The sequence below is a fragment of the Acomys minous genome (assembly GCF_964271855.1).
Source record: "Acomys minous genome assembly, chromosome: 5".
Lineage (NCBI taxonomy): Eukaryota > Metazoa > Chordata > Mammalia > Rodentia > Muridae > Acomys > Acomys minous.
Window position 1 is genome coordinate 76811163 of NC_140494.1, and position 143657 is coordinate 76954819.

The window sequence follows — 143657 nt, forward strand, 5'->3', positions numbered from 1 at the left end:
ATTTGGCCATGATGGTTTGGGTCAGTGGTCTTTCTCCTCAAATCTGTGGGATTAACAAAATTAATCAAATATTCGCTCATTTGTTGATAACTTTTCTAGTTTATGCAGGACATAACTGGGATAGGTTGATCTTGTAGGGAATGCACTTACAAATTGTGAAGGTTTTGGATCTGAAATATCTCCTAGAAACTGTGTGCTCTAAAGGCTAGGTTGTCCACTGATAGTGTCACTGGGAGGTAGCGGGAATTTTAAGAGCAGGGGACTAGTTAAGAACCAATCTCCTTTAAAGATGGACTGGAACCCCTCCTTCTTTCTTTCTCTCCTTTCCTCTTTTCTGGACCCCTGGAGATGAGCAGACTTTTCTATCACATGTTCCCAGTGAGGATGTTGTCTTTTAACACAGGCTCAAAAACAATGGAGCCAAGTGACCACGGACTTAAATCTCTGAAACCATCAGCCAAAATAAATCTTTCATTAGGCGTAGTGTCACAGTAATGGGAAGCTAGCACACAAATCATCTGCTTAGCTCTATAAATTAAGATTTTTCTTTTAAAATTCAGGTAATTGGTTTAAATTAAATCTAGTTTGTATCAGCACAATTGTACTCATCCTAGTAAGAAATTTTTGAAAGGCTATTTTACTTACAGAAATATTCTTCGCATTAATTTTGCTTTCCAAATGTGTGAGGCAGAGTCACAATTAGAAAGATCTCTCTAGTCCCATGCTTCCTGTGTCCTGAGTAACAGCCACTGGTATTAACAATCCCCTTTACTCAGTTCCTGTTCCCTTATCACATTCCATCCCCACACCCTCTTCCTGCTTTGCCAGGGAATATGAAGGAGTGCACAGGAGGTAAATCTGCCAGCTATTTTAAACCACCACATTTAGCAGTATTTGTGTCTAATTCTTTCTGTGAACTTAGCAGTTTCTCTCACGTTCTCTCTTCAGTACTTCCTCCTATGCTTCATGGGTTGGTGCCTAAGTACGTATTCAGCTACAAACACACTTCCAAGTCATACTAACCCTCTTTTCCCAGGAGACCTGAACACTTCAGCTTGATTCTCACTTTGCATTGTATAACGTTGTTCAGGGGTGGAATGGAAATGTGATTTTCAACGTTTTCTCCTCCCTCCTCCAATCTGAGGTAGCTGTTATGACCTTTCTCCTACCAACCACTAGTTGCTGGCCCACCATCCTTTAGATTTCTCTCGTAACAATGAACATTTACTACGTTTGTTAGATTGCTTATATATACATGCACCCATTGGCTACTGTGGGAGTGCTTCACAAGCAAACACTGCTTTAGGCATTTTACACTTATCAACTTACTAATTCTGAGGTTAATAACTTACATAGAAGGAAGCTAATGTAAACACAAGGTTTACACTGGGGGCTGTGTATCTGAGTCCGCCCGACTTCACTGCTACCTTTACTTAATGGATTCTTACCACACACTCGATGTTTCTCAAAGACTAACCTCCTCCTTAAATACTGCCCCTTGATCTCCCACCTCACCCCCTCACCCCCCATTCCACAGGCTGCCCACATTCCTCTCATTTTCCTCGAGTTCGCCGCTCCCAAGCCTTCACATCACTGTGTCTTCTGACATACTGGTGTTCCCTTCCTTTTGCAAATTTTCTTCTGGAAATTTCCCTCATAGCTCAAAGTCTCCACCCTGCTCTTAAACTTGCTTTCTTCAACCAGGCCTCTCGCTGGGCAGCCGTGGCGCACGCGCACGGGCCAGCTTTTTTGCATCGCCACGGGGCCCGGCTCCCAACAACCCCCGCGCGCGGTGCAGGCTGGGGGAACATGGCCGCTTCCGGTCTCGCATTCCGGCAGATGCGGGGTTGACAGCGGCTGCGGCCCCGTGCGCTCCTCGCTCTGTATCTCGCGCCGGTGGCGGCGGAGGGCGTAGCGGCCTGCTGTTCTCGCGCCATGGAGAAGAGCTCGAGCTGCGAGAGCCTCGGCGCGCAGCCTCCGGCGGCACGGCCGCCCAGCGAGGACTCCCTGTCCAGGTGAGGCCGGGGCGTGGGGCCAGGGGTCGTGCGGTGCTGGGACAGAGGCCGGCATCGTGCGTGGATGGAGATGCCAGGGCGTGAGGGAGGGAGGCCGGAGCATGCCGAAGAAGAGGAGGCAGGGGCTGCGGGAGAGAGAGCTGAAAAGGGAAGGGCAGAGTCGTGCGGGAATGGAGAGACCCGGGCCTGGAGAGGCTGCGCCTTGAAGAGAGGGGAAGCCACGGGCGATGTGTGAGGGTATGGAGAGCCCGGCACAGCCATGCTTCCTCCTCTGGGTCTTGGGTGTGAGAGATGAAAATACAGTTGTTTTTTTATGGCCACTGCCTCTCTTATTCCTGCTCCATTTCCGCTTGTGGAGTTTGCTCCAGTTCTGTTTAAGGACGCAGCGTTTTTACTTTATCAGGAGTTCTGTTGTCAGTGGCGTGGCATTCTCACTGATTTGCTCTAGTCAGAGTTTAGGGGCCAACCCATAAGCAGACAAGTGGCCTTGGAGGACACTCTGAGACAAGCTGCCTCCCAGAGCCAGCTTCTCAGCCAGCTTAAACATCAGTGACATTACCAACATAATGTACGTTAAATGTAACGTCTGTTTGTGGGGCATTTTAGATAATAGCTTCATTATAGAAACTTGCTAGCTTGATTTTTTTTTTAACCTTATTGTAGGTAAACAGTCACGGGTGACTAATGTGCAGGCAAGGTAGACTGTGTTATTTCCACTCACCCTGTTAAGTCTATATCTAAATTATTTCAAGTTTTCTTTTGTTAGTCCACAAAGTACTGGGAGCAAGGTATTGATGTTTGACTATGGTAGCTCAGCTTGTCCTGTCACTCAATCCTGTCACTCTAAAGTTGTACTCTTATCTTTTGTTTTTATACAGAAGCTCAAACAAGAAATTATCTTATGAATTTTCTTTAATATATTCTACACAATCATCTTTAATATTGCTTAGTGCATCCCACAGTTTCTTTCACCCAGTAAATCGATACATTTATTGCTATTTAAAATGTTTTTAATGTGTGTATAATTGGATGAATTTGGGTGTACCACATGCATGCAGGAGCCCAAGAAGTGAGATTCCCATAAACTGGGGGACAGGCAGGTATGACCCTCATGTGAGTGCTGGCAACTGGCCCCTGGTCCTCTGCAAGAGCAGTGCTTTCAACTGCTGAGCCATCTCTCTAGCTCTGACTTAAATTTCTGTTGAGTTTAGATAAGAGGATAATTATGCAAAAAGTATGTAACTTTCTATTGTTGGAGAATGGAAACTATTCAGCTTAGCACAAACACCTTGAACTTTATAACTGAAGTTGATAAAGCACTCATTTCTAAGGGTCTCAGATGCTTCTACTAGATGAATTTAGTTGAAATATGTCTGATTGGTTGGTTGATAGTATATTTTTGTCCTTTCTGGGAAGAATATAAATGTGAAAATGAACACTATAACTCATTTCAGGGTGCATTGGTTTTTGAAAAGGTCATTCTCTGGTGAAGTTGGGTGAAAGGCTTTTTGGGAGGTCTGTAGTTGCTACTAAAAGTGTTGTCTTGATGGATTGCCTGGGTCATTTTAGATTTGTTGCTGGTTTAATTGTCTCCTGGGTCAATATAGTTCTGATATTTTTGGCTTTTAAAAAAAACCTAAATTTTTAAATGCAACATCCAGATAGTTTCTAGTGAGCTGTAGGAAGCAGTGTGGTGAACCTTGCTTGGTACTGCCCTCTTTGGGCAGCTCGTGCCTAGGCTGCGGCATCAAAATGTCCTCTAATATGCTGGTCGTCCAGCTGTTTCTGTAAGCTTATTTTTGTTGGTCTTGCTCTATGGAATGTAAACATAGACCTGACCTTCAGCGATGCATTGTATTTGATCACTTACATCTAGTTTCCAACCTTCAGGCTTCCGTCAAGCTTGTGGCAACCTCAGGTTCTTACTTGTATGTGAAGCCATGTGACACCCTTGTGTGGTTTTTATTGGCAGATTTTCTTTTCTTTCTGTGCACAGCTCTGTCTTTATTGAGCCTGTTATTTGCTCCTTGCCTTATTTACTACTACTACTACTACTACTACTACTACTACTACTACTACTACTACTTTGACTCCCTAGTCTCTTGATTTTCCCTGTCAGTCATTGTAATGTGCCTTTTCTTCTTCAACATATATCCTTATGCTATAGCTATTCTGGATAATACTTACTTTACTTTGATGTTTATCAATTGCTTTCTAGTTGATAAATCTGTTTGCTTGTATGTTTCATGCCCCGTCTTTCTGCTTAAATTCATTAACAGGAGGATGTATGCGTACTTCAGGTCATTCACGACGAAGTGCTTTTTTCTTTTCTTTCTTTTTCTTTTTCTTTGTTTGAGAAAGGCTCACTGTGTAGCCCATTCTGGCCTTGACCTAAAAATCTTCTGCCTTAGTCTCCTGAGTGCTGTGATTACAGGTGGGCACCATTTCTCTTACCTCTCAACTTAATTACATTTTAAAATTGCACGTCTTTCTTAAAATTATTATTATTTGACAATAGTGAATCCTGGGGTTACTGTTTCTGTGAACTTTAATTATAGTCTTAACAGGTAAAGAGTTTCCAGGATGCTAAAGCATATTTTGTTGCAAAATCTTATCTGTAGTTTTAACTTCAGGGTTACTTGAAAGTGATATATTGAAAAGAAATGTATCATTTCAGTAGTGATAAATATATATACAGTCACATTCGTACCCATTCACATGGGGACTAGTGGTGTTTTCAGAGGCAGCTGGCCAGGACTAGTGCTAGACTTTACAGCTTCCAGACAAAGGTGACTGTCTGTCTGTTTGTTTGTCTGTCTGAATGTGTCCCTTGGCTTTGTTGTTACTGGCACTGAATCAGGCACTGATTTTATTGGTAATCTGAAAGTTATTTTACATTTCTTTATTTCTAGACCCCAAAAGAACTTTAATATTCTCTTATTTAAGACCCAATATTATGCCGGGCGGTGGTGGTGCACGCCTTTAATACCAGCACTTGGGAGGCAGAGGAAGGCGGATCACTGTGAGTTCAAGGCCAGCCTGGTCTACAAAGGGAGTCCAGGACAGTCAAGGCTACACAGAGAAAGAAACCCTGTCTTGACCCAATATTATTATGAATTTACCAGTATTATCAAGATTTTTTCCCCCTATATTTTGAAACAGGGTTTCTCTGTGTACCCTTGGCTGTCCTGGAACTTGCTCTGTAGACCAGGTTTGCCTCGAGCTCAAGAGATCCACCTGCCTCTGCTTCTCATGTGCTGGAATTAAACCACCACCACCCAGCTTACTGTCAAGACTTTAAAAAGCCTGATTACTGTTCAAAAGTATGAAAGTTAATACTGAGATTAAAGCTGAGATTGGGCCCTGTTTACTTTTTTTTCTTAAATCTCATCTTTAAAGGAAAATTTCTGAGTATTTATTTATTATTTGTAGCTGTGAAAAAACACACTCAAAAGTGTAGACTCTTAAGACTTTTCCTAAAAATACAGATCCTAATAAGATGCATTACAGTAAGATACATTTTTTAAAAGTATTGTAATGGAGAAATTATATGAGAGCATAAATAAACCAAACCAGTGCAACCTGAATTGTACCCAAGGGAAGGAAATAACTTAGCAGGGCACAGTTGGCCAGAAGGTAGGAAGTTTGTTTTGGAAAGCTGCCAAATTAATGCTATTGTTTTAAAAAACCACCAGGGCCTAAGATTACACATGACTTAGGATTTTGAGTAGTGGAAATTCTCCAGATTCTAGTGTGGAATGTTTTTCTCTTTCTTTTTTTTTTGGGGGGGGGGCAGAGGTTAGGGTTAAATAGGTAAAGTACTTGCCGTCTCTGTGCCTTGTAATTAGGGCCAAAATGGCTGAATCTCCTAAAGAAATGCTAAGCAAGGCCCTGGAATGAATTTATACACCTGATTCCTACAGGAAGTAGGTTAAAAATGGGACTCTAAAAAGTGGTGATGTCAGAGGGTTCCTGAGACTCACAGAACAAGGGATGGTGAAAGATGCCCTCCCAGCGGAGGCCGTCATCATTTCAGTGCCTTTTCCTGTAGTTCTGCTACACACAGCTAACTGTGCTTATCAGGCACCAGACCCTGTGAGCAAGCTGCGCAGCTCTTGTTGCTGCATACGGAGGACCCATGGTGGCAACTGCTTTCTTTTCACAGACTATGGCTACTGTGAATAACCTTCAGCTCGCTGAATACTTTTAGTCTAGATGAAATTATGACAGATACTGGGCTTTAAATGTAAAAACTGAACTTTAAAAATATGCTTTAATGTATACCACCCCCACTCCCCATCTCAAAACTGGTTTGTGAGAAATTCCAGGTTTTTAAAATTTAGGTATTGTGTATGCACAGCTAGGCACCTCTCCCTCCCTCCCTCCCTCCCCCCTCTCTCTCCCCCTCCCTCTCCTTCTTCCCCTCCCCTTCTCTCCCCATCTCTGCATGTAGGTGCACAGTTGTGTTTGTGCCTATGGATAATAGAGTTGGTTTTAGATGTCTTCCTCTTGTTCTCTTTTTCTTTTTTTGAGGCATGTCCCTACTGTACCAGGAGTAGGCTATTTTGCCTAGACTGGTCAGCCAGTGAGCCTCTCTACTCTCACCGTGCACCTTCCTCCACCCCAGCACTAGAGATACAGAAGCACACTTACACCTGGCCTTTCTGTGGGGCCTGGGGATCTGAACTTGGGTCTTCATGCCTGCCCAGCATATACTTTACCTACTGAATTGTTGCCTAGGTCCTAGATTTTATGTTTTTATTGATATTGCCTTGCAATGCTCATGATGGACCCAGGTTTTATGTGTGCTAGGCAAGCACTGCACACCTAAAGTTGGGATTAGATTTAGCAGAGTACAACAGAAAACCTGAACTAATGGTGATTTGAAACAACATTTGTTTCTTTTCCCACACAAAAGCCTGCAAAGTTAGTGCAGTTGTGATGTAGTGGACCTGAGTGCCAAGGATACAGATTCTTCATGTGTTTTACATTCCAATGTTACCTTATGAGCCAAGATTGTAGTTAGAGCCTGGCATTGCAATTTCAGGCAGAGGAGCAGTTTCTCTCTTTAAAAGAGATGCTTTTGGAGATCAGGAGTTGTTTTTAAGCTTCTGTCTAGTTGGCTCTTGCATGGTCCTGTGGCCATGGCTAGCTTTAAGGTAGTCTAGGAGATTAAGTTCTGTAGGCTCTTCTCTGAGGCCTTGTGCTAAGGCAAAACTTGGAGGTTTTGACTTAAGGAATAGAAGGGAGCGAGGTGGGGAAGAGGGAGGAAGCAAGCGGTGGGGGGGATGAATATGAGTGGGAATAAGACTAGGAGGTAGGCAGTGGATTCTCCCACACAAGTGAGCCATTTAAAAGCAAGAAGGACATTCCTGTGGTGCTCATGTAAGCTGAAGATACCTCTGGTTGCAAGGCAGGGGCCACAATAGAAATAGGAGCTGCTTGTAGCAAACCAAGAAACTTGTCAGTACCTCCACTTGAAGTTGAGTTGAGCTTTGTGTGTGTGGGGTGTGTGTGTGTGTGTGTGTGTGTGTGTGTGTGTGTGTGTGTGTGTGTAAGTCAGGACAGCCTGTGTGTTAGTTCTTGGTCTTCTACTGTGTCTGAGGCAAGATCTCTTGTTTGCTGTAGCATGTGCCTAGTTGGCTACATCCTGAGCTTTCCCAGACTCTTCACTGTCATTGTCCATTTAGTCCTAGGAACACAGGAATTATAGATGTGTGCTGTTGTCCTTGGCTTTATGTGATTGTGTGATATGAACTCACACTTGAACCCCATTCTTGAAGCATATGCTAAACCCACTGAGCCATCTCCTTAGCCCTAACTCAAGCATTTTAATAGTGTGATTTGACACCTAAGGAGGTGGATATTTGAGAACAAGTGTTCCGTGGGTAGAGACAGCCATTGTTCATCAGGCTGTAGGTTCCACAGGTACAAACACAGATCTGTCCATCTCTGCAGGATTCCTTTTTCTGATGACAGCAAATGAGTGCTTGTTCAAGCAGTTATATGTCTCACTTCGACTTTGTTATTCTGTAAGACGGGTAGTAATTACCTTGTGATGGGCCAGTAACTATCAGCCATACTTTTCTTGACCTATTCAAAGATGTATGTCTCTAAAGGTCGGAAATAAAATTAATAAATCTCCCTTTTATAATATTACAAAAGTATTCTTTGATTATATTAAAGGCAGTAACAACAATAGCAACACCCAGGGTAAGTTTTGCTCCGTGTGACAATTGTTACAGCAGCAGATTAATAGCGTTAACAAACACGGTGTAGTGTAATAATAGCCCTGAGTGTGTGCTGTGTCTTAGTGTCTGCTGAGTGTGTGCTTTTCTCACATCAGCCTAAGCTAGGCCTTATTACATTTTCCATTTCACAGATAACACACTTAAAGATTAGAGTGGACTGACTTTGAAGTGCAAGGCTATTAGACTTCAGGGACTGTGTGTGATGACATAGAAACGATTGTGCCTCAAGAATAGGTGCCTGAGACAGGTCCTGGCAGCTTTGCAGCTAGAGGGCAGTTCCTGCACAGATTGGCGCTGGTTACAGAGGTGTGTACTTCATATATTGCCACGTGAAGAAATATAAAAGCATGTTGGTGAATTGACAGTTTTCTTTACCTTTGAATAATTTTTTTCATACAGAAAGATGTGTGGTGGTTGTATAGTTTTTATTTACAAGGACAATTTTATGTTTGAAGATGGCATGACTTATAAAAGTGAAGCCCTTCTCCCTTTCCCCTGCCCCTCAGACCTTGCACAGTCATTTAGGATACTTAACTCTAGGGCTCATTCATGTTCTGAACCCCCCTAAGTTCCTTTGTGTTTGTTTACAGTTAATGTGTTAAGAACCATTGACATTTGAAGATCATCAGAAGTGAAGATAAAACATCTCAAAAATTATAATGTAAGTGAATGGGAAACTGCAAAAAATGGCCAGAAATTAATATTGCCAGTAATATCTTTGGAATCCAATATTAACCCAAATGCAATTTGTGCGTCTGCCTAACCAGTGACCTCAGACTTTAATCTCAATTCCATGTTCTAGTCAAGAAAATCCTGTGATTTCTTCTACTAGGGGAAAGCAGTCATTAAGTTTTAGTCACCCAGTACTTTTCCATTAGGCTTTGTGACGTGGGGTGCTTCTGTATACTTCCTCCCTTTTCTGCCTTAAGACTTTGGAATTTGATATGAGAACAGGATGAATAGGGTACACGTTACATTTGTGTGGGGACTTTTCTGGTAGCAGATCTGTATGTGGTTTATGTTGCTACCATTTTGTATCTGTTAGTCATAGAGAGGATTGTTAGATACACACTTCCTCCCCTTTCTACCTGCTCCTGTCTTTCACCTCTGCTTCTTTCTGATTTGCTGAGGGTTCACTGTGTCTTGTACTCTATGTCCTAGAACCTGCGTTTCTATTTATTTTTCCTGAGACGGGTTCTAATGTAACCCAGCCTGGCCTCATCCTCACTGTGCAGAGGGATCATGAACTGCTAATCCTGCTGCTTCTCCCTCTGAGGACCAGGGTTACAGGAGCACATCACCATCACTGCACCTGCCTTTGTGACTGCGCATCAAACTCAGGACTTTTTTAATGCCAGGCAAGCTTTCTACCACTTAGTTCTGAATTCTTGATAGCTTGGTGCTGTGACAGCTATATTACTGCTAGGCACATCGGGATCACTTGGTACTTCTCAGACACTCTGGAGACCTGCACGCTCTAGTTCAGGTGCTGCTAGGTGAGCGTTTAGGTTGTAGTTTCTAGCGCATTCTGAGTCTTCAGGAACAGGTCCAAGATCCTGTACTGAGTAGTCTGAGAACCATCAGTTCAGATGCTTTTTGGAGTCTTAGTCCAACTCCAATAGTCTGCAGATGGAGAAGAGACTGTTTATCCAAGACACAGCCAGTTTTTGGAAGCTGGGAAAGGTTAGTATTTTTCTTCAAAGTCATAGGTATTTTGTACTAAGTTCCAACTCTGCATTGGAGATTTCACAGGCCATGTTGTAATTTTTGTTTAGCTAGACAACCTTACTGTTTCATGTTTATAAGCTCCTCCATCCCACATTTTAACATCATAACCAGTCCAACATACCTGGAAAAACCTAGAAGCCACAGAGGTCTCATTTGCTTGAAGATGGCATACTATTTCTAAATCTTTAGACAGATGTGTGGCTGATTCTGATTTTGGAATAATTGAGTAATAGTTTTGGTGGAGAAAAAGCACCTTTTTTTGTTTTTGTTTTTTAATCTAGGACGTTCATATTCCTGTCTGAATTGAGTTTACTACACTTCTGAAGATCCAGCTTCTTTTTTTATTGTCTGCAAATGGGAGGTGCCAGCTAGCTGTGCTGTGAGCAGCTCTGTTGTCATTTCTCTCCCATTGGGTTCTCTGAAGCTTAGTTAGGAATGGTTGAGTTTACTTGTATGGAACCGTCAGACTCCAAACCATAGGTGTTGCCATTGAAAATAGCTGGTATTTGTAATACATTAGTATTTATTGAAAACATTAAGTAATGTTTTGAACCATACACTTTGAATTAATTTTATTATTGTACATATTTTATATTGTGTGTCACAGTTCCTGAATTTTACCTTGTATTAGTAAATGAAATTAGCCTAATTAAAAAGAAAATATCCAATGGTTTTAGAAAGTTGGATTATAAAGTGTTACTACTCAATTTCTGAGTGTTTTGAAGTATGTCTTCATTAAAAGATGCTTTTTAGACGTTGTTTGCTTTGTGGTGTGGGGGACTAGGCAAGGGCTTGCATGTGTAAGTAGTCATTCATCTGTGCACAGTTATTATTCTTTGCTTTACAGATACCAATTCCATTGTCATTGGTTTTGTAACCACAGGCTCAAAGTTGCAAATAGGTCATCTCCAAAAAGAAGTATAGCTCAGTGGTAGAGCCTGTGTTTGGCATTCAGAGTCAACCCCCAGCATTATAATGGGAAGGAGAAAGATGAAGAAGACTTTATTATACAGTGTTAATTCCCTACCAAAGGAATTTACTTAAGAAATATCATACATGCTGAAATATACTTCAGAATGGCACTGTATTCCTATGATGATCTGTGAAATGTTTTGAAAACTAGAATGTCACCACTGTATTGTAACTGTTATGTACAGAGTTGCCTTATTATTTAACTATAAATATCTGTCATTAATTTAGTTTAAAATCAGAATGAAGAGTGTGTATACTAATCACTTGGCCTATTGTCTTATTTCTTGTGCTTGGATTTTATTGAGCCATTAAGCATGTGTTATTAAAGTAATCTTTACACAGTAGCCTAAATTTCTTTCATCGTGTCACAGTCTGATGGTTAGTGTCATCTACTTGAGGGTCTAGCATCACCCAGGACATGGGCTTCTCACATGCCTGTGGGGGATTATCTTGATGATGATATTCCATGTGGGAAGAAGACCTGTTTTAAAGAGGTTGGGACCACTCTGGGCAAGGCAGCCTTGACAACAAAAGCAGAGAAAGTGAGCCAACTGCTGGGTCACTCATCACTGCTTCTGGACTGTGGATCTCAGGCTCCTGTTGCCATGACTTTCCTGTCATGATGGACTCCACCCTTGATTGTGAGTGGAAGTAAACTTTTTCTTCCTTAAGTTACTTTTATCAGGTATTTTATCACAGCAATAAGAAGAGAAAGTAGGCCTGAGTCTTAGTGGTCAATCCAGATTTTCACCTTCAATATGTAAAATACTCAAGGATACTATATTGGAAGACCTCTTTGAGCAAATATTCATCGAAGAAAATGATTAGCAAATAAATACATGAATGTTCACTCATCTTTTCAGTATACTCACAGTGGCTACAAAACATGCAGTTAGGTGTCAGCTTTATAGTTGCAAAGCTGTCTTGCTTTTGCAATCCATGGGTTTTTAAGAGAGCCCCAATTTGATAGATAACAGACCCAAAGTTTTCCAGTATCCCTGCAATAAAAGTTGGAACTGAAATTTGGATTTTCACTTAAGTGTTCTGTTGTCTTTACTCCCAACATAAATTAAAGTTCAGAAGTGGTAAAACTTCGCAGGGTGTACATTTTGCTGATTAGAGGAAATTTCTTTTGTTGCACAGTTGATGACAAGCTATCATTTTGTTCAGTCTGTTCAATTAAGACTAATAACTAACCCTACAAAGATTCTCACTTCATCTACGTCTTCTCTTTCTCTTTATTCATTTAAACTTATTTTGTATGTGTGTTGGGGGGGCACATTCCTCAATCTGTCATAAAAATGGAGAAAAAACTGACAAAAGCAAGCAACAAGTAATGACCTTATGGCCTGTCATTTCTGGTACCCAACCAATCTGGTATGTAGTGAACAGTTCAAAAGGATGGATGCACATTGCCGGGTAGAAACCCATGAGTGATAACTTAGTATTTAACTTTGTCAGGCTAGGAAGAAGATAAGATATGGCTGTGCTTTCTTAGTGCTTTGGCTTCATGATGGGGAAACAAGCAAACACAGCTCAGCAACTCCACTTCCTCATCTTCACCCAAGTCTGGGTGGAAAGTTAGTTAAGGGGTGGGACAGTAACATGTACAGTAATAGTACCTGCATAGCCTAAGGACTGACACTAATTTTACTTAATCATTCACATTTACAAGTAGCATGAGAAGATTACAAAAAGTCATTCATTAAGAGGTGTATGGGGCCTGGAGAGCAGGAGCCTTGCTGCTCTTGCAGAGGACTCCGGCTCAGATCTCAGCAGCTACATGCAGTCCACAACCATCCATAACTCCAGTTCCAGGCCGTCCAGCACCCTCTTCTGACTCTGCAGGCACTAGGCTTGCGTGTGGTGCACACATACACATGCCAGCACAACACTTCCACAAAATAAGTCTCAGTGTTCATGTTTTTTGTGCTTGCTGAGATCAGAGCTTTACTGACTAAGCTGATGATCCTGTCAGGTCAGACATCGAAGTAACCCGAATTAGAATCTGACACATACTTCTCTCAATTGAACAGAGGTATAAGGAAGTTTTCCTTGTAGGTTATATGAGTCCACTTAAGTATTGATTTAAGCTGCTTGCTGAGTACACGGTTAATGCGTGATTTTGAGGAGTTATTTTGGCGCTGCTGTGGCTGCTGGGTTGATCCTGGAGCTCAGGAGCCCCTGTTCCTGGCCTCACCCCACCTCATGTGGACACTCATTTGGTTGCAGTGCTTTGGTGTTTACCCGTTTTGTTAAACTTTTAAATATGATCTTTGAAAAACCATATTGTGGGAAAAACAAGTCTCGCAAGCTGTTGTCAGTATAAATTGGCTCTTCAGACATGTGTCGGCATTAACAGATCACATGTGCTGAATTATCTGGATACAATGATACCAATTTAACCATGTGTCCTGAATGACTTGTTCTTACCTCTTGGCATTTTCCAAAGCACCAATAAGCACCAGGCAGGGCTACCAGAGCTCAGATCCATTTTTTTTTTAAGATTTATTTATTTATAATTATGCATACAATGCGCTGCCTGCATGTACACCTGCAGGCCAAAAGAGGGCACCAGATCTCATGGTTTCGAGCCACCATGTGGTTGCTGGGAATTGAACTCAGAACCTCTGTAACAGCTGTCAGTCCCTTTAACCTCTGAGCCATCTCTCCAGCCCTCAGATCCATTTTGTTCTGAATGCAGACTCTCATTTCTGTCAGATATCTTGATAAAACATCATTTCTGACACCTCTCTTGTCCTGTAGATGAGTTAGGTTTAAATATGTAGAGCTGCCATAGCATTTGAAAAGAGTGGTTAAATGCGCACATTACTGCGCTCTGGTGGTTTGCTTTCTGTTTCGGAGACAGATACTCTGACAGTAAGTTTTTGTGCTACAAAACACACTGCAAGCCTTTTATTATTTTTTAAGTAAAATTTCAACAGAATGACTAATAAGCACAAGCACATAGAGTGCTTAGGACAAACACTACAGTCCATTGTGTGAGTGTTGAGAGCAAAATTTGCATTCTTAGAAAAGCTTTCTCCCAATAGGATTTCAGAAGGAGTTCTTTAGTATTCATGGGTAGACACATTAATAACAAGAAAACACGCTGAAAGCACCTCATCTTTTCCCGGGATACTCAACAAAATTTGAATTGGCAGTGAGAACAGTTGTTTAAACAAGGCAAGTGGTTTAGATCTTGCTATGGTCAGCGGAGCCTGGGAGTAGAAGGGGCATGGCGGATCCTGAACCCTCTTGAGACTTGTTTACTAGGAGTGTGAAAAGTAGGTGCCGGGATGTGATTTTCTGGGCTGTTTGGAGAAAGCGTGTGTGATGCTTGTCACGTTTCTTGTATCTCTAATGTTCACTTTTACATGAAGCATTTAGTGCTTTAGGAGTGCTGGCTGAGGCGGCATCAGCAGCGTATCGGAATCTGTTAGTGCTTGCATGTTCTTTTCTGTTTTTATTGTTGAGTGTTGCCAAGTGACAATTTAAAAGAAACTAGTGATGATTTTATTAACAATCTAGCGAGCCAGTGGTTCCAAGATAACACTGTGTTGTTTTCTTTTAAAATACTGGTTGTAGACTTGGCTCTGTGATTGAAGCTTGAATTAACTTCTTGAATGGATTGAAATTTGTGCATGACGTCTGTGCTTGTGTGTGTGTGTGTGTGTGTGTGTGTGTGTGTGTGTGTATTTTAAATTTTCTCATAATATTTGTATTCAGTTATAAAGTTTAACAGTTGACCAGAGTGTTTTGGGTCAGTTTTCCAATGTACATAAAGATATTTATTTACAGTGCAGAGCTAAGTGAGGATGAGCTTTTAGGCCCAACTGGTTGGAAGTTATTCCTTATTTCTGATTTTATCTTGTTCGTTTCTGATAAGGTGCTCTTGTACTTCCACACTGCTGTTGTTGAACAATTTCTACTAGTTCAATATTAAGCCAGCATTTTATTGTATGATTAAAGAAAGAGCTTAGATTAAGTTGATTGAATTTATTTGTCAGTGGTGAAGCTAAGATTCTGTGACTAAAAGCTCATGTTTCAACCACTGTAACCTGTGACTGTATTCTGGGTTTTTCTCGTTTCCTTTTACATCCCGTATGAACCTTCATTCTCACTTCGGGCTGTGATAAGACGCCATCGTATCTAGCACCTTCATTAGCCACCCAGTGTAAGACAGTGAACCTGGCTTGTACAGTATGTAACACACAACAGCATGTGTTGGTTATGTAGCAAAAAACAGAAGGAACAGATTAGAGGTTCCTGCTCCTCAAACGGAGAGGAAGAGGGAGAGAATAGGAGGGCAGTTAGCTGACCCTGCCAGCTAGTGGTGGGGTTCCTCAGACTCCGTTTTTCTGGGGAGCTGAAATGGTGCCTTGAGGTGTGAGGATGTTTGAGGTAGTGTGTGAACCTTGCTGTCTGCAGACATTGTTTTCTTTAGCAGCATTAATAAAGATGCTTGTAAATGTGGTAATGTGGTGCCTGTTACTTCCGTAGGCACGCTGCTACCAACATTGACTTGTTTAGGAGGGATTTTCTTAATTTGCAAGTTTGCACCCTAATCACTTCTCTGGAATATGTGTGGCTTGGGGACAGGGGTTCCCAAGTAAAACAAACCCCAGAAAAGTAGAAGATTCTCTATCTTTTGACACTATTTGGAAAAGGACAGAGTAATTCCTGTCTTCCTGCCAATACCTGGCTTGTCTTATGGTTCAAGTCAGTACTGCACTTTGTGGTAATAGAAGTTTTGAATAGGGCAACAAAGGAAAAAGGGGCATTGTGGTACATCAGCGGCCCATGAGCAGATGTGTGGGAATGACTAAGAGTCAGATAATGGGGCTCTGTTTGGTTCTTGTGATGGATAAAGCTATGCCACTAGCAGAAAGTGTGTGTGGAGTGGGTGCCTGGGGATGGAGAGGGAACGGTTTTGTGCCCACCTTCACTGTAGGTTTAAGTTCTGTTCTTTAAGAGGTGTGTGTGGATGCATGGATGCATTCTTTTCTGATATCAGAAATTAGCATTTAAATAATACCAGGTTTATTCTTTTTATGTAGGAGTTAAGAAGAATGCAGTTTGGGATAGAAAGAGAAGAGAATATTGGATTGGCTTCCATTTTTAAGAGTGATGCTGAAATTTTGGATAAATGCATTTGTGATGAGCATTGAACCCAGGGGTCTTGGCTTCTGCTAGGCCAGCGCACAACCATTAAGTTACATCCCAGCTGCTTGCGAGTTGTTAATGGCCTTTTTAAGGGTCATAGTCAGAGTTTAACGCATTAGAGTATAATTGTAGTGCTGTTGTGAGGGGGCATTTCTCATGGGAAAAATCACTTACATGAATAATGTAGAGTGTAATTGATGTCCTGGACAGTTTTCCAGAGTGCTGGCTATATTCCGACCAGCTTTGCTGTAATGCTTCACTAATTTCTAAGATTGGTGCTGTTTATGCCTTCTGTCTTGACATAACAGGCTTGACTCTCTGAGAGAGACATTAATGCTGAGGCGTGGAGTGTTGTGATTGCTTCTGTTCCAGAGCACACTTGACATTATGTTGTTTTGAATTTAATATTTGCATGCTATCCAGTGTGCCTTGGAAGTTGTTAGCTATGGCTTTGTACTTTGTCAATATGTGTGCATTGTGCATTTATGAATGTGTGTTTTTTGTGTTGTGTTTATGTGTATATATTTGTGTGCCTGTGTGTTGTGTCTGTGTGTGCATTTGGGTCTATATGTATGTATTGTGTGTCTATGTGTGTTGTGTCTATGAGTATGTGTTTGTATATGTGTGTATTTATATGTTGTGTACTTATGTGTGTATGTGTTTGTATGTATGTGTATTTATATGTAACCATGTGCTTATATATACTTATGTGAGTATGTATTTTTAGATATGTGTGTATGTTTTCCCATTGAAAAATGTACCGTAATAGAAGATTGTGATTTTAATTTAATTTTTATTTTTAACTCTGCCTACTGGCTTGGACAGAAAGGCCCATAACAATTAAGAATGAAAACAAATGATGCTGCAGTTCAAGGAAAGCCTTTACATGGGGAAATATACAGTATAATTTTTTTAAAAATGGAGCCAAGGGGCAGGACTATCACCTTTCAAATGTTTAAATTTGTGTGTATGTGCATTACTGGGAAAGGGGAAATTTGGGGACAATTTTCAGTGTCAAGAGCTGAAGAGTAATGAAAACCATGAAACCTAGTGTAGCAAAATGGTTTCAGTCTTTTTTTTTTATTTAAATTTATTTTGTAAATTTTATTCATTTTACATCCCAACATAGGCCCTCCCCTTTGCCTCCTCCCAGTCGCCCCCTCCAGCCTTTCCCTTGCCCTTCCCCCCCCCCCCACCTTTCCAAGTCTCAGAGAGGGGAGCCCTTCTCCCCTACCAGCTGACCCCAGCCTTCCAAGTCTCATCAGGACTGCCTGCATCCTCCTCCTCTGTGGCCTGGCAAGGCATCTGCCAGGGGGAAGTGATCAAAGAGCAGGCGACAGAGTCCATGGCGGGACAGCCCCTGCTCCCTGACTAGGGGACCCTATGGAGCCTGAGCTGCCTATTGGCTACAGCAGAGCACGGGGCCTAGGTCTTCTTCATGCACGGTCCTTGTTTGGTGCATCAGCCTCAGATGTGCCCCCCACCTCCGGGCCCAGATTTGTTGGCTCTGTTGGTCTTCTTGTGGGGCTTCTGTCCCCTCGCAGCCCTTCTGTCCCCCCACTCTTCCATAAAACTCCCTGCCCTGTGTCCAAAGTTTGGCTGTGAGACTCAGCTTCTGCTTCAGTCCCCCGTGGGGTGGAGTCCATGAGAGGACATCTGTGGTAAGCTCCCTTCCTGTTCCCTCTTCAACAGCTTCCGGTGTCTATTCTATTTGTCCTTCTGAATGAGAATTAAGCATCCTCCCCAGGGTCCTCCTTGTTACTTAGCTTCTTTAGGTCTGAGGATTGTAGTGTGGCTATCCTGTATTATATGGCTAATATCTGCTTATAAGTGAGCATATACCATGTGTGTCCTTCTGGATCTGAGTTGCTTCACTCAGGATGATTTTTATTTCCATCTCCATCCATTTGCCTGAGGACTTTAACATAAAACCAGAAATATTAACTCTATTAGAAGAGAAACTGGGGAAGAGCCTTGAACTCATTGGCGCAGGAGACAACTTTCTGAACAGAACATCAACAGCTCAGGTTCTAAGATCAACAATTAATGAATGGGACCTCATGTAACTGAAAAGATTCTGTAAGGCAAAGGACACTGTCTTTAAAACAAAATGACAGACTGTGGGCTGGGAAAAGATCTTCACCAACCTACATCTGGCAGAGGCGTTCAGTCTCTCTAACTGTAGCTCGGCTCCTGTCAGTGTTGTAAGCCTATGCCCCATCACAGCCTTGTCTCCCTCTGGTGGCACTGATTTATGCTAACTCCTCTGTTCTTTCTCAAGTTCTCACGTTCATCTTGTGGCAGGACTCCATCGTTTACCTCAAGCTGCTCTAGAACTTTCCATCCTCTTGCCGGTGCTCCTCAGGCCTAGGGTGACAGGTTTGCCCCCTCACGCCCTGCTAATTCTGCTTCTTGATGCTTTAGCTGTAACCCGTTAACAGCCGGGCCAAGTGTCTAGCCCTAACTGTTTATAGATCAAATTGTTAGAATTTCACCCCATTTAAATTTTCCCCTTGTGTATTTGACTCCACTGTAGTAAACTAGGTTTCTGATGGTTAAGAGGTCTGCTTTTCTGGCTTCCATTAGGTAAAATAATAGCTGGCATGGTGTTATTTGTGAGAGAGTGTGTTAAGTGGTTACATGTATTGTTTTATTTCACCTTTGTAAGTATACAAATAGCTTCTAGCATGTAGTTAGTACTCAGTGGCTATTAAGTAATTTATCTAATAAATACAAATAAAAATAGACCTGTGAGTATTGACTGTATGCCAGCTGTTATCATAGAACTAAACCAGTGTTTATCATCAAGAAAATTTTTACCCTTCTAAGGAACATTTTTAGATACATTTCTCTGTTCTATCCCCCATGTTCACATAGTTAGTGGACATGACTTTATCTCCTATGTTTTTTGTTTAAAATAATAAAAATGTCACTGCATGTATTGGTGGCAGCACTTGAGCAGTGGAGATAGGATGAGGGATTCAAGGCCAGCCTGGGCTACATGAGACTTTATGTCCGAAGACAAAATAACATTTAAACATTTTTGTTGTTCTGTTTGGCCCTACCTCAAAGGGCTACTTTACTTTGTTCACACCTGTAGGGCCCATATTCTCCCACTGGGAGTGCAGGTTCTGGACCCTGGGGATCCCGTTTTACTTCTAGGCTGTGCACCAGAAGAAATGTAGTCCTGCCCACTAAGTGCTAAATCCTTTCTGTGCTCCTTGGATCAGTTCACTTTTATGGACTTGATATAGCCACTGCCCAGCCTTAATCGCTTCACAGAATCCTAACTTTTTGCTCGTTTAGTGAACATGTCAACTTGAATAGTTTTGCAAGAATGTTACCTTCAACGGCATCAACATTTTATATTTTTTTCTACATTCCTCATCTGTTTAATCAGCTGTTTCTTCTGTGTATCTCATGTGTGTCATACTCTGCACCTCTCTAGTGTCTATTAAGAGTTGTAACTGCCTAAGAAGCCAGATTCTTCCAGAATTTTGGCAGCCTGAACCTTTTTCAGCCCAGTTAGTCTATCCTTCTCTGTGTACCTGTAGCATTTCTTTGTAAAGTTAGTCTTAGAACACTGATTCCAACAAGGCCCATAGTTTAATAGGAATCTGCGTCTCTGATGCCTGTTCCATGGTAGCACGTCTCATACTGTTCTCTATGTATCTTTACAGTGTACTCACCCAGCATAAAGTCATGAGTAAACCAGCGCCACGTAAACGAATAAGTAACACACGCACAAATGCATGGCTGGTGAGCTCTGAAACCCTTAGCCTCCTAGTAGTACATGTGGCACACACATGCCAGCTTTGTCAGAAAAATCCCAAGACTAACACCATCAGTTCCACCCATGACTCAGTTTTCTTCTTTCTTGTGTGGTTGGCAGAGAGCCTTCCTGGTCAGAAGACTTCCGATCGTACTTTGACTCTTCTCTTGCCCTTGCTGTCATACTACGTCAGTGCTAAGTTCTGTTGATTTTGGTCCCCATGTGTCCTATGGCCACTCCTGTTTAGATTTTATTGCTAGTTTGGACTCTACCTCTTCAGAGGTTCTTATCTTAGGGTTTTTACTACTGTGATGAAATATAATGACCAAAGTAATTTGGGTAGGTTTGCTGTTTATCTAAAAGTATGGCCTAATAATGTTTATTATTAGGCTTATAATTAATACAGTGGTATTATCTAACCCAGTATTATAATCAATAGATACAGGTACCTGATAGATTTTAGAATAGCCTTATTTCACCTGAGGCATGGCGCTTACTGCCTCCTCAGCTATCTTTCCCTCCCAAGCCTCCATACCATGGCATCTGTTCTAATAATTTCTATCTGGGCTACCTCTCATCCATAATTCCATAAATACTTGCTTATTCTGGTCTGCTTTCCTCCATCTATGTGGATCCTGCCATGTGTTCCTCTCTATGTTAACCCATCTCAGCTGTTTTCTTCCTTTCCTAATGCCTTTCTGCTCCTCTCCCATGATCCTTCTGTTCCCAAAGCCCAAGAACCTTTGACAGATCCACCTTCCCTGTTCAGGTATTGGCATTTTATTGGCCAAAAAGGAATAATTTCTTAGGCAAGGCTTACACAACAGGACAGGTATAGGTGAAAATATGCTTGTCTAGGCAGCAGCTACATCTTGGGAGCCAGTAATTAGCATCAGAATACATATTACCAGACCAACCCCCAACAAGTAGAGAAGGGTTTATTTTATTTGGCTTATACTTCCACATCATTGTTCATCACTAAAAGTCAAGACAGGAACTCAAATAGGACAGGAAACAGGAGGAGACAGGAGCTGATGGCCGAGGCTGTGGAGGAGTGCTGTTTACTGGCTTGCTCCCCATGGCTTGCTCCCCATGTTTCTTAGAGAACCCAGGACCACCAGCGCAGGGATGACACCACCCACAATGGGCTCAGCCTTCCCACATCAATCACTAATTTAAAAATACCCAACAGGCTTGCATATAGTCTGAGAGGCATTTTCTTTTTTGTTTTTATTGGGTTTTCGAGACAGGGTTTCTCTGTGTAGCCTTGGCTGTCCTGGACTCACATTGTAGAACAGGCTGGCCTCAAACTCACAGGTATCCACCTGCCTCTGCCTCCCAAGTGCTGGGACTAAAGGCGTGTGCCACCACCGCCTGGCAAGAGGCATTTTCTTAATAGGTTTTCTCCTCTCAGATGACTGTAATCTGTTTCAAGTTGACATAAAACTATTCAGCACAGTTCTGTTGGCAGATTTTTCCATTCTTACAGACCACTCCTCAATGAACCATTTAGTCTTCATAAGCCACAAAAACTTTTAGTGGGTTCTCCTTACAGAATTGAATATATCAGCCTAGATTGCAAGGGGTTAAGTATATGGGGAAATGTGGAGACCTCGAATTGCAGACTCTGAACTGAAGTGGTAGCCGGACTCTGAGACATGAAGTATGGTCTGCAGGTGTATGCAGAGGGGCTGCTGAGGAAAAGTCACGTGTGGATGTGTAAGAGAAACAAACTGTTGGCTCTGGTTCCTTAACAATTAAACTTTATTATGAACTTATTAAATGAACGTACCTCCCTTACAACCCGACTACACTAAACAGGAGGGAAAGGAGACTAAGGAAAACAAGAATGAAACCCCTTGAGTGTCAGTTCTTGGGAATGATTCCACCAAAGTTGCTGCTGGAACCTGGAGCAACCAGAACCCAGAGCCTTAGCCAAAGCCCAAAGCCTTGAAGCCTTCCCTGGAGCGGTTCTCTCTAAGAGCGTCTTGAAGTGGACACTACCAAACAATACCAAGACCCAAAAATGGCCCAGCCTCCTGTGGTTCATCTTCTAGTGGATAAACATCACCTGCTGTCTCACAAGTCTGCTCCCCATCCCACACTTGGGATCAAAACAAAAACATGTTTACATCCACTACCTATCCCAAACTTGGGATCAAAATAAAAACATGTTTATCTCCACTACAACAAATGCTGTCAGGAGTTGAATCCCCACAGATCACTCATTTCCACTTTCCACCTCGGAAGAGAAGACCTCCAGATGAGTGATGTCACCTGCTTTAATTGCATCCCCAGACTGCTGAGGTTACTAGGGTAAGAAATGTGTGACTCAAAATGAGGAGCTGTGGGGCAGAGCCCTGCCGGGCACTGGCAAGGCTGGTGTCTGAGACTCAGTTGTTCATGATCCTATTCTAGTTCTGTTGTTTATTTAGAAGAAAAATGGTGGAGTTGGTCACAGCCATTTTTAAGACACTTTTCTTCTCTAAATTGTTTATATCATTTGGAATGAAGTATATTTTGAAATTGCCTGCATTTGAAATGGAACTATTACTTAGCTGGATTATATTTCTCAGAAATATTTTAGGAATATGTACAGCTCCCGATAGCATATAAAATATAAATATATAAAATATATAGTATATATAAAAAATAAAAATGAAAAAAAATTTTGGTTTTTCGAGACAGGGTTTCTCTGTGTAGCCCAGGCTGTCTTGGACTCGCTTTGTAGACCAGCTGGACTGGAACTTACTGAGATCTGCCCACCTCTGCCTCCCAGAGTGCTGGGATTACAGGCGCATGTCATCACACTCAGCAAGAATAAAAATCTGTAAAGTTATTGTGGCTTGTATTTCTTAGTGAATTAGAGGGGGGGCGGAGGACATGGCTCTTCCTAGGTAGAGGAAGGCAGAGCAATCATTAGAGGAAGGGACATCTGGGAAGTCCAGAGTGAGTCCACAGAGTCATGTGAGGAGAGGGGTGGAAGCAAGAAAGGAACTGCATGGGCCATGAGGCTGGCCAGAGAGTAAAGGGCATACCAAGATGGCTGGGTTATATAGGGATGGGATATGCCAGCCATACAGTGTAACAGGTAGGGACTGAGGAATGCTGGGAGAACATGGCAGCCTTTTGTTTGGGTTTAAGACCTAACATACCAGCCTTTTTGTTAATAATAAATAATAAGGGGCAATGTTCTCTTTTCTATGACTACTTCCTGCTGCTATTGGGCATCGGTTTTGGGCACTCAAAAAATCTGGAATATTGGCCAAGGCCAGTAGAAGCAAGCTATTTGACTTGATGTCTAAGCTCTGTGGGATTTTCTGGGGTGGGGAAGTATTGACAGTCTGTGAGGCTGGACCACCGGGGGATAGCGGCCTTGGAAACATTTAAGATGCAGTTTCTGAGGGAACACCTCGAGCAGCTGGTGAGTTGCTGGAGCAGTCTGCAGTAGATTTGAAATCTGCTATGACAGATGACTAGGGAGAGAAGATGAAGTTAAGATGTTTAGGGGAAATTTTTTCTTAGGTGTACATTTGAAACTTTTAGGTTCATGGTCTTGGTAGTTGGGGGAGGAGAGTCCCAAGACCAGGGCAAAGGGGAGAAATCCCACTCTTAAGAATAGGCAATAGCTGCTGGGCATGGTGGTGTAAGCCTTTAATCCCAGCACTTGGGAGGCAGAGGCAGGTGGACTCTGAGTTTGAGGCCAGCCTGGTCTACAAAGCAAGTCTAGAACAGCCAAGGCTGTTGACACAGGGAAACCCTGTCTCAACCCCCCACCTCCCTCAAAGAAAGAAAGAAAAAAAGAAAAGAATAGCCAATAGGTAGAAGAAAATTAGGCTGTTGGTTCACAAGAGTATTTATCTGGAGTTCATTTGACCTTGAAAGGTGGATTCAATTTTATTCCACCCCCCCCCCTTTTTTTAAGTTTACAAAGCCCACTTTTTAGGCCCCATATGTAAAAAGGAGCTGCTGTCTGTGTACAGGTTACAGCTGGCCTGAGGCAGTGTGCCCTCCTGTACGTGTGAGGGGTGGGGCAGTGGTTCTTCTAGGGTGTCAGTGCAAGGATGGGATGGTGAGCGGTCTGTGTTTGGTGTCTGAAGAAGATTTGAGAGGTTGAGGGACGAGCATGACTGGAAAGTAAGTGTTGCATCTTCTACTCCTTCCATGTGGAGAAAGCACCCGTGAGAGAGATAGAGTTTGTAAGCCTTTCCGCCTTATTTAAGAGATGGGACAGGTTCTGGGAGGAGAAGATAATGGTAGATGACCTCAAAGTTGCTTTCATAGATTCAAGAATGAGGAGCTCAGCAGCTGCGTAAGCTCATATGACTCATATAGGCCTGGGCAAGGAAGGGATTCAGGAACATAAGAAGCCAGCTATTCATAGGAAGGATAAAATCTACTTTTTGGTACAGGGGACTTCGAGGGATTGGGCTAGATGTTTTTTAGTCAAGGTGATGGCTTTGTGGGTTGGAGTAATGGTTAGTTCCAAGTAGATGACAAATGGACCTTAGTTTGTGAGACTCTATTAGCCCTGGCTGGACAAGAAATTTACAAGAGCAGTGTAGGTCAAGTTTTAAAACTCTATTTGTGGTTCTTTAATGCCTCTCCCTCCCTTCCAGCCCCTACCCAGGTAGGATGGAAAGGTTAGAGGGAATACAGGGTGTACATCTCTTTATACTTAGTTCCACCTGGCCAGGATCATCAGGTTCTTTGGGAAAACACCGATCTCAGTCCAGCAGAACCAGCAGCCTTCTTCTTCCTCCATCCCTTCTTAGAGTGTCCCTAAAGTGTCCTTCCTCTCTCTCCCCTCTGTTATTCGTACCCTTTCAGAGTCCTCAGAATTAAACAAAGTACAGCTGACAAAGACCATGCCGGTCTCTAACCCCCATGAGGCTGTTATCAGCTGTGGGTGAACTGAGGCAGTCCCCTTTTCCACACTTGGGACTAAAACAAAAACATTTACATAACACAAATGAGTTTTTAAAGAAACCAAAACTTCCACTATAAGGCAGGGACAGGCTGTTAAAATATTTGATAAATGTGGCATGCTGCAACTTATCTGCTATGAGGAAGTTTATTTGGGGGAGGGGAGGGGAGAGGAATTATGGCCTGGAGAAGGGGTAGAAGACGATTGAACATATGGACAGGTAGGCAGTCAGACGGGGACAGAGCCGGGAGGGCAGAGAAGGACAGAGAGAGAAGGAGACAGAGAAACTGAGGAGGAGAGAGCGAGCGAGCAAGACAAGCGCAGGACCGCGGGCGGGCCCCTTATATTGGGCAGGTGATATGTCAAAGGTTTCTAGGCCCCCAGGGGTGGGCTAGCAGGGCTGCCTAAGGGCTTGTTTGAAAAAAATTTCAAAACTCTGAAGAAAGAGATTGAAGATGACATGAGAAGATGGAATGATCTTCCTTGCTCATGGATCGGGAGAATTAACATAGTAAAAATGGCCATCCTACCAAAAGCAGTCTACATATTCAATGCAATCCCTATCAAAATAACCTACACAATTTTTTAAAAGACATTGAAAGTTCAATTCTGAACTTCATATGGAAAAACAAAAAACCCAGAATAGCTAAAACAATCTTGTACAATAAAAAGTGCTCCGGAGGAATCTCCATACCTGATCTCAAACTGTACTATGAAGCAATAGTAATTAAAACAGCATGGTACTGGCACAGCAACAGGCTGGTTGATCAGTGGAATCGAATCGAAGACCCAGATATGAATCCACACACATATGGTCACTTGATTTTTGACAAAGAAGCCAAATCCATTCAATGGAAAAAGGATAGCATCTTCAACAAATGGTGCTGGTCTAACTGGATGTCTATGTGTAAAAAAATGCAACTGGACCCATATTTGTCACCTTGCACAAAACTCAAATCCAAGTGGATTAAAGACCTCAACATAAAACCAGAGACACTAAGTCACTTAGAAGAAAAAGTGGGGAAGAGCCTGGAACTTAGCACAGGAGACAACTTCCTGAACAGAACACCAACAGCCCAGGCCTTAATGTCAACAATTAATAAATGGGACCTCATGAGGCTGAGAAGCTTCTGTAAGGCAGGAGACACTGTCAAGAGAACAAAGTGGCAGCCTACACACTGGGAAAAGATCTTCACCAACCCTACATCTGACAAAGGTCTAATATCCAAAATATATAAAGAACTCAAGAAAATACACACCACCAAACCAAATAACCCAATTGAGAAATGGGGCTTGGAACTAAACAGAATTTTCAACAGAGGAATATCAAATGGCTGAGAAACACTTAAAGAAATGCTCAACCTCCTTAGTCATCAGGGAAATGCAAATCAAAACAACTCTGAGATTCCATCTTACACCCATCAGAATGGCTAAAATAAAAAATTCAAGCGACACCACATGCTGGCGAGGATGTGGGGAGAGAGGAACATTCCTTCATTGCTGGTGGGAATGCAAACTAGTGCATCCACTTTGGAAATCTATCTGGTGCTATCTCAGAAAACTGGGAATAGGGCTTCCTCAAGACCCAGCTATTCCACTCCTTGGAATATACCCAGAAGATGCTCCAGCACACAACAAGAAAATTTGCTCAACCATGTTCATAGCAGCCTAATTCATAATAGCCAGGACATGGAAACAGCCTAAGTGTCCCTCAGTAGAAGAATGGATAAAGAAACCATGGTACATATACACTATGGAATACTACTCAGCTATTAAAAACAAGGAATTCCTGAAATTTGTGGACAGATGCATTGAGCTAGAAATGATCATAATGAGTGAATTAACCCAGAAAGCAGAAAGACTCAAATGGTATATACTCACTTATATCTGTTTACTAGCCCAAGGGGCATGTCCCATGAAAGCCTTCACTTACCAGGAAACTGGGACAGAGAGGAGGACATCCTCTTGGGACTCTAGATGAGAGAAGCATGGGAGAGTAGCAAAGTAGAAGGATCCAGAGGATCCTAGAAACCTACAAGTAGAACATTATGGTAGGCAGATTTGGGCTCAGGGGTCCCGCCAAACTAAGGCACCAGCCAAGGACAATACAGGTGGTAAACTTTAAACCCTTACCCAGATCTAGCCAATGGACAGAACATTCTCCACAGTAGAGTGGAGAGTGGAATATGACTTTCTCACATACTCTGGTGCCTCACCTTTGACCATGTCCCCTGGAGGGGGAGACCTGGTGGCACTCAGAGGAAGGACAGCAGGTTACCAAGAAGAGACTTGATACCCTGTGAGCATATACAGGGGGAGGAAATTCTCCTCAGGAACAGCCATAGGGGAGGGGAATAAGGGGAAAATGGGAGGGAGGGAAGAACGTGAGGATACAAGGGAGGGGATAACCATTGAGATGTAACAAGAATAAATTAATAAAAAATTTTTAAAAAATGAACTAGGAAGGGATGGTGAGATGGGAGTGAGGATTTTTTAAAAAAGCTGTTTCCTGCTTACTCGGGTTCAACGATATGTTTGAGGACCCTAAGAGAATGGGGTGGGGGTAGGCTGGGGAAGTCCTGAGAGAGCCAGCTGCTTTGCTGCTGTCCAGGATCTGTGAGAACATCCGAGGATAGGAACGAAAGTGCAAGCCCAGCTGACACACACAGTCTGTAAGCTTAGACTGGTGCACCTGTGGGCAGCTGCTTCGGTGCTGTCCTGGATATAGGAAACAATACTGGACCTGAACAGAATACTGGAACATATATAAGGGCAGAAGACAAAATCAAGGTTATGGAGAACATTCTTTTTTAGGTGCACATTTGAAACTTTTGGACCCATGGTTTTGGTATTTGGGGGGAAAAGGGAAGGAATCCCACCTTCTGAAATAGGCAATAGGTAGGACACTCAGGATGTTGATTGGCAGTACTTACCAGTGGTTCATTTGACCTGAGGGGTGGATTTCCGGTAGCTTCAGAGAGTAAGAATAATGGTGATGGTGGTGATGATCCGGTAGCTTCAGAGGATGATGATGATGATGATGTTGATTAGTTAATTTTGGTTTTTCAAGACAGTTTCTCTTTGTTGCCTTGGCTGTCCTGGACTCACTTTGTAGGACAGGCTGGCCTTGAACTCAACAAAGATCTGCATGCTCCTGCCTCTCTGAGTGCTGGGATTACAGACTGCGCTACCATGCCCAGCTCAAGAATTCTAAGTTTACAAAGAAAGTAAATTTTAAACATTATCTGGACCAAGGAATGCAGGGAATGCCAGCCACACCCTGCAGTAGGTAGGGACCTACCATCCCAGCCTTTTGTTGACAATGAATGGATAAGGGTCTAAGAAATCATCTTTAGCTACTTCCTGCTGATATTGGGGGGAGGGCCAAAAGGCCAGAATGTTTGCCAAGTCTGGGAAGAGCAGGCTGTTCTGTTTGCTGTCCAGGATCTTTTAGGCCATCTGTGGCTAGGAAACTGCATGCTCAGCTGGAACAGTCTGAGGTTTAGGCTGGAGCACCTGAGTTCTGGATGCAGCTCTTGACACCTGGCAGGATGCTGGATCATATATACATATTAGGAACAGAACATACATTTGAGACTTTTAGGCCCATAGTCTTAGTAGTTAGAGGTGATATGTCACAGGACCAAGGAAAAAGGAATAGATCCCACCCTCAGCCAAGCAGGCTGTTGTACTTATCTGAAGTCCATTTGTCCTGGGAGAATAGGAAGAACTCTTTTTAAGTTTGCAAAGGAGATAAGTTTTAAACATGTTAGCATTACCATTGCAATTTGCAGTGAAATACACTGTAGGAAAATGCAGTAGACACACATCTTTGTGTCATTGCGTAGGAGAGGACTGGGAAATGACTTGGGTAACAGCATGAACACTCTTCGAGGCGAGCTTAGGAAAGACAGAGCCTTCTGTGAAGTGGAAGGAGCAGAAATGCACTTGATGGAGATTTGCAGTCTGACCACACGTCATGGAAGGGGCTTCTTCCCTCCACCCAGGAGACGGGTGTGTGTAAGTCTAGCACAGTGAGAAACATAGTTTTAAAATCTTAGCTGGGAACCATGATAGCGGATTGTATAGTGGGTTTTTTGTTTTGTTTTGTTTTTTAACCAGAGTTAGATTAACCAATCAGAGCTCCAGTGAATGATTAATGTCAAAGCTCTGAACAATAGCATAGAAACAGGAAGAAAGCTGAAGCATTTTCCATTTCTTTTATATGAATCACTTCCTTATAGTTATCTAGGCCGCTAAGCAAGGCAAACCTGTTTGCCTTTTAAGTAAGAGATCTAGTACCTAGTAGTTTTAACTTGCTAATGAATTGACTAATGAGCTAACATAGCAGATTACCTTGGGGTAAGGAGCTAATTTCCTGTTCTTTAGCTGTCAAGCTACCATTAGCTTAGCTGTCAATGTGATCAGAGACCTGAGAAGGATGAATTGTAGCCTAAATGAATACAGAGATGACTGGTCAGTCCATAGTCCACTACCTAGACGCTTGTCTTAAAGGGTTTCTGGGGTCCCCATGTCAGTGTGGGCAGAGGCCGTCTGGCCATCAGACACAGAAGAGGAGAGGCTTTTTCTGTGGAGGAAGAACATGGGAGAGACTGACTCACTTTCAACAGTGTAGGACAGTAGCTCTCAGGTTGTGCAGTTTGTCCACAGTTCAGGCCAGGCCCTAGCAACAGACAAAGCATTAAAGCAATTTTCCCAGTGGTTAGCATACCGCAATCCAGGGTTGATGTCATCTGTTGTGCCCAGATCTTCTTGGAGACCTTGGGAATTACTGTTAGGATTTGGGAGTCTCTGTATGTCAAAATAAGCTTAAACATGTTAAATGCCATATTCAGCAGGTCTCTGGCAGGTTTGAAGGCTAGCATTTTTTTTTTAATTTTTAAAAAGTTTATTAATTATTCCCTTTATATCCCAGTCATATCCCCTCCCTCCTCTCTTCCCAGTCCCATTCTCCCTCCTTGTTTCCCCAATCCCCCCTCCCCTACTCCTCAAAGAAGGGGAGCCCCCTCCTCCCACCCACCCCTGCATATTAAGTTGCACCAGGACTGGGCACGTCCTCTTACCCTGTGGCCTGGTAAGGTAGCCCTGCCGGGGGAGTGATTGAAAAGCAGGCAGCAGAGTTCACTTTAGAGTCATCCTCCATACGAGGACTGAGCTGCCCATCGGTTACATCTGTGTAGGGGCCTAGGTCCAGTGCATGCATGATCCTTAGTTGGAGCTTCAGACTCCATAGCCCCACCCCCATTCCCAAGACCTGGCTAGTTGTCTCTTTTGACCTTTTGTGGAGCGCCTATCATCTCTGAGTCTTTCTCTTCCCCCCACTCCCAACTCTTCCATAAGACTCTCTGTGCTCCGCCCTGTGTTTGTTTAGCTGTGGGTCTCTGCTTCTTTCCATCAGCTGCTGGGTGGAGCCACTCACAGGACAGCTATGCTAGGCTCCTGTCTGCAAGCACAACAGCGTATCGTTAATAGTGTCAGGAGTTGGCTTACTCCAGTGGGGTAGCTCTCAGGTTGGGACAAGCATTGGTTGGATATTTCCTCAATCTTGTGGTCAGGGTAAGTTTTGGGTTGAAGCTTTTGTGGGTGGGTTGGTGTTCCCCTCTTTCCACTAGGAGTTGTGTCTAGTTAAGAGGGTGTCATCTTCAGTGTCTATGACTCCTTCTACTAGGAGTCTCAGCTAGAGTCACCTGCATATCCTCCCAGGGGCCTACCCTGTTGTAGGACTCCAGCTTGTCGTAATGAAAGCCCTGCCAAGGTTTCTCTCTGCAAGCCATCTGTCTTCCCGCCCTGCTTTCCCTAGGTCTGATATCAACCCTCATTTCTTTCTGTGCTCCCTCTCTTGCCCTTTTTCCCTCTCACCACTTCTGATGTCTTTTCTGTTTCCACCTTTGAATGAGATTAAACGTCCTCCCTTGGGTCCTCTTCTTTGGGTCTGTGAATTGTAGTCGGATTATCCTGTACTATATGGCTAAAATCCACTTATAAGTGAGTATATATGATGTGTGTCTTTTTGGATCTGAGTTACCTGATTCAGGATGATCTTTTCTAGTTCCATCCATTTGCCTGCAAATTTCAAGATTTCTTGTTTTTAATAGCTGAGTAGTATTCCATTGTATAAATGTATGACAGTTTCTTTATCCATTCTTCAGTTGAGGGGCATCTGGGTTGTTTCCAGTTTCTGGCTCTTACGAATAAAGCTGCTATGAACATATTTGAGTAAATGTCCTTGCTATATAGTGGTGCATCTTTTGAATATATGCCCAGAAGTGGGGTAGCTGTGTATTGAGTTAGAGCTATTCCCAATTTCCTGAGAAAGTGCCGGGTTGATTTCCAGAGTAGTTGTACAAGTTTGCCCTGAATTAATTTATTGTTCCTGGACCTTAAAAATATGCCTGGCTCTGAGAAAGGGTGAACAGTAACCCATTTCTATATAGTAGCACAGAATAAAACAAAATTTAAGTTGTATTTTAATCTGTTACATCAAGTCCATAAGCCAGAAAGCTTGGAGGTGAACCCTGAGCAGGCAGCTGGCAGCAAGAGAAAGAAACAACATTGATTTATTCATGCATCTAAGAACTAGCAAAGACAGTTAGACATACATTTTAAATTAGCTTATCTGAAAAGACCTTTATAACCTTGAAAGTTCACCACCATATAAAGAACATTTTGAACCAAGATTGAATTACATACATAATATGTTGTAAAAGTATAACTTTGAATCTCTATAAAAAATCTCTACGAATTTAAAATGAGATTGTTACTTTCTTGTTCTAAAAGGAGGTAAAATAATAAACAGAGAGCTCATTAGGACTAAGGGGCTTTATGATTGGTGCTTTACACCATGAGGTCATTTTAAGATGGTGGAGTCACGTGGCGGGTTGTAAGCCATGTGGTTGACATGGCAGTTTACATACATATGCATGCACATAGGATGTCTTAAACAAGAGTTGAACTTAGATTTTAAATGTCATACCCAGTAAGCATATTACAAATCCTTAGATAAGAGTTTACAGTGTAATCTTATTATTTTTCTTTTGAGAGCAGAGTGCTCCCAACTCCTACAGTCTTTGGGAAGCAGAATCGTAGAGGTGTGTGGCTCTGGGAGCCGTGAGCAGCAGTTGGATGTCTGGGGATCATTTGTGTGTGGTTTGAAGAGTTTGGAAGTTGGGTGTGTCAATTTTTGGACTTCTAATGAGGCCAGGTGTTTGCAGTTGAGTCCCTTGAGGGCAAGGGAGGGGAAGAGCTTGCACTTTTGGAACTCCTGCAGGCTAGGTGGCAGAGGGGTGAGTGAGGGGACGAGTGGCTGCGAGCAGCTTTAAGTGGAGAGAGCCACATGGAAGAATTGGACTGTAAGTAGAGTTTAGAACCGAATTCACAGAGGATTGGAGCCAAATTAGCAGACAAGTGGTCTGCACATACATTATAGGGACACTAGGAGAGGGTCCCAAACTCCATCAGGATCAAACCAGTGGCCCAGGTGTCCCAGAGGAAGAAAATGGGTCACCCTAATACTATAATGAGTACCTGGGGCTCCCTGTTGGAGACAGTGGTTAGGCTAAGGGAGCCTGGACCCTTTCAGAAGTCCATGGCCAGGCCTAAAAGGTGGGCTTGAAGGTGATCTGGGTCTGATGTACCCAGGCCACAAGGGACGTTGGGGCAGTCAACAGTCCAGTGCCTCTCTTGTTGGCACTTTGAACATGCCTGGGGTGACCTGCAGGGGTTAGGGTAGGTCTGGGCCCAGTGAGCCTTCTGGCCACATTTGAAACAGGGACCTGGTGGTCTTCAAGCCGTAGGAGGTGAGGGAGCCTGGGATGTCTCCAATGCTAGTTGAACAGCCTTGACCAGTAGTTAGTACTTTTGGTTTTACGGGCTTTTTCATCTCTCCCACCTTAAAGACTTTTGCCTGTGGGGTTATGGGTCCCTTCTCCAAGCACTAAATGTGGTCCTAATATTGAAGATCCTCTGGGAAAAGAAATGGGTCATGAGGAGTTGTTTACCCTCTGGTTTGGGGGGTTTAGATTGGTGTTCTATAAGAGGGCCTTTGTGACTTGTTCTTGAAATTGAGATGGATTTTCATGTTTGTCCTGGATGACTTCCTAGACACAGCTCAGGAGGCAAGTTGTAAAATGATCTGTAGCTAGAATGCCCACTGAGGCATTGTAGTCCCACTGGGGATTCCAGTTGGGACCACCAGTTGGCCAGGTGTGCGTTGGTTTCGTCTGCATGTGCTTTAGCCTGCTCTCAAACTCTCCTGCGCTGTTTGTGAAGTTGGTTGCTGGTTAGAATTGTATATATGTTGTGGAAGGTGAGACTGTAGGATTGGAATTCTTCAATGGAAGTAGAAGAATTAAGAGGTATAAGACACCAGGTTTTTGTTTGTTTGTTTGTGTTTTGTTTCTATTTGAGAGAGTTCACTCAATGAAAAGGGGGCATGGACCTTGACCAGCCATCCACCCCAGCAACCTCCCACAAGGGAGAACTGAGACTGAATTAGGCTGGATGGGGAGAGATAGAGGGTGCCCCACTGTGGAGCAGGAGTGATGGAGTGGGGGTGGGGGGCTAACGACTAAACGCTGCTGGTGGGCTGAAAGTGGATGCCAGAATGGGATGGTTAGAGCAGCCTGTTGCAGAAGAGGGAGAGGGGAAGACCAAGGGAGCCAGAGGAGAAAGAGCTGTGGTGTGGCCAGTAAAGGGGGATCCTCTTAGCAGGATCAAGAGGAGTGAAGGATTCTTCTTATTCAGACTTCATAGCTAGAAGGAGGTGAGTGGGGGAACAGGAAGGACAAAGGGAAGGCTTGGAGCAAAGATGAAAAGCTTGGACATAGGGGAGTCTCCCTCCATTTCCTCAATTACTGGCAGTAGCTTAGCTGTCTCTAATAGTGTCCAGCTCTAGGGTGCCACAGGGCAGGCCTTTGGATTGGTTATCTAAGGGGTATTGAGGGCATATTCGACTGCAAAGGTGGGTAGGTTTAGAGGCCCTTCAGTCAGGTACGCGGTTGACTGGTCAGAGGTTCTCCAAAGGCATCTGAGGTATGGCTGAGGCTGCAGTTCTCCTGGGTGAGGTAAAGAGGAAGGTCCAAGACCTGAAAGTCCATGGTGTCCCAAGGACTCAGGGAGGACTGAATGAAGAAGGCACAAGTCAAACAATGGGTTGTCACCACACAGTTTGAGGGCCACGGCTAAACGCATGAGGAGACGTTGGTGCCTGGTACCAGGACTTTCAAATGAAGCCAAAGGCAAAATCCATGCTCAAAATCAAAGCCTCAGTCAAGGTGGGTGTCCTCAAAGGGGGTCAATAGTACCCTTAAAGACTGTGCTTGGAATTACCTCTGCCTCCAAGAATACCAGTGGGGTGCCAGATGCTCATCACGTCCTCCCTTGGATCCTGGGGAGCGGTTACACTAACTCAGAGGGAAAACTTTCTAGTTGCCAGTGTTGGATGGGGTGCCTAGCAATAGGTGAACTGGAAAGTGAGTCTGTTGCAGGTGAACTGGGGACAAGGGATAGGTCCTGATGTGGCTTAGACCCACAGGAGGGGAGTGCGCAGGCACCAAGTCAGGGCATCAGTGTTAAGATTTACTGGCTGAGTACCTTGGTGGGTGTAGGCCAAGGCATGTTACAAAGATCACACTATGCAGCAGACCTCACACAAGAGGTTTATTGAGGGAGGCGGCTGTGTGCAGACGCTGCCTCTGAGCAAGGGTAGAAGGGAAAGAGCGGGAAGAGAAGGCATGGCTTTTTATACGTGGTATAGCGCACACACATGGGGAGAATATGTAGCTCATGACAGCTGTGGAAGTGTGTTGCATCTCGGCGGCTGATGATGATGTGATCTGAAGGTAGGCTTAGGAGTGGGCTTTTCCAGCAGCCTCTAAGGGGTTTGATTCCAACCACCCAGTCTTTTGATCCTTACTTTTTCACTCATGGGTTTATCCAACAAAGACTTTGCAAGTGTCTGCCAGATGCATGTGAGATTCTAGGGACAGGTTAGATAGGAAGGGGAAGTGAGGCAGGCAGAGGAGAGCAGTGGACAAGGCGTGGTGGCGCACGCCTTTAATCCCAGCACTCAGGAGGCAGAGGCAGGTGGATCTCTGTGAGTTCGAGGCCAGCCTGGTCTACAAAGTGAGTCCAGGACAGCCAAGACTACACAGAGAAACCCTGTCTCGAAAAACAAACAAACAAAAAAGAAAGAAAGAAAAATGGAAGGGTTGAAGGGCTGGTGTCTGTGTGGGGCTGAAGACAAGTAAGAAAGCAAGAGTGTTGCAGGTGAAGTTGAGTCCCTCTGCTTAGTAAGTCAGGAGGCAGAGTTGTTCCAGAGCTGATGAAGTGGGAATGTGGATAAGGAATGTGTCCTGATGTGCAGTAAAATTGCCACAAAGATAGCTTCTTGGAATAGAAAGAAATTGGAATGGGCCAGGGGACCAGGAAAAGCCCTTTGTGAGTGAGATGCGGTTAATTAACAAAAGGATTATAACAAGTTGTATAAAAAGCCATTTATCTCAGAAGTCTTTTTATACGTGAAGACAGAAAGGCACACTACTATAGAAACATGAGCACTGAGTTAGAAAAATGCTGATTTTATTTATTACATGTAGGGTGGGGGGGAAGCTGCCCTAATTCAAGTTGTTCAGGAAAGTAGACTCCCCGAATATGTCAGCTGAGGCAGAGTAGGGGTTTTGAGAATTCTGCCGTAGATGCCAGGATCATATTCTCTTAGGAATACAAATTCCAGTATGAGTGTGGAGGAGAGTTGTTGATGGATGCCCTGGACAGAGAAAGTGGGTGGAAGAAACTGAGTAATATGGTAACAAACACATGTAACTAAGAGCTGATACTGTAGGAGGAGGCCAGGATAGCAGGAGGTAGCAGGGATGTGGGGTTGACTAATGAAGTGCATGCGCCTAGGAAACCTGAGTACCAAAGCAGTACTGTATGATGAGTGATGTTAGCGACTGCATAATTTGCCCAGAGACCTAGTGCCTCGCCAGTTAAACGTTCTTATTGTCTGGCAGCCTATAATTAAAGAGGTGGCCCTGCAACTCAGGCTCTCCAGTATTATGGCTAAAGTGATTAAGTGCAGTTAACGGCTGGAAACATAAGATGGAGAGTTCAGTTGCAGCTGGAAGGCCTTGGAACTTCTTGGGAAACCTAGGTTTTCAGAGTCTGATAGGAAAGGTAGCATGCTAATAAATGTGCTGAGCTAAAGAAATAGCTTGTGTAGGACGACATGAAGTTTGGGCTTGTGGAATGATTAGTAAAACAGATCTTGACATGAAGATGAGTCATGAAGAAATACGGGGGTGGGGGGCAGTGGAGATTAGATGTGTTGCATCAGTACCCATGGTAACCAGAGCATGCATACACTATTACAGGAGAAGGAAAAGAAGGGTCCTTCTGTGCTGCTGTGTTCTGGCCCCTTAGTCTGAGAAGCCCACCAAGAGCAACACCTGGTACAGGGACAGCAGCTTTCGGCAATCTGCCAGTGTGTGTGTGTGTTTCTGACATAATCACAGGGAGAATGCTGTTGCACACCCACACCCTGGTGCCCTCTAGTTTGATCCTTAGTCTGAAATAAGAACTGAAAGGCTGCCCAGCACATTCTTGCTTTAAAGCCTAGGATTTTAAATCCGAGGCTTTGAACTTTTTGCTTATTTCTCTTATATATTTTTTCACTTTGCTTTAACAATCATTTCGTTCCTCAGTGCTACATACTCCATTGTTCTGACTGTTTTTCTAGATAATGTAGTGCCTGTCATTTCCGCTTGTGGTTTATTGCTTTTAAAAGTTATTATCCCCATTCTCTCAGAAGGTTGTGAGGTAGCACTATATGTATTTGAATTTTCCTAAAAAGACCTTGAAGTTGCTGTATTCGTTGGGGTTTTATTTAGTTGTATAGAGCAGAAAACCCTAATGCACTGATTTTAGGAATTAAGGTTCATTTATTTTATGTGGCATGAATTTCAGGGCTATGAGCATGGCTGTGGCTGCTCAGCTGTTCTATAAGGCCCTAAAAACCCACCCCCTGTCCTGGTGCACATTTTGTAGGCCCCCTGTTTACAGAATGGCTGCTGATATTTTCACTTCAGGCAAGAGAAAGTGAAGACAGTTGGCCTATCTTGCTTACATTCCACACTCCCTCTAGTTAGAAAAGATTTCCATGGCCGTTAGCAGACTTCCCATCTACTGTCAGGGACCAGACTTGCCTCTTCTGGGTCTCCCAGCCACAAGGGAACTAAAGCAAGTGTGTCTTCTCAGGCTCAGCACAGGGCGCCATGGGAGAGGATCAGGACTCTGAGCTTGAGTAGCAAATGAATGTCAGCTAAGCTGTGGCCTTAAGCTTTCTTTCACCTGCTAAGACCAACAGTGTTAAATTCATCAGAGGTTAGCAAAAGAGGAACATTTGCAGCCCACCAGTTTTCATTTTTTGTATATCATTTTGTATATAATTTATGACCCACCATATATACTGTTACAGATTACTAATTATGAACAAATATAACTACACTCCCTTTCATCCTTTTAAATGAAATGACAGGTGTTTTATTTGTTTATGCAGTGGTTTTATTTATTAGTTATGTAGTTGCTATAGACAGGACTAGTTTATTTTAAAGTTAAAATACTTAATATTGTTACAGACCTCAGGAAGGATTTCAAGAAAATATAATGAAACAAATTTAGACTTTTTGTGTAAGGAAAACTTTTAATATATTTGGGATTGAAGTCTAAAAATATCACATGTTTTTTAAAGCTGGGCATGGTGGTTCATACCTGTACTCCCAGCATTTGGGAGGCTGAAGGCAGGAAGATTATAAGTTGAATGCCAGCTACATAGTGAGGCTACTTTTTTTAAAAAGGTTGTGTGTGTGTGTGTGTGTGTGTGTGTGTGTGTGTGTGTGTGTGTGTTAAGACACATGTCTGTATATATATTTTAAATCTGCATTTTAAGCTTTAATGCAGTGCCTTTTTATTGTTGACTTTTTTTTTTTTTTTTGAGACAGGGTTCTCTGTGCAGCCTTGGCTGTCCTGGATTCACTTTGTAGACCAGGCTGGCCTCAAACTCAGAGAGATCTGTCTGTTTCTGCCTCCTGAGTGCTGGGATTAAAGGCGTGCACCACCTCACCCAACTTCTTGGAATATTTCAATTTGAATATTTTACAATGATTTAGATTTTGTAGAAGTAAAAATGATATGAGAGCATATTTTTTACCCTTGAGGAACTTAAAATGTGGGGGACTGGATGTACATATTTGACGTCAGGAAATAAAAAGTGTAATGTGATCAAGTATGAAGGTTGTATAAGAATTTTAAGAAGTAAAGTCGAATGTTGAGTGTGATTTCTTGCATAGAGGAATAGTTCATTCACGACAGGCTTGGTGAGCATAGGGTCTGATATGATCAGCAGCCCCAGGACACGAAGGCTGGTCTCTCTGCACCCCAGCCTTGCTGAACCATGCCTACTTCCTCGGTGTACTTTCATGTTGCCATTCCTCTGGAACTATTTTTTTTTAATTCATAAAAATTTATTGCATAACTTCTTGTTTTTAATGTTTTGTTTCTTAAAATTTAGGATCTTGTGTCATTCATGTAAAATAGTATTATATAGTACATTGTGTGTTCCAGGTTCCCCTACCCTCAAAAATTCTAAGGCCATCTGACACTTCTTTGCTGAAGTAAAGACTCCTCAAACAGCATGTGAATATGTTTTTAAAAAGAAAATTAACTGAATAAAATTTTAATAGTACTGCATTAATCAGCCTTAAAATCAGACTCTTGGAGCTTCTACCTTTATAAGGAGGTTATCATTCAGTCATTGTGGTTTTAAAGCATACTCACAAATCAGTGACCATTGTAGTTTGTTAACCAAACCAACAGGCAACACAACTTTTCAATAAACACTATGTGGCTGTATTTTTGGCCAAAAGCAGTATTCTTAGCCAAAACCTACTCATTAATGTAGAATATTAACCAACCCACTAAATGAGACACTAAAAAGAAGAAAAAAATACAAGAATAATTCTTAAGTTCTAGTTGGTTTGGTACATTAACATAAATTGTGTTTGGCATGCCTGTTAAACATCATGTCTGTATGCACTATGGTCAGGCAGTGTTCTTTGCAGTACTTTTTGTTTGGCTTCTTTACTGGCCTGGCAATTTGCTCTTTCAGGACTCAGTTCATAGGCAGTCCTGTGTTCCCAGGCACTGAGGCGGGAAGACTAGGTTCCCTGTCAGCCCAGTAAAGGCACTGAAAACTTGCACCAAAACAAAACACTTTTACAAAGGGTTGGAGTACAGCTCAGGAGACAATGCCTGGCAAACAAGAGATCAGATTCAGTCCTTGGTTTTTCTGGGGTGGGGGTGGGGGTGCTGGGAGGAGCTGTTCTCACGTGGCCCATTTATTCACTTGCACAAGCTTGTCACATGCTTGTCAACCACATGTACATGGGACTGTGCCAAATTTACCTTTGAATGGTTGTGTCTGACATATGGTTTTGCATATCACTGTGCAATGTTATTTTAAGTGTTTTTACGCTTATTTATTTTGTGTGTATATGGTCTCATGCGGATGCTCATGTGCATGTGTGTGGTTGTTAAAGGACAACTTGTGAGGACGGGGATTGAACTCACATCGTCAGGCTCTGAGGGAAGCCATCTCACCAGTCCCCGCTTCTACCAGTCCGTACCCTCCCATACCCCCTCCCACCCCCTGGTGGTTTTCCAGTACCCTGAGTGGCAAGCATACTTAACTCTTTAAACAGAGTCTGCAATTCTCTTGTCTTCCTAGAAGCCACTAAGAGACAACCAAGAATCTGCTGCAATGTAAATTGCAATAAATATTGGAGTTATAAATCAAACATTTAAGATTGGTCTACAATGCCAAACACGCTGCGTGTTTCTGTTTTGTAGTGCTTCCACTTCTCACTCAGAGAACTCGGTGCACACCAAGTCAGCGTCTGCTGTGTCCTCAGATTCCATCTCTACTTCCGCAGACAACTTTTCTCCTGATTTGCGGGTATGTATGCTCCTTGAACATACTGATGATAGCCATATTGTTTAGTGTCTGCCCAGCACCATCAGTAAAACTTGTAATGATTAAGTAGGTGATGGCAGAAATTCTCAAAGCCCTCACTCTTTATAAATTACCCTAGACCAGGCCAGCAAATCTGAGTGCTTATTTACTATTTAAAAAATGAATCATTTATTCCTTAAGGTAGTGCTTTTAAGTATTTTGTCTAAAGATTTTTTTGTGATATGATTTTCCTGATTCCTTCCATAATAACAGGGAGCAATATTAGCATGCATTGAGAACTGTAAGCCGACTATTGCTCTAAGTGATGAACTTAAATTATCTTTTGTAATACTTGTGGTTTTTGTCTTAGATTAAGTAATATGTCGAGAGCCACATAGATGATACTGTAGCTAACCAGTTACCTTGGCAGTTCATTAGACAAGGTTCTTTAAATGGACAGAACTGATTGGACAGAACTGTATGCATAAAGGGGATTTATTAGAGTATCTTACAGCTTTCATCCTAGCAATCCTATGATGGAAAGGCCAGGAATCTGATAGTTGTGAAGACTGGCAAGACTGGCTGTCTTCAGCAGTCCCTGTCTGGTGCTGGAATTGTAGAGAATTTGCTGAGAGCTGCTGTCTTTAGTCTATGCTGGAATCTGGAAGAAGTATATTCTAACAACAGTGAAAGAATGCCTCAGCAACAGAATAGATGAGCTTGCCAGCAAGAGTGACCGGCGCTCTCACTGTGGGAGCTCCCACTGGGAAAACTGTCGTAAAGCCGCACACCCATGGTGATGGTTGAAAGTTCCTTACTTTCTGTGTTGGGAGATGCTCATCTAATACCTTGTGCTTGTTGTTATCATTGTAACCTATTTTTTCAAAGGATCCTGTTTCCTTTTTATCTTTTCCACATTGCTTTACTCTGTGACATGTAACATGTAAACAATGGCTCTTGGTCATATTCACTCTCAGCTCCCCTCTCCTTTTCCCCTGCCACCTCAACAAGTCGCCCTTCGCCTCATGTTCTTGTTCTCTCCCTTGACTGTCTGGTGGCTGGGTCTTCTACAAGTAACCACAGCCACAGTGAGTTTCCCAGTGTAGTGATCATGCCATGTCCAGAACATTCCTCTCCATCCTCTGGGGCTTGCTTTTCTCCTGCCCCCTCTTCTGCAAACTTCCCTGAGTGTGTGTGTGTGTGTGTGTGTGTGTGTGTGTGTGTGTGTGTTGGGGGGGGACATAGATGTCTGTTTAAGGCCAAGCCCTCAGCAGTAACTTACTCTCGGCACTTTGACCATTCATGACTGCATTCATTACTGTCCACTGCAGAGAGTAGCATCTCTGGCCAGGGAGCGACACACTGTGTGCAGACAGATATTTAGAGGCATCTGACCATGATTCTGTATCTGCTTCTTAGAAAAATGGAGCATCTTTCCCTGGGTCAGGGTTTAATTTAAAACCCTTTTTCCAATAAGGTAGTTTGTCAGTATCACACAAGAATTTTCTAAATAGTAAATCTACACAAGGATCTGACTTTACCGATTGTAGATGCACTCTGCACCTTTGGTGGGACTTACTGGAAAGGGAGTGGGCTTTGGACTCTACTACCATCTTCATGAGACCCAGGCTGCTGTTGGAGCTTTGTGACTTTGAATAAGTTCACTGACACTTGGACCTATATTTCGTCATCTATGAAATGAGGATTAAAAACTTATTTTTATGCTGTTCTGGGATTTATTGTGAATATGTACAGTCTTTTATATGAATGTAGGATTTTATAATTCTTAGGCATTCAAGGAATACTTTTAGAAAAGTGGCAGCTTCATTGTATATGTGGCAATTATTAGCTTACAGGTGATTCCACTAGGCTTCTCTTAGGGACCTAGCAATGGCTTATGTTATTGCTTGCTACCGCCAGGTATGCCAGGTGTGTCAGGTGTGTGCTTCGTACAAAAGACACTCTCTCTCTCTCTCTCTCTCTCTCTCTCTCTCTCTCTCTCTCTCTCTCTCTCTCTCTCTCTCTCTCTCTCTCTCTCTCTCTCTCTCTCTCTCTCTCTCTCTCTCTCTCCAGCATTCTCCCCCTTTCTGTTCTGAGTACCCCCTTTCTCTTCTCTGCACCTCCTTTTCTCTGCCCTCATGATTCTGCACCCATCCGCCTGCCTTCCTACATGTCCGCTGTCTGCCTCTTTCCCTTCTCCAGGTCCTCAGTCCTCTCCCTTCCCAGTAAGCTCCGTAGACCATGTCTGTTGCATGGCATAGTTTCAGGGGCATACCTCGGCATGGGCCTGCCATGGTGCCCCCTTGGCCTCATTATATTTCATAACAGCAATACCACAGTTTATATAATTTGATTTAAAGTAGTATAAGATTTTAATTTCAAATAAAAACAAACAGTATAAAATGAAATTTGAATAAAAAATAGCCCTTGAATAAAATTGTTTTCTCATATACCCCCATCTAGGTCCTGAGGGAGTCAAACAAATTAGCAGAAATGGAGGAACCAGCCCTGCTTCCAGGAGAAAACATTAAAGACATGGGTCTGTAATGGTATTTTAAGTTTTGTTTCTGACTGTGCACAGCTGTTGATTCTCCTATAGGTTCTAGGCTGTGAGCTGCAAGCCCAGACCTAGCGCTGTTGGGAGTGTTCCTGCCTGGCTGTTGGGAAACGTACAAATTTAATGTTACTCTTTTAAATTGTTGCTGAAGTCTGTGAAGGAAAGTTGTATTATTTTGAATTCTTTCATTCAGACACTGGGTTGTTTAGCTAAAGACATCAAACAGATCATTTATATTGAAGTACAGATTCTCATTGGCTACTTTTTATAATTACCTTCCTGGGATAAGCTCGGCTTAATTTTTACATGAAGTCTTGCATGTCTGCTGCAGAACAAGCATTTGTATGTAAACAAGCTTTGCTTCCCAGTGTGATACTTGTAAGCAGAAAAGCTGTACTTGGTGTTCTTGCTTTGCTCTGCTTGCTCACAAAACAAAATTAATAGATTTTGAGGAATAATATGTTGGGAGGGTGAAGAAAGTGGTTTCTTAGCTAAAGCAAGCACCATCTTTCATATTACAGTCAGTTATATTCTTTTAAAGGAAATTCTTCTTTTTCCTGCGTGTTCTCAGGCAGGGACTGCCCTCAGCTGGCTTGATAGTAACTCCTAAGCCTAGCTTCACAGCACTGCTCGTCTTTCTGATCTGCACACTGAGTAACTTCCCCTATTAGCTGCGTGTGTGACTAAGCTGATCCGGTTAGCTGCTATTTAGTTAGATATATATCATCACTATGGGACGCTAAGTGGCAGGCATAGTTATCACACTGATCCTTAGAATACTAATATTCTAAGGGGTAGATGAGGAAATTACAGCGCAGAGGGCTTCCCCTCTAGTAAGACCACAGCGCAGCCTCTAATGGTTTCTGTTCTGCCCTTCTAACCCTGCTGTGAGTGCTGCTTCCACTGTAGTGTATAGTCTTACAAAAGAATCTTTTAGTGGCCACTTTCCTTTACTGTCAGCATGCCCTCGGACTTCAGCCACAACCGGTTTCCTTATTGCTTGTTCTTTTTAGTTGATTATAATTAATTAGTAGGTTTGCCCGCATATGGGTTCTCCCCTCCTGTATGTAAATGAGTGCCTCTGCCTATGAACCAGGCCTAACTGTCCCATGCATCCTGTTTCACAGGTTCTTAGCCTCAGACTCACTCTTTATCTTGCATTCTCACCTGCAGGGCTTGCTACCTGTGCTTCTGCTCTTTCTCAGTTTAACTGTCCTCCTGGGTACCGCATGTGGAGGCATTTGAGTATATTAATGCAGATACCTATGAGTGACTTGATGTGGACATAGTTAATAACGATAAAGAAACCTCCATATGCATAGTACAATTAAATACATGTAATAAAAAGCAAAAATGGTAGTAAAGTATTAAATGAATGCTGTAGGAATCAATAGTCTCAAAATATCATGGCCTGGTATTCCCACAGTTGACTTACTCAAACTTTAATGGACAGGTCAGGTATTAAGCAGACAGACAGTGCTGTTAGTGGGTTAGCTTTGCTAAGAGATAGCCTAATGTTCATGGCAAGAAATATTTTTAGTCAGGAGAACTGGCTCCACTCTTAAAATAATCATTGGTTCTGTAATGCTGATTGGTTCATTTTACTTTTCAGCACATTGATATTCTCATTTAAAAGTTGTTAGCAAATATATTCTTATATTTAAGGCTGACTGAGGCTAAATTATACATGCACAGGTGAAAAGTGCTTCATAAGCTTTAAGTGCTGAGTGGCTGGTGCTGGCTGACTTTGCCCTTCACTCCCTGCTCAGGTTGCTAGTCTCTTTTCTCCCTGGTGTGAACCAGTTAACAGCATCTGGCTATAGAATATTTATTAATTCTAGAAGATGTCTATAACCCTTCTAGCTCCCAAATAATTGAGACAGAGACCTCTTGATTTATTTAACAAGCTTTAGCATAATGACTGGACAGGTACCATTTAAACTAATTTTGTTTGTTAGTCTGCCTACTTGGCAGCCACATTCTCCAAGTCTTGGCTAGATCTGCTCCATCAGGCCACATTCTTTCTCTACATCTTCCTCCTTCCTTCTCCTCCTTTCCTGGCCTCGTGGTCACTACCTGAGACCCTAAGCCCAGGAACCAAAGCCCCACTTACCTCTCTTCTGCTCAGTTATAGGCTCTCTAGCTTTTTTTTTTTTTTAACCAATCCAAGATAATGAGGGACAAAATTTACACAACATTATTCGGCGTATGTGAGAATGCACTCGTCTGGACTGTAACCAAATCCTGGGGACCAGAATTTAGCATCTGAACACACAGAGCACCAGACCAACTTGCGACAGCATCTCTGAGTGCCTGCAGTGAGAACGGCTGTAGAACAAGGCACAGGCAGGTGTTGGCAGTGGTGACATTGGTGTAGACCTCTGTATTTGCACAGTCCTTGCAACTTTAGAAGCCTATGTGTGCTTCCTTTCTCCTTGTCTAATAATGAGGAAGTGCAGGAAGGACACCGTGTGATGATTACAGGACATGAATGCAGATTGCTTTTCCTGCAGAAAAAAACTGGCTCTGATATCATCCAGAACCATTTCAGTGACACTAATAAAACTTTCTTAGCTAAGCTACAAAATCATAAAGGAAACAAAATCCTCTTTATATACTGATGGGCTTATTTAATTTCAAAAGTTTCCCTCTAAATGAAACTTGGGTTGGAGATTGGTTAAGTAAATGTAGCTCACACTTCCTGGGGGAACTAATTTGAAGTTTAGGACAATTGTTAAAAGATTGGTTCCAGTTCTTATCCCATACAAAGTAGTTAGCCCTTCAAATAGATTAATATGAAGGCAAAGTCAGTAAGCTTCAATGTGTCATAGAGTGTGGAGGTCGTTGTACCCACTAGAGCTCCCTGGGAAGGCTGCAGAGTGTTGTGGCTCTTCAAACTGACCTTATTTCCTTGAGGGGAATCATGTTTTGCTCTGATAATGGCATGAAGGGAATTTATAATATTTTAAGATTTTAAAAACAACAAGAACAACAACAACAAAACCTGTATTATAGTAGTGGTACACACCTTCAATCCCAACACTTGGGAGGGAAGCAGAGGCAGGCAGATCTGAGTTTGAGGCCAGCCTGGTCTATAGAGCAGAGTGAATTCCAGGAGAGCCAGGGGGCTACCCAGAGAAACCCTGTCTCAAAAAACCCAAAAGTAAGTGAACAAGTAAATAAAGTAAGAAATTTTAAAAAAAAATTAAATCCTGTATTCTACATTATGAAGTCTGCCATGTTAAATATATTTTTATTAGTAGTTGTATTAGCCTGTTTAATCAGTGCGTGCTTTTAGAAGCTAATACCATGTGGGGCCATCATTTAGCTTTTAATAAAACATTGATTATGTTTATTTCCTTCTAAAATTTGATATTAGTTACTTGGCCAGGAATATACTATTCTCTTGTTAAAATATATTTTTTTCAAAGAGGCCTGGAGAGCTGACCCAGTGGTTTGGAGCACTTTCTACTCTAACAGAAGACTGGAGTTTGATTCTCAGCACTGTCTGGGCGTAAGGCACGCACACAAAGTGCACCTACATATATCCAGGCAAAATGCTGAGACACAGAAAAAAAAAACATTCAAAGAAATGTTATTCTACCTGCAGTCTGTTAATGCTTCAGAAGTGTAGTCAGCTCAAAGCGTTCTGATATTGTGCGTATTGTGGTCATTTTCTTTTTAGAGAAGCAATGTAATGTGAACTGTGGGTGGGAAGGCCAAGCGGTCTAGAGAGTGGTGGCCGAGGCCTAGGAACTGGGAAACGAGTGTTGGCTCTGCACTGATAGGTTGATCAACACCTTCCTCCTGCCACTCCGACCTCTGACCTCCTCCGTCCTGTGGGCCGGGGCTGGATCCTCGCTGTCTCAGGAGAGGACCCCTCTGCCTTTCTGTTTATTCTACTTCTGCTGTTCTTAGATTAAGGCAAAGTTGGAATCTTGGATTAGGCTTCTGAACGTTTTAAAAATAATTTATTGTGATTTTTGTCATAATTAGCCAGGCAGTCAGATTAATTTTATAAAATGTGGAAGCTGCTTTTACTAGCACATAGTGTCAAATAAATTATGGTGATTTGTCTTTTCAGCCAAAGATGTGACTTACATATGTCCGTTTACTGGTGCTGTGCGAGGAACGCTGACTGTCACAAATTACAGATTATACTTCAAGAGCATGGAACGGGTGAGGCTTCTTGGGTTTTGATTTTTGCCTCTATATTTGTATGTGTTTGGGATATTCTCTTACTTCTGAGTAATTAGCTGATTTTTTTTATTATTGAGACAAAGTCTTAACTATATATTCATGGCTGGGCTGGAACTCACTATGTAGACCAGGCTGAATTCAAACTCAGAGATCTGTCTGCCTCAGCCTCCAAGTGACGGAATAAAGGTGTGCATCATCACGCCCAGTTCACTTCTGGGTAATATTTGACTAAAGCATTTCTGGTTTGGGTTTTTTTTTAACATTTTGGGGGAACAGGTGTTAGAGATTGAACCCAGGATCTTGTTCATGCTATTCAACACTTTACAGTTTTGTTTTTGTTTTTTTAAAGAAACTGTTTTCCTGTCATCCTGCAGGATCCCCCATTTGTTCTAGATGCTTCTCTTGGAGTGATAAGTAGAGTAGAGAAAATTGGTGGTGCGTCTAGTCGAGGAGAGAACTCTTACGGCCTGGAGACTGTCTGCAAGGTAAATTTTACACTACTGTGCTTGTATTGGTTTGGAAAACTATTAAATAGAACCTATACTTGGAAACTTGTACAAGTAAATTGAATACTAGAAATGTATTCTTGTAGTAGCAAATGTTTTTTGCCATTAAGACATGGAATTTAATACCGGGACCTAATCAACACCTTTGCGCCTCTTTCTCCTTCTCCCTCCCTGCCTCCCTCTCCTTCCCTCCGTTGCCCCTGTGCCCCCCGCCCCCCCACCCCCACTCTGTCTCTCCCATTTGTGCTCTCGCTCGCTCTCTAGACTAGACTGGCTTCAAACTCAGAGATCTGCCTGCCTCTGTCTCCCAAGAGCTGGGATTGAAGGCGCAGCCAGGAATATCTGGCTTGTGCACATCTCTGTTCCAGACCACATTACTTCTGTCTCATCCTCTCAGTGCCCTAAGTAAAAGAAACAGAGTATGCATCATCCGGAATGTTTGAATATATTTATCTTAGGTGTTTGTTGAATCTAGTGTATTTTTAGTATAATGGCTATCATCTCTGTGCATAGATAGTACAGTCTCTTGGTCAGTTCTCTTTAGCAGTAAATAGCGCATAAGGTATAAGACAGTGTGAAAGACTTGAAATTTTAACATTTTAGATATGTTTTTCTGTGGACCTGTACCATTCTGAATTATAGTTGGGTCTTTGTTGGGGAGAGGTTTAACCAGAGAGTTGATCTGAGTGTCTTTATAGGAGGATACAGTATACAAATATGTGTTCCTACAGAATACGTTTGGTACTGTAGTTTGGCTCAGATTTGTCGTCAGCTATTTTATTTGTATTGAAAATGTACTGTGTAGTGCATCTCTCTGCATGGTTTTTCAAAATTACCAGGAGTATCCTATGCCAAAAACCAGATGGACAATTTATATATCTCTGATATCAGAATTATTGAGTAGCAATAAATTTACAACATTTACTGGTTTCATTGACCCTTGTAGCCTAGCTGAAGGTTCTGTTATTCTAGTCTTAATTGGTAGTATTTTCTCTGCGGACACACAGTAGCTGTGTCTGCATCTCGGTTGGCATATACATGGGTTACAGAATGGACAAGTTAAAGAAGCTGCAGTGGAGTTCCAGGTTTCAGAAGTAGGCTGGGTCTGTGTCTGCAGGTCAGAGTGAGTCAGACGAGTGCCTGAGGGAGCCAGAGCAGGAGGTGGGTCTGAGTGACCAGTTAGATTAGATGGGAGAACACACAGGCAGTCAGGAATTTAGCAGGCTAGCCCAGCCAGAGCCTGAGTTCAGGGAATTCTTAGTTCCTGACATACCAGATTTAAGGAGCTTTGGGATCCAGATGAGGGAGCTATATTTTTCATAGTCTAGTGTGTCTGGAAAGTTCTTGGCCTTGATTTCCTTGAAAGGATTTTAATATACCATGTACCCTTGCAGCCTCAATTCACTACAGTGAACTTTAGGGTAGCTCCCTTTCTACTCTCAGGAATCACTTATCATTCTGTGGTGGATGGGTGATGGTGCCATTTCCGGGTCCTCCTGAGGGTGCAGTCACCTTCCCCAGAATGGCATCTGAAATTGCTTGTAAAATGGAGTCTTCTGAGGCAAGGATCAGGATTAAAAACAAACTTTTAAAAAAATATTAATATATTTTTACTGTACAATATGGAATAACATAGAGTACGGCACAGGCTTTTCTCAACAATAATGAGACTGTAACAAGTAAACTCAACCCTTGGATAGGTTAAAATAAATAAAAATGGATACTTTCGAATCATTTTTAACCTCAAATTCTTTTACTAAATGCTTTGCAACAGCATAACTTTGACTACTAATGCTATTCTGCCTGAGCACGAGAAATGGCTTGAGGGCACATGCAGAGAGAGCCGCCAAGATCCCAGTGTAGAGCTGAGTCTAGGCCAAATCTGGACTTCCAGAATTAGTAGGGATTCTATTAGGAATGTCCCTGAAGTGGAGGAAGACCTAAAGACAGTTTGGTCCTGTCTTTCAAGCAGGAGAGATGGAAAGTGAGCCCTAGGAAGCAATAGTAAATAAGAAGAAGCTCTCCATACATGATGGAGATGCAATAACAGCTGGTTGTGTTTTTTATTTTTAACACTCAAGTTCTGGGAATTGAACTAAGGTTCTTGTGGTTATGAGGAAGCACACTAACCTGCTGAGCCCTCTCTCCTGCCCAGTACAGAGCACATGTTGACAGTGTGTCCGTCAGTGCTTGTCATGGACCCCCTTGGGCCTGCTGAGCCCAGCAGCACAGGGAGACCCTGCGTGCGGTAGTGCTTCATGTTCCTGCTGCTCCCAGTGAGCCCTTGTTATCTCCTTGCCTCTAGGAGCCTCTTGTCTCTGTATCCTCTGTGTAGATCTTAACGTTTACCTGACATTTCTGAGTAACCTCATTTGTTCATTAAAAAGGAACAACGTAATTTAATTGGATGCTCTTTCTTTTCTAGGACATCAGGAATTTACGATTTGCTCATAAGCCAGAGGGGCGAACAAGAAGATCCATATTTGAGAATCTAATGAAATATGCATTTCCTGTGTCTAACGGCTTGGTAAATGTTCCTAATGTGTCTTGTAATTACCAGTGTGAACAAACTCAGCTAGATTGTCCAGATGCCAGAGACTAGCTTGTGCCCAAGGCTCGATTCAGTACAAGTTGATTTTTTCGGAGGAGCAGCAAACTAGAGTTGGAACCCAGGGCCTCAGGGCCAAGCAAGTACTGTACCAGAGTGATTTTGTTTATGTGTCTCTGAGACAAGGCCTTGTGAAGTGCTTCCACCACAGCTCCTGGAGGCCTGGATTACAGCCTGTGCCACCATCTTGGCTTATATCTTTTTCTTCAGGATGTTTCTGTGATAAAGCTTTATGTAGTCTTTGTTAGGGTCTGAAATCTCCTAGTCTAGACAGTTACCCGTCTAACAGTATTTTAACAGGCCTAGGCTCGCTCAGCTGTGTGAAGAACTTCACCTCCACGGCAGCCATCTTCATTCCCATGGAGGAGCAGAGTGCACGAGGCAGGGAATTAGTTGACCCAGTGCTGGGACCAATACTGCATTTCTCATTTCAGTTGCAGGTTTTTTTTTCCTTAAACGCCACAGTCTGTCTTTCTTTCTCTTCTTTCTTTCTTTCTGTCTGTCTTTTTGCTAGTTACGTGTTAAACAAGCTTTACATGCTAAGGTATCTAAGAGCTGCTCAATGTGTTGGGACATAGTGGATTTCAGAGCCACCCAGTTGCTGCCGGCTGCTGTGAAACTAATTATTCCTGCTAGAAAGCGACTTTTTGGAGATGTCATTTATTACTTAAGACTTACACCTAAAAAGCTAATAAAATGTTTAAAGGAAATAGGTTAGCATTTGGTAAATTTTATAAGTGAGTCTTTGTGCTTTACTTTTTAAAGCATATAAAAATATTTAGTGTTGTAGATTAAATAGTAATGACAATTATAAAATAAAAACCAAAACTATTTGTCTCTTTAAGCTGTTAACTGTTTATTTTGTAGCCTCTTTTTGCTTTTGAATATAAAGAAGTATTCCCTGAAAATGGGTGGAAACTGTATGACCCCCTCCTAGAGTATAGAAGGCAGGTAAGTGCTTTTCTATTCTGGTGTTAGGGTTCTATATTATTTTCATGATAAACAATTGATCAAAGTAAGGCATTCTCTCAGTGTCTTCCTGTTTGTTGTAAGTGGAGGCTAACCCTGGTTTGCTACGACTGAGCAGTTTTCTCACTGCTGTGTCATGAGGATGTAGCACTGCCTGCCATGTCATAGACAAGTGTGTGTAGAGTGAGTACACAGAGAGTAAGGGAAGAATTTGCTTACAATGTGTGCTGTTTGATAGCTAACATTTTTGCATACTTATTTTATTTGCTAAACCATGTGGTACTTAAACATAGGGTGTAAAGGTGCTAAATATATGCAGAGCATAAGTAAACTGAGGCCCAGGATCCTTAAGCAGTCTGTCCATGATAACGTAGTTATTAATGTGAAAGTTAGGATTTGAACTCACAAAATGCAGGCCAAACTATATTTCAGTAGGTAAGTTATTAGTGTTAGTCAGTCTGACTAATGAAAGATACCAGTCTATACAGTGAATATAAGCGTTAACCTCAGATTATGGAGACAGAGAAACTATAGAACATCAAAGTCTTAAAAGTAGCTAGAAGAAACGGATTGTCTTGGGCTAGAGAGATGGCATTTATCACACAATCCTGGAGACCTGGGTTTAATCGCCCCAAAGCAAGAAGGTGGGATCAGAGAACCAGCTGCACATAGCTGTCGCCTGACCGCTGAGCTGTGCTACCTGCCTTTACCCTTCCTCCTGCCCACTCCCCACACTAATAATAATTGATCTGGGGGTGGGGGCTGGGGAGATGTCTCAAAGGCTAAGAGCACTGTCTGTTCTTCCAAAGGTCCTGAGTTCAATTCCCAGCAACCACATGGTGGCTCATAACCATCTATAATGAGTTCTGGTGCCCTTTTCTGGTATGTAGGGACATGCAGGCAGAATACTATATAAATAAATAATAATACATCTTTTAAAAATTGATATATTTTTTTTATTTTTTTAAAGCAAAAGTTCAGCCGACAGGTTGTTTTTAAAAAGTGAAAGTGGAAGCCAGAGGATGTGCTAGTTGGTGATTATTTACCAGTAGTTATATCCTGTAGAGATGGAAGTGAAATAACATTTCCCAAAAGAGTACTAGCCACCAGAGAAAGTTTTACAGGATGTGTACCCATGTATATAGAGCAGCAACTCAGGTGTCGTATTACGACCTGAGCCGGTTCTTTTGAGAGCAGAACACTGCTGTCTTTCTATGCCTGCTCCCCCCCCCCCGCCAATATACTACGACAGCCTTACACACTGTTAGTATCTAATGAATTAATAGGCCAAATAAGTGCAGATCCCTTCCTAGAAGCCTGGCCATCACTATTTGACAGTTTTAAGATGTAGTAGACAGGTGAGATTGGCTTAGGTGGATGCTGTCCTGTTGTCTTATATTTTAGCTGGGTTTGTCTTATGTTTTATGTCCTATGTAGGGGATTCCAAATGAAAGCTGGAGAATAACAAAGATCAATGAACGCTATGAACTTTGTGACACATATCCCGCCCTCTTGGTTGTGCCAGCAAACATTCCTGATGAGGAACTAAAGAGAGTGGCATCCTTCAGGTCACGTGGCCGGCTCCCAGTAAGTAGGCCGAGTAGGTCTATCCATGGATGCAGGGTGATAAGCCATAGTATTTATATGAGGATATCAGACACTGACTTAAACTGCAAAGTTGAAACAGTATTGCCTGGCTCCTAACTCAAAACATTTGCCCTGTGCATTAGTTACCATTCTATATCATATATTCTTTTCTTCTTTCTTTCTTTTTTTTTTTTTTTTTTTTTTTTTTGGTTTTTCGAGACAAGGTCTCTCTGTGTTAGCCTTGGCTGTCCTGGAGTCACTTTGTAGACCAGGCTGGCCTCGAACTCACAGCAATCCACCTGCCTCTGCCTCCCAAGTGCTGGGATTACAGGCGTGCGCCACCACGCCCGGCTTATCATATATTCTTTAATCATGGGGATATATGCTTTTTCCCCCACATTGAGTCTAAGAAAGTAGACAACTTTACAAATCATGATGTATGACAATCTCAGAAGAGCAGATGAAGTAATTTTAGTTGTAAATGCAGATTCTGAGGACTTGACAGTTTTACTGATTTAGTGGTAAAATAATAATAATAAGCAGTAAACCAAGCAGAGCTTAGTGTTCTTTTCTACAGACAAGACTTCTCAATACTCAGCAAGTTCTACCTCAGCCTCTGACCAGGAATTAGCAGAGTTGGCTAAAAAGTAGATGGCGTGCTTTCCTGGCATCTTGAAAGGCCCTCAGCCTGTCCTGCCAGGCATCTGTATACAGGACTCCTCTTTAGGAGGTTCACAAGCAGGGACACACTATGGGGTATGTCACCATGTCCATTTCATTAAGGTTTTATCATGGATTCATCCTGAAAGTCAAGCCACAGTCACTCGCTGCAGCCAGCCCATGGTCGGAGTGAGTGGGAAACGCAGCAAAGAGGATGAGAAATACCTTCAGGCCATCATGGACTCCAATGCTCAGTCTCACAAAATATTTATATTTGATGCTCGGCCAAGTGTCAACGCTGTTGCCAATAAGGTAAGGTTTTCTTTAGTAATCAGTTGTCACTAGTCTGGTGTTACTAAAGTCAGCTGAATTTGTCTGTACAGTAGCCTGGTAAAATGGTCAGACCCTACAGAGTTAAAGACAGAGGTTATACTGTGCTGAGTTGATGATAAAACTTGAGTTTGTTTTTAACCTTTCTGAGACTATATTCATCTGCATTATGCACTTAGCTAAGCAAATGAAGTGCTTTAAAGCATACCAAAACCTGTAGCATCATTAATCTTTACTTATATTTCTAGACCTGTGTAGTTGTGCATAAATATTTGAAGTGAAATGGGATAATTTTTTAATTAACACATTTTATGTCAATGAAAATTGATAATGCCATCTTAGTGTCTGATGACGCTAAACTGTAGCTAGAGTCTTGTCCTCCCAGTAGGCATGGTGCCTGAGGGCCGTCCTTAGCCAGTCTGCACTGTTGAAGGCAGTGTAAGTCCCAGGTGTTCTTGGCAAGCAGTCTGCAGAGGATCATGACACCCTAAAGTCAGTCATTAGATACTAACAGTTAAAGTGATAAATTTTATTGGGATTAAAAATGAAACCAAGTTCATCCTAAAAGATCTTGTAATGCAAAATTCTTTCATTTAGTACTTAATAATTTGAATGCCAAAAATTACAATTTTCAAACGACTCAAGGCATAAAACTTTGTGCATCATTTGAACTACATTTATACTATAAACATCAAATAAGCATCACACGCAGACGTGCTTTATCACGCTGCTTATCGCCAACAATCTTCCTTGTTATCCTTCTTGATGTTTTATAGAATGCGATGCATAAATGAACCCTGTAGCCAGAAGAAGTCAAATGTATTCTCTAGCAGTGTTTATTTTCCTCTCTAACTTCTGTGAGCAGGACTCAGATTTGCCCTTCCGGGGCGGGAAGGACTAGAAGGCAGCAACTGTGGTAGGGCAAAGTGTTGATGTTCCTGTTGTCACCCCACTCCCACTCAGGAAATAAATTTTAACAACCACATATGTACTGTTGCACAAGTATAGGAGGAGCAGTTTTCACAGCCTGATTACTGTTGTAACTGTTCTTGTGCCCAGACCCCTACATCTTCTGCCTTGAGTAACCACTCTTCTTGCCCTGCATTCCTCGCACATCTTCATGCTGTTTCGCAGGTGTGCACCTCTGCACTCTGCAGTTTTGACTTATCATCCAGAATTCTCTATTCAATATCTTAGGAGTCTTATCTGTGGAATCTTCTTGCCTGTCCAGCCTTTTCTTCAATGTTAGCTGACTACATCATAGCATGGGTTGTTCTTATTTTATCCCCAAATCTCTGAGATGAACCTAAGGTTTATGCAGATTTAGGTTAAATTTATTCTGTGGGCTACTACAGACTCTTCAATCCAAGTTACTTTGGTTAACTTGGGTTAAAATAGTACTTTTTAAAGATACTGGTTGGAACCTACATATATATGGGGGGGGGGCACTTTCTCTTATCTTTTGAACAAGCAGGATAAGTGCTGCTTAGTTTCCAGAAATAAGAAAGGTCCCTAGCTGCTGAGGTAGAAGTTACAGGGATCAGATAGTGTTGACCTTTTACACCTACTATAGGTCTGAGCAGTTGGCTGTCTGGATGGAAGGATCACTCACCATTTCAGCTGCACAGTGTCTCACTGTAGAGCCAAAGCTAGCCTGGAACTCGCAGAAATCCACCGGCCTGTGAGTGGGTCAGTGCCTAGGGTTAAAGGTGAGAGCCACTGTGGCGGGGTTAGCTACACTGATACGGTTAAAGAAGAAAGGCAAACTAACTAACCACTCTGACTTTCCTGAGGCTCATTTGACTGAGCTCTTTTGTACCCACTGCACTGTGAGTCTCCCGCTCACTGAGGCAGTCAGCCCTGGGGCAATTGCTCTGTCCTACACCTCCCTCTATGCTGCTCTGAGTCTCAGTAGAGTAGCTAATCACCATGGTCAGTTTTCATGTTTTATATTTTATCATCTAGTTGCCTTCTTAAATACTTACTGGATATTTAATTACTCACCATAAGAAAGTATCTACTCCTTTAGTATTCACAGCCCATCATCGCTGCTATCTCTACCCTGTTTCTATAGTGGGTTTATAAAGTAGCTGTGGGTTCTGTAGTATTTCTTGTTTCTGTAATGGGCTTGTAAAATAGTTACATCTTCTGAAAATTGTTACAACAAAATTGCCTCGTTGAAAGCTTCTCTATCCTCAGTTTTAGAGTTACTTTGTTAGTCACTTGTTATATCTTGGGCAGAATAGCTGACAGGGCTGTTGTGAGCATGTGCTGTTTACTCCGTGAGGTATGCTGGGAGAGACCTACTTCCTCTAGGTAGGCCTCACATTGTAAACATCCTACAACAATAGTACAAGCAGCTAGAAACCAAGTTACAACACACAAGCCCATGGGTAACATATCATGTTAAACCATAACATCCATTTTCACTCTTCAGAAGTTATCTTTGTTAACAAGTATTACTGACATTAATTTTTGTGGCAACCTTGAATATAAATTACTCTGTAGATTAGAAATCTGACCAATTTTTAAAATTAGTTTGAAGTTGACTTTATCGGTATCATAGTCATGATTTTTATCTGTGAGTTAGGTAAGACAGGATATTTTTTTAATGTAAAATACAAAACTTGAGAGAGTCAGGTTCTCTTTCCTAGTTAGCTTGTTTTGAAAAGCATGTATTCTTATTTTATAGATTTGAGGATAGTAACGTCAGTGGGATTATTTTTTACTTTTTAAATTTAGAATGAATTAGCAGCAGATAATATGAGCAAACTATAACAGCTAATCTTGTCAACGTGATTGGAAAGAGGGCTAGCTTATCTGTAAGGACATTTTAAGAAATAAAAGCTCTGATCTGACCAGTGGGTTAATGCATTTTTTGATTCAAACTTTAGATTTTGGAAAGTTGTGGGGTATAGACGGTGGAGCTTGGCTGGGGGAACAGGCTGCTTGCGATGCACTTTTGAAGGGTGGCCTTTGCCCTTCCTGCCACTCTTCCCTGGTCCCTGGCTATATGGGGGAACGGTTTTCCTTTGCCATGCTCTTTCCCCGCCCATGATGAATACCACACTCCAGAAATATGGGGCCTGGCAGTGAACTGAAACCTGTGGGAGTGAAGTAAATCCTCCCCAGATAATAGTACTATGTCACAGCAGCAGGACACTAACTTGGAAGTCATTATGGCTACAATGAGTTTTTCAGTTATTTTATGTGAAACGATGTGAAAAGGAGAAAAGGCTTGGGAGAACCAGTATGGGATTCTTGCATATGGAACTGATAATTATTTCAGCAAGTTTGAAGGGACGTTTTTGTTAAGTTGTAGAAAGTTTTCTTTAAAATGAAGTCCTTTGGGATGACTCATAACATACTGGTTGCATAGTACGAGGCTGCATGTATTTATTCTAAGTGGCTCTGAGCTACTTGTGCTTCCCCCAGGGTTTACTTACGCACAGCAGTGTTCATCTTCTTTTGTACATTTTAGGTATTTTATGGAACTTTGTAATACATATCTGCAAAAGATAGCTGTTCGTTCATTTATGGTTTTCGTTGATGCGTGCCCTTTTGCAGGCAAAGGGGGGAGGTTATGAAAGTGAAGATGCCTATCAAAATGCAGAACTTGTTTTTCTGGATATTCATAATATCCATGTTATGAGAGAATCATTGCGGAAGCTTAAGGAGATTGTGTACCCCAACATTGAAGAAACTCACTGGCTGTCGAACTTGGAATCTACTCACTGGCTGGAACACATTAAGGTATTTGCTGTTTCTTAAAGCCTCCACCCCTTTGTCTGCTGAGCTGTCTGAAGGAGCTGCATCCTGTGCTGTGTATCCATTTCTGCTGCTTGTTTTCCTTTTCCCTGTCTATCTGAAATGTATCCATGCTCCAGATGATAGTGTCTCTCACTTCTGACAGTCTTACATTGTATCCATTTCCAGTCTGGCATGTTCTCAACTCCCACTCCATGATACACTGTTGTTTATTTATTCTGTTTTGGGGACAAGTTCCAGGCAGTTCTCCACCTCAGAATTTTAGGATTACAGGCATGAGCTTTGGCACCTGCCTCCTTTTTATTGACTATTAATGGATGCTTCTTGCCGTGTGACTGAGGCAGTTATAGCTAACAAAACTTAGTAGTTTCTTTTTAAGTGATTTTCTTTTAGCTTTCATTTTAAAACTTGTTTCCAGCTCATTCTTGCAGGGGCTCTTAGGATTGCTGACAAGGTAGAGTCAGGGAAGACATCTGTGGTAGTGCACTGCAGTGATGGCTGGGACCGCACAGCTCAGCTCACTTCCCTGGCCATGCTCATGTTGGATGGCTACTATCGAACCATACGAGGATTTGAGGTTCTTGTGGAGAAAGAGTGGCTAAGCTTTGGACATCGATTCCAACTGGTGAGTAAAGAGTCTTTATTTTACTGTTTGGTCTTACGCGCATGTGGGCATGTGCATTTGTCTACTTCCCACCTTACTCTTATTTAGCGGCATGGTCCCCTTCACTGTCCCTAGAGCTCACAGATTTGAGGTAGGTTGGCTAGCCAGCAAAATCGACAAGTCTGTTGATTATGCCTCTCCATGCTGGGATTCCAGGCGTGCATGCTATGCCTATCTGTGCTTAGCTGTTGGGAGCAAACTCAGGTCTTCATGTTTTTGTGGTAAATACTTTACTGGCTAAGCCATCCTGCGCCTTCATTTTTAATGTTTCACAAGCATCTTGTGCTAGTTTGGGTAAAAAAATGTGGGCTCTTGTGAAGGATTTGAGTTTATTTACCAGCACTCATGTCAGGTGGCTCCCAAGTGCCTATTTCTCCAGCACTGGAGGCTCTGATTCCTTTTTGGCCTTTGGGTGTCATGTGCACATACCCATATACATATAAAAATAAAAATTTTAACTAAGAATTAACTCCTTAGGACTAAATACAGTTTTCTATAAATTAAGAAAGAGGTGCACGGTCTTAAGAGCATTTTGAGCCTTGTACTGTTTCAAAGTTTTTTACTTCAAACTGGTGATTAAATCCAGGGTCATATACAGCCTAGACAAGCATTCTACCACTTAAAAGGTTTTGAAACATGGGGTCGGTCTTGCCAAATTTCCAAGGCTGACCCCTAAATTTACTTTATAGTCCCATTTGTGATCCTCTGGCCAAAACTTCCTGAGTAGCTGGAGTTTCTGGTATGTACCACTGGGCTCAGATTTTTTTTTTAATAGTAAATTTTTAGATCTTGAGGATACATTGTTAATTGGATTCAAAGTTTGTTTACCCATGAATCTGAAGTATATACCTAAAACAGCTAAGGCGTAACTACCAGATTCATGCTTACATTCATTAACATGTCCAGAAATAAGCATATAACCCTTCCTGAGGCCACCAGTCCCACTCAGACTCCCCACTGGAATTTGTGATAATGGAAAGAGGCAGCCTGCTTCCAATTGTTCCACAGGCCCTTGAGAGACAAATGAAATGCATTCTTTGTTATACTTCAGATATTTGACCATGGTTGTCTTCCCTACATTACCCAGAAACTTCAGCTTTTCAAGATGAACATCCTTGGTCTTTTCTCCCCATCCCAGTTGTATGGCAGTATCACTTACTGCTGTCTACAAGTGTGGTACCCACGACTTATCTCAGTCCTTTAGTGAAACGGAGTTATGTCCTCCTAGAAAAAACACTTTGCCTTTGCTTTTTCTTGTACTATGCTTTGGCGTTCTTCAATGGGATGTTAAGTGGCTTCTGTTTCATGCTCTGTTGCAATTGGGAAACCTGGGAACAGTAACCTTGTAGACCTGTCTTCCTCATGTTATCCAAACATCTTCCCAGGAAGAGGAAGTAGAATGAGCAGATGTTGAAGTTAAGAATAAGTGATGAACAAGCCAAGAGTTGAATTGAGGGAGAAGCCAGGTCACCAGAGGCCTGGATATGGGTCCTGGTATCTGCTTAATCTTCAGAAAGATTTACTACAAGTATTTATAAGGAACTGGCACTTGAAATTGGTTGGCTCTTTTGAACATGAACTGCCAAGCAAAATCAGGCACCCGAGTCATCTCTCCCAGTAGTTTACACTTTTCCCACTTTTGTCCATACAATGCTGACCTTATTAGAAAACATTCTTGAAAAACAGATTCTCTTTTAAGAGAGTCATGTGTTTCAAAACCATAAAGTCCTTGATTGCTTGCTCTGACCAGCCATTCCACTCTTTGTACATACCATTAGAGGGACTCCTTGTCTTTCTTTTTTGAAATGAACATCCAGTCAAGACGACGTGCTAGTGACTAATGCTACCATCAGTCTGTTGAGACTTAGGTAGATAGTCTTCTTTGTAGACTTTTTTGGAAATTATGGATGTTTTAAAATCTGTCAAAACTTAGCAAATAGTAATAGTTCCTTAGAGGTTATGGAATCCAGAAAAATTAATTTTTTTCTTTGTCACACTAAATTCCTTTGGTCAAACTTGTATTTGGGGTTCTTTAATGCCTATACCTCCTTTCCAACTCACCTACCCTAGATTAAAGGGAACTGGAGAAGTAGACCTTTTTAGACTCAGTTCTTTGGGGCAACTCCACTTTTTGTCATCAGGATTCCAGTAGACCCATTAAACAGCAAAGCAGCAAGTCAGCAAAAATGACTGCAACCATGGCAGCCAGAATCCAGAGCAGCAACTGGAACCTGGAACCTCGAAGCGTTCTCTGGAGTGTCTAAAAGTGGAGCAGTGAACAGCCAAACAATGGGAATTACGTCAAAACCAAAAAGCTGAGCCCTCTTGTTTTGGGCTCATATATATATTTCCTCTCAGAGTCCGTACTAGGATGTTTTTCAGTTGGCAAAGAACATGTCCCCACAAGAGGCAGTTCTTCTTCTAGTGGGCAAATAGCATGTGTTCTCTCACAATACTGTTTCCAGAGGACAAACACCGCACACACGCATACAAGTCTGTTTTGCATCACACACTTGGGATCAAAACAAAAACATATTTACATCCATTACATATGCATGTGGTTTTATCAGAAAGTAGATAAGGTGAAAGTTTACTAAAATTCTAATCTTCACATGTTTAGCAACAAATACTGTCCATAGTATTTTACTTTAAGGGGAAAAAAATTTTTTTTGAAAAACATTGAACATTCAAGTCTAATAATCTATAGTTAACATTAAAGTATTTCATTTCATCCTGATGCATGGGATAATAACAAATCACACTTCTCCATTTTGTCACATTAACTAAAATGTTTACTCTAACATTTTTTCCTGTTTTGCTAATGATATTTACCTAAGAAAACGACATTTTTCCTTCAATAGTGAACATCTAGCTGGATCGAATACACCCTACTGTGGCCTATCCCCACTCTTCAGCCTGACAACCAACAGCAGTATATACAGTTGTACCAGGAGTACCAATACTGCACACTGGGAAAGGTGAACCAAATCCACATCTTAGGAGTGTGACAGTATATTTTTACATCAAAGCCTGCCCCAGAAGCTGTATATCCCACTTTTTGAATGAATCCTTGTTTTGGAATTTTTCAGTGGTGTGAAATGGGAACCCATTTGTGTAAAAGACGGATCCAAGCACTTGTGAAAGTTCCTGAGCTTTGTGCTATGTAGTCATCTCCTGAGGAGGTGACTGTCCATAAGGAATGTCTTATCACAGGGAAGTTAAATCTCTAGGATAAAAATCTGGGCTCTAAGGACCGTCTCCCCTCTGTCGTTTTAGAATCTAGGTTTCATTTATTAAAGTAGTAATGTAGTAATCTTGAAGTTTGCATGTGTGAAAATATTAACAAATTCCTGCTTGGTAGAGTTATGATTTCTACTCTGCAATACTTTGAAAAGATGTTTTGAAGAAATTAAAAATACTGACCAAATTATACTTTCAGGAAGTAAAATTCTACTATGTAAAATACCCTAATGTGACCTTTCATTGTCTTTGCTTCAGAGAGTTGGCCATGGAGATAAGAACCATGCTGATGCGGACAGGTCGCCTGTTTTTCTTCAGTTTATTGACTGTGTCTGGCAAATGACAAGACAGGTAAAACACATCATCTGTTCACACTCTTCCCACTCAAATGCTCTGAGCTCAGAAAGGTCCTGATTGGCTTAATGATTCTTGGGTAGAATCCCACTAGTAATACATTTTGTTATTGTTTGATACTAAAACTTGTTTTTAGGGTAATATTAATAAATAATAAAAAACAGTTGGAGTCTAGTAGCACCTCAGCCCAGGGCACTGATAAAAATGAAAAAGATTCCTCCTTTGAAATAATAGTTCTTTCAGTAAGCAAAGAAGTATGCTCACTGAAAGTTCTGTATACTTTGCTAAGGAAGATGAAGAAACAGGCTACATCAAATAAACACTATTTTAAAGAAGCTGCTGTAAAGGAAATGTTGAGGCAGAAAGTATAGGGAGCAGAGTTGCAGAATTTTGAAATTGTTTTCAGAAGGAGTAGGGTTAAGTTTGAAGGTGCAGTTCTTGTCACTGGAGACATGCCAGTAAGACAAATGGAAGATCTGACTCAGCTATCTGGATTGATAGCCCTCCGAAATTGGATTATATAAAACTAAGATGCCCACTGAGGCTTGGGTAACAGTAAATTTTTGCTGCCAGTGGTAAACTACAAGAACCTGTTCCTCCACAAGACAAGTAGGTTGAATTGCAAGTTATTTGCCATTTGCTGGGCACATTTGATATTTTTTAGATATTCTTAGAAATAAGACATATTGAAAACTAAGAAAGAGGGAAGACTAGACTCACCAGAATTGCTCCAAGCCAGAACTCAGTGTCTAGCAACTATAGGCTCAAGGCAGAGCAGACACAAAACCACTCAATACTTGTTTCATGAGAGTCTACCTTGGAAATGAAAACAGATAATGCCATGATGGTTTAGGTAGCTTTAAATATGTCTAAATACTGTTACAAAAGATCTGCTCATTACAGATAAATACCCTTGAAAATGTCTCAACTTTGTGGTGCTCAATTTGCAGTTCCCTACCGCATTTGAATTCAATGAGTATTTTCTCATTACCATCCTGGACCACTTGTATAGCTGTTTATTTGGGACATTCCTCTGTAACAGTGAACAGCAGAGGGGGAAAGAGGTAAAGTATGAGCTCTGGCTCTCACTCTGGTATGTATTTAGTTACATTGCATCTCACAAGAAAGCGGGGATAAGGGATCACACCTATAATCCCAGATACTCCAGAGGCTCAGGTAGAATGATCACAAATCTGAGCAGGCTTTTAAACACAGATCCTTTCAAAATAAATTTGAAGAAAACTGCAGAGATAATATGCTGGAAATGTTCAGTCTCGGTGCAGTGTTCAATCTTGCAACAGCAAAACCAAAGGAACCATCCTTTGTAGAGGTATCACGGTAGGTAGTATTGGTAGAGCCCCCATGGACATCAATTGATATTTGGAAAGCTTTGTCAGAAGTAGGGTATTCTGGGAGAGACTCAATCTGAACGGCCTCGCTACTAGGTTCAGATGTTAGACTCGCTAACATGCAAGTTCATTTCTATAAAACAGGGAAGTAGTTACTGCTGTGGAAATTAAGTGATTCCTAGACTGAACCTTGCGAGTATTTATAGTGAATGCATTTCCATTCATGGTAGGCTCTATGTATGCTGTGGGATATTAGATAATCACAAATAGCACAGCAGAATCCTACCAACCGCCATTCTTTTGAGAAACTACCCGATTTAAGTTGTAATCATATAATTTAAATACCACAAAAACCCTCCTTTAAAGTAATATAATGGTATATATAGCCACAGAATTGTGGGACCAACACAATTTAATTTAATTTTCATGACATGAAAGTCATCCCATATCTGTTAGTCCCCATTCTCCCAGGTTTGGGTAGATACAGACCAGGTTTCTCTATGGATGGACCGCTTATGGTCATTCACATGACCTTTGTATCTGGCTCCTTTCTTACTATCTTTCAACACACCTTTCTCTTAAAGTGTGTGGGTCGTGCTTGTTCGGGGAGACCAGGAGAAGGGTGGTATTGGGTGCCCTGGGTGAGCTCTGGTCCCATCTCCAGCATTCTCTAACAGCTCATGTTCCCTCTTGCAGAATCTTCCTAAGAGGACAGTGTCACTGTGGTCCTACATAAACAGCCAGCTGGAAGACTTCACTAACCCGCTCTATGGGAGCTACTCCAATCATGTCCTTTACCCAGTGGCCAGCATGCGCCATCTAGAGCTCTGGGTGGGATATTATATACGGTGGAACCCCCGGATGAAACCACAGGTACACATCTACAGTATGCAGTAATGATTCTACTAAGTTTGTCACACTCAGAACTTCCAACTTTGTCCATTAGTCATGAGACTTTCTCCACTGCACACATTTTTCTGTGTGGTCTTTAAAGTATCCTGAAGTAAGTAACTTTATAAAAGCCTAAAAACTGCAGGTCCCTAGTCCTTTTAACTAGATGATGAGTTTGTAAAGTAGCATCTTCCAGAACACCTGAAGCCACTAAAAAATCAGTGGTGACAACAAAATACAACCTTAATTCCACTGAAGAACTACACAACTGCTGAAACAGCCAGTGTCACAAAGCTCATGGATAGTTAAGACCTCCTTTGCCTGGGATGCCTACTGTAATGATTTTGTTTGCTCTTGCAGGAACCTATCCACAGCAGATACAAAGAACTTCTTGCCAAAAGAGCAGAGCTTCAGAGAAAAGTAGAGGAACTTCAGAGAGAAATTTCCAATCGCTCAACCTCCTCTTCAGAGAGAGCCAGCTCTCCTGCACAGTGTGTGACTCCTGTCCAAACTGTCGTATGAAAGGACTATTAGGTCAGGAACTTGGCATTGCAGCACCTTAGGGTAGAAAGCCTTTCATGTTTTAAACCCATCTATGGGAGAAACCTTCAGATGCTGTATTTATTTCAAGTCTCTCTTAGATGAGTTTAGAAACAGTGGCGCAGGTGACAATGGAGATTGTTTCATTTGTAATTGAAGTTTGACACTAATCTTAAGTCACCCAAAGAATACTAAAGTACTGCAGTCCTGTATCCACAGTGGGAACAAGTTTTTTATTTAAGAATGTCTTAAGACTTGAACACCTGGTGAGATCTCTAGGCGGGAGGAAAGCAGGAGCGGCTGTCCATACACCTGAGAGCATACTTACTGAGCCTCGATGTCTGTGTCAGATCAAGAGTATTCATTTCTCCAATTTAGTAATAAGCATTGTCGTGAGATTATTATGGCATAGTAGTTGTTAAAAATTGCTGCAGATATTGTAATTAGGGTTTTCTCAACAGCAGTTAGGAAATGATGCCTTATATTTGTGCTTTGGGGGGATGAAGGGACACAGTACCCATCATCCAGGAATTCAAAGAACATTGCACACCCTCCAGACTAATTTCCATTTGTATATTGATCACAAATATCATGGAAAACATTTTAAAACTTTACTGTTACTCCACCTTCTCTTAGTGCTAATTGGAAATTTTTAAGACAATATCCTAAAACCTTAGAAGTCTGACTTTAGTGCCATGTTTAAATTTCACACGAACACTTTACCAAAGAACACTGCATGCTAAAGAGTTAGTCTCAGTGCCAGCAAGTAAAGCCTCGCTTCTCTGCTCACCTGAGTCGGGTGCTGGTTAACAGTTGACTCCTGGTGTCTATTTTACTCTGTATAAGAGCCATATGTAATGTACTGTAACAAAGGAGCTTCTTACCACTGGGTCTTTTAATTAAATGATTTCAAACTTTGTCCTTGTCCAGTTGTCTAAAGTATCCTCCCCACCCCCAGGATGTTGGCTGGAAATGTCCAATTTGAGCCTACCTTTCTTTTGACACCTAAATCTAAATGTAAAAATCACATCAGTCTCTGTTTGTTGATGTTAAACACACACACACACACACACACACACACACACACACACACACACAATAGTACACAGATCTCCTCTTCCCTACTTTATTTTTGCCTGAATATTTTTTATGGACATGAACCTAGAGCCTTACACTTGCTAGGCAAGTGCTGTTCTTCTGAACTATATCTCCACTATACCCAGTATTAACAAAATTGGTACTAAATGATTTGGTTGGTGTAAAATTACTTATAAGACATTTTTAGGAGGCATTTATGTTACCAGCATTCAAGTAAGGTTTCTATGGTAGTTTACACTTCCCTGCCTAGTCCATTTTCCCTCATTGAAACCTTTTATCATCTTGGTATTACACAAAGGAATGCTGATGGGATCCAGACTGTAAAGCTGGTCATACATCACTCAAAGCCAGTGAAACTCTGTCAAATCTCACTTCTAAAGTCTATGACCTCCAAGAAATCTTCAGTATGGAATATACACATTAAAAGTACTTTACGTGAATTCAACGGCATTCCTGGTATATAGTACCGAGGTAACAGTTCACATTTCCGCCAGCTTGAAAGCACTCCATTCTTACTCAGCATGGGATGCATCTTGGCATCTTGTACAGAGAATAGAATACAAGGGAGCTCTGCTGTGAGTGAGTGAGCAAGAAACAAGCAGGATCCAAACCCAAGGCCTACAGTCTGGATCCAGCTGGAGACAGGTAGGATTCTAATTAGGAGTTGGAGCCATTTCTGTTCAAATGAGTTATTCAGTTTAATGTCCTGAAATTCAAACAAGGAGCTAAGAGAAATGGAATGTTTGAAGTGGTGGGCGAGACGTAGATATTTACCATGTCACCAGAGCAGTTTCTCACCTTCCTGGGGTCTATGGACTGACTCACTGTTGTCACGTCACTGTTGCTGCAAACCTGCTCATCAGAAAATTGCACACACTAGTAAAAGTTTACATACAATTTCTGGAGATTCATACATCCCAAAAATCTATGTAAGAACTAAGAATTCTAACTAGAAAATTAATTCAACAAGAGACTGGGCAACTTTCGGTGCCCAGATGACACAAACGATTCAAGCTGTAGTCCATAACCCCTCAGTTGCTACAGTAAATGGCCGACATGTTCCGTCACACTGGGCTTAGGTCTCTGTAAGCACAAGAATCACATGCATTGGATACTCTTCCTTCTCGGTCAGGATACTAATAATGCACGTTTGAGATGGTACAACAAATGAAGCCTTTGTTAGCTTGCTGTTAAGCAAAGTTACAAATTGCTTTATTGATTTCAAGTATCAAATGTATAAAGTTTAACATGTCGATCTAGTCAAAATGATAATTTACATGGACATGATAGCTGTGTGTGTGCTCAGTTCACATTCTACCCTTACACTGTACGTTAAGAGCATAAGGTTCTCTACAAGTCAAGGTAAAAGCCAGTGCTTCACTGAATAACATGATTACAAATCGGTATTGTCTAAAAACTGCAAATGTGTACATTTTACATCTCCCTTCTGATTCTTTATTCCAAAATTTTATTAACTGTTTAGTTTTATGAACACATATATTTCATGGGTAACTGACTTAAAATGTTTGGGTCTTTAAGAGTGAACTTAATATTGATCAATGTCTGAAATACAAAGCAAAGTCCTCTTAAGTATATAAATATTTAAGTACAGAAAGCCTCTATCAGAAATTGAAAACAGTACATTTAATGGTCATCTGGAGAAGGGAGAGTAGTTGGCACTCACGCTGTGGGGAGATTTAAAAACAAGACTTTTCAAGCACTGACTATGGAAACAGCCTCATATCCTGAATTTTCAAACCCAATTTACATATATACTTACTTAAAAAACACACCCACAAGTAAAAAACTGGTTGTTTCTTTACAAAGTGCAGTACACGAATACAGCAAATTCTAAGGAACAGTGCAGCTTCTCAAACTGTAAAACTCCATTTCCATTTAGTTGTGCTGCATAGCACAAGAGATTGTGTAATGAAGCTCAGGCCCCTTACCACCTGCTAGTAATGGCAACATTAGCAAGCATGAAACCTGGAAGGTCTATTGTCACTGTAGGGTACATTATTTATGACGTGCTGTCAGTAATCCCAACACAGATTATTGCTCTGCAATGAATTCTGTATGGTTTGCATGTCCTTCAGTAACTGAAGATTTTTCCTGCTTTTTTCTCCAGGTCTCTGTTTGGCAATATCCTTCTTACTTGCGTTCTTTGTGACTCCAGTTGAATGGCTGCTGCTGTTTCCTCCTTCATCGAGAGTTTTTTTGTTAACTTTTAATTCATTCTTCTGCTTATCTATGTTTTGTTTCTCCAGCTATCCAAGGCAGAGGAAAAATGAAGTCAATAAAACTTTTCTTTTAGCCCAGGTACTTTGTTTTTGACACAGGGTCTTGCTACATGCAGTCTTAAACTCTGATCCTCCTGCTTTAGCCTCTTAGGGCATCAGTAACTGAACAAAATCCCACTTAGAATCTATCATTTGAGTGTTAGAGGAAGATTATTTCAGCACATAAATGTGCAGAAATTGTAAGCAGTTTAGGACCCAATACTTAAGTATTATAAAGACACACAACCACATAAGTAAGATTATTCTACAAATACTGCAATAGTCTCCTAGAGCAGAGAGAAGCAGGCTCTTAATGCTAGGGTGCTCCCGGCCTGAGCAGGCTGTAGACTCTTAAGCAGAGCTGTGTGTTTGCAGTCCAGCTCCACCACTGACCAACCACACAGTCAGGATTTCCTTGGGCAGGTTATTTCATTTCACTGAGAATAGAGCCATATCTTCCAGTGAAAAGGCCCCAGTTTCTTCACCTATAAAATGGGAACCACCCACTTCACAAAGTTTTACAGAAATTAAATAGGGTGACATTCTCCAAAACAAGACCCTTGGTATTATGCTAATGAAACAATTCTTCCACATTATGCAGGCATTTAATATCTTGATAGCTATTCAGATTTGCCCACTTCTCCCCAATATCCAATGGCCCTCAGCCCAGATGCAGGGCTCTGCCTTTGTTTTAGCTCTATTTCACAGTAATCTCAAATACTAGGTCTGTTTTTCTCGATGAGAACCCTAAGTAGGTTTATTTAATGTGAGTAAGCCTTTTAATCATTATTTAGTATGAGCAAACACACTACTTTTTCACATATTTAATCTGACTTACTATGAAAACTTCTAGTCAAACTGAACCACCCAGGTGTGTTCATAAAGCTAAGCATATTAAATATATTCGGTAAAGACAAATCTCATATGAAACCAAACAACCCTCAGGAACAGTTTAGACAGGTAAAGACAGTATCATCATAAACTAGTGAAGGGGGAGGCGGCTACCTGGGCTTGGTATTTCCGCACTTTAGTTATCTGGTTGGCCTTGGCTTCCATCCTTCCCACTAACGCCTCCAGTTCACACTCCAAATTGTCTTTTAGTTCCACAGTTGGTGATTCCTGGATGAGTTTAGCAAGCTGCTGGTGATCACTGCATGCAAAACACAAGTGGACTACCTTACGTCTCCCATTTTTAACAATTATGTACTTATACGGTTCACCATTTTTCTTTTTAACAGAGTGCTACTCCCAACAAGCACATGATACACAGGTGGCTTACAACCACCTGTGACTCCAGCTCCAGGGGCTCTGATGCCCTCTCTTGACCTCCTTGGACACCTGCACACGTGATATATACATAAATAAAAATAAATGTTTATAAAATGAAGATAAGTGCAAGGATTTTTAATTCCAGACAAGTTTGGGTTCATCCAGGGTTATAGGATAAGATAATATATCCTTTTATTTACTTTTCACTCCCTCCATCAGCATTACATATAAAGCAGATTGTACAGGACACTGGTTTTCAAACACTAACTCGTCAGTTTTGTTTGGCTAACCCTCAATTAATAGTAAGCTTTTACCTAAGCTTTGGCATTCAACATCTAACAAAATTAGAAAGGGAGGTTTAGCCAGGATACCTACACTTATTTAGCTCCCAGCCAATGGGCTAACTTAAGGATTATGCTCAATGTCTGTTAACAAAATTAGGACTAATTCAAGCAGCTAAAAAGTGAAAATTTAAAACTAAATGTAATTTTAAATGTGAAGAACTTAAAACTCACAAGCTCATTTGCCCGAATTCATCCTGTAAAGTCTGTAAGACATCCGACAGTTCTTCATTAAGACTGCTGGAGGGAGGCATCACTGACTTCTTACTCTTACTACTTCGCGAACAAGCTTGCTTTGCCAAGGGAACACTGTTAACAACTCGATCATTGCACAAAGCTTTACTGTGGTGTTTCATCAGATGCAAGACATGCTGAACATTGGCCACCACGGCATGGCTGGGACTGGTGGACTAAAGAGAAAAGCAAGTCAAGCAAGTAATACCCTCTACTTCCATTTTCTTTTTCTTTTTTTGGTTGTTTTGAGATGAAGTTTCTCCGTGTAGCATCGGCTGTCCTGGACTCACTTTATAGACCAGGCTGGCCTCGAACTCACAGAGATCCACCTGCCTCTGCCTCCCTGAGTGCTGGGATTACAGACATGTGCCACTGCGCTTGGCTTCTATTTCTTAATCTGGGTAAGAATACATCCCCTCTAAAGCCTAAGGCATGAATTACTATAGTTAAGTTAGCAACCACCCATCCACCCTTATCACGCACTATATAGTTGATGTACCTACCTCTTCAGTTAATAAACAACAACCTGCTGGGGCTGTAGCTCAGCTAGCAGGTGCTTAAGTAGTATGTACAAGGCCTTTCTTTGTTCCCTAGCATTATATACATCTGTAATTCCAGTACTTGGGAAGTAGAGGTAAGAGGACCAGAAATCATTGATCCTGTGCTACAGTGGGATTCAAGACCACAGCTAAAACCATTAACAAACACCACCAACACCAAACAACTAGCCTCTTCGCATCAGCTTCCTACTCTGGGTATCATTATCTACCTGAAATCCTGTGATGTGCTCCTAATCAGCCAAACTCTAGGATGGAGAAATGGCTCTAACTCTAGAGCACAGCCTACACTTCTTGCTTTACCTACAGTCCCTTGACTTATTCTGTGAGCAAATGGTATTTGCAGATGACTTTTTTTTTTTTAACCAGCTTTCATACCCTGCCTTAAAACTCTAGTTCAAACACACCAGTTCTAAAGGCTTGGGTGATTAACTACACTTCTCAGCCTACTGGCAATTTCTACATCTATCATTGCGTTCTTTACAATATACTCTTGGTCTGCGTGTCTATTCTACCTACTCAGCTCTTCTTCCAGAGCCTAGAGCAGGGGCTTTCTCAACCTTCCTAATGCTGCAACCCTTTAATATTCAGGTTTTACTCAATTCTTAAAATACACTTCACAAAAATACAGTTTTGTTTTTCAAGACATGGTTTCTTTGTGTAGCCCTGGTTATCCTGGAACTCACTATATAGACCAGGCTGCCCCAGAACCTGGAATGCCTGCCTCTGCCTCCTGAATGCTGAAATTACGATGTGGACCGCCACCCACTGGCATGTTGTCTCCACTACTGTAGATCTCTCTCATTGGCTTCAAACTTCCTGCCTCAGCCTCTTGAGTTAGGGTTGCAGGTATGCGCCATGCTCGGCTTTCTCTGAACAGTAGGAAGCACTTTAGTCACAACAATAAAGAGCAGAGCCTGACAGCCATCAGTGGTTAGCTGGGCTTGTGTAGCTCCATAAGCCACCAGCAGACAACTTGATGAAAATGCAGATCTGGGAAAGAACGTGAGACCTAATGTGCTTGTTGCTTAAAAATGTTGCCCTGATTTAGTTTGTCAGTTTGTCCTGACTAATTGCATTGGGAAAAGCATCACGCAAACCAAACCGAAGTGGAGTGACCCTAGGAATGTAAAGATGGCTAACGACAATCAGAATAACCACTGCTTGCCAGTAACTTGTTCACACACACACACACACACAGAGAGAGAGAGAGAGAGAGAGAGAGAGAGAGAGAGAGAGAGAGAGGGAGAGAAATGGTTAGTGTTGGTGTTGTATACTTTAATATTCAATGAACAGGTTTTGAAAAGTTCGTTTTTCTGATTTATAATGTAATTTTAATTTTTATGTTAGTTGAGACTAGTAATGAAAAGTTTGGGCTTATAGTCTTTTTTGGTGATTTCACTTCTATTACTATATTTTATTACTATTACTCTAGAGCCATAGGATGGCTCTATATGAATAAGTAATTTAAAAGCAGATTCTTCAAAACTTGTAGAAAACAGCTCAACTAAGCAATTGTGTTTTCTTAAATGTTTCGATTAACATTTCATAAAGAATACATAAGACAACTTAAAAAAGAGTTAACATTGAACCTCTTGCCCTTTGTGACTAAAGGCTTCAGTGAGAATTAGCAAAAACAACAAAATGTGTGGATGGGATTCTGGACAGGGCTGTATGGACAGATACAAAGAATGAACAGATTTAGTGAACAGTGCAAATGTATTGCTGCAGATTTAAAAATACTGTGTAGGGATAGCACATTGGTTCAGCAGGTGTAAGACTTGCAGGACAAGCCCGATGACCTGAGTTCTATCTCCAGAACCCACTGTGGAAAGAGAGAGCTCCTTTCATGGTGGACCCTGACCTTTTCACGTGCAGGGCCATCAGTGCACCTCACTCCCCAGTCACACTGAAATCAATGTTTGTAATAAAACACTTTAAAATAAAAATAAAAATTAGCATAAAAATAATTTTATAACTTTGCTTAGAGGTTTATACAAAGATTCAGGAGAAAACACGAGGTTGTGCCTTGTACAAAAAGGTTCTGCTAGAGTCATGTGTGGTGCTCACATCTATAATCCCTGTCCTCCTGAGCTGAGGCTGAGGTAGAAGGGTATGGATGATAGCTGTGTGGATACACACACACACACACACACACACACACACACACACACACATACACACACACACACACACACACATCCATCCCCAGTTCAAAGCTTATATCCTCTACAATGTGCTCTAAAGACTGGTCTACGGGCTGGAGAGATGGCTCAGCAGTTAAGAACACTAGCTGCTCTTCCAGTGGAATTCCATGTCCAATTCCCAGTGCCCACAGGGCAGCTTAGTCTGTAACCTATAATGCTAGTCCCAGGAGATCCAACACACTCTTCTGGCTTCTGAGTACAAAACATATGACACACAAACACACAGGCAGTCAAAGCACCCACACAATAAAGTATATGGGACACCATAAACTTAGAAAAGAAAAAGCAGAAGACACTGAAATAATACCAACATAAAAGTCAATACCCATGACTCACCTTTCCAGCAACAAAAGGCATGTCACCTAAGCACAATCTGTAATGTGGCTGTGCACCAAAATAGTTCCTAGAACCTTTCTGGATGGAGAGAGAGAGAGAGAGAGAGAGGGAAAAAAAAAAACATTTTATTTTATTTTGGTGAACTAACTCAAGACTTGAGCTCACTGGAACTACTGGGTACCGGGCTATTCAGTCACTTTGTTGTTGCTGCTGTTGCTGTGACCACGCAGAAACAAGGATTCAAGAAGCTACTTAAAGAGGGACTTACTTGACCTACAGTATAGTAAGAGAACAGCACAACAGGGAAACAGCATGGCAACAGTAGTCTGGAGGTGGGTGGGTGTTCATCTCACTGTACCAATAGTCAGGAAGTAGAGACAGAGGACAGGAATTGGCTCAAGCTAAGAGCCTCAAGGCCCACTTTTCCGGTGACTTAATGGGGCACAGTCTACATTCAAACCACAATACTTGTTTATATTGGGATGATACAGTGTTGAGCAACATAGTATTACATGAAGGCTAAGGGTGGGGGGAGTACTAACAAAATAGGTCAGAATCAAGGAAAGGAACAGTATTCACAAAGCATTTTGGTTTGTTTGGTTTTGTTTTTGTTTGCTTTTTCCCCATAATCCATGTTATCTAGTCTTTTTTATTAAAGCTGGTCACTAAATTGGCTCAATGGCTTATTAATAGCTAGAAAATACTATTGTGCTGCCACGTGTATGAGTCTGATGTATTTAGAATTCAGACCTTGTTACGTTTCTGTCAAGTTCTTTTTTATTGCTATTATTATAATTTATTCACATTACATCCGGATTGTAACCCCCTCAATCTTATCTTCTTGTTCTCACTCTCCTCGACCCCTCTAATCTATTCCCTTCCCCTACACCTATAACCACAGCCCATCCGTCTTTTATCCAGGACAGTCTCCCTCCTCTGTGTTCCCACAGGGCCTCTCTACCAAGGGGGAGTGATCAAATCCCAGGTACCAGAGTTCATGTCAGAGGCGGTCCCCCGCTCCCCCCAACGCCCCCATGTGGAGAATGAGCTGTCCATTGGCTACACCTGAACAGGGGGTCCAGTCCTCTGTTTGCACTGTCCTTGGTGTATCAGTCTATGCATAGCCCCCTGGGTCCAGATCAGTCAGCCTTCACGGTCTCCTTGTGGGGCTCCTGACAACACCCCCCCCACCCCCACCCCACCCCCACCCCACCCCCATGCTTCCATCCGCCATCTCTTCCACACAACTCACAGCTCTTACCCCAGAATCGGTCACAAAGCATTTTAAGAGCAAAGGTAATGAACACAGGCTGAAGAGTCCTATAGTTCCCAATGCTTTCATAGAGGCTCTCCCAACCAGAGTAAGAATTCCTGAATAAATCTGAATTATCTTCACCTTTGAGTACAGAAACTAAGAGTGAAAGAGACGCACTGTCCCAAGGTTCTAAGGCCACATAGCTTTTCTTTTTATACACAAATTATCACACAGAATTGGTTCTTTGGCTCAGTTTTCAGACCTTTTCTGGTGGTTTTGACTTCTTTTTTTTAATTTTTCTAGTGGTGGTTGGAACATATGACGTTGTGTTATCTTCACAAATAAGTCTATTTGCTTCTAGACCAGTCTGCAACTAGAAAAAGAAAATTTGGCACAAAGTTAATACTGTAAAATAAAAGCTATAATTCACTTTGAGTTATATAAAAGTCTATAAAATACAGTGGTAATCACCTCAACAAAGAGAGCCTGTCTTTAGTCTCATCTGTGTGACCTGCTGAGCCACAGTTGGTCATGTCTTTTCTGGAAGCACTGCTTCACTAGTGGCAGTTACTCTGCAAATCCTAGTTCAGGAATTAAATGGAATGCATGTGGCTCCACACTGGCAGCATACTTTAAAACACATGATTACAGCCGGGGCATGGCAGTGCATGCCTGTAATCCCAGCACTGGGGAGGCAGAGGCAGGTGGATCTCTGTGAGTTCGAGACCAACCTGGTCTACAAAGTGAGTCCAGAACAACAAGGATACACAAAGAAACCCTGTCTCAAACAGACAAACACCCATGATTACTGTAAAAGCAGACTCAAAGCAACTCAAGAGCAAAACACACTTCTTTTTTTTAAAGCTCAAAAGTAGCAAAAATTATTTCAGAAAATGTTATATTTATACCCTTTTTTCTCTTGGTATGTTGTACTTTTCTGTGCTGGAGAAATGGCTCAGCATTAAGAACACTTTCTGGCTGCTCCCACCAGAGGACCTGTTTTCAGCATCCACACACACGGCAGCTGTTAACCATCTAACCACATGTTCAAGAGGATCCAGCATCCTCTTCTGGCCTCTGCAAACACTGCATGAATGTTCACACAGACAAGCAGGTAAGGGAGAAAAGCTGCAGTTTTCTCTACATAGCCTCGTTCTCCAAAAAATCTATAAAACTAGTTATTTTGTCTCTATATACCAAAATTAGTCTGGAGTTCGGTAAAAATTCCAGTGTCTAAGATTCTTCCCCTGAAGAGTTTGAAATTTCCCCAGAAGTTATGACTGAATTGTAAGAAACAGCAGAAGTAATGAATGAAATGCAGGAATACTGAGATGACTCCTTCCCATCTCGTGCCCTCTTGGGGCAGAGTCTTCACTGAGTAGCGAGTTGGGCTCTGCACCCTCAGAATCACGACACCCTTGACCATCCTGAGTAGGACTTTATATAAGACCTAACTCCGCAGGAAACCATCCCTCTGGACGGTCAGCCAGTATCAACAACAAAGGACCCACTTAAGAACTACTTTTTGATTTTAGCTTATATATGTATTTTTCTAGCTAATGTCTTTCTTTAGGTGTGCCTGAGTTTTAAAGTGTTTTTATTATCATTTCTTGTTTGAGTTCTTTGGCACTATCAAATCCAAGCTGTGGAAGGTTAAATAATCTGTTCAAGGTTATACAAACCAGAACAGCAAGATGTAGAGGAACTGCATCTCCCTCATCACCTGCCTTCCACCATCAGCGCTCACCTCAATAACAATTCATCAATCAATTTATGAAAATGTCTACTTAGCATACAAGGATTATCTACTATAATTTAATAAGAATAACCCATACATTTGCTATGTTACACGTGAGGAGTAGACACATAGTAAATAGTTTTCCCTAAAGCCAGAACAAATCAACCCAAGACACACTTTTATACTGGCTACTCAATGATCTGCTAGTAGTGCATTGCACCTAACCTCATGAAAGCCTCTGTGTCTGACATGGGTTTAACCTCGCAAGGATTTACTTATTTATTTACACGTTTTGCCTGCATTTATGTATGTACATCTGCCTGGTGCTCAAAGGTTGGAAGTGTCAGGCTTTATGGAACCTGAGTTGTAGATGGTTGTGAGCCACCATGTGGGTTGCTAAGAATCAAAGTTAAGTCTGTTGCAAGAACAACCAAATGCTCTAATCTCCACTATCTGTCCTCATGGGGCTTTTCAAATACTGATCCGGACTCTATAATTTGAAACATTGAAAGAACTGCTCAGATTTTTACTTTACAAAATTCGGTTCCTAACTTCCAATTCTAATCTATCTCTGAGGTCTACATATGAATCTGGAGTGCACATGTGTAATTGTTCACCATGAAAACAGTGTTTCCCTGCTTTTTTCTCCACTCACCTCTGCTGCCTGAGCCTGCATACGCTTCCTTTCCTGTTCTTCTTCATGGAGTTTTGACTCCAACTCTTGCATTTTTTTCTAGTGATAACAATGTCAAAATAGATAATGGTTAAAAGTTATATTTTTGTAGAGTTTGAAGGACAGTCAAAATAAGACACGTTAATTCATGCAACTAATGGTCCAGGCCTTGATAATATCAATGAAATTCTCCTAAGAGTGTCCTAATAGATCAACTAATAGTTATTAGTGCAGTAGCTGTGAGTTAAATGGCCAAATATGACCAAAGACAAAAGCTTTGTATAAAAGTAAAGACTAGATAAAGTAGTATTAATTATCTCCCAAGTAAAACACAGAAGTAAAATTACTTTAGAAAAAAAATTACATGATGCCAATTTTAAGTATCAAAAACATTTCACCTTTCAGTTTTCAAAAAGAACTATCTCATGTCCAGCTACCAAGACTGCAAAATGTCAACATTCCTTTTTAAAGTGTATTTTCTTTTTAAAGAAATTTAGTCTTTTTAATAAATTTAAAAAGTATTTTCTTTAATGTATAAGGAAGGCCTTTACATTATAAATATCCATGTGGTGATAACCACAGCATTCTGTATGAGTAAGTTAAAGTCCCATTCACCTACTTCTGCAAGGGCCTGCATTGTGGTGAGCTTGTTGTACTCCTGTTCAAGAATATCCAGTTTCTCCAGCTGGCTCTGAACATGGGTTTGGTCATGCTGCCGTTCTCTTTCTAGGGAAACCTGAGAAACAGCATCAAAATACAATATGATAATCAAGAAGCTGAAAACACTGCACACACCCAATACCATACTATGTGTAATTCGCCTGTCCTTTCACAGACCTGCTGGGTATGGAAATGAATCCTAGGAACAGAACACTAGAGATGACCTCAGGGACACCAATGGTCCTTGTGTCTCATTTTGGCTATGTGCCACAGCATGCCTTTGGAGGTCAGAGGATATCACATAAGAGCTGGTTCCTTCTTTTTGCTATGTAGGTCCAGGGATCAAACTTGTTTTTTCTGGCCTCACTGATAAAGATGCCTTTATCCATTAAGCCATCTCACCAGGCTTGGAATACCATTCTTTTTTTTTTTAAGGCTTATTTATTAATTATTATGTATACAGTTTTCTGTCTGTATGTTTATCTGCAGGCCAGAGGAGGACATCAGATCACATTATAGATGGTTGTGAGCCACCATGTGGTTGCTGGGAATTGAATTCAGGACCTTTGGAAGAGCAGGCAGTGCTCTTAACCACCATCTCTCCAGCCCAGAATACTATCCTTAATATACAGGTTTTTTTAACCTATAATGTGGATTTAAATAAGGAAAATATCCTTATGCCCTAGAATAGCGAATTTATTAGACACACAGGCTACATAAATAAATACTTCCAGTCAGACCAGTTCTGTTCAGTAACCTCTTAATAACTGTGAGAACTCATAAGCATTTATTTCCTTTGAATGCAAAATATACTTTTTTCCTCCAAACTTAGGATCTGATTTGGAAAGACTGCCCATATATTTAAGGAATGACAGTCTCAGAATAAACAAATCAAAATAATGAGCAAATTTACTAAGTAGATTTATTTGGAAAAGCCCAACACTAAGTATCTGAGTATGCCACTGCCATTTCTTCACATGTCCACACAATGGTGGACTTTGAAGAGATGTGCACCATGAAATTCATCACTGGCATATCCTTCTGAACACTGTTATATAACTGCTTATACATGGAAGTCTTATTTCTCACATTGGGACCAAAAGTTGACAGGGGACAGAAAATAGTATGTTTTTCAACTGCAGACTATCTAGCATCTAAGCATGTAAGAAGTCAAGTTCTGCATAATACAGTGAAACGGTCCATAGGAAAAGAATGTGTAAAAAATATAGTAGACACTGATATTATTGTCCTCAGCAAGTGTATATGTTAATTAAATACAAAGACTTTTGATGCAATAGAAGAAAATGTTAAAATACAACAAGCGCAGTAGCTAGGCACGTAGCTCATGTGGTACAGCGCTTGCCTAGAACCAGAGAAAGCCCCGGGTGGGACCCACAGCACCACAGCCACTGGGGCAGTACTGGGTGCCTGGAATCTCAACACTTTGGAGACGGAGTCCAGAAGATCAGAAGGTGCACATCATCCCTGGGCAACATAAATTAACCAGCGAGGGCTGTATGAGACCCTGTTTCAATAAGCAATTATAAGGTATTTTTTAACTGCACAGAATTTTACAAAGAGTAGTGGAATTCAGAGTTACATATGGTTATTTTACATATTTAATATTGTGAATTCCAAGACATTAACATGACTACTTTTCAAATTTAAGCATAATCTACAAAGTACAAGAATCATAATAAACAGAGCCACTCAAACCACCATCTACTACACTAAGCCCACGAAATCCCAGCTTGGAGTTATAACAACGGTGTCTAGGCCTCTCTGAGAAGCAGTCTGCCAATCATCTGTCACCATTCTTAATTTCATCTGGGGGGTGTCATACCTGCTTTTGTAAGACAGATGTCCTTTCCATTTCTGCATGCTTTATCATATTTCGCATGTATTCCAATTGTTTTTCTAAAAGATTACATTTGTTTTCTGCAGCTAACAACTGGGATGTCAGCTCTAAAATGAATACATACAAAAAGGTAGTAATTAGCTAACACATAGGCTTGCCACAACAACTTGTAAACAGGAACTAGAATTACAGTACATTCATGGTCCAGAGGTAAGGCTTGTGGTAGAGTGTTTACTCAGTATCTCAGAGTACTGCAAAACAAACTGCCAGTCCTTCCCTTTCAGTACTCCTAGACACCTCTCAGGAAGACGTGTGTTCTTCCTATATGCCACACACTGCGGATAAGCCCTGTGCATGATGTCACTTGCTCCTCATAATACACCTGATTATGATGTAATAGCTGAGACTGTTACAAAACACCAACGTGGAATTATAAAATAATTTTATAATATTTGGACAGATTTTAGTTCCCTAAACAATTAAACAAACCTTGATTGTGCTTTGATTCTTCATTCTTTGAATTCTCTCTCTCTTGTATCTGTTCATCCAATACTTTCTTATATTCAATTGTTTCCCTAGACAAAGTTTTCACACTTTCTTCTGCCTGAATCCTTTCCAGTTCTAAGCGTCGAATCTTATCTTGAAGATTCTTGAGAGCAGAAAATATGGCTACCAAGTTAAAAAAAATAAAATAAAATTAGTTTTAACTGTTAAAAAAAAACAAAACAAAGCCGGGCGTGGTGGTGCATGCCTTTAATCCCAGCACTCCGAAGGCAGAGGCAGGTGGATCACTGTGAATTCGAGGCCAGCCTGGTCTACAAAGCGAGTCCAGGACAGCCAAGGCTACACAGAGAAACCCTGTCTCAAAAAAGAAAAACAAAAACAACAAAAAAACAAAACAAAAAACCTGTGGCTAATTATACATAAATTCGTAACTGTCCTATGGTGCTCTGAATAAGAATGACCCCCATAGGCTTATGTTTGAATACTTGGTCTACAGGGAACAGCACTATTTGTTGGGGGTCTTGTAGGAGGAAGTGTCACTGGTGTTTTAGGTTTCAAAAGACCACGCTAGGCCCAGAGTCTCTCTTTTCCTGCTGCCTTTAGATCTGGATGTAGAACTCAAAAGACAGTTCTCCAGAACCACATCTAGCTGTATGCCGCCATGATCCCTGCCATGATAACAATAGTCTAAACCTCTGAAACATAAACAAGCCCCAATTAATTCAATGCTTTACGGTGGTCAACGTGTCTCTTTACAGCAACAGAACACTAAAACAGTAGTTGGTACTGAAACTGACATATTGCTATGACAGACCTGACCGTACTACCAGCTGGAAGGATGTGGACTTTGGATTAGAAAGGCAGTGGAACACTTTAGTGGGGCTTAATGGGCCATTCTAGAGGTGCTGAGAGCCACGTAGATTATGATGGCCTCTCAAGAGGTTTCAGAGAAGAATAGCAGTAACTGGCCTAGAGACTATTCTTGTGATGTTTTGGCAAAGAACGTGCTACTTTCTAACCTTGACCCCCCAAAAACCTGCCTGAGGCAAATTAAAGAACGTTGGATACCTTATAGAGTATTTTGGGTGACTGTTCAGGCAGCAAACTCTGTCTTTTTTTTTTTAATTTGGAAGCTGCTAACCTAAACTTCCTGTCTACTCAGATAATTTTATTCCTTCTCAAGTCTCTGATGGGGTTGAAGACCAAATAGGTTAGTTTCACAATTAAGCTTAGTTGTTTAGGGGTTAAGATGTTTTTAGGTCTGGATAGATGTTTTAAGTTGATAGAGATGAGATATGACAGTAATTTACATTCAGAATTTTAGACTCACCAAGATAGGGAAATGTTTTCAAGGTTGCCAAATACAAATAGCCAAAACACTATGAATGTAACATTAATATAGTTCCTGATTGTTTTGTAGTTCTTCTTGTTCTATGTACTTTATTTTATATCTGTATAATATAAATGTATAAGTAAAAAAAATATTAATAAAAAACAAAACAAAAAAAGAATGTTGGGTAATGGCTTTGTGGAGGTTTCAAAGACAATGTACTGTGTTGTGTGGTTACACTTATATACTATGTTGTGTGGTTACACTTGTGTACTGTGTTGTGTGGTTACACTTATGTAACTGTGTTGTGTGGTTACACTTGTCTACTGTGTTGTGTGGTTACACTTGTGTACTGTGTTGTGTGGTTACACTTGTGTACTGTGTTGTGTGGTTACACTTGTGTACCATGTTGTATGGTTACACTTGTGTACCGTGTTGTGTGGTTACTCTTGTGTACCGTGTTGTGTGGTTACTAGTGCTCACATTTATGCAGATCTATAAAGAAAAGGAGCGAGCTAAGCAAGGAAACTACAAAATGCACAGCATGAGGAGTAAAGGAGCTCCAGGAAGGGTAATTAATGGAGCTAAGGCCACTGCTCAAGGAGTTTAAAGTTTAAAGGCAGTTATGACTTTGGACATGAAGGAAATCATCCACAACAGAAAGCTGGTAAAAATGTATTTGAACCAGGGGGCCAAGCTCCAGCCCCAGTGAGCAGCAGAACTTGGCAGCTTTGGCCTTGTAGTTCTTCTGGCTTTGCAGTCCAGGATAGAAGAAAGCGGTGTGGACTATCCCTGGAGGCTAAGGAAAGCTGCGGAGGGCAGGCATGTGTCAAGGGTGTATACGATCACAGCAGCTCTTATAGAGGAAAGCACTGCCTGAAGCTGCCAAGGTGAAGCCTGGATTGTGTTGGAAACCCCCCAGGTTGTTACAGATGCCAGAGTTGTGGGGTACCTGCCAAGGAGAGCTGCTAACAGTATGTGGAACCAGACAAAGAAAGAGAAGTGTGTTGCAGTCAACAAAGCAGAAAGGAGTTAGAGATCTGAAGATCCCTTTGACATCAGACATGAGATGCAGAGTTTGCAGTTTCCCCTTCTGGTTTCAGTCTTGCTTTGGTTTGGTATTTCATCACTATACTCCCTCCCTTTCTTCCCTTTCGGAATGGTAACATATATTCTGTGCCATTATATGTTGGAAATACGTGATCTGCTTTTTGATTCTGATTTTACAGGGCATTACAATTAAGAGATTTCCGTGAGTCTCAGAAGAGATTTTGAGCTTTTAAATAATGTTGAAACTGTGATATACTATGGGTACTTTTGAAGTTGGACTGAATGTATTTTTGCAACATTATAATATGGCTACAGCTGATGGGGGCCAGGTAGTGAAATGTGATGGTTGAATAAGAACGGCCCCACAGGCTCATGCATTTGACTATTTGGTCTACAGGGAATAGCACTACTTATTGGGCCAGGTGTGGCCTTGTTGGAGGAAGTGTGTCACTGGGTGCTTTAAGGCTTCAGAAGCCCAAGCCAGGCCCAGTGTCTCTCTCTTTTTGCTGCCTTTGAACTTGGATGTAGAGTTCTCAGCACCCTTCCTAGCACCACGCTCCCTGCCATCATGATAATGGACTAAACCTCTGAAACTGTAATAAAGCCTCAATTAAGTGTTGTTCTTTGTAAAAGTTACCATAGTCCAGGTATCTCTTCATAGCAATAAAACATGGAGCGAGACAGTCCCCAAAGTACATCATTAAATGTTGTCAAGCCCTTGGCCTCTGGATTGATGCACTGAAATCAGAACAGCCATGGCTACCTACAAAAGACCCTAAGTATCCTAACATCCCTTCCAGGAAAGTGAGAAGGCTCAAAGCTCACCAAGCAGCTCAGGAGGCAGTATACAAGGCCTTTCTCCCTAGAGTCCTCAGAGGTTGATAAAAACTGTCATTCAGGGGAGACTGTCCCTGTTCCACATGAAATAAATGGGCTGCCATCATTTATTTTGCCACGACCGTCTGAGACTTGTTACTTATTCTGGGAAAGAAGGGCTCCCCTCCTCCCTGAAGAATTAGGCGCTGGACCCCTGGGCTTGGCTGCTGATTAGGCAGCCACTGTTGCCTCAGTCAATGCTGAAACCCACCCTGCTGCCATGAGCTGAGTGGCAGCTCAGTTGGAGTAAAACCACTGACCACTGATGAAGCAGCAGCCGGACCTGAAATGACCAGGCACGGGCATTCATTCGCTCACATCCTCTGCCTTTAGCATGGTGGCTTAGCCGAAGGCTGTAACAGTGCAGTAGTCACTACCAGCTTTGGAACTCTCAAGTTCCTGCTGCTGTCTAGTACAGGCAATCTCATTAAAAAGAGCTGAAGAGGAACCTGGGTCGCCAAGGTTCTATCTGCTTCCACCAGGAAGCCAACAGTGTCTGCACTGGCATGAGAGAGGAACGAGCACTTCCAGGGTAATGCACAGCAGCAGGAAATGCAGAAGGAAAGAAGAGCAGTTAGTGCTCTTTAACAAGTTAGCCATCTCTCTGGTCCCATCTAAGACTATAGTTCCTAACTGATTCTGGAGAGGACAGACTAACAATACATGACTCAAAGTATTTTAGCTGCCATGATTTGGTGGATAATGTTCAGCAGTCAATTCGAAAAGCACAATAAATTTTCAGAAACAAAGGGGAAAACATACTGTTCTAATTTCAAAAAGAGGTTAAAATTAAGAATGTCAAACTAACGACTAAGCAAATAGCATTTACTTTGTTACAGTTGATTACCTCTGCTGTTGCTTTCCGGATAGGCAAATGTGGGTTTGTTTGGGGAGCGTCGCAGATCACTGTTAAGGAAAGGCTTATCAGGTGGATATAATACATATGGGGACGAAGAACGACGAACCAACTTCCCATAAGACCTTGATGGTTCAGCTAGGATGTTCTGGAAAGTAAAATACTGAAATTATCTTTCCTTTCAAACATTTAAACCAAATACTCGTGACGGAGAAGTTATACTGTATGTTTCTCTAAAAGACCATAGAAAGGCAGTGAACTGATCTCACAATAGAACTCAACTACTATGTACTGTGAAGAGATGTAACTTTCAGGGTTAAATGTTTACTTATAGCCAAATGGCAAAAAGTATATGATGCTTATACCTCAATACAAATAAATGTTTTTGTTGAGTCAAATCTTTGTTCAGATCAGAAACAGATACAAATTGCTGAATTACTCTATCCTCAATAAGCAGCACAATCTCTTTATTATTTGGGAATTTCACATCATGCCCTCCCATCACTCATTTCCCAGTTCTCCCATGTCCACCCCACTACCCTTGTGGCCCCCATCTGCTTCCCCAAAAAAGTCATGGCCAATTTGTGTTGTCCGCATATTCACTGGAACATGGCCAAACCCTTAAAGAAAACTAAGTCCTTCCCCACCCGCAGCCATCAATTGTAGAGAGTTACACTTCAGCATCTTTACCACAATTTTCAAGAGTTCTTTTCGATGGCTTCCTGTTTAAGCTGCTACTATTTTTTTGGTTGGGGGGGGCAGTTGTCGTGAAAGCCTTCTATGTCCCTCTTTCTTCACTTTGCACCTGCAGTTATCAGTTCCACTGAAAAAGTAGCTTCCTTTCCCTTTACTGCCAGCAGGAGCACAAAGGTCTTGGATTCCAGATGTTGTGTGGCAACAGCCCGGACAGCAAACATCCTTAAGGTCTCTGGCATCTGCATGGACCAAGCACATCAGCATGGTCTCCAGTGGCCGCACAAAGACAGCAACATGGCTCTCTGTCAGAGTACAGGACCCAGTCCTTGGTGGCAGCCTGGACTAAGGACAACAACACAGCCTCTGGGGTAACAGGGGCCACAGAGGCCACTATAGGCCCTAACGAAGCCCAGTGTGCATGGACATCAACATGGTTTCAGGCAGCAGCTCAGACCACGGACATCAACATGGCCCCCAGAAGCAGCTCAGCCTACGGACATGACTTCAGGCAGCAGCAGAGACTACAGACATCTTTGACCTCAGGTGGGAACAAAGCACCACAGGACAATGGACCCAGACATGGCCGTCAGAAGTAGCAAGGTCCACAAACATCAGCATGTTCTTTCTTAAAGAATTTGTATCTGGTTAACAAAAGGGGGAAACAATTATAACACATTTGGGCTTATCAAATATCCCCATGTAAAACTACTTCCCCATGTACACCGTATGTCACAAATCACGAATCTGGCAAATCTGTGATTATGTACTACATGATACAAATTTGCCATAGTAAACCTCTGAATGTTAACTGGAATTTTAGTGGCAGGTGAGTTGTAGTGCTGGACACTTAGATAAGAGGAAAATAATGGAGATGCTAGGAGCTAGTGTAGACAACAGGCTGCCTGCCAGCTGTTCAAACTTCTTAGGCATACATTTCCCCTTTTCAGATTGCCTCAACAAATTAAGATTTTCAATCTTCTGAAGAACTTTATTGATAAAGTTATTGTCATGTAGGGACAAAGGAACAGTGAGTACTCACAACAACAAACTACTTCCTGGAACAAACAGAACTATCCAAATAATAATAAAAATGTGTACTTCTGTGTTACAAGTAACACAAAACTTTCCATGCATTTATAAGAGCAATTACGGAATACACTGCTGCTGTGACAGGTACAGTGGCAGTGAGCTTAGGAACTAGGGAGAGCCCTATTCACATGAGTGCTATTATTTCTCAACCTTTAGGGTAAGATCAAATGAAAGCACTATCTGGTGTAACATGTGGGCTGAGGGACTAACATTTACCCCTTTAAAAGCCTAATGGCAAACTGGTATGAGGTTTTGAAGGTAATTTGGAAAAAGTAATTTTCAGTTTTTAAAAATATTAAAATATGGTCAGTGTTATTATATAGCACTATGAATTGTTCCATACCTTGGACTTGTGTAGAATTAACAGAGAACATTGCGTTTTCATTGGTTAGGTGGCAACAGCTAGAATCCTGTCATTTAACATTCAATATAAGCTGAATGATTTTGTTGTAGAACTCTCCCTCACAAAAGCAGCAGAATCAATTTATGTGATCACCTAAACCAAATCATCAACTAGTTCTAGTGTTTCGTATTCCCCTCTCCAGGACATCTTTCCCAATGCCATGAAAGGGAAAGACAAAACCATTCCTGAACTCCAAGACTCCTCAACCATAGATTGATTTTAAGTTTTTAAAACAAAATCTACGTCAGTGGAGAAAGGTGCTTGCTGAACAAGTTTAAAGAAGCCACCTAAAAGCGGTAGGAGACAAGCAATCCAAAGCTGTCTTCTGATCTCCAGAAGCAAACTGTGCCATGTCCCAGCCCTCAATCATCATGCACACACTAATACAAACTATAAAAAGTTAAGTAAAATAACCTTTCAAAAGAATTTTTGCCAGGAGCGGGAGAGCAGGCCCTGCCCTGAGGACAAAGAAGCAGGCCCTGATCCAGGGCTCTGAGTCGACCTCACCCCAACATCTACCCATGTATGACCTGCTGGAACACATGAAGGGGCTGGACCAGCAGACTCAAAGATTAAACATCTCCTAGACACACGGCAACAACAGGATAGCCGACAGCTGTCTCAGTGAGGGTCCTGTAATGATAGTGTAGACCTCAAACCAGACCCATGACTTGGAGCAATGAACATTTGAAAGTAAACATATGTGGACAAAAGGCTATACTGTGGGATACACTACAGCTTCTGTGACAAGATTTTTTGTTTCTCTGTTTTTTATTTTACTGGGGGGAGGAGAGGGATTTTGGTGCATGACGTATAAATCATAGACATTCAATAAAAGTGGGGAAAGAATAATTTTTACAATTGCTACTTTAAAACACCCCTCTTTTACTCATTCCTAAGAAACAAACAGCTCATCAAGCTCACCAATTACTCTACAACGCTGAATTCAACAATCTCTCAGAAGCATGGAACCCAGAAATCATTCACCCAAACACTTCACTCAGTGCTGGGAGCAGTGATTTTCCTTCAGTCTCCTAGGCCTTTCCCTCATAAACTCCCTGAATCTCTTCCCATGTTTTTTAAATGCCACAGTTGCCCAAGGTTTGGTTCTCAAGGCATCTTTCTTGTCTACATGGACTCTCTTGAAAATCTCATCCACTCTCAGGCATCTTAATTTTTATTCGCCAGTAGATGTCAAGCTTAAAACGCAGAACTAAGATCTGAATGTAAAACTCCAAACTCACATTACTCATTACTTTCTTGGATGTCTAAGTAGGCACCTAAATCGTAACATGGCTATAACCAAATTCTTGGTTAGTTTCCAAATCTGCTTCTTTATCAGCATACCAAAACAAATGGTACTGTCAAGTTATTATATAAACAAAAAAAATCCCAATTGCTCAATTTTACCAAGAAGACTCAGGAGCCAGATGCTGAGGTGAAAACCTACTAGCTCAGAAAGGCAGAGAAAGCACCCAGTTGACTTTCCTACTCAGCTGCTGTTCCAGGAGTAAAAAGCCAAAAGCCCTTTCTTTGTGTCCATGCTGTTTTATAAATACCCTTCTCTCAATGTCCTTCCTGTGTAATCCCTGTCACCTGGCTTCTTGCTTACTCTTGACCTAGAGTTAACTTTAGGCTTTTATATTAAAGGTGTGTGCTAGGTGTGTGCTAGGGCTGAGCCACTCCGTAAATACTTGTTTGCAGTAAACAGACTTCATAATACATTTCCTTATACCCCAATGTTGCTATAGTTTTGATTTTTTTTTTTTTTTAGTTTCAATTACTGTGAAATACTACTTTTCAAACTTTTAAAGTATGCTCTTCCAAACAGCTTGCTAGTCATGATTCTTTAAAAAGAAAAAAAAAGTAAATCAATTCAAACTACTGTTTCTAATCAAAATCTTCCTATGGCTTTCCAAAACAATTCCAAATTCTTACTAAAATTTATAAAGCCTTCACATAATGTAGTCCCAGGCTAACCCTTGTTTCGTTTCTTGACGCCTTTGATACTATCTCCCTACCAATTTTCCAGCAATATGGCGTTTGATTTCAAACACCTGAAGGAACCAGCCCCCTTCCTTAAGGACCCTCCATTAAGGCCAAAGCATGTAAATTTCTAGAGGGTCCAGCTTGACTCAAGGACAGCACAGCGATATCAGATGTGTGGCAGGGACAGGAAAAACATTGAAGAGTCCAGCTTGACTCAAGGACAGGCAGTCTGTGTTACAGCTTGTGTTTAAAAAATTACCACTACTCCAGGAATGTACTTACCCTTCCCCAACTAGGAAAGTCCCAATGCTGGTCTATTAGCCAATCAAGTTTCTCTGCTAAGTTCTGCTTCTATACAGGGTATAAAAAGCCCATGCCTCTGCTTCTCAGGGTCTCCAACTCAAAAGAGCTTGCCAGACCCCATCGCATCAGCTCAATAAATTCCTATGCGTTTGCATCACAACAGGATTCAGGATTTCTGTTGGGTCTACCATTAGGACTAAGGACTAACTACATCCCTATGGCATTCCCTTGGGTGCAGCTCAATGTAACATTACATACTCCTTTATAGGTCTCCAATTTCTAAGTTTTAAGGGCAAGGAAGAGCCTTCCTTTCCGAAGTTTAATCAACCACGTCTCCTACATAAATTCCTACATCCACTGACACTCATTTCTGATAGTCTTTCTTTTACCTTTTGTTGATCTGGCAGAGAATGAACTCCCAATTGCTTGCTTCCTCGATTCTCCTTAATCTCCTCTAGTCCTTTCGGCAAAGGGTGACCTTATCACAAATTCTAGTAGGCATGTAAAGTTGTAAATGATATATACCTAAGTGCCACTTTCTGAAGGCGACTGCAATCTCTATAGCCTCTCCTCATCTGCTATAAAAATTACCTGGTAGTTTCCTGGCATCCCTCATTATTTAATGTTCACCTTTTTCTAGTGCTTCTAACCCAATTTTACCTCCATATTACCTCTGCTTATTCAAATTACCCTCTGGTGTCCTGGAAGTGCCTTCTGTCTTGCCACATACCTCAAAAAGTTTGCTGTGCTTTCTTCTCTTACAATTCCTTCAACATCTTCTCTTCAAGAAATGATCTTCTCTAATACGGCCAGTGAGTCTTTCCCACAGTAACTATCGAACCGATACAGTTCTTTGCTCCTTAGTCGTGTTTCTACTCAATTCCTCCCTATAACTGTAGGACCAACAGTCGGCGAGGCACGGAGCATTTCTAAACCGAACTCTAGCTTTGTCACATTTAATTTTCATCTCTGCTTACTGGCGCGTTTTCCAAAAGACTAAGCCCCACAATCCAGTCTTACAAACACCAGGGACTAAACCCGCCAGTGTTTGGTGTATAATAATTCCCCGATCGGTCCTCCAAAGCGGCATTTCCACACTGAGTCCTAGGGGTGCCGTGGGAAGTGGGAAACGCGCGGGCCCCGGCTGTCACTAAGAGGCACTGTAGACACCGACGGAAACGCCTCAGCGGCTGTCACTCAACAGACCTGCACACCTACCTGTCCTCTGAGGCCGTTACGCTCACGTGACCGGTGAAGCTTTGTTTTAGCTTGCCCGAGAGTGCACCAACCCGGCCCGGGGCGACGCTCCAAGCGCCGGGGGCAAGGACAAGTGAGCAGGCAAGGAAATGAGGCAGGCAAGGGCTCTGGTTTCGGGGGTGGGGGGTGGGGGTGGGGGCGCAGGTGCAGCCTCCCGGTGTGGCTCGCGGCCCCGGGCAAGCAGCCGCCTTCCTGCCGGGTGCGGGCCGACGCCAGATCCAGCACTGCCTGAAAAAGGGAGGCCAACCCGGAGAACCGTACAGGTCCGCACCTGGAACCCACGCGATCGCCGCCGCTTACCGAAAACTGAGACTCAGAAGCCGCCGAGACCGAGGCCGCCGCCATCTTCCCGCCTGCGAAACGCGGGCCGCCGTCCTCGAGCTCCTCCTCCCGCTGTGACGGTCGCCCGCCTGGGGCTGGCCGAAGCCGAGCCCCCGATGGAAAGGGGCGGGCGCGCAGCGAACCCGCTAGGAGCCTGGGCGTCACTGTCCGCGGGGACGCCACACACACAGAGTGCACTCACAAAAAGGAGGGGGTGGCAACGCGTCTTGACAGACGTCCTCAATGACCAATCAGAAAAGGGGACATCTTCTGGGGGGGGGCGCTGACGACGGCCCGCCTCTTCTATCGGTGACGTCACAAGGTAGCGCGCCGCCGAGCCTGGGGGACCGGCGGCGTTGTGAGGTGACAGCCGGCTCTGAGAGCATCTGGACAGGACAGAGTGTTCTGGAAGTGGAAGTGGCGCCTTCGGCGACTCCTGGGGTGGATGATGGGAGCTGAATGAAGGCGAGTGGACAGTGAGACACTCCACCAGCACCCCCGCAATAAACTGCCCAGAGCGTTGCCTCTCCAGGTGGAGTACTGATCTTTCGGCCAATGACAAAGAGGAATGGGCGGGGCTTAGTGATACCGGCCAATGGAAACTGTGTGGGCCTGTGTCTGACGGGCGCAGACGCACCGCCCACACGGGGTGGGGGGGGTGGGGAAGGGCCTTGGCTGGTGGGCGGGACCTCCTCAAAGCGGATTTCGCGCTCTCAGAGCGGCGGCCTCCTATTGGTTGGCGCTTTCCTCTCTTTGTGGGCGCTCCCCGCGTAACCTGGGCCAGAGGCTGGGCGGGGCTTTCGAGTGACGCAGAGCTCTCCCTAGCCAATCATAGGGAGGGACGCGGGGCCGAGGAGGAAGCGGAATCCACAGCCTAGCTCCCTCTTCGTCTCCCTCCGCCACGGTCCGGGCCTAAACGGGAACGGCGGGGGCGGGCGGTAGTGGGTGTCCCGGGACGGCGGCGGAGGCGGAGGGAGACGCGGGGGGCCCGGCGCGTTGCCAGGCCCGGGCGGCAGCGGCAGAGGAGACCGCGGGCGGGGCAGCCGAGTTTCCCGGAGGCCCCGCCTGAGCGCGCGCGGAGGAGCCCGAAAGCAGGATGGCGGCGTCGGCCCTGTACGCCTGCACCAAGTGCACGCAGCGCTACCCCTTCGAGGAGCTCTCGCAGGGCCAGCAGCTCTGCAAGGTCGGTGTGGGCGCCGGGCGTTCAGCGCACCGCTCCCCGCCGGGGCCCGGGCATCAGGTGGGCGAGACCCGGGTCGATCGCGTCCCGCCTGCTCGCAGGCTAGGGCCGCCGGCTCGGCCGCGCCTGGCGGTCTCGGGTGGGGCTGAGCTTGGTGGCCGGCAGTCCACCGTGTCGCAGAGATCCGGGTGCAGACTCCCTCACCCCCAGCTTTGGCAGGGGCTGGCTGCCCTCTCCTTCCACTGGGAGGCAGGGCGCCGTGTTTGCACTTTCTTGCTAGGAACCCGAACCCGAAGCTGCAGAGCTTGGTGGCATCCTGCTTCCCTGTCCCGGAAAGCGAAGCGACTGGTTCGGGAACAGAATGCTTTCTCTGATTTGGAGCTCCTCCCATCCCTTAAAAGCCGGGATGCTGTCAGTGAGCAACAGTACAAAATAACTAGTTTCACATGTAATCAATCACACCCCCCCCCGGAAGTCAGTTCTGACAGCTTCCTTAATTTATCTGTTCCATACCCCCCCCCCACACACACATCCAGTAAGGACAAAAATATCTATGGTCTTCCCATGGAATTATAATAGCTGCTGATACGATAAGTCACCCAGTTGTTTACGTTGCCAGCCAGGTTTTATTGACATTCAGGCACTTGACAAGATCCGGAGTAATTTCTATCAGAAAAGTGAGATTGAGGTCTGAGATAAATACTGACATGTATTATCTTATTACAGGAATGTCGGATTGCACATCCTATTGTAAAATGCACTTACTGCAGATCAGAATTTCAGCAGGAGAGGTTTGTATACTGAATAGTTTTTCATTGCTACAAATTCATGTAAGGAATATCTGGGGCTTGTAATATTTGTGTCAAAGTGCTTTGAAAAAGCTTTTTGTTTCTGAAATGTAAAGTTTAGAACTATATCTAGTATGACAGAACACATTGACTTAAAAAAACCTTAGTTTTAGAACATGAGAAAATAGGGGATAAATTGATGGATGGAAAACGTACACTTTTGACAACAATTACTTTTAACCTATTTTGTTAATGGGAAGATGCTAATTAATCTACGGGAAAAGCTGTAAGACTGAAGTCACTGACGTTGGCAGTGTGACTAGCACAGATGTTTTTAATAGGAAATTCCTCTTTTGAGGGCACAGAATAAGCTCAAGAACAAACAATTTTGTTACTGTCTGGACATCACAGTGGAGACCAGCCAACTGGAAGGTAGGTGGGTCCTGATGCAGGAGAGTGCACTTTCACATCCATAAGGGAAAGCTTAGAACCAGACAGAGCACATAAGCACTTTGCTTTGTTTTCACAGAAAATATACAGTAAGTTGGTTGCCTATAAGCACAGTGTTTGGAGGTGGAGGCAGGAGAATTACCACTTAGAAGCCAACCTGGGCACATATCCTGAGACCTGGAAGCATTGTTTCTAATAAGTAAATAGTGTGTGGAAGATTTGCCTTAAAGAGAAATACGTCTGCAAAAAACTACCCTAAAATTAATATTTGTATTTTCTCATCATGAATTAGAATAAATAATCTACAAGTCTTTTGGCTCAACCATTTGTTATAGGTCAGCATGTGTTACACTGGAAAGCTACATGATTGTAATCATCTGAATATAATTTCCTTTTCAGCAAAACTAACACAATCTGTAAGAAGTGTGCTCAAAATGTCAAGCAATTTGGAACAGTAAGTATGTTTTTCATTTCAAGGCATTATTATTGGCCAGTGTCTGTACTTTTATGTATCTCAACATACCACAATAGTTCATGGAAGAGAGGTTCTATAATCTTGATGGCAAAATGAAAACATTTTTAAAAACAATGCCTGTTTTGCATACTGTAATAGTGAATTTCAATGTGAAATTTGTGAAGCTATTTCTTAAAAGTACAAATAAAGCAAATTCTTTAATGTGGAGAATATATTATTTTCAATGTTAACATCCTCAAACTTTCCCTAGTTTCTGGAACTTTTTATATGGCAGTACCATTCAGGTGTTCAAAACTAATGACAGCATCATGGTACAAACTGGCCGGCATGTATGTTGTAGATATTAGCATAACTAATGGTCAAGGTGCTAACCTTAAGACTCCATAGTGCCCTGAATGTCCAAGAAATCAAAGGAGTTCATTGTTACTTAACTGGATTTGCTTATGCTATTTTTAGTATTGAAAAGATCCTTAAAATACATGTTTACTGTGCCAAGAATCTAGATATGGTAAAATAATTTTTAATTGAAGAAATGATATAACATTTAAGCCAACTAGCATATCACTGCAAATTCATACCCTCAAGTTAGAGGTTCATGAGATTTTTTTGTGAATAATTGTGTGACCTCATAAGCAAACTTTGCATTGTGTAAATAAGTCCTGAGTATGTTTCCCACAGTGGTTAGATTTCTGAGCATGCAGAGTTGAGCATCATGATTGTAGCAATAAATGAATAGATATATGATGTTTGTCTTTGAATATATACTTGGCAGAAGAAATGTTTTTAATGTAATGTTTTCCTTTTTTAACCTCTCCCCACCCCACCCCCACCCCCAGATATTTTACAAATACTGGCTATGTCTATGCAGCAAGGTTTTAAATGTCTCAGTTAAACTAAATGTATTTGTTTTTCAGCCTAAGCCTTGTCAGTACTGTAACATAATTGCAGCATTTATTGGTACCAAGTGTCAGCGTTGCACAAATTCAGAAAAAAAATACGGACCACCTCAGACCTGTGAACAGTGCAAACAGCAATGTGCTTTTGATCGGAAGGAGGAAGGAAGAAGAAAAGTATGTTTTGTTTATGTTAAGATGTCTTCTAGAAATAAAATAGCAAACAACTTGACAATTATAGTCAGTACTCCTCTAAGACATTTGTTTCTGCTGCATAAAAACTGAAGTGGAGGAATAGCATACTTTTGTCTTTGCATCATGGACTTATCTTGATCAGTTAGGATGACTAATACTTTAAAAGTTAGTCATGCTAAATATGGTGTGTGCCTGTAGTCCCAGCTCCTTAGGAGGTGGAAACAGGAGCAAGGCCAGCCCAGACAATACAGTAAGACTGTCTCAAATAAGAGTTTTTAAAACTACTTTGATAGTTACTCTGCATATGTCAGTTCAGTTTTGCAGTAAATCTTTTCACTTACGCCCTTTTGCTGGTTACTTAAAATTGCTGATACAAACAAAACAAAACAAAGCCCAAAGGCATATTAGCACATAAAATTCCAAGTTAATATTCTGCCTTTTGTTTGGGCTCATGTTGGAAACTACTGTCGTTTCTCTCTGCCTGCAGTGACTTAATTATTAGCTGCACACAGGCCATTTCTCCGCTGACCAGCGTTCCCACAGGCTTCTGTTTGTCAGTTTCAGATGTTTTAGAGGATGACTGTCTCTTGGAGGGGCTCACCCCTAACCCCCCACAGCACTGTATGTACCCTAGCTATAAGACATGTGCCTCCAGCATTTCTTGTATGAAAGGAAGAAAGGCACAAACTATATCTTAATTTTGGGAAGAAGTCACTTTCTCTGCCCTGGACTCACATGATTGAGTCTTACTATTCTCAGTAGTTACCGTCTGTACAATTGCCAGAAACACAGTGAATAGTGAGCTGTGGCTTTTAAGGGAAATGCAGGATTAAGGTCTTGCCTATAATGTTGGACAGTTTACCAATACATTTGTGACCTTTTTTGTCTGTTGAAGATAACTTACATGTAAATTTAATTGAACTCATGGCCAGGAGCAGTAAAAGTAGCTGAATAAAACTTAACTAAAATGTTTTTCTAAAGACCATCACAGCCCTTGGAACAATTTTTAGAACTAAAAATGACAGTACTAAATGACTTACGGAAAGAACAGTTGCTTACAGTTGAGAGCTGAGGAAGTGTCCCCAGCTTGTTGTGCTGTGGTTACGGCTGGGACATCTGCTGGCAAGCTTTGCACTGCTCTTCATGTGTGTGAATGTCTGTAAACAGGATTTTAGACGTAGAGATCAGTAGGCAAACCTGCAGATACATAAACGCTGACTATAACGGGGATTTGGTCATTCAGGCTTCTTAAGTCGCAGTACTTAATATTGTAGGAAGCGCTCTATCAGTTTGGTAATTATATTTAGACTAAGACATTCAGGCTAGATTTCTTAGAGATAATCAGCCATTTGTACACCTTAAGAATTTTTTCAGACTTATTTATGTCTACAAGTGTTTTGCCTCCATGTATGACTATGTACTTCATGCCTGCCTGGTGCCCACAGAGGTTAGAAGAGGGTGTTGTGTTGGATGTCCTGGAGCAGAGTTAGCGGTGGCTGTGAACGACCGTGTGGGTGCTGAGAACGGGACCTGGATCCTCTAAAGCAAAAAGTGCTCTGAACTCCCTGGGCCATCTCTAGCCCTTATTGTACTTGACTTCTAGACTAAATAAAGGGAATGTCTCTCAAAATTAAAAATAATTTATCAGTGTTGGAGGTTTATAAATCAGCTCTAGCTAGTTTTATAGTCCTCTGGCAATATCATTCCAAGTGTCAAATGTGTTAATTTAAAAAAAAAAATCTTCATGTATACGTATAGTCTAGAATTTCATAAAGCTCACAATATTGCACACATGGTATAAAGTGTAACTACAAGTTTAGTCCGCTTGCTGGACTCACTTGAGCCAGTTCACAAGTGTGCTTAATGCTGTTACTCCCTTAAAAGGTTGACGGGAAGTTACTGTGCTGGCTGTGTACCTTGTCGTACAAGAGAGTTTTACAGAAGACAAAGGAACAGAGGAAGAGTTTGGGCTCTTCACATTCCAATTCTTCATCTTCATCTCTTACTGAGAAAGACCAGCACCATTCAAAACACCATCACCACCACCACCACCACCACCACCGGCACAGCAGTGGCCACCACAAGTAAGCACTTTGAAATCCTTTGTAGACCCCTTCCTGGCATTGCTAATCTTGCACTGGCCTCTGTGCAGTGGTAAGATGCTAGGCCAGTTTCAGTGCACATGCTGAGCTGCTTTAGTTTCCGGCTGTGCCCTAATTTCATGCTCTGTGAAAAATTTCCACATGGAATATATTCAGTGTTTATCGAAGTAGTAAAGAATTCATGTATAAAATCATCATGTGTGAAAATCAAGATCTATCAGCGTTGACATTATGCTAAATAACAAAAGCTGTTTTAAAGATAATTCGAGGTTTTATATATGAATTTGTTTATATTTAATCTTATGCATGCGTGCATGCCTCCACATGGAGGTTAGAGGACAGCTTTGTAGAGTCAGTTCTGTCCTTCCACTTTATGCGACTCTAGAGATGTAGCTCAGGTTGAAGGCTTCATGGAAGGAAGCCCTTGTTTGCTGTCCCAGTATTGGAATTTATTTTTCACTTGCCATTTGCTTAATAAAAACCTATTTAAAGCTGGGCATGGTAGCACATGCCTTTAATCTCAGCACCTAGGAGGCAGAGGCAGGCGGATCACTGTGAGTTCGAGGCCAGCCTGGTCTACAAAGTGAGTCCCAGACAGCCAGAAACCCTGTCTTGAAAAAACAAAAAACAAAATAATAATAATAATAATAACAACAACAACAACCTATTTAAAGCAATGTGGAGAAATACACATTTAGCCCTTTCAGAGAACAGATTGTAACATCATTTATGACTAGTAGAAAAAAAAAATTTCATTTTCTTTTGTAGTAGGGATTGAACCCAAATCTCCTATGTACTAAGCACAGTCTCTGCCATTGAACTACATGTCCAACCCCTATAAAAGCCCTCCAATATTGTTAATATTGGAGGTTCCAAAGTGTAAGAGATAGTATTTTCAGCTATGGGTACTTTGTTTTTGACTTTTGTTGGTTGTTGGGTTTTTTGAAACATGTGTAGTTTTAACAGTGTTCAAATATAGCATCTTAATTTTTAAAGTGGTTTCAGGTGAGGAGAAATAATGTAGTAGCAATATGTTAACTGTGTACTATTAAGAAGTTTTTAAGATGTAATTTTAGTTTTTGTAGAAAATATCAACATTAAAATAATTTTAATATGTAAATGCAAATTGCAAATAAGGACATGATAGTATACATATAATTTTCAGGATTTTTTTTCTCCAAATTTTTCTATGCATCTTTAGAATTTCAGATAGCTATTTAAAATATGATCTTACATGCATGAAACAAATGGCTTCCACATTTTACAACACAAGTTTTAACTTAACTGCCTCTTAGGCTATGAGGATTCATTAAGCCCTTGATATTTGCTACTATGTTGTGTTTCTTAGGGTGACAGTGGTAGAATGCAATGCAATGGCATATAAAAAGAATCTTAGGGTTTTGTATGTGAGAAGCCCAAGGATCAAAGGAACACAAGCCTTGATTCTGCTCCTTGATTGAAGATCACGTAGCTATGGATCATAAGACCCACTCCTCCAACTCCAGAATGCCTTCTTTTCTGGCTCCTTTGCAGAAGGAATTTTCATAGCATGATGAGAAAGAATAAGATGTCGAGTTAGGTGGAAGCCATCTAATCTTTTTAAAGAATAACAATTTTTTTAATGGGAAGGGGGAAAAGAACGACCAACTTTCAATTTTTTTCTTTTAGGAGGGCTACTTAAGAAATAGAACTGGGTGCAGTGGCGCACGCCTGTGATCTCAGCGTAGGGAGGCAGAGGCAGGCCAGCTGATCTCTGTGACTTTGAGGCCAGCCTGGACTATTGAAGTGAGTCCTGGAAAGCCAAGGCTATGCAGAAACCCTGTCTTGGGGGGGGGGGGGACCAAAAAAACAGGCACATTATTATTCTCTTATTATTCACAGGAGAAAGGTTCCAGGTTCTTTGGATACCACACTCTAAAGTGCATAGTGTCTTTCATGATGTGGTCTAGTGTTTGCATGACCCGTGCCGTCCCGTGCACTGGAAATTAGTTACAGTACCTAACACAAGGGTATATTCATAATGCATTGTTGACTGTTATTTATGCAAACAAGACAAAAATTTCTTTATTGTTTTGTGCAAACAGTCACTGACTGCTGACCTACATTTTCTCTGTTGTTGATTGACCCCTCAGATATAGAACCTGGCAATGCAAAGGGCTGATGGAATAGGCAAGCAGGTTGTTGGGTCCTGTCTTAAGTTCTTTATCAGAATGAAGAAGGTGGAGATAGAGTGATGGGTGATGAGGAGGAGTCACTGTAGCAGGGCGTGACACTAAAGTCAGTTTGGATCCAAGAATGACAGCCTCAGATCGCTAAAACGGAGATTACAGAAGTTTCTGATCATCATTAACGTGCTGTTGCTATTTAAATAAGTAATTACGTGACTTGGGAGTGCTTACATGTAATGAGATTTGTTTTAAACATCCTTACACACACATAAACACACAGGGTGTCGGGGGCGGAATTCTACTGCAGTTTAATGCCTGGTGAGGAATGATCCAGCTTAACCAGGTCATAGCTCCTATCTCCCCAACTCTTCACTTAGCATTTCAGTCTTGTTTGTTTTGTTCTTCTGGGTACACTTTAATTCTTTTAGTTTTCCTTAAAAACATGACTTAAATGGTTCTTGGGCACATGTAAGTGTATATATTTATTATACATGTTAATGCTATATTGGGTGGTCTTCCTCATGTAAGTGCTTGTTGCTATAAACAAAATGAATTACACTTCTCAGATGTGTATCTGAGATTTGGAGATTTTAACTGATTTTAAGGTCATACAGTCTAGATGATGATCACCTCTTATGTTGTATAAATACGGGTTTTTGGGTCGGTCACATGCTCTATAGTGGTTATTAGTATTAGGCAAAATGGAAAGGAAGTCATAGATAGTATTATGAGTGAAATCAATTGTTTTTATGAAATTTTCCAACATGTTGAGTATGATGTTTGTATTTACATACAAACATACTGACAAAAAGATACACAAATTTTGTAGAGGCTGTTTAGGGAAACTAAGAAGACTGAAAGAAAGAGGTTACTTCCGGGTCCAGCTTGACACATGGTTCCTAGCAGCCTGAGTTTGTGAACTTTATCTGCATTTAGGATAACCAGATTGATTCAGTCTTCTAAATGGAATGGCCAGGGCAGATGACATAGTCATTCCTAGATTCTTACATGATCCTGCTATGGTCTTGTGCTCATGTACTCCAAAACTGAGTATAATTTTTAATTGAGTTACTGGAAATCCTAAAGTGAAATGCAATCTACCATTGTACGGGTCTTTAAAAAAATGTAAGCAGGCTAGTAATCATTGGATTAGAGTTTGTCCTATTAAAATGTGACTTGTTCCATATATCAATTTATATAGCTTTATATAAGATTTATAATACAGGTTGATTCTGTTTGGAAAGAAAGTGTCGAATAAATGTTATCAGATGTTACTCATGTGTTTTTCAGAATCAGCAGTCTAAGTCCTGAGCAGGAGCAAGGACTGTGGAAACAGAGGTCAGTATGTTGTGTGCTGTGTGTTTGAAGTGCACTTGTGTAAATCAGCCTGTCTGACATGGTTAATTAGACTGAAGAAACTAGTGATGTTCAGTGATATTTCAGAGAAAGAGTAGCTTATAAGTTGATGCCCCAGTTTTATGCTAATCGTTTTGCTAATGTTTCCTTTTAGCCATAAATCCTCTGCAGCAATTCAGAATGAAACTCCAAAGAAAAAGCCCAAATTGGAATCTAAGCCATCTAATGGAGATAGGTAAAAATGAATGTCTTTAGTGCTTTGAAAATTGAACTTAATTGAATAGTTCTGGTTAATTATGAATTATTACTACATATTTTATCTGAGAATAGAAACATGGGTCTCACACACCAACTTTTTAAAGACCTTTTTAAGTCACCTGGGAGAATAAAACATACATAATCAGTTAAGAAAATTTTAATTTTGGCAATAAGAAAGTGGCACTGAACTATGTTGTTACAATTGGGGAATAAATTTGGGTTTTGAGGAAAGAACAAATCTGAATAGAGAACATTACTATAATTGTTCTTCAAGGAAAAGAAACACAAATCTGATTGTGATATTTTTAAATTGACCTGCTTAGAAAATGTTTTGATTTAAAATATGAGTGTGAATTTGTTTTTAGTTCATTAGCCAACGTTTGCTGATGTTACTGTACAAATTGGCTGCCTATTGCTTTACACTAGAAGTATTGACCCCCTAAAAGCTAATACTGAATTATATTTCTGCAGGTGTATGTAATGTGTGCCATTAGTAAGGTAATTTGCCAGTTGCATCCATTTCTGTCAGGTACATATTTTTTTGCATTAGCCTTAAGGATGTTTGTGGAATTGTCTAATTTATGCAATTTGAACATCTGCAGATTTTCCTTCTACTTTGTGTAACTCTGTTTTACTTTCTTCTTTTTAGTAGCTCTATAAATCAGTCAGCAGATAGTGGGGGAACAGACAATTTTGTCCTTATAAGTCAACTGAAAGAAGAAGTGATGTCACTTAAGCGTCTCTTACAGCAAAGAGACCAGACTATTTTGGAAAAAGATAAAAAGGTGAGAATATAGTTCACTGAAGCCGGATTAAGATTTTCATCTTTGCTTTTATTTAACCCTTCAGTTTTTCTTTAATTATTTTGTAATGTTTGCAATGTCTTACAAGACAAACTACAGAAGCCCAAATTGGAGTCTGAGCCATCTAATGAAAAATAAGTAAAAATGATGGTTGAGAATGTTCGTAGTTCTTAAGAATTAACTGAGAGGTAATTACCATAGTAATTGTTTGAACATTGGTTTTTAGTTAGCATGCAAATTTAAAAGAGGTCTAATATCTTAATTTTAAAATGAGATATAAGTGGAATATACAAATTATTGAGGGTTTTACAGTAATTGAAAATAGTGTGTGATACATATTGATCTTGTCTCTGTGTCAATCTGTATCAATTAGCTATTGAGAAGTAATGATACCCTAATGTCCTGTGGTAGTGATTAGCAGTGAGTGTCTATGCATTTTGTAGGAAGTGGATTGTATACTGGCTTTACAGTGATTCAGGATGAAATTCCAATCCTGTCCATTTCTGTGTGCCCTTAAGTAGGGCGTGTACCCTAGTTGAGGCCTTGGTTTCTCACATCATAAACATGTGCTGCATGCTACTTGATGGGCCGGCTATGAGGCTCGTGTCTGTGAGAAGTGTTTCCTGCTTGGCACATGTACATGCTCAGTGTATCGGTGCTACTATTTGGAAGAGAACTAACTACATATTTAGGTCCAGACATGCATCTACTAGTAAAACAGCGAAAACATTTTTAAAAAATTTTGAATCACTCTTAAAAAACATTAGTTGTATTTTTAATACAACTTTTAACAAAAGAAGTGAACTTAAAAAAGACCTAGAATGTTTAAAAGAGTCTTTCCATCGGCAAAAAAGAGATTGAAGTTAGAAAGGTCCAATAGGACAAAGTTAGCCTTTGAGCAGCTTCGGTGCTCCAGCGCCACACACTGCATGGTGACGGTTAGTGGCCTTCACTTTACTACTGTTCAGAGGTGTGCTTCTGGCTGGCCTGGAACTCCGGGTCTGCCTGCCTGTGCCTCCCAAGTGCGGAGAGTAATGACATGCCCAGCCTCTTTATTTTAGTATGTATCACAGTTTGAGTAAATTCAGCTTGTGGAAATTGGCATCGATATGCAAGGTAAAACTGGATAGTTGTAGTTGCCTTTTTTATAAGTGACAGAAGCTTTAAGTTAATTTGCTTTTATGAAAATATGTACACAAAACTTTAACTTATTACACAAAGCCAAATGTGTCTACATTAACCCTGCACACAAGGTAAATAAAATGCCAAATTTAATGCAAAATAGCAGTAATTCCAAAGCAGGCATCAACAAATTGTAGACAAATGGCTCTCAACCTTTGTAGTGCTGTGACCCTTCAATACAGCTCCTCATGTTGTGGTGACCCCACTTCCACCTCCATGCTGCCAACCATAAAATTATTTTCATTGCTACTTCATAACTGTCAGATTTTGCTCTTATGAATTGTAATGTAAATATCTGCATTTCCCAGTGGTCTTAGGACCTTGTAAAAGGGTAGTTAACACCACCCGCCCAATAGGGGTGACAACCAGCAGGCTGAAAACTGCCGCAGTACACTCTCAGCTCCCTTATCCTCACCATCACTGTCGTGTTTTAAGGAGTTTGTTGGCATTTCCTGCTTTAGTGTTCCTTTAAAAACAAACAAACAAAAACCCCACCAGTATGTTTACAATTAGGGTTATAAGGAAAATAATAATTATGTATCTAAAATTAACTACGCACTTGCAGTTTAGTTTCCTGTTCCTCTTTCAGCTGTGAGTGACTTTCAAAGCCAGGCACTCACCATGCTGTCAGAAAGAGTGACAGGCAGATAAACAGACACTGTTTTTACCGTCCAGAAGTTCACAGCCTGGAAGCAGTACAGCAACTAAAATAACTGTCAGAGTTGGTGGGGTGAGGATTGGCGTTTCAGAACAGACGCCTTTTCATAACGCATAGCACTGACCCAGGAGAAGAGACGGGAAGCTGTTTCTGTGTGGCTCTGTTCATAGCAGCTTAGGCTGTAAATAAGAAATTACACTTTTGTTTGCATTCATATGAGTGAAAACATTGTCCTGTAGTCTCTGCTTCCTCTCACTATTGAGTTTCTCCTCCTACTTATCTAATTTGGTTCATGTTTTACAGTAAAATTGCTTTTCCTCATGCCACATTGAATGTATTTCTGTGCTAATAGGTAATGTAGTATGATTAATGGCTTTATGTACATAATACTGGGCACAAATTAACAATTACAAACACACTGCCCTGAGTTGATAACTGTTTGTAAATTTGCCATTATGAAGCCTTTTTTCCTTGCATTTTTGAAGATGATTTTAACTGGAAACCTGTTGACTCACTGTGACGTGCATTTGGAGCCCTCTCCAGGGTGTGCACTGTTCAACCTTGCTTTGGCATGCTAGTTGTGAAAGTGTGACCAGTGAAGCCAAAAGAAACTTCTCAAAGATCTTCCTTAATATTAGAATTCCTGCTGTGTGTTACAGAAGGTGCAGCTGCTGCCAACTTCCTCCACCTTTGTGTGTGCTCCTTGCGCACTTACATAGTGTTAGTACATGGACAGATGTGCATGCATACGGACGCCATTCTTTCTTTTTACAATTTCAGTTAACTGAGCTGAAGGCAGACTTTCAGTACCAAGAGTCGAACTTGAGAACTAAGATGAACAGTATGGAAAAGGCGCACAAAGAGACTGTGGAACAGCTTCAGGTAAGTGGTGCTGCTGTGTGAAGTGCTGGGCGGGAGACCTAAACCTCTGTGTGCTGGTTCTCTCCTGACTCAGGTAGATTGGTATCATTACCCCTGTTTTGTACATTTTCAGTTTTAATTTTGACTTTATAAAGTTTTGATCCTGATCTCATTAAAAGCTCTTGTTTGAAATCACTTGAAAGGCGATTCACTGTTTATCTTGAAAACATGCACGCACTAAGTGGGATTTCCAGAAAATAGTGAAGAGTAGTCACCTGACTGTTGAACTAAGATGAGACTATCTTTATGATGTTGAGGTGAAAATGCCCCTCTGTAATCATTCTTCCCGTTTCCTTTGGATACCGGGAAGGAAAGTGGATAAAGAAAACCAGTTCTCGCTTGGTAGTAGTGGCCCATCTCTTTATTCCCAGCACTTAGCGGGCAGAGGCAGGTGGATCTCTGAATTGGAGGCCAGCCTCTTCTATAGAGTGAGTTCCAGGACAGCCAAAGTTATGCAAAGAAACCCTGCCTCAAAACTTCCCCCACACCCCCAAAAGAGCCAGTTCTCAAGACCATGATTGAAGGGCCTTTATGCTGTGTGCAAGTGCTGTAGACCACGACAGTGCCTAACTGTGGACTGTCGGAAAGTGCTGCCCGTGTCTTGGGTGCACTCCTATATTTAGTATAGGCTTTAAACATGCAGCACAACTAAAAATGAAGCTGAGAGTCGCCACCATCACAGGTGCATAGTGACATCAGCATAGAAAGGGGTTGTTCCCTTATTGAAACTTCTTTTTATCTGTGTTAAAAGCTTGATTTCATGTTCTGCGGTTTATAAAAGAGTTCATCTTTGAGTGACGCGCTTAGGGCTGTTTCATTAGTTTACTTTTGCTGTTCTGGGGATCAGCCCTGGTTCTCACACATGCTAGGCCCCTAGGTTAAGAAGCTTTCAATCTTAAACATACAGATGATGATCTACTCCGACTTCACACGTGAAGAGAGGGTGCAGCTTAAAAAGGAAAGTGTGGATATTGCTTCACTTGTATGCTGCGTTTTCCTCCATAACACCAGGGATATTTTCTGTTCTCTTGTCGTTTGGTATGCCTCATAGCTGAGTAGGATTTGCATACTTACTGGAATTTAGGTGTATACTCCTTTCTCTTTCACGTGTTCTTACTAGTGACAGGAATTTGAAAAGGAGCTCTATAGAGCCAGGGCCTAGTGCATCCAGGGAATTTGTTCATTGGTGGTGACTTCTAGAAATGCATTTGCCCTCCCCCTCAGAGATGGCCCACCATGAGGGCCTCGTGTGCATTAGTTACCATTTTTTACCCACCAGCCATCATTTTGTTTTATTCTGTTCTTAGTTATGTTGAAATGATTCCCTGGGATATAGTCAACCTTATATAATAGAAGGGCTGAAGGAAAAATGTGTAAGTTATAGAATAACCATAACAGTAAACTTCCTAGGACTGATTTAACCCAGTACTTTCCTCTGCTCCAAAAAACAGTCAGGTGCAAGAGAACCATTTTTACTTTAATTTAGTTGGTATCTTCAGCCTACTTCCTCTTAGCTGAATTTTCAGTGTTTTGTATATGCTGTCCATATTTGCTCCTTGTAAGAGCTGAGTTATGAATTATCCCCAAATTACAGGTGAAAGTGGACATATAAGTAGTAAATGAGACATAGACACTTACGCCGTGTGCCTCACAGTTAGCTGTTTGTTCCCGAGTCCTGCATCAGCTCACATCTCAGGTTGCCCAGGCATCTGTATGTCCTCGCTATCAGTTCCTCCCTGTCCACTTTGAGTTTCTGCTAGAGACGCTGTTTACAGCTAAGTGTAGGCCCCACCTCCTACCTGTAGTAGCAGTTACTGAGGTGAGTATGTATACCTAGTTAACTACTTTCTACCTCGTTTGTTCTCTTCTGAGGTGGTGCTCCACTGTATAGCCTAGTTTGGCCTCAGACTCAGCATCCTGCTTTAGCTTCCAGGTACTTGGGTTTGCGCCCCTTTACTCCTGCCTGCTTTCTTAATCTTTTATGATAGAGAGAATTTAATGATTAACAAAATCTATCTTGCACTAATAGCTCTTAGATAAACTTTCATTCAAACCTAGGAATACAGACTGAAATTCATCCCCAAATTGTATAAAATCCTAAGTACCAATAATGCCAAGTAAAAATTGTGCTCTTTAGTAAGTTAGGCCAAGAGGTGAGCAGAGAGATTGTGTGTGAATGCTGCTGTGTGCCAAGGCTATGTGCTTAGCTCTTTCAACTCCCTGAGTCTTCTGTTAAGGATAAGGTGGCCTACAGTTTAGGCCTAGTTAAGTGGACCTGCAGATAGGCAGAGGCTATATAGTTATTCATTGAACTTTCTTCCTTTATTTTGGCTGACATTTTTAAATGTTTCTAACTTAAGTATTAAAATAATTGCATCAGCTTCTATAGGGTGCAAAAATAAGTATTAGAATAAAATTTCAATGTGTATATATTTAAATACTGCAATATAAAATTTATATTGCAAATATTCAAATAAGACTCAAAATAGCAACCATGCACTATTTTTCTTAAAGCCTTTGTCTTATATAATTATCAACATAATTACTGATGTCATAGGGGGACTATTACTGTATATAGAAAATTAGTATTCAAGAGAAAACCTGCTTTCCAAGATCTTATTTTTTTAGCTCCTGCATTTTGTTCTAAGAAAGAAGAAAGTGGAGTTTTAATTATTTGGTAAGCCAGGGTAAGGCACATGCTTGCTAGTAACTGACTGGCCTTGCAGACCTGGCCTATGCCTTTCTATGCCCTTCATTGCTCCACACTAGGAAATTTGTTTCTTGAGTTTCCTATTTCTAGCCAGTGGGTCTGTTGTAGTTCAAGGTTAAATAATATGTAGGTAGCTACACTGTTACTCTTTATATCTGGTGGTGACTAGGATTTGTCTGAGAGTGACAGTTTATGATTATGAATAGTGGGGTCTTTCCTTTCTGTGCCTGAGGAGTTGAGAATTGTGTTGTTTTTTTAAGACATCCATACTGTTTGTCTCAGAAACTTGAATGGCCTTGAGTGTCTGTTCTCATTTTTTAACTCCCTGGCGGCTGCATGCGGAGCACAAACAGAAGGATGAGAAAGACTCAGTGAAGGTCCTTCCTGTAGATCCCCCACAAGCAGTCGTGTTACCAAATGGCAAGCAGCGGTCTGTCTGATGACCAGGCATTGATGACAGTCAGGGAAAATTCAGATCATTGGCAAAGTAAAATTTTGAGTCTTTGGGGTGGGAGTGGGGGGCAGTTTTTATGAAATTATACCAGTCCTGTTAGGAAGTTGCTTATGTAGTGCTACAGTCAGTAAACGTGAAAGGGCCACTAGGGGTGGGTGAGGAATGCTGAAGAGTAGCATCTTGCCACCAAGACTCACACCCAGAGCTCAAGTTCCAGGACCCACATGATGGGAAGAGGAAGTGGACTCTCTCCTTTGACCTTTGCATGCACATCATGCCTTCGCATGCGTGCATGTGCGCACACACATAAATAAAATAAGTTTTAAATATATTAAGAAGACCTATTTTTTACAATATAGACTCAAGCTTTTTCTGCATAACAGTACACAGCAATGCATTCAGCTAGAAAATTCTCCAAAGTAAACATTTGATTCATTCCTTGATGCTTTCAATTGTAGAATAACATGCATTTAAATAGCTTTCATGCTTTAAAGAACCAAAAGCTCTTTTCTTATTTTAATTTTGAAGCCTCTAAGGATACAGCCACTTGCCATTTCTTATATAATTAACTGTAGTTCTGGACAAATAATATTGACATTTGCCAAGAGCTGGTAAACAATCTACAATTTCTTTCTACCTATCTAACCTTAAAAAGATCAAATATACCAACTTTTGGATCTTTTAGTGTTTCATTGATACTATTTTTATATAAGTGAAAAAATAGTATTAAGTAATAGTTTTCAGCATGACTTAATAGTTCAAACTTTTTAAATCTTGAATTTTTGTCTCTCACAGGCCAAAAACAGAGAACTACTCAAACAGGTTGCAGCCTTGTCAAAGGGTAAAAAGTTTGACAAGAGTGGAAGCGTGCTAACATCTCCTTGAGAAAGTCACTTGTTTAGCATTTCTGCCTGACAGTATGTGTGAGGGGTCTGTGAAACCCTTAGATTCTGTGCAGTGCAAAGATATTTTTACATGCCAAGTACAGTGGTATGTTTCCTATTCACTTTTGTAACTGACACACAGCATTTTTTAAGTTGTAAACATGCAGATAAAACTTCAGCTGGTTTGGAGTGTCTTCTTAATTCTTTGATACCCAGAACTTTTTTCTAGCAATAGTATTAACGGTTGTGGAGTGCACATGTGTGCACCGTATAAAATGCAACATGCAATAATGGTGTGGTTGGAAGAACAGCAGCAGGGGTTTGTGTTTTGCTTTTGTTTAACACTATGCTGATTTCAAATAAATAGTTTTCAATTTAGAAATGCAAAACTTTTAGACAAGGAAAATGGTGAACCTGGTTTTTTGGGAATTGTATTTTTACTTCATATCAACATGGATTTAGAGAATCATGGTGCTTTTATTAAAAGAGCTTCAGAGTATATGTAAATATGTTTTTAAAAGTTACATCACTAACATTAGTTTAGCAATCTAACATTTCATTACTGTTATAGGATTGATGTTTACTGTACAGCATCCAAGGTAAAATGTTTTTGTTTTGTAAAAACTGTAGATTTTTACTTACAAGTGCCTTTTTGCCACCTAATGTTTTTATTTATAGGAATGCTGATCTTTTGTACATATGGTTTGTTTAAAAATCATGTTAATATGTGTTTGTATATAAGTGCATATGTACAGAACCCAACTTCAAAAAGATCAAAGTTATTAGTAACATGCAGGATTGCATATTAAGAATTAACTGATAATGCATATAGACTTTAGGTGATTTTGTGGTTTGCTGCTGTATCATAAGGGAAGCTGTTGGTCATTGAGTTCATTTAATTATGTTGGAGTACTTTCCTAAAGATTTAATTTTAACTCCATTTTGATAGAGTGATTTTATTTTTATGTTATGTGGCTTCATGTTTATATTTTGTGAGTTACATGTTTTGCTTTATTTTTATATAAAATTTCTTTAAAATTTATAATGTTTCTATAACAGTCCGTATATCTTGCTTTTTTTTAATAATGTGTTGCTAAGTTAATATTTATGTACACCATACTTTGTAAATTTTAATACAAATCTGGAAAATTAAATAACTTTTTATAATCAAATCTGTGCTTATGTCTGAATGATTGAAATCTGTAAGATTCAGACACTATTTATAAGTAATTTGTCTCAAAGAATAAAATTGTCTATAAAAGGTTAAGATAGTGTGGGATAGATTCTGAGAAATTACAGATTAGCTTCTGAACGGAAGTGGTTTTCAGCCAATAACCGAAATTGGTCTGCTTAATGTTAGTTCCGGCTCCAAGGTGAACTTTAAAACCTCAGGCATTGCTAGAGACACCCTATGACTTCTTTCTCAGAAATGCGCAGACAGTTAAACTGTTCTCATCAGGTTAAAGGGTTCGTTTTTAGAGAAATGTCTCTATGGTCTTCACATCAAAGATTAGTGTTTTTAAGAATACATACTTAAAACAATTCTAAAATTATTCAAGTTTTAGTAAATTCCCCAAAGTTGTTTACTACAAGTGAAAGAAAATCCACCAGTTTAGAAGCATGTAATTTTCAAGTCAGTGAGATTAAATTAGTCACTTTTGGAAAGCAATTTACTGTTCTCAACCATGGTAGACAATGCCTTAATGTGGATGGTAATCTTAGAAGATCTGCCGAGTTCTTAAACTAGTCATTACTTTGCTTTAAATTTTGTAATGATTTATATTACAATTTCCTGGCCTTTTTTTACGATTCTAAATGAACTACAGTAGATCTGATGATACCTTGTTGGAGACGATAAAAAAGGAATCCTCCCCCCCCCCTTTTTTTTTTTTAGCTAACATGAAATTGAAAATCAGTTTAAAATAGTGAAGCTTTGAAAGTACAAGGTGAAAACTGAAATTTAGGGCCAGCATAGTATTCATCCCTAATTGGACACTCTTTATTTGATGGCCTAATCTTATAACTTAATTTTTTTTTTTTTTTGCAATTGTATAAACCAGTAATTGAGTTTCAGTCCCAGCTCTGTAGTATGTTGACTAAGGAGTTGATACTCTTTAAATGTGGGCCTGTCCAGAGATACTGTGTGTGCTGTGTTGTGCTTTTAGCCTGTTCGCTGCAGTTAGCATATCCCAGTGAGGGTCATTTGGGCTCCAGTTTATCATGTATTAATAGCCTGTGAATATTACATTTTTATAGTGTATTGGTCTAAACATGCATTTTCAAATGAACCTGTTATGCTGGTCACTTGTATAGATTAACAAAATACTGTACCTGTATACATCTGACTGTTGACATTTTGTACTTTTTTTCTAAACCCAATATTTCACAATAAAAATATACCAAAAGCATTGTGTTGATTCTACTATAACAAATTACTCTAACTTGGGTGACAAAACATATTTACACATGTGTGCTACATACACACAAATAAGTCCTGGGAACTATAAATCTAAAAGTGGCCTCAGTCTGAAAGCAAGGGCTTGGCAGAGTGGTCCTAGATGCCTGTGGTGGGAGGGGCTTGTCGGTCCCTGCCCCTTCCAGTCAGTTTCATTTTGTTCACTTGTTGCTCATCTTCGACCTTCACAGCCACCAGTGTAACCTGGAAATCTCTGCTCCTTGCTCCACTCTTCCTCCTCCTTACAAGGTGGGTGTGTCCTTGTGTCCACATTCTTAGTTACGTCTGCAAACTCCCAGTTGTTCAGTTGAGTGCCATATTTCCAGGTTTAGGAATCCCATTATGGGCAGTTTGGAGTGAGACATTATTGAGCCTAACACAGGAGCTAGGTGGGAGTGACCGGGACTGAGCATTGAAAGTACCTCCTATTCTGGTGCAGTCGGCCTTAGTGAGGTGGCTAGGTCAATCTGAAGATGGCAGTTTGAACAGTTACAGAAGGTAAAAACAATGAATTCATGTAACATAATGAGAATACAGAGAAACGCAAATGCAGATCAGTAATTGATCACCATCGGCAAATGGTTAGGGACTAATTCATTATTTTGAACACTGGTATTATTTTGAGCCAGGCAAATAGACAAGAGGCAGTTTCTCTTGGGAGAAAAATCCACTTAATGAATGTAAAACAGGATGGAATAATGAGCTCTTGGTTTTGCAACCTGCAGTAGAGAGCATCAACAGTAGCTAAAGCTGGGAAAGATGCATTGTCACAGTGTTACTGGTGGAGAAACAGTCCCTGAAGAGTTGCCCACTTGGTAGATTTAGCATCTTTCAAGTTAGCAGGAAATAGAGCCCAAGGTCAGATTGAAAGGCACAGCAAAATGATGTAATTGACACTTCTTTTTTTGGGTGGGGTGGGGTTTGAGAGGGTTTCTCTGTAGCCTTGGATGTCCTGGACTTGATTTGTGGAACAGGCCTTGAACTCAAAAGTGATCCCCTGCCTCGGCCTCCCTGGGTGCTGGATTAAAAGTATGGGGGGGGGGGGGGGGTAAAAGCACTAGAAATGAAACCAAAAGTCAAGAAGCACTCAGGAAATACCCAGTCATATTTGGTGCCCCCCCACTCGGAATGTGATTTATGTAGTAGAATTTGCATGCTAGTTACTTTATGTTTTTTCCAATGTGATAATGATGTTATAATTACTCTTTGCAAGTGTTTGTGACTCCTACTAAATACATTGATTCTTCTCATAGGGAGAGATGGATGGGAAATAAATGAAACAGGATTCTTTGAGCTACTGCAAGTGAATGATACACAGTGTCTGTTGCTAAGTTAGTGCCCCGCCCTGTCCCCCCCCCCCACACACACACACACTTTTCTTTTTCTTGGTTTTTGGTTTTGGGTTTTTTTGTTTGTTTGTTTGCTTTGAGATGGTTTCTCTTTAGTTCTGGCTGTCCTGGAGCTCACTCTGTAGGCTAGGCTGGCCTCAAACTCAGGAATCCTCCTGCCTGTGCTTCCTGAGTGCTGGCACATGCCGCCATGCCCAGCATGTCCCACTTTTGTAATAGAGCTTTTTGTAATAAAGCCACACAAGTCATTGTGTGTGCCTGTAGTCCTATTACTTGAATGACTGTGGCAAGAAAATCACAGTAATAAGACCTTGTCAAAAGACAAAACCCTGACACCAACCATCCCTACCAAATTATACTCACCCTAATCCAGGTTCACTTGAAACAAACAAACAAACAAAAAAATGTTCGCAGTCTTAAATTCAAGTAAAGAAGGAAAAAGAAACTGTCCCAAACACTCCTGGTTGTCCCTGGAGTCATGTGTTCTGTGTCTCCTTCCTTGTTCCTGTTCTTGGTCCTCCCTCATCGCTTATATTGAGGGTTGGAGATGTTCAAGCCTCTATCCTGTGTCTCCTTTAAAAATTTTAAAACAACACTGTGGGCTTTGAACTTCTTAAAGCCTATTTTATTTGGGGTTCTCCAATACCTATATCTTCCTTCCAACTCACCTACTCTAGGAGAGGAAAGAGGCAAATGGAAACAGGAGAAGTAGACCTTTTTAGACTCAGTTATTTGGAGCGATTTTACTGGAATAGTCGGCAGGATTCCAGAAGACTTGTTAAATAGCAAACCAGCAATTCAGCAAAGGTGACTGCAACCACAGCAGCTGGAACCTCGAAGCGGTCGCTGGAAGGGTTCTCTCTAGGAGCATCTTGAAGGGGAGTAATGAGCAGCCAAGCAATAGGAAATGATGTAAAGACTGAAAAGCCCAGCCTCTTGTTTTGGGCTCATATATCTAAACCCCCTCTCGAGTTCATACTAGGATGTTTATCAGTTGGCAAAGACCATGCCACCACAAGAGGCAGTTCCTCTTTTAGTGAACAAACATCACCTGGTCTCTCACAAGTCTGTTTCCAGTGGAAAAACACTGCACACCCTCATATAAGTCTGTTTCACATCCCACACTTGGGATCAAAACAAAAATATTTACATCCACTATAACAATCATTTTGTAGTTTACTAAATGTTACCTATATGTCTAGTGCTACTTAAACATAATAGCAGAACAGATCCACCTTCATTTCCACAATATATTTATTGTAGCTTGGCAGCTCCATTTATATACCTAAGCCTCTTAAACATATTTAACTATTTTAACGTGTGTGTGTGTGTGTGTGTGTGTGTGTGTGTGTTTGTGTACACTCATGCCACAGTGTACATGTGAGAGAATACAACTTGCAGGAGTCAGGTCTCTTCTATATGAGTCCCTGAGATTTGAACTCAGGCCATCAGGTTTGGTGGCAATCACTTTTACCTATTGAACCATCTTGCCAGTCCAAGCCTTTTAAATTTGATATGTCCAAAAATGTGTCCTAGTGCTTAGTTATCCAAATGCCATCCAAGCCAGCCTCTCTCAGTGTTCTCACTTAATTGATGGAAACTTAATTTCATTTGTTGGGGCCCAAATCTGGACTCTTCTCTTTCTCACACTCTGGACCATTCTTTCAAAATTCCTGCCAGGTCTAACTTCAAAATATAACCAGAATTTTCTCTCTCTCTCTCTCTCTCTCTCTCTCTCTCTCTCTCTCTCTCTCTCTCTCTCTCTCTCTCTCTCTCTCTCACACACACACACACACACACACACACACACACACTTTCCTCTGGTATGTCACTTGGCTCTAGTCAATTCTCAGAGTGAGCCTATTAAATGAGGTCACCTTATCTGTGGCCTGCTTTTGTTTTGTTTTGTTTTGTTTTTTTGGAGTCATCACTCCTGAAGATGTTTCTGATGATCAGGACAGGTGTGATTACCTGAGTCTACCTTCACGTTGCAACAGACAAGCCTCTACAACCAAAAACTGTTTGTAAAAATGGCTGCAAGCCTACCCAGCCCAGAGCTGTTTGTAAAGATGGCTGCAAGCCTCATAGCCAAGAGCTATTAGTAAAGATGCCTACAAGCCTCTTAGTCAAGAGCTATAAGTAAAGATGGCTGCAAGCCTTCATAGGCAAGAGCTATGAGTAAAGATGGCTGCAAGGCCAGGCTAAGATCTCCTGACCTAGTACACCTTAGACTGGTGAGTTACTAGCATTGATTCTCACAGTTCCCCAGGCAGAGTATGTGATGAAGGCACTGCTGATTGCGGTTGTGGAGAGGGCTCGTTCTCAGATGATGGTTGTCATCACATCCTCAGCCAGCAGGGAGTTGGCGCAGCTGTCTTCTCGCACCTAAGGCATGATCTATTTCCCTTGCTTTGCGCCGGTCAGTTGGTGATCCACCAGAGGAATTTTGTAATTACAACAAATACAGACTCCTCTAAATGGAAGCCTCAAAAATGGGTTAACATCTCACTCCGATAGCCCAAAAGACCTGGACTTTAAGACAGCTTATACAAAACTACAGATCATTGGCTCATAAGTAGCTCTGTGCATACTAAGAGGCAATGAAGAATCCTAGATTTTACCCTTTTTGTTAAAATTCCTACCACTGTCCACAAGAGGGAGGGCTCTGCTACAAAACCATACTCCTATGCGGTGTTTTCCAGGCCAGCCAGCCCAGCCCTGGAACCCACTGTGGTAAAAGCAAGCTTCTCTGGCTGGTTGATGGTTTGGGTTGTGAGCCTAGCCTTTAAAGGCTGAGCCATCTACTTACTTTACAGGTGAGCGTTTCGTTATATGTGAGAATACGTTTTTCAGAAGCAATCAGTTTTAGACAATTCCATTATACCCACCCCAGTCCAGTCCAGTGATAAGCTCTATAAAAGTGAATTTGAAAATATCATTTTTCTTTGGCTAGATTGCTTTTGGATTCAGGATTAGTGTTTTGTTTTTTTTTTAAGTTGCTTTAAGAACACCACACTGAATATTTTGAACATTTATTTCCCTTTGGCCAGTCCCACGAATGCTTGGAGGACAATGTTCATTGTCTTCTCCCCACCGTGTACACTCAGAGACATTCCTGCTCTTACTGATTTGAGGGCAACACGACAGAGTAGGAGATAGCAGTTCTGAATTAGAAGCTGGCGTCTCCAACAAAGACAGTGTGCCCTGGGGAGATGTGGCATGGCTAATGCATCGCTGCTTTTCTGTGGATGCAGCCTGGTTGCTGTACAGCACATGACTTGGTCAGCCATGAAGGCGTCTCCACCCTTTCAGTGCCCACTGAGTTAGAAGTGGCATGCTTTAAATTAAGCTCTTTCTTCCTTTCGATCAGTAGTTCTCACCCTGCAGGGTCATGACCCTTTGGGGGTCAAATGCACTTTCACAGGGGTCGCCTAAGACCATTCTGCATATATTTACAATTCATAGCAGTAGCGAGAATATCATTATGAAGTAGCAATGAAATAATTGTATGCTTGGGGGTCACCACAACATGAACTATTAAAGGGTGGAGCACCTGGAAGATGGAGAACCACTGCTGTAGATGGTTATTTGGTTTTTGCACATTTCAGAAGACAGGCTTTTCCCTGCACAGTGACACTTCCATTATGCATTGCTAATAGGACAGTCTGGGAACAGATGTGCAGATGGAGCCAAGGCCCTTTGCTGCCTAATTTCTGGTGTGCCTTGGTGCCTCAGTCATGACTTTCAGCCTTATAGATCGCTATAAGTGATGTGTATGCATATATTCCTAATGCCAATAGGTTTCTTAGCCCAGCACCTAGCATCCTATGAAATGGATGGCTACCTCCAGCCGGTCGCAGGGATTCATAGGTCATAGCCCTTCTCCAGCTAGCATCTGCCATCTTTTTTCAGTTTACTCTGTTTCCAGCTCAGCTTTTATTGACGTGGGGAGACTAGAGCAGGAAGAGCTGAGTTTCCCTTTGGTTTTGAGACTGTTCAGGCTGTTGGCCCTGAACTCATTGTGCAGGCAAGAATGACATTGGACTCCAGATCCTCCGGCTTCTGCCTGCTAAGCCCTGAGATTACAGGCATGCCCCACCAAGCCTGGCTTCACTTAACAGCCTCACTCTCTGGACGTAGCAGATGTCTAGAGCTGACTTCTTAAAATGGGACATGTGGCTCTGTCCGAGCTGCTCTGAGTTTCCTTGGAGTCCCCCTCTAAACCACGCCAGTGATGTTTTACTTCTCCGTGATGTGGGCGTGCACTACCCCAGTGGCCTTCTGGTGATCTCGAGGCTCAGCGTGTTTATTGAGTCCGGAATGAAGACTTTTTGATGGATTCTCCCATGGCTTACTTACTACTCATCCAGAGCAGCCATCTTGCACAAAAGTTAGGATGTCATCAAGCCAGCTGGGCCTCGTTTCCGCACTGGCAATCCTACTCACGTCTCAGCTTTGTGTTCTTAGTCTGTTCTATGCAGATGAAGTCCAAATTTCAGGTGCTTAGCTGGGAGCATCCGCCCGACTGAGCTGTGCCAAGCATCAGTTGGACATCCATTCAGCTATGGTTAGGGGCACATACCTCTGCAGTGAGAGCATGACCACCAGTCCTCTGCTCAACTATGTGAGCAGTCCTGGCATTGCTGGTATGGCCACTCTGGGGGCCACAAGCGATGTGTCAACTTCCAATACATACTTTAACTTGTTTTGAGCAAACTTTAGAATAGTTTTTTTTCCTCACAGACTTCCAAAGTATACTTTAGGATATATTTACACTGTAAAGAAAATATGTATTACATTAGAAGTTTATTATTCTACTTGTTTTGTTTTGTTTTAAATTCGGATGGGTACATATATCCTCTCAGGAAGTCACATTAACAACCCATGACTACTGTTGTGTAGCAGTTTCCTTGAGATAGAAACATTCCATCCCTGTAGGGAAGCTTATTAAACAGGAAAGCAAACAGTTCAAAAGAGCTCCAGGAAGTCCCTGCAACTGACCAGATTCTCAAGGTGCCTCCTGCTCAAAATCAAGAAGCCAAGCTGCAAAAAAAAAAAAAAAAAAAAAAGACTCTCTGACACAGCAGTCACCCAAGACCATTGGGCAACACAGATATTTATAATTTATAATAGTAGCAAAATTACAGTTACGAAGTAGCAGCAAAAATAATTTTATAGTTGGGGGGGGGGTCACCACAACAGGAGGAACTGTATCAAAGGACTGTACCACTCAGAAGATTGAGAGCCCTTCCACAAAAACTAGACTAGCTGTCTGGAAGAAGCAGAAACCAGCTGAGCTGCCTGCTAGATCAGGATCGCTTGGGACACTCTCCATCCTGCTGAGCGGCCTGCAGGCTGTGCACTGAGCTCCAGGCTCCTGGCTTTGTGAGCTGTCACCCATGCTGTGATGGGCTTTGGTGGTCCAGCTGCCTGTGAGTCACTTGTGCCCCTGTAAGAGACCCCAGGAAAGCCCACTGGTTCACCAAGCTGGACTTTGGTGGTCTCTGTGTTTTGTTCTGTCACGGGCTCCCCATCTGGGGTGAGTAGACGTGTGTCTCTCCAGGGAATATTTTGCCACACAACAAGTCATGTTCTGTTAAATGTAAGCCAACATCCCAGAGTGTCTGATGTTGAGCGGGTGATATTTTCAGGGATAAACAGGCAATTTTAGGAAACGTAGGGATGGAGATGTGGCGTGATGCGGCTCCGTTTGGTAGACTTGACATTTGTTGATTTGTGGCGTTGACTGACTCTGAGTAGCAGAGCATGCATAATTGTAAAGTCTAGTTTATGAAGGCTGTCCAACTTAGAGTGCATACAATGTAAAACAAACAACAAACAAACAAAAAAAAAACCAGAAAGTGCACTTTTAAGTTTCAAGTCTATATGCAAAACAGCATTTTAAAATGTAAAATCAGTGCTAGAGAGATGGCTCAGTGTCCTTGCAGCGCTTCCAGAGGACCAGAGTTTGGCTCCCAGCATGCATTCTGCGTGCTCACTCTCCTGTCACTACAGCTCTGATGATCTGTTGCGCCCTCTTCTCTCCGTCTCCCTCTCCCTCTCCCTCCCTCCCTCCCTCCCTCCCTTCCCCCTCTCTCTTTGTATATACATACATGTGTGCATGTGTATATATTCAGACAGGCAACACACAGACAAAAGAACCCTATAAGAAAAATAAAGTAGCAACCTCTCCATATCAAATAGTTCCAAATGCCCATCTGTAACCTGTGGGAGCCGCACACAGAGCCTCCCCACCACCAGCTGTGAAACTGGACATCCTGCCCAGCTTTACCATCCACAGTCCCTGCGGAGCTGAACAGCACATGTTTTAGAAAGTCGCTGCAATGACGCAATAGCTCAGTCCCTAAGAAGGCATACAGAATGTGTGTGTGTATGCTCACGGGTGAGTGCGTGCATGCGTGTGTGCCTGCGTGTGTGTGTGTGTGTGTGTGTGTGTGTGTGTGTGTGTGTGTGTGTGTGTGTAAGTACCAGTAGAACTGAGGATAGTGCACTGTGCTGTGTTTATGTTGAGCACTCCTGTCCAGGCCTTCCAGGCACATGCCCAGAGCTGGAGTTACTTCTTTTCCCTCATGCACTGGTTGCTGGAATGTGTAAACTTACTAATGGCTTTTGAGTGATGATATTAACTTTCTTCATATGCATTTCGACTCCCATTTTTATTTTCCAGCACGGAAAAGAAATCAACCCCCTTTCTCTGCTGTGCCTGGGATTAAACCCAGGGCTTTGCGTGCACTAGTCCAGCTGCAGACCAGGCATGGAAAAGAAGTCTTTCTGAATCTGTAAAAGACATAACTGGCCCTCGCACATGCCCCTACTTTTGTAGTGTTTAGAAGGTTGTTGGCACACAGCAACCTGGATACTCACCAGTGTGCGAGCTACATTGGGTGTCCCCCAGCAGACTTAGAGAGTTTTACAAGTGAGGAACAGCATGAGCTGGACCCCCACAGAAACCACGCAGGACTCAGCACCTCAGCACCAGGAGCACAGAGGGACCAGAATTGAGAAGACTGATCCAAACGCCACAGCAGGAGAACTGAAAAGGAGCCTAAGACTTTGTGTATGGCTCACATAAGAGCATGGCAGGGAGCAAGGGCATCAGGAAAGTCACGACACGCCCTCCACTTTCCCAGATAGCGTGGCAGATAGGAGATGCAGGCAACTATTGTAGAAGAGGGAGAGTGGCTGAGTTGGGATCTGACTTAGCATTGGAGGAGCCGGGCTATGATGCCTGCACGGGAGAAGCAGCTGGGAGGCAGCCATTCCGCTCCCCAGGACCCAGGAAAGAGCAAGAGGGGACATGATCTGGATGGAAGACCATGAAGATTTAAATTAAACTATTTGAAGCCTTCTGCCCGTCCCTCTCAAGGCACTCATCTAGACGCTTGCTCAACAGAAAAATTAGATCAACACACTCTGCAATTAGTGACTGGGTTCTACTGGGACTGCCAGTTGGAGTTCCTACCTAAGGTTTCTGTGTAGTTTGAGTTTCACATGATGGTTGACGTGTCTAGAAAAAAAAGGTCAGAAGCTTCCTGGTCACCTATGTGTGTCATACTCTGTCAATTTTGCTGTTTTGTGTTGTCATAGCAACATGTGGTGGCATAATAGTGGCATAAACTGAACACATTATCCAAGGTGGAATGTCAAGTGACTTATCGCCACAGGCAGTCATGAAAGATACAGTCAACTAGTCAGGATCTCCTTCAGGAAATCAAGGCAGAAGATAAAAGCAAAACCAGGCAGATGAACCTGCTGGTCCTTGAGGCCCCAGCCCATGGCCAGATTTGGGGGGGTACCCAGGGGAACAGCTGGGTCCCCTGGATGGTAGGAATGACCAAGATCAAGTGAACTTGTGGAGTCGCAACAGCAAAAGTTCAGGAGCCCTTGTCTGGACTCCATCTTAAGGAAACAACCAGGGTCAGATGTGGTGTGGTGCACACCCGTCAACCACAGCCCAAGGGAGGTAAAGGCAGCTCGAGCTCTGAGAGTTCAAGGCCAGGCTAGCTACATTAGTGAATTCCACTCCAGCCAGGGATACACAGCAAGACCCTGTCTTAAAGAGGAAAAGGACCAGGGAGATTTAAACACTGCTGAAGTAGAGTGTTGGCTGTAATGTTTGGGGGACAGTAATGGTATTTCTGTGTTTAAATAATAGCTTCATTTTGTTCATCTGAGTTCTTTGGGCTGGGGATTAACTCGGTTGGCAGAGTGCTTGTCTACTGTACTGTACACAAATCCCCCCCCCCACTAGTGCTCCATAAACCAGGCCCCTGGGGCACACCTGGAATCCCAGCACTGAGGGCAGAGGCAGAGGAGTCAGAAGTTCAAGGTCATCCTCACCTGCACAGCGAGTGTTAAGGCCAGCCTTGGCTGTGTGAGAAGGGGGGGGGGGGGGAGGATGAGTCAAAGAAACATGGTAAAATGTGTTAAAATGAAATAATACTGTATCTTGGCTGTGCTTCATTACAGTCAAGAGGAGGGAGAAGATGAGGCAGAGATGAGCAATATTGGCTATATGTTGATAATTATGGAAAGCAGTCATGGCCATGTGGGAGTTATTGAACAGTCTCCTCTCCTTCTGTGTATGCTTCTAAACTTTCACACCAAATATTTTATCTTAACGCTTACACAGAAGCCCATACACGCATGTACATGCATACAGATAGGACCTAACCTCCAGACAGGATTTGCCATACTTCACAGAGAAGTGAATAATTAGTTAATTAATTAATTAATTTTATTTATTTATTTATTTATGTATTTATTGGCTTTGTGAGACAAGGTTTCTCTGTGTAGCCCTGACTGTCCTGGACTCCTTTGTAGACCAAACTGGCCTTGAACTCACAGAGATTCACCTGCCTCTGCCTTTCTGAGTGCTGAGATTAAAGGCCTGCATCACCATGCCCACCTCAGAGAACTCAGAGGAGCAAATAAGTTAGACTAATCCATAAAATACTTGCATTTTCCAAAGCCGGAATTTTGTTGTTGTTGTCGTTGTTGTCGTTGTTGTTGTTGTTGTTGTTGTTGTTGTTTGAGAGAATTGCAAGGGTACACCACTGCAGGAGGAGGTTGTGAGTCTCTGGCCTCCTAACATTTTACCATGTCATGCAGTGGTGTCATATTACCACAGTGATGGTCTTCACACTGATGCTCAGCTGGAAGCTGTGGAAACTCTCATTCCCTGAATGCAAAGGCAAGGCTGGGAGGGGTGGTAAAGTCTGACCTCTGGCCTTGAGGTAGCCCCTCTGCACAGAGGTGACAGTTACTTTCTGCCTTCTTCGCTGCTGCTCAGCCTGCAGACAGTTGAGGCTGACTCCTTCCTCCAGGCATCTGTCAGACATGGCCTCTTGCTCTGGCTCCACTTCGTCCCGGCTCTGTGTGTCTCTGCTGTTGTCTCCAGTTCACATCTGGCCCAGATGTGTTGGCCGTGGTCTACTAGTGGAACGGTACCACCTCCAGTGATCTTTCCTATGTTCCAGCAGCTGCCTAAGCCTGTGTCTTTTAGATGAAAGCCTCCACACTCCATCTTCTGCTACACGTACTGTGGTAATCACTCACTGTGATCCAGTTACTTACCTTGTTCTTTCTGGAGACTGTGTCCTCCTTGGCCACTGGACCACACTCACTTCATCACCAGGGAACAGCCAGCCCCGGCATGACACAACACAAGAGTAAACACTTCTTGAGTTAATGATCCAAGGCTTCCACCCATATCCCCTGGTGAATTACTTAAAAGAGTAAAAACAAACCCAAATTAAAAACCTATAAATACTTGCCAAGTGTAATTTATCATTCTCCAGAGGTCAATTAGATAGGCAGCATTTTGAATGGTCCCTTCCATTGCTCTTCTACTGACTGGAAAGAGAGAGGCATGTGCTGGTTAATTGTTATTAAAATCTCTCCAATATTATTAGCTACCTTTCTGGAGATCAACTTAAGTCCAAACCTAATTAAAGTGTTCCCCCTAAATGACGGGCAAAGAGGCCGCCATTCCTCCCTGGATTGGTTAGACAGTCTCTTCTGTATTAAGCAATAAAGTTAGAATTCATATCTCCAGCAAGCATTTTCCTAAAAGAACAGGTGTTCTTACCTTGGCTTAAGGGGGGAAAAAGGCAATTAACCCCAAGCAGGTCTCCCCACCACGCCCAGGGAGTGCAAGCATCGGCACAGTCTCTGGATGGGGAACTTGGACTCTGAGCAGATGGATAATTAGGCACAATATTCTATTATGAGACTTTTGAGAAGGAAGTGGGGCATTCAGAACCAAGGCTGCAGGTGAGAAGGGTGACTTGGAAGTGGTGGATGCTCAGTGGAAAGGGCTCAGAAACCCTACCAACCCCCATCACCCTAGGGCTTGTGCTCAGTGATTAAAAGGGTCTACCCTGGCCTTTGAAGGGGAAGGCTACGTCTTTTGTGGATTCATGTGACTCTTGATTTAATTGGAAAGCTGCTTTGCATAGAGTATAATAGTGATTAAAACAGTTCTGGCATTACATTTCCAGATGTAACTCAGTAACTGAAGCTGGACTTGGTCTCCAACCCAGAGCACAGGAAATTGGCCACAGCTTGGTTCAGATTTTGCACAGCAGTCCGGGACCGTGGTCCCCAGGAGGACGAAAACAAGCAGTGCGGGTGTCTCGGCACCTGAGCTTTCTGTTCTTAGGGACGGCAGAACTCAAGGGGACTCTGAGTAGAACCAGTTAGTCTTGTCTGGAGAACACAGAAGGCAGAGTTTGAGGAGGTGGGGATACTCAAATCTTGAGGAACAAGGAACCAGAAAAAAGGCCATGAGAGGCCTGCATAGAGACTCATCCCAGCCTGTTGCCAAAAAGCGACTGTTTTTTGAGAATATGAGGATCCCTTGGGGTGAAGCAAGGGGCCGAGAACAAATGTGAGCAGCACCAAATGGTCGCTTATGCTCGGAAAGGTGCTTTGAATGAGAAATGCCCCTATAGGTTCATACACTGGACTACTTAGGCCCCCCTGGTGCTGCTACTGAGAGAAGTTATGGACCTTTTAGGAGACGCAGCCTTGCTGGATGAAGTACATCACTGGGGGTAGGCTTTGAGCATCATCCCACTTTCAGTTTAGTCATTGTTTCTTGGTGTTTCCATAAAAATGTGACCAACCTTTTTTTCCCCACTCTGGCCACTTGTTACCATGCCCTCCTGCCATTATGAGCCCTCCCTTTGGAACCATAAGACATGTAAAACCTTCCTTTTATAAGTTGCTGTTGATTGTGGTGGTTATTGCAAGACAGAAAAGATAACCAATGAAACCATTCATTTACTTCGGTCTTCCCCCAACCCCATTTGGGTGCTAGGGGTGTGTGGCTACCAGCTAACTTTACAATTCTGCACCGGGTATCTAAAATTTTTGTGTCTATGTTAAAAAATAATTTATAAACCTACAAAACCAAATTCTTAGGTGGCTAGGGAGGTGTCTCAGTGGGTAATGTGCTTTCTATGAATGCAGGTGGACCTCAGTTTGGATCCCCAGCACCCACGTGAAAATCTGGGTGTACCATCCCATGCCTGTAATCGCACTGGGGAGACAGAGACAAAGGGATCCCAGGGACTCTACAGCCAGCAAGCAAAGTTCTAGGTTTAATGAAAGAACATGCCTAAGAAGTAATGGAGAGTGACTGAGGAGACACCAAATATTGGTCTCTGGTCTCCACACAAGCATGCATGGATGCATGCACATACACATACTTGCACATGCGTGCACATGTGCAAACGCATACATACAAATGATGCCTTGCAGAATACATTTAGAAAGTGCTGCTTTGTTGCTGTTCATTTGATGGTATGGACTAATAAATGTTTATCATTAGGATTATAATTACAGCGGTATTATTTAACCCACTTTCACTATTAATAAAGACACAGACACCTGATATATTTTAGAATGGCCTTATCACCCGCGGCATGGCAGATATTAACTCCTAAGCTACCTTCCATTATACCCCAGCCTCCATCCCACGCCATCTGCTTCTAGAAATTTCTGTTTGGGCTACCTCCCATCCATAATCCCCAAATACTTGCTGAGGTTGTTCATCTGGGCCATTTCTTTCCATGTGAAACTTCAGAGTTCCTCCTCTGGGCCAACATGGCTCCTTCCTATGCCATGGCAATTCTCCTCCTTCTTCCTCCTCTGACACCCATCTCGATATTTCTACTCTGGTATGAGGTATTGTACCCATACAACTCATTTATAATACAAGGTTTCCTTCCAGGACTTTTAACACTGCCATTGCAGGCGGTTTAGGATAGTTAAGTGATGCAAGTTAATGGGCAGTCAATGAGAGACATGGTCATGCCAAATGCTAGTCTAACTTAGCACAAAAATATACATGCTAGGTTTAACAGGTATCTATGATTCTATCGATAGATAGATTATATAAAAATGAATAATGTCGCCAGGCATAGTGACGCATGCCTGTAATCCCAGCATTCGGGAGGCAGAGCCAGGTGGATCGCTGTGAGTTCGAAACCAGCCTGGTCTACAAAGTGAGTCCAGGACAGCCAAGGCTACACAGAGAAACCCTGTCTCAGAAAACCAAAGGAAACAATGTCTTCAAACCCCTCAGAGACCTACAGAATTTCAAGATGTTTTTATAATTTTAAGGATTCTTTGGCAAGTCAGGTTAACTCCTGGCAACACCCCGCCTACCTCAAAGAAGATGATGAGCATCAGAGAACCTCCTTGTGGAGACAGCGTCCAATGTGGCAAAGCCACTAGGAAAAGAAAATGCCCTCATTTTTACCATAGACAGAATTCTGCCTAAAGTGGGCAAGCTTGGATGCAGGATGAGTCAACTGCCGAGCTCTGCCAGGACAGGGTAAACAAGTCCTTAGTAGTTCCTGCCAGTATGTCTGCCAGAAATACTGGGCCAGAAGGCTGAAGATGATGCTCCAACATTACAGAGTTTTGGGGTGGCTTTCTAGGCAGCAAGCTGTGATTCCTCTTTTACTTCCTTCTCAAGTCTCTGATGGAGTTCAAGACCAGACAGTTATGGTTTTACAATTAAGCTTAAGTTATTTAGGACTTAAGAAGATGCTTTTAAATAAGTAATACTAGTAAGGATAAAAAATGATTTAGGCTCAGAACTCTAAACTCATCAAGATAGGATAGATAGTAGAATACTTTCCCCAAAGTTGCTGAATGCCTATGGACTGGGCGTTGCAAAACCTTACCTAATAGTTTTCATAACTCTTTTCATAATTATTGTTGTATGTTAGTTTATTATTGAAAGAAAGGGAGCTTTTTGTTGGACTTAAAGGGGAGAAATGGTGGCATAATGTTCCTGTGGACTGTATGCAGTTTACTCTTGTTCATTCAAAGGATATGAGTAAAAAGCAAATATAATGTGGGAAATCTGAATTGGAGGAAGCAAGACTAGCTTGCAGGTTTAGGATGGAGGAATTATTGCTCAGTGTTGTGCTCTAGGCTAATTAAATGGATCCTAGTCTGTCTGTGTGGTTATTTTGGTAGATAGCTGGTTAGAGAGAAACCACTGACTTTACTAAAATCATAAATAAATACTAATAATCTTTCAACACTGCTTATTAAAGTTAAATGCATTTCTAGTACAGGTTTTGTTAGAGTGCTTTGAACTTCTATGCAGAGATGTAATACAGTTCTTAAACTTTCAAACTTTATTTATTTTGGTAATGGTATGGTGTACATAGTGAGATAACCAGGGTCATAAAACACAAACAACTTTGCTGGGCGTTTTGGTTGGACAACACACTGTGACCACAGTACTCTTTCCTCCCTTTTACTTTTATTTTTCCTAAGAAGGATCTTGCTTATACAAAGACCTACAGATCACACTAGGAAAGGAATTCTAGAGATAAAGAGAACATGTTTTGCTCGGATAGGCCCTAACTCTGGGCTGACTCATTAGATACAGAAGGCAGAATATTGTCTAGTGAGCTGGGAGCACAGTGCTTAGGTGGGTCTTTAAAAGCTCGCTTTGCCATGATGATGGGTGGAACTTTCAAGCCTTCTCCTCAACCCTAGCCCAAGATTCCTTGTCCTGCTCCAGAGGTGGTTTCATCTGTAACACCACATGTTTCGGGGGTTGGTTGGTTGGTTGGTTGGTTGGTTGGTTTCTTTGTTTTGACAGAGTTTCATGCATCTCAGGTTGGCCTTAGACTGTGTACTTAGCTGAGGATGGCCTTGAGCTTATGGGTCTCTTGTCTCTGTCTCCCAAGTGATAGGATTTAGATGTGCACCTCCACGCCTGCCTTACGTGATGCTGGAGACTGCACCTAGGCCAGCTGGTCAAGACCTTTCCCATCTTAGTTCTACCCTCAGCCCCACTATGAGAGACCTTCTTTGTTCATCAAAGTATCCTGGGCATGCATGCCATGATAAGGTTGTTGGTTTTTTAATCCCTCTTTCTGTCTCTCTCCTTCCCCTACTTCTCTTCCGCCCCACCTCCTCACCTCCCTGCTTTGTGATATGCCATATGTATGCATGTACCCGTAGAGACCAGAAGAGGGCATCAGATCCCCTGGAGCTGGAGTTATGGGTGGTGATGAGCCACTCAACTGGGTTCTGGGAACTGAATTCTGATCTTCTAAAAGAGCAGCAAACACTGTTAATCACTGAGCTATTTCTCTGGCTCCAATCTATGTTTTAAATGCATGTTTTTATGTGATGAATTATTTCCTTTTAAGGAGCTTAGCATGGAAATATTCTTATGGGGGAAAGAACATGTTGGGAATAAGTGTATGACTTGTCAGTTAAGATCACTTAGTGCTCCATCAGAGGACTGGGGCCCAGTGCTCAGTATCCATGTAGGGTGACTGTTTAGATCCAGACACACCTGCCTCTTGGTCACAAGGTGGTAACTACCAACTTGGTATGCTCTGTCCCAAGGAACAGATGATTCTTCTTATCTGTGCTTTTGCTAAATAATATAAATATAATCCATTGGGGATGGCCTTGAGTTTGAATTACTCTCTCATAATAACATGGCAACAACAGATTCACAGTGAACATGGACCTGTACACCACCTAGTGCTATTAAAGGGACTGCAGACTCAGAAAAAAAAAGGGGGGGGGGAGCTTGCTAGAATTTCTAAAAAGGCTGACACAGATAAAGCTAGGTGAGGACCATATAAGTAAACACTTTACCTTCAATTCCAGATCTTATGTACACGTATCATCAAGGTATCATCAAGAACTGTCTTACCTTATCTTTACTTAGGGGGTTACCACAAAGTGAGCAATACTAATCAACATGGGAGAACTCCCAGAGACTTTTAAATAACTGTTATGAGGTAAGTCAACAAGCTTGAAGAAAACATCAATGTTTCGATATTATAACAGAGAACTTAACACAGATGGAAGCAACTAAAGCAAGCAAGCACAGATGATAAAAATATAACATAAGACGTCAGTGGCATGGTGCAGTATACAAAAGAAAGAGTCAGGGAGCTCAAAGACAGGCAGTTTAGAGACACAGGTGAAGAGGAACAGAGAAGGAAAAAAATAAAGGGAAAATGCTAATGGGCGATCTGGGACAGGACCAAACACTTGGCTTATTAGGGTTAGGAGGGCCTGGGAATTCTGGAGTGGTAAAGAGCTCACTCAAAGAAATAATCCAGAAAACATCTCCAAGCTAGGAAGAGTACAAGCAACAAGAACAGGAAAGCCCAAAGGTCACCAGCCACATAAACTTAACCAAGTGTGTCTGAGACTTTTTAAAAAAAGAAATGTGAAAAAAAAAAGAAAGAAAGAAATGTGTGCAATGAGCACTAAGCACTCCTAACCACTGAGCCATCTCTCCAGCCCCTGCCTGAGACATTTTAGAACCGAGTTCTCAAAGATGAAAGATGAAGTTCAAGAGAAAAGAGGCAGCAGCATAGGGCTTCTCGGCAGATGCTTACAGACCAGGACCAGTTTCGGGTTAGGAGAAACTGCAACAGAAGGAAAACCAGAGCAATGCGGGTACGATAAAGGCACTCCCAGGACAACAAATGCGGAGAGAACATGTAAGCATGAAACAGCGACAGAGCTGAATGTGATGAGCTTTTACTCTCAAAGCCCAACCCCAGAGATGTACTTCCTCCAGCAAGGCTGCACCTCCTAAACTTCCCAAACAGCACCACCTACTGGGGACCAAGTGTTCAAACACCTGAACCCATGGGGGAAATTTCTCATTGAAACCACCACTCAAAGAATATAAAATCCAGTGGTAGACAAACCAAAACACAATAATTAAGGAATCAAAGCATATCAATGTAACACATAATTCACTTAACAACATGGGAAAAACAAGAGGGGAAAAGGGTGACTGTAATAAAACTAGACACCAAGTCATTCAATGACAGTGCTGCTAACTTACCTATAATACCTTAAACATCAATGGATTAATTTGACTGTTTGACTGGCATAGTGTTGGCATATTGTTTTAGCTCTTTTACTGGGTTCTTATATCACCCTTCTAACCCTTATTCCACTGTAATTCCTTCCAATCCCCTAACACTAGGTAGGAGAGGAAGAAGGTTAGACAGGGGAAAGGGGCCATAGACCTCAATTTCTTCTAATTATGGTCTTTGTAGTCAGGATATCTCCAACTTCTTCTCATCACTTTGCCCACAACCACTTGATCAACCACAGCAACAGCAACCAGGAGCAACAGAGGGGAAGCAGCAGTCGCCTTCTTATTTAGAGTATATACACACACACACACACACACACACACCACACCACACCAAAAACTGTACCTTATATCATAAAAGGATCAATTCAGCAAGAAGAAAGAACTCCAAGTACAGATTGTTAAGTGTCTAAAACAGTTGCAGTAAGCCTAAGAAGAGTTTGATCCCTTAGAACTATGGCTGGAGGCTTTAACAACCTGCTCAAAGGTGCAGAAAGAGACTCTAGCAAAACCCAGCAGAGCGTTAAACTGTGCCTTTCACCAAGCAGCCCTAACTGAGATCTACAGGACATTCCATCAGATTACTCCTTAATACACATGTCATCAATGCTCAGAGCTTTCTCCAAGGCAAGCCGTCCAAAAAAAGTCTCAATAATTTGTTTTTAAATGGAAACATTATAAGTCTCAATGTTCAGATCGAAAGAATAGAAAGGCCTCAAGCAAGCAACTAGGCCTTTCATCTCAAGGAACTAGAAAAGCAAGCACAATCCAAACCCTGAGTTGGTGGAAGGAAAAGTGTAATATAGACTAGAGCAGAAATTAAAACAACAACAGAGACAAAATGCAAATGATTCATTACAAAAGCTGGTCCTTTGAAAGACAAATGGAATAAGCTCTTTGCTAGGCTTACTAAGAAAATGAGAGCAAGGACACATTACAATTGGTATCATACAAACGCATGGCCATTAGGGGTTGTTATGGATGGTTCCAAAAATGTAATAACCTAAAGGCGCCGACAGATTCTTGAACATAGACCCTAACAACACTGAGTGGTGAAGAGACAGTCAGCCTGGATGGAGCAGCAGCAAGCCATGACTTTTGAGTTGGTTGCTTAAATGCCACCCATTGGTGAAGAGCTTGCACCATATCCACTGCTGGGTTCAACCAAACATTTCCAGAAGAGGGAGCGTCATGATGTTCTTCTCCAGGTGCATCTTGCTTTCAAAGCAAGCCTAGAATATAACAGAAGCAATCTATAGACCAACAGTCTTGATAAGAATAGACACAAAAATACTCCACAGAGCACCGTCAAACAGGATCCAACCACACAGGGCACAGGAAGACATATTGACAAACTGTACATCTGACACAGGTGATGTGATGGGTAATGCTGTCAACGTCATAGAATCTAGTATCACTCAGTAGACGGGCTTCATGGGGCATTATCATGTTGAGTGAAGACCTGCCCACTGTGGGTGGCACCATTCCCTAGCTGGGATTCTGGGCCGTGCACGTGGAGGAAGGGAGGTAAACAGCAGCAGCCACCCCCTTGCTCTCCTCTTCTGATGTGGTGTGACCAGCCGTTTCCAGCTCCTTCCTACTGCATCAGCTTCCCCACGTGAAGGACTGTACCTTGGACCCTGAGCTAAACCAAGCCTTCTTCTTTAAGTCGGTGAATATGTCACCCTTTAGATTAGCTTGAGTTTGTATTTTGTATATTAATCACCATACATTTAGAAAAGACAACCGCTGCAAGAAACTTGAACTTAAAACATCAGTCTCTTCCACCTGTCAGTCAGGACAAACATGTCCTGGTGACTTTCACGTTTTCCTCTGACTGTGCAGCTCACTGTTTCATGGGAAATGGTTGGTTAGATTGTTGAGCAGCTTATGGCCTAGGTGACCCCATGCATCCGGAGTCTGGGGGGGCCATAAAAATTGAACAGCACAGCTGGACGCCCTAAGGAGATCAGGGGAGCCTTCGTTCAGCTGCCCCAGTTGAGATAACATTGAAAATTCTTCTTTTCCCTTCTCTCATCATGAAACTGTCTTCACTTCTGAGGACTGGGCTAATTATTGAGTGGCTATTTTAGGTTTTTCTGCCTACATGATATTTGTGTTTTGTGTGTTTTCCTTGGATGAAAATCAAGCTGCTTCTTGGGGACTTGAAATTAGAAGGACAAACAGGAGCCAACATACGTTCAGTGCTGCTACAGAGCTGTATTTTATTAAACTATCCTTGTGACCCTTTGGAGTGGTACCATTTTTTAATTTATTTCACATGGCTTGGAGTCATCAGTTTGTTTGTCCAAAGATACACAGAAGGGCACTATGCAGGGTAGTATTCAGAACTGTGTTAAAGCCCAAACCCAGAATATACTACATAAAAAAAAAAGTTCAACACAGAAATGTTTAACATAAATTATCACAAAGGAAGACAATCTAAAAGCTATTTGGGACTTGTTTACAATGCATCATATTAACTCTTCAGTGTAACATTACAAATAGCAAAGCTAGGACTGGGATGTACTTTTGTGGTAGAGCAACTGCCAGAGAGCATGGAAGACATGGGGCCCCATTTCCAGTGTGGAGGAAAGGCGAATCTAAGGTAAATTTAGTAAAATATACTGTGACTAGGAAAGCTAAGAACCAGAATTAAAATTTAATGTTCACCCCGAGTTATCTATGGTCAATGACAGTGAAGCAATTCCCAGAATATACTACATAAGCTATTATAACCCTTATGTTAATCCTTTTTTCCCAAAATACTAGAGATATTCATCTTAAAGGGGAGCAGAGCCCCAGTCCTCTCTGCAAGGGAGACAAATGATTTGTTGGTTTTTTTGTTTTGTTTTGGTTTTTGGTTTTTTTGTTTGTTTGTTTGTTTTGGTTTTTCGAGACAGGGTTTCTCTGTGTAGCCTTGGCTGTCCTGGACTCACTTTGTAGACCAGGCTGGCCTTGAATTCACAGAGATCTGCCTGCCTTTGCCTCCCGAGTGCTGGGATTAAAAGCTTATTCTAAGCCATCTCTACATCTCTTTTGTTCAGATTTTTTGAGACAGGCTTTTGTTTTTGTTTGTTTGTTTGTTTGTTTGTTTGTTTTCATAGTCCAGGCTGGCCTCAAACTCATCATAAAGCTAAGGAGGGCCTTGAACTTCCGGTTCTGCTATCTCTATCTCCCAAGTCCTGGGATTCCAGGCTTGGGCCACTACACCCAGCCAGCATCCAGCTGTGACAATCCAAGATGTGAAAGTGCCTATAAAGCTCTGGCAGCAAAATGACGCAAAGAGAGAGCCTGCTCCCCAGCCTGGCAAAGAGTCCATGCTGTGCTAGGAAGCAACAGCAAAAACATGAGGACCTGGTAAAGAGCTCGGGTAGCATCAAGCCAGGGACCCTAAGACGTAACTGATTGCATCCACAGGAGTGAGTCCTCACAAAGCAGGTTGTGCTGACTTCTGAAGCTTTGGTATCTATGGAAGAGGCAGTGCTCAGCTTTAATTGCCCTTCTTAACATACGTAGGCTGGGGGCACAGTGATCCATAAGGCGAGCTCCAGTTCTCCAGTTCTGTCTTTTGATTTGAAGGCCTGGGAGACGGGTGGTAGCACATACATGGACTGCAGGGGAGCCAAGGTTGACTAAAGAGTCATGGTTCCCTTTCCAACCCACCTTTGAAAGAACAGGATTTGACCATGTGAGCTGCACTGAAGGCACAGGATTTTTTAAAAGTTATTAAAAGACCGTGTTAAAGGTAAACACTCGAAAAAGAAGATGTGAATTAATTCTTTCCATGAGCAGAACATGATGTCAGTGAAATGATTTGAATACACCTGCTTCATGAGATTTAATGAAAATCTAAAAATACGATCTAACGTCCTGTGTTTGACACAAAGTGTTCTCAGCATCGAGGAACACATAAGTCCTGCTCCTGTTCTAACATGCTAAGCAGCTTTCTCTTAGGAAGCTTAATGAAGGACGCGCTCCAGAAACAAGTTCCTACAATTCTTCCACATTAGTGTAGAAAGCAGCCAAGGCTGGGGAATGCAAATCAGCGACTTTATCATGCAAACTTTATTCTAATTTTCCTCTTGGGATAGACCTTGCAATAGAAGCACATTGGCGCCCAGCAGATCTGAGGCCCATTTTGCATCTGCAAAAATACAAATATTGAACCCTAAATACTGACTAATGGTCACAGCATCTGTGCAACTTTGTGTTGTGAAGAAGAAAAGAAATCAATGTAAAATCCACTCTGGAAATTCATTGCCTTTTTAAAAAGTTTTTAAAATTTTTAAATAATTCCTAAATTATTTAAAATGCCATCTTTTGTAACTGGATGTACTATTCGAGTGAAGACAGAAAGGCACATCCCATCAGCTAAGATTTCTTTCTTTACTATTTAGAGATGTTTGTTTGTCTATGTGCATGCATCTGCGTAGGCCATGTGTATACAGACACCAGAAGCCACTACAAGCCACCTGACACAGATGCTGGGAACCAAACCTGGGTCCTCTGCAAGAGCCCATATACTCCTCACCACAGAGCCGTCTCTCCAGCCCCTGGTGATGTTTCCATTCAGAACTGAAGAGAAGCTGTCAACTTTAAACAGTACTGACAGGAAGTGATGGTAATACAAAAACATGGCTTAGAAGTATAAACCATAATACTGGGGTTTGCAGTGTTTTTCTTGAATATACTTATCTATTTTCATTGTGAGTGTGTGTGTATGTGTGTGTGTGAGTGTGTGTGTATGTGTGTGAGTGTGTGTGTATGTGAGTGTGTATGTGTATATGTGTATGTGTGTGAGTGTGTATGTATGTGAGTGTGTATGTGTGTGAGTGTGTGTATGTATGTATGTATGTATGTATGTGTGTGAGTGTGTGTGTGAGTGTGTGTATGTGAGTGTATGTGTATGTGTGTGAGTGTGTGTGTATGTGTGTGAGTGTGTGTGTGTATGTGTGTGACTGTGTGTATGTGAGTGTATGTGTATGTGTGTGAGTGTGTGTGTATGTGTATGTGTGTGAGTGTGTGTGTATGTGTGTGAGTGTGTGTATGTGTGTGAGTGTGTGTATGTGTGTGAGTGTGTGTGTATGTGTGTGAGTGTGTGTGTATGTGTGTGAGTGTGTGTGTATGTGTGTGACTGTGTGTATGTGAGTGTATGTGTATGTGTGTGAGTGTGTGTGTATGTGTGTGAGTGTGTGTGTATGTGTGTGACTGTGTGTATGTGTGTGAGTGTGTGTGTGTATGTGTGTGAGTGTGTGTGTATGTGTGTGAGTGTGTGTATGTGTGTGAGTGTGTGTATGTGTTTGAGTGTGTGTGTATGTGTGTATGTGTGTGTATGTGTGTGAGTGTGTGTATGTGTGTGAGTGTGTGTGTATGTGTGTGAGTGTGTGTGTATGTGTGTGAGTGTGTGTATGTGTGAGTGTGTGTGTATGTGTGTGAGTGTGTGTATGTGTGTGAGTGTGTGTGTATGTGTGTGAGTGTGTGTATGTGTGTGAGTGTGTGTGTGTGTGAGTGTGTGTATGTGTGTGAGTGTGTGTATGTGTATGAGTGTGTGTGTATGTGTGTATGTGTGTGTATGGGTGTGAGTGTGTGTATGTGTGTGAGTGTGTGTGTATGTGTGTGTATGGGTGTGAGTGTGTGTGTGTGTATGTGTATGTGTGTGTTCCTTCCTTCCACTACTGAACTCGGGTTGTCAGGCTTTCACCTGCTAAGCCATCTCATCAACTCTAACCTTCTGTTTGTACTCTTAAAAGATAGGCTGTCCTTGGCCTTGCTGTGCAGCCTGAGAGAGGACAAATGACTTTGTGATTTTCCCATCCTCCTACCGTCACCACCACCTGGCTTCATGAAGTTCTGGGGATCAAACCGTGACCTTCATGCATGCTGGGTAAGTGCTCTGCCAACTGAGCTTCGTCCTCAGCCCCTGTGCTGCACTTTCCTAACTTTTATATTGGCATGTCAAATATAGAAATGCCATTTTCTTTAAAAACAAAGAAGTGTGGGTGGGACATAGGAGAGAGAAAGCTCTGCATTCGCCCAGCTTAAAAACACTACGCTGGGTGGTGAAGTAATTTACAAGACTATCCCTGATCTCCCTCCCTCCCTCCCTCTCTCCCCTCCCCTCACCACACACATTCTTTTTTTACAGTGTGGGTTACATTTGTGTGCATGTGCCTGTGTATGTGGGTGTTTGCATGTGTATATGTGTGTTGTAGAGGCATGAACATTTAACACAGCAAAAAAATGTGTGGGAGTCAGAGAACAAGCTGTGGGGGTCTCCTATTCTGAGGGTCCGAGGGTTGGAACTAGGCACAAAGGGCCTTCCTCTGCTAGTCCATCGTGGTGGTCCCCGCTGCTGCATCACTCCTCTCCACATTCCACACAGAAAGCTGTGTGATCTGTAGCAGAGAGTCCGACCTTGCACACAAGGAAACAGGCTTAGCTCGAGATGCCGCTAGTTAAGGGTAGGCAATGTTGCGCCTCCGTTTGACTTGAAACCCACTAGACGTCCTCACGTCTGCGACCCCTTTTATGCAGATCTCCTAAAGAGGCAAAATAAATCTGCCAACAATTAATAAACATTGATGATTTCCTTTACAAATGAATTTGTTGTAGAGTTTAAAAAGTAATCAGTGCTTAAGTAGCATCTGTCCTTATTTATAATTGACTCAACTGTATCTGTTTCTCAGGGACATATTGTCCAGCATGGTACAAGGTATAAGTAATTGTCATGTGTGAATTCTAGTTTTCAAAAGCTCTTTGCTGCTTTTTCCCGACACCACATGCTGACATGTATCTTATGTCATGAGTGTTACTAATAAAAATCAGCGGAAAGGCTCACCTGGCTGTGGTGTGAGGCACTGAACTCTGTAAGCAGCCAAGGGTGACTGAACTGCAGTGTATCTGAAGCGGTTCCCACAAAGCCAGGACAGACTTTAGCCACATGGTTCTAGCTTCAGAGTTAAGGATACAAGAAGGGGGTTGTAGACTCCCCCATCCCTACCCCCACCCAGTGGCTAAGGAAAGTCCCCTAGGCTCTGCATGTGTCACGGATGTCCCTGCATGGAGGCTCTGAGAAGCCATTGCATGGAGCTATGAAGTTGAAACCAAGATTGTTTTGGAGACCTCAAGATATTAGAGATGTCAGAGTCATGGGATACCTGCCTAAGAGAGCTGCTAGCAGTGTGTAGAACCAGAGAGAGAGAGAGAGAGAGAGAGAGAGAGAGAGAGAGAGAGAGAGAGAGGGAGAGAGAGGAAATATGATGCAGTCAACAACACTAGAAGGAGCTGAGGGTCTGAAGAGCACTTTTACATCAGGCATGAGGATGCGGAGTTTGAAGTTTGCCCAGCTGGTTTTGGTCTTGCTTTGGTCCAGTGTTTCCTCATTATGCTCCCTTTGGAAGGGTAATGTATATTCTGTGCCACTGTGTGCTGGAAGCTTGTGATCTGTTTCTTTATTCTGATTTTATAGGGGGCCATGAGCAAGAGATTGCCATGAGTCTCCGAAGAGACTATGAACTTTAGACTTTTATTTTTATTTTTTATTTTTTGAGACAGGGTTTCCCTATGTAGCCTTGGCTGTCCTAGACTCGCTTTGTAGACCAGGCTGGCCTTGAACTCACAGCGATCTGAGTGCCTCTGTCTCCCAAGTGCTGGGATTAAAGGTGCCGCCACCACGCCTGGCAGAACTTTGGACTTTTAGACAATGTTGAGACTGTGATAGACAATGGGGACTTTTGAAGTTGGACAGAATGTATTTTTGTACTGTGCTATGGCTACAAGCCTGTGAGGGCCGGGGATTGCAATGCAGTGGTCTGAATAAGGATAGCAGGCTACCAAGAAGAGACTTGATACCCTATGAGCATATACAGGGGGAGGAGGTCCCCCTCAGTCACAGTCATAGGGGAGGGGAATAAGGGGAAAATGGGAGGGAGGGAGGAATGGGAGGATACAAGGGATGGGATAACCATTGAGATGTAATATGAATAAATTAATAAAAAAAGAAAAAGAAAAAAAAAAGAAAATACAGATATTTACATTATAATTTTTAACAGTAGAAAAATTACAGTTATGGTGTAGCAATAAAGATAATTTTATGTCTGCTTGCTACAACAACAACAACAAAAAAAGGATGTCCCCATAGGCTCTTATACTGGAACACTTGGCCATCATGGAATGGCACTATTTGTGAAGAATTTGGAGGTGTAGCCCTGTTGGAGGAAGTGTGTCACTGGGGGGTAGGCTTTGAGGTTTCAAAAGCACACACCAGCCCCGGCCCCTTCCCAGCCTTTGCCCCCAAGACCAGCTTCGGGAACCAGGGAAGAAGAGAGAAGAGAAAGTGTTGGTGGATCTGTGGTAGGGAGAACTGAGCAGCGGTGCAGCTACAGGAACTAGTTGTTGAGAAGAGGTTGAAGAATGGAGGAAAACAGAAATACTGACCCAGGCATATTCTGTACAAACTGAAAGGTCTTGGGGCCCAGCAGCACTTTACTTTTCTTCTGTTGTCCTTGTCTCTTACTTCTTTTTTATGTTCCTCCTACTCCTTGGGCCAACCCCAGTACTTTATTTCAAGTGAAGTTCAATTTTTTTTCATTACAGATTACATCATGATTTTTCTCATCTTTTACAATCAACAGAGCAAGAGAACAGTCTGAAAAGAAATACAAACAGTTTTGTATAATCTACAATAAAGCAAACAGCAAAAATCAATCAATTTCCCAGCAATGGTCAGCATGATCTGATTATTATTTCTTAAATAATACTTGGGAAAATGTAATCCTAAATTTCCCCCAGGCTTTAAGCCACGTGTTTACATAATTGTCTTAGCAACATAGCTTGAAACTAAATGTTCTCTAATAAAGAAAAAAAAAACTTGACCTACTCTCAGTCCCAAGACAACAGGTGTGCTATCTAAGCCTAGACTAACTGCCAAGGGATCCTCTATTGTAAAATATCTGTAAAGCATGACATTCCAAGCCTACTTTCTATTGCTCTCAAAGCAGATTCTAAAGAAACCTTTCTACATCTAACAGTATCTAGCCAGGTACTGTTATGTCAAGGTCCTAACTTTCTTGCCAAGCAGTTTCGGCCTGACTGCTCACAGTGGTCAGAGCCAAGATTCTCTTATTCTCTCAAGCCTTCGGCCAGATGCCTTCTTTCAACATTCTCTGTGGGAAAAAAATTTTCCAGTGTAAATTTCATTAGAGCTGAGAAATAAAGAGAGAAAGATAGTTTTAGGAGAAAAAGTAGATTTCAAAGTAGTTTTTAGGCAAAACTACACCCGGACCATACATAATATTTATGGGCAGTGGTGATCAGCAAGAGATCTTTGGAACTTTGTCAAGCAAATCCTCAATAGCTATTCTGGATGTCTAGAGATCATGCTGGACAGTCATAGGTCTCTGGAACTTTGTCAAGCAAAACTTCTACGACTTGTCCCTGTGTCTCCAACATCTGTGGATCAGGATGTAGCTCTCAGCTACTGCTCCAGTTGCCTGCATGATGCCACACTCCCTGACATGATGATAATAGACTAAGCCTCTGAAACTGTAAGCAGACAACTTTTCTAAAAGAAAGCCTGGTGTGTCTTCACAGCAGAACAACACTGACTAAGACATTTCCTTTACTCTTACATTTAAATCTTTATGGACTACTTTAGAATGACCTTGAAAATATCTCACTAGAACACACACATAGAGACAGACACACAGACAGGTATGCATGCATGCTCACACACAGAAACAGACACGCTCATACATGCACATAGACAGGCACTACATATAGACTCTTGCACACAGACAGGCATACACACACACACACACACACACACACACACACACACACACACACCTATCACTTACTCTTGTGTCAGCATTGCTGCCTAAGGGAAGGGTTGCTGCTAAATAAGCAACCACTGCAGTCCAGGGCTCTTCCCTCAGCTCCTCCCTGTCTGCCCAAACACTGAAGCTGCACTAATGCAGGAGCTTTGGCTGAAGCCCATGTGTTCTCCATGATGAGTGACAAGTCCCCCTCTCTAGGCACTTTATGGATAAATATCTAGAGATTCCAGTATTGTACTCAGTAACTTTCTATGGTTAAGAGAGTGGAGACAGGGCTAATATTTACTCTTGTCCTTGCTAAAGGGTTGGTGGAAATATCCAAGATGCAGAAGCAGGCTAGACGTCAGTCAGGAGATGAGTAAGTAAAGAAAACATGGTGTCTCTACACAATGGCATTCTAGTCAGTCATAAAAAAGGATGAGATCATGTGACCCCAACAATGGGTGGAACTGGAGATCTTCGTGTTCACCAGACTTAAGAAGACAACTACCAAATATGCTTTCTCCCATAGTGGGGATATAGATTTGTCTACAACATTAGAGTAAAGGAGGGATGTGGGAAGAATTGTAAGCTTTGTCACAGGTGAAAGCAGTCTTGGCGGGCTTTGCCCTTGGACACACCATGGATACTCCCTGAGATTAACCTTGAGATAGACTGGGTGGAGCCATCATGGGCCTGGAATTCAGGAAGCACACTGGGGACTCCACCTGGATTTTGTGTTTCTAATCGACCATTGATGGGAGGAGGAGACCGGCCCTTGCATGTGAGAGACAGACAGAGAGGACAGAGAGAGCAGCAGGTTCAGACCAGGCTTGAGCTCACGTGGATCGGGAAGAGGATCCGCGAACAGGCCAGACCAGCGCGCAGGCCAGAGACACCAAGGGACCCGTCCCATGGAATGTATACTGGAAGGTTCACTCTTTTTTCCCTTTAACCTCTTTTCCCTCTTGTGTAAGTTAGTTGGGTTGTATAATAGAGTTTCGTTGTTAAGAACAGAGCCAACAGAAGGACTACCTCAAGAAAGGGGAATAGACGGATGAGAGGGAGGACCAAGAGAGGGGAGTCGTATGTGGAGCCCAGAATTTAAATACACATTTGACATAAAACTAGAGGCCATACCAGTGGGAGCAGGCGCTGGGAGAATAGAGAGGGGAGCATATGAGCAAAGTGTAATGGGATACATGTATCAAAATGCCATTAAGAAACTTATTTTGCACACTATTTTTAGTCTAGTCATAGAAATAGGGACAGTTTATGTAGAAAAGGACACTCCTGCCAAGGTCAGAAGATGGTACCTGACTCCCTGGAGCTAGCGTTACAACCATTTGTGAGCCACCAAATGAGGGTGCTGAAAGTGGAACTAGCAGCAAGTTCACTCATAACTTAGAAGAAGAGCAAGTGCTCATAACTGCGGAGCCGTCTTTCCAGTCTCTAGATGGCATCTTCACAGGTTCTGCATCAAGTTGCATATTGTCTTTCCATATTTCTTTCATAATTGCCCTGCGTTCTGAATCAGTCAATGCTTTGAGTGCAAATGTTGACACAAGTGGCTTTTCACATCTTCCTTCCCTTTACCCTTGAAGCTGGACCACACACAAGACTCAGCCTGGTCCAGGATGTAGTGATGGGAAGGTTATGGCCTTTGCTCTGCACAGAGAGCTATTCTAGAGTGAGACCCAAAAACATTCCCCAAAGCATAGAGCCTGTAGATTCCTCACCTTGACCAGGTAGACATCTGTGACTTCCCCTGTGAATTGGGACAGGAGTTTCAATGCGTCAGGGTTTTTATTTTCTTCTTGCCATGTGTACAATACATGATTTATATTTTTAAATTTTCTTAAATGCACTTACTCACCTACGAAATATGGTGTAAATGTCTTTGAGGATTTTTTTCTCTCAGCAATTATCAAACACGTTGAAATTGGATTTGCAATCTATCTAGACTAAAGACGGAATAAAAAGAATGCATACAGAATGGCATTGTGGCCTTGAAGTGACTATGGAGTCACTGTAGAGTAGAAAAGTGGGTCTGTACTCTAACACTTGCTGGAGGGTTTATCCTGGTCTGGCTTTTTATTATGAAGCCACCTTAACGTATGCTAATGAATTATTTATGGTTTAATATTTTAGAAAGCATTAGTGTCAGTCTTAGTTTCAAAAGTTGTGTTTGTGCACAATGAGTTTGTCCACTGTATACACAAGACTTAGTTGTGATTTTGAAGGGTGTGTTGTTTCAGCTGGCTGAGAGGTGGGGGCTACAGACCTGGCGGGATGGGAGCTGGTGTGCACGGAAGAGCAGCAGAGAATGAGAGGAGAGAAGTGTGCTCAGGCCCTCCTCCCGACCGCCAGCTTTCCCTTGGACCAACTCCAGCTTGAGCGCTTCCTCCCTTCTACAATTGCGTTTGTTATGTCTTCCTTTGGTCCCATCCCACCCTCCAGTCTCTCACTTACATGCCCCAGTGGTCTCCCTGACATTCTAGAACTCAGCACGTGAGTCCCAAAGGAGGCTGCAGTCGAATCAAGCAAAGCACAAGGCACGCCTTGTCACCAGGTCGGATTCCTCCGGGGCTTCCCGCTGTTTTCTTATGCTGTTCCCATTAGACAGCTTCGTCTTCGTCTGGACAGTTTCTGTGACCTGAAGGACAGAAGGGGGAAAGGCCACTAAAAAAAGGCAGGGAAGAATTTTAAAAGTCGGGATGTCTTTAAATAGCTTCAGTTGGTGCCAGTTCCCATCTTTTCTGATGGTGAAACTTTCCCTGAATAAACAGGATAGTTCTTTGTGCTCTGACAGTTTCTCACTGCTGTCCCAGTGCAGGGGGATGAGCAACACGCTTTGTCCATGTCTAAGGCTATCACTCAGTTATCCACTTGAGTCGAGTCAGCCCGTATTTGTTAGTTGGGAAGCGAGTTAGTGGTTTAGGAGGCCTGACCATCCTGAAAGCTAACAACCTCTCCATCATTTATGCCATTTCCTCATTAAATAAAGCACATGGGCAGTTGCCTCCATGCACTGTCACTGCGTATCTAGAGTCCACCAAGGCTGTTCAGTGCTATGGCTTCTCTGAGACACACTGGACAAGTGTCTTAAATCCATGGGTGGCTAATCCACAGCATGGGAGATCATACATGTACTTATTTGACATGGTACAGCCATACAACATTGTTGTGTATAAAGTTCATGCTTGAACCATGCAGTCGAGTTACAAAAAATTTACCTTAAAAAACCTCATAATTTTTAAAGGAAGCTTATAATTTGTTACTGGGCCACACTAGTTGCTATCTTGCCACTCCCTCATGCCCCTTGGGAACGGTAGACCAGACTCCCTGTTACATAAATCATCTCAAACCCTAGATGCCTCTGTTCCTGTCAAAACCTAGTGTCCAGTGTTCAGAACCCAGATGGGAAGTTAGAAGCAAAAGGACATAAATTTATGCTAACGCTCCTGGGGAGCATCGCCTGGGGAAAGTGAGCACAGAGCAGTTCCCTGACAGCTCTGTTGTCCGCCACAACTGATTTCGTTATGTTCTTAGGTTAAAATTTTGGGTTTGTGATAATCCCTGTTGGATTACGACAAAAAAAAATTAGTGAGAGCCTTACATGTTATGCAACCTGCAGAAGACTTCCTATTTTGTATCATATTTATTTTTGTTCTTTTATTGTGTGTGCGCACTTGAGCGCATGCTGCCTTTTTGCTCGGGCTCCGTTTCTTTCCTGGGACACCATGAGGTGCATTGAAGCTTCAAGTGTTTTTCTGTGTGAGTGACTCAGAGATTCAGTTAATGAGGTCTTAAGAGGTCAGCAGGCAGCTTATTCGAAAATCTTTCCTTTTGAGGAGACATCTGCTTCTCTTTCAGGGTGCCAATCACTACATGTGTCTTCCAACACTACCACATTTTCAGCCATCTGGAGTGGCTGCTTCCCGAGCACGCAGGCTTAGTCACCATACACAAACACACACCTTTGTCTAAACTTCAACACCAACCTGAAAAACACACTGCCATCTCTTCAACTCTTTAAAGTTCATGTGTATTTTCTCTAGGACATTGCTAGCCTCTTTTATTTGCGGTCTGTTTATTGGCTTCTGCTCATGGGAATGCCAGGGAAAACTGAGGGGAAAGTTGTTTTTGTTGTTATTCTTGGTCCTTAAAGTCACAGTATGGGAGAAAACCCAAGATTCACTCTTCTTACCTCTCACTACACGCCAGGTAGGCCATCTGGTACCTTCTTATTTCAAAGCTGCCTAGGGTAGTGGAGTTATGCAGACTTCTTAAAAATGTATTTCAGAGTTGATAAATTGTGCTTTTCAGAAACCTCCTTTTACATTCAACTAAAGCAGCTCCCGTTGCTGTGAGAGGTCAGTCAAAGGTTTCAGTCTGGCATGCACAACAGCTTTGGTTGGCGGTAAGAGGCAAGGTCTCAGATTTAGGCATGGTTGAGTTCAAATCTGGCCTCTGCTTCCAGTGAGTTATATAATTTGAGGCAGTTGTGTGACTGTCCCATCTCCTGGTTTCCTCATCTGAAGACTGAGGAAACGAAGACGCACAACCAGGAGCAGGGAATGTTTTCGGACTTGAATTTCCTCTCACAGTGGACAAATAGTGACCTCCACATTTTCTCAAGGGGAGTGGGAACCAGGGCTTGCTTGGGTTCAATTCTTCATCGCCCTTAGACAGTGCTATGTGCCTGGCACACATTCTGGCATTGCGAATATGTAATTAACAACAAGTATAAAATCCCAAGAGTAGGGAAGGAGATGCTATTCTACTAAGTAGCTTCAGGCCAAGGCCAATGAGTCTTCATTTGTTTACTGTGAAATGGGTCGTTTAGAAATGACCTTTTGCCTTTGAATACGTGAGGGACATTTATCTTGTTCTGTCAGAGAAGGAACTTCCTTCCAGAGAAGAAAGTTGTTTAGATAAAGTTTGTGGACCTAAGAATTATGTTTTATTAGTAAGTCAACATTTCAACTCCCAGATGTTTTGTTTTGTTACATTTTTCGTGCTTTAAACAAGACAGATATCTATGTCCCTCTTCTTTTAACCATCCAGAAAAAAGTCATTTCTGCGTGGGAGAGCTCAGCCCCTGTGGTCTCTCATCATCCAGTGCAGCCTGTCTTTTTACTTTGTTTTTGATGAGCAGGCATTGATTGTACAGGGTAAGGAGCTGAGTGTGACGTTTAGTTGCATCTTGAAATATGACAGAAGCTGTGTCATATTTTCTTGGTGCACTCAAGATGAAAAAGGTGAACAGGTTTGGTTTCTATTCCTTTGGCATCCCCTCATGGGAGGCCCAAGACAGATGCTGAGCGCAGCTTACCAAGTGAAAGCAGAGACAAGGGTGGAGCCGAAGAAGCCAAAGGCTAGCACAGTTCCCTTTTCTTTTACCGTTCTGGTGACTGATGTCTTCAGCTTTCTCCCTGGAGGATTTCCAAGTCCTTGTTTCTCCCCGATATTTTCAACCATGGTTAAATGACCCAGCAGTGCGTTGCCGGCACAGAAGCTGAAGAGAAATGGTTGGCAAAGCCTGCCACTTTCACGTCAAAGAGACAACGATAAGCTCACGCTCCATTCATTCACCTCCACTGCTTTCTTTTTTCAGAAGTGAAGCCGAGCAGGGCAAGGTGCCTGGGAGGAGGGAGACAGAGGACCTACTCAGGATCTACAGAACGTTGCAGAGTTTCTGTTCATGCCTGGATCTTTGGAGGGTTTCTTAGTTTTTTCAGCATTGGTGTTAACTGGCGTAATATCAGTGTTTCTGACTTGGTGAGAGTCTTTGACCTTCAGTGACATTAATGAACGAACATAGCAGAACTCACCTCACTGGGGCAACCAGATGCCCCTGTCTCCTTGGCTCCCAGGTATGTTTCCAGAGGAGTCTGCGTCCCCTTCCAGTGTCCCTTGCCGTGGGTCCCCTGCTTTCTCGTCAGCAGTCATCTCTAGTCTTGAAGCCATGTTCACCAACTACCACAACTTCCACTCTTCTTGAGGCCTTGAAATCGCAGACAAGCTTCGCCATGCTTCATGTTCTGTGCCTGTTGCCTGATTGCTTTGGTTTTCCTTCATAGTCTCTGTCTTGTCATGGATGAGGTGGTGAGTCTTTTTTTTTTTCTACTTAAACAGTCTTTAATGAGAGCTGTGCGTGAGAGGCCTCTACTCCTGCATCTTCTCGATTGTTTCCTCCTTGTGTTTGCTCTTCTTCTTTCCTACTTGGCAGGATTAGGCTTTCCTTTCCAGGATCTTCTAGTCTTTGTCCAGCTTTAGCCTGGTGATGACCACCTTGCTGGGGTGGATGCCCACATGGACAGTTGTGCTGTTAGCCTTTTCTCGCTGCACTCGTTCAATGTAGATGATGTATTTTTTCCTGTATACCTGGACCACTTTGCCAATCTGCTGGCCTTTGTAGTGTCCTTGGACAACCTGCATTTCGTCGTCCTTCCAAATGGGCATGGACCGGACCTTGTACTTCTGCCTCAGCTCTTTGGAAAGGGAGGAAGACATGATCTTCCTCCGAATGTGAGAGGGGGCATTGAAATGGCATTTGCGGTTCCTGCTCTGGTCAGAAGTCACGAAGGGGTCGAACTTCATTTTGGCGGCTGCGATCCAGCGATGGCCACAAGAGGAAAGAGGTCTCAAGGTGGTGAGTCCTGTGGTGTAGGAATGAACACGAAGGCACAGTACTAGGTTGATAGGGCACTCACTCAAGGAGTGTGAGGTCTCTTAGTTCCCTGGAAACAACCCAGGAAGGCTGGGCTAGTCAGCATCCTGTGCAGTCTCTGAGCCATGCTGCCACTCGGATGGCCATGTCTGCCTTTTCTGTGTTGATAGAATTAGAATAATACTCTTGCAGAGCCGTTGG

At 42.1% G+C, this 143657-nt stretch overlaps 4 protein-coding genes and 1 long non-coding RNA gene across 9 annotated transcripts; 3 read left to right on the forward strand and 2 right to left on the reverse strand.

Moving 5' to 3' along the window:
* The first annotated feature begins 1772 nt into the window (after nucleotides 1-1772).
* MTMR2 (myotubularin related protein 2) lies at nucleotides 1773-65001 on the forward strand. 3 transcript variants are annotated; one of them, XM_084783553.1, is made up of 16 exons: nucleotides 1774-2015; nucleotides 8857-8927; nucleotides 39757-39862; nucleotides 42323-42398; nucleotides 46501-46595; nucleotides 46991-47101; nucleotides 49548-49649; nucleotides 50598-50681; nucleotides 52137-52286; nucleotides 53070-53258; nucleotides 56844-57029; nucleotides 57463-57669; nucleotides 61207-61299; nucleotides 62253-62366; nucleotides 63348-63524; nucleotides 63903-65001. In XM_084783553.1, the coding sequence occupies exons 4-16, from the start codon at nucleotides 42353-42355 to the stop codon at nucleotides 64062-64064; spliced, it is 1716 nt and encodes a 571-aa protein (XP_084639679.1). In that variant the 5' UTR covers nucleotides 1774-2015; nucleotides 8857-8927; nucleotides 39757-39862; nucleotides 42323-42352; the 3' UTR covers nucleotides 64065-65001. The 3 variants fall into 3 exon arrangements, with proteins under 3 accessions (XP_084639678.1, XP_084639679.1, XP_084639680.1); XM_084783552.1 differs by lacking the exon at nucleotides 8857-8927 and having other exon boundaries at nucleotides 1773-2015; XM_084783554.1 differs by lacking the exons at nucleotides 1774-2015; nucleotides 8857-8927 and adding an exon at nucleotides 14134-14152.
* Nucleotides 65002-66370: 1369 nt separating this feature from the next.
* CEP57 (centrosomal protein 57) lies at nucleotides 66371-89772 on the reverse strand. Its single transcript, XM_084783561.1, has 11 exons — nucleotides 89241-89772; nucleotides 83195-83351; nucleotides 79077-79256; nucleotides 78573-78694; nucleotides 76689-76805; nucleotides 76052-76129; nucleotides 73921-74031; nucleotides 72404-72481; nucleotides 69244-69479; nucleotides 68465-68609; nucleotides 66371-67447 (listed from the first exon to the last, which is right to left on the reverse strand). Exons 1-11 carry the CDS (start codon nucleotides 89283-89285, stop codon nucleotides 67214-67216), a joined length of 1503 nt encoding a protein of 500 aa, XP_084639687.1. The 5' UTR covers nucleotides 89286-89772; the 3' UTR covers nucleotides 66371-67213.
* LOC311598499 lies at nucleotides 67443-68831 on the forward strand. The gene is made up of 2 exons (XR_014779550.1): nucleotides 67443-67499; nucleotides 68698-68831. It is a non-coding gene; the product is annotated as an uncharacterized lncRNA (long non-coding RNA).
* Nucleotides 89773-90103: 331 nt separating the features above from the next.
* Nucleotides 90104-109144, forward strand: FAM76B (family with sequence similarity 76 member B). Of its 3 annotated transcripts, none has more exons than XM_084783563.1 (10): nucleotides 90104-90444; nucleotides 91168-91232; nucleotides 92079-92133; nucleotides 93069-93224; nucleotides 95127-95326; nucleotides 98803-98850; nucleotides 99023-99103; nucleotides 99779-99911; nucleotides 102550-102651; nucleotides 106650-109144. In XM_084783563.1, the coding sequence occupies exons 1-10, from the start codon at nucleotides 90358-90360 to the stop codon at nucleotides 106737-106739; spliced, it is 1017 nt and encodes a 338-aa protein (XP_084639689.1). In that variant the 5' UTR covers nucleotides 90104-90357; the 3' UTR covers nucleotides 106740-109144. The 3 variants fall into 3 exon arrangements, with proteins under 3 accessions (XP_084639689.1, XP_084639690.1, XP_084639688.1); XM_084783564.1 differs by having other exon boundaries at nucleotides 99776-99911; nucleotides 104563-106749; XM_084783562.1 differs by having other exon boundaries at nucleotides 90106-90444; nucleotides 99776-99911.
* Nucleotides 109145-142898: 33754 nt separating this feature from the next.
* Nucleotides 142899-143425, reverse strand: LOC311598019 (large ribosomal subunit protein uL24-like). The gene has a single exon (XM_084782762.1). The coding sequence runs from the start codon at nucleotides 143384-143386 to the stop codon at nucleotides 143042-143044; it is 345 nt and encodes a 114-aa protein (XP_084638888.1). The 5' UTR covers nucleotides 143387-143425; the 3' UTR covers nucleotides 142899-143041.
* Nucleotides 143426-143657: the final 232 nt, after the last annotated feature.

What these genes read in the sequence shown, in the direction of transcription:
- MTMR2 (XM_084783552.1), top strand. Translation starts at nt 1,936, where the DNA reads ATGGAGAAGAGCTCGAGCTGCGAGAGCCTCGGCGCGCAGCCTCCGGCG. An exon ending in TCTGGCAAATGACAAGACAG is followed by an intron (nt 61,300 to 62,252) that starts GTAAAACACATC and finishes CTCAATTTGCAG; the next exon opens with TTCCCTACCGCATTTGAATT. An exon ending in ACCCCCGGATGAAACCACAG is followed by an intron (nt 63,525 to 63,902) that starts GTACACATCTAC and finishes TTGCTCTTGCAG; the next exon opens with GAACCTATCCACAGCAGATA.
- CEP57 (XM_084783561.1), bottom strand. Translation starts at nt 89,285, where the DNA reads ATGGCGGCGGCCTCGGTCTCGGCGGCTTCTGAGTCTCAGTTTTCG. An exon ending in AGAATCAAAGCACAATCAAG is followed by an intron (nt 78,695 to 79,076) that starts GTTTGTTTAATT and finishes TATTCATTTTAG; the next exon opens with AGCTGACATCCCAGTTGTTA. An exon ending in AGTCAAAACCACCAGAAAAG is followed by an intron (nt 72,482 to 73,920) that starts GTCTGAAAACTG and finishes CTCTCCATCCAG; the next exon opens with AAAGGTTCTAGGAACTATTT.
- FAM76B (XM_084783562.1), top strand. Translation starts at nt 90,358, where the DNA reads ATGGCGGCGTCGGCCCTGTACGCCTGCACCAAGTGCACGCAGCGCTAC. An exon ending in TCAGAATTTCAGCAGGAGAG is followed by an intron (nt 91,233 to 92,078) that starts GTTTGTATACTG and finishes TTTCCTTTTCAG; the next exon opens with CAAAACTAACACAATCTGTA. An exon ending in ATGTCAAGCAATTTGGAACA is followed by an intron (nt 92,134 to 93,068) that starts GTAAGTATGTTT and finishes TTTGTTTTTCAG; the next exon opens with CCTAAGCCTTGTCAGTACTG.
- LOC311598019 (XM_084782762.1), bottom strand. Translation starts at nt 143,386, where the DNA reads ATGAAGTTCGACCCCTTCGTGACTTCTGACCAGAGCAGGAACCGCAAA.